Source organism: Paramormyrops kingsleyae, chromosome 5, assembly GCF_048594095.1.
Source record: "Paramormyrops kingsleyae isolate MSU_618 chromosome 5, PKINGS_0.4, whole genome shotgun sequence".
NCBI classification, from domain to species: domain Eukaryota; kingdom Metazoa; phylum Chordata; class Actinopteri; order Osteoglossiformes; family Mormyridae; genus Paramormyrops; species Paramormyrops kingsleyae.
This window is the reverse complement of record NC_132801.1, coordinates 5,138,439-5,272,540: the sequence shown is the minus strand read 5'-3', so window position 1 is coordinate 5,272,540 and position 134,102 is coordinate 5,138,439. Positions and strand designations below refer to the sequence as shown.

The following is a 134,102-nucleotide window of genomic DNA, read 5'->3' as shown; positions in this document are numbered from 1 at the left end:
GAGAACCTTCTTCCTTCAGCCACCCCTTCAGCAGGTGGGTCTCCCAGCAAGACAATGACCCTAAGCATACGGCCAAGGCAATAAAGGAGTGATTCAAGAAGAAGCACATTAAGGTCATGGAGTACCCTAGCCAGTCTCCGGGCCTTAATCCCATAGAAAACCTATGGAGGGAACTCAAGCTTCGTCTATCCAAGTGACAGCCTAACAACCTTAGAGATTTGGAGGAGGTCTGCAAAGAGGAGTGGATAAAAATTCCTGATGATCGGCGTGCAGTCCTGGTGACCAACTACAAGAAACGTTTAACAGCTGTGCTTCCAAACAATGGTTATTCCACCAAATACTAAAGCATGTGTTACAAGGGATTAAATACTTATTTCCTGAGATGAATGACTAATTGGTTTGAAACTGTTACATGATGATATTTTCTTGCTTGTTTTTAACGGGTCAACTTAAGAATTCAGCTAGGGGTCAAATAATTATTTCCCTCACTGTAATAGCAAGCTCTACAATTGATAGCCAACTCTAAAATGATATTTTACAAACAATATCCAAAATTTCCAAACGATAGCCAACTGAAATGATAACCAACATTACTAATGATAGATAACTCTCCACAAATGATGCTACACATCTCCTCAAATGACAGTCAAATCTACAAATGCTACACATCTCCTCAAATGGTAGCCAGCTCTACAAACGATCAACAAGAATTCAAGAAATAACAATCGGCTCCAAAAAAACTAGCCAACTCTACAAATGCCAGCTAGCACGTCCATAGCTACTTACTGATATACTGTACACTTCATTCTTTGCAGTTGTGCAGTCTTGTCTCCTACAATTCAGAGAGTTACCACGAGCTCCAGAAACAGTCCATTGACACTGAAGACCCTGAGGCTGAGCTTCAGCTGGTGGCCATAGTGACTACGAGGTGTGCTGAGTTGTCACATGTCAGGTTGTCTTGGCCTGACATCCTGTGAAGCCCCATCAGATGACCACTGCAGCACGTAAACCCTTCTACACGCTACCATTGCCTCCAGGCCTCTGGCCATCAGCTGCTGGAACAGCATCTGGGCTATTAGCAAAGCCGTTGCCGCCATTAAATCTGAGGGGGACGTGTCCCCCCCACATTTAACATAAAATATTCGTTTTATGCCAGTGTGTCCCCCCCCCACATTCAAAATGCTTCTGATGCCGCTGGCTATTAGTCACAGAGTGGCTATTTTACAACCTCCAGAAATGTGGTCGATTATGGAGAAATATACCTTTGATAAACAGCCCCATCACTGGAAATCACTGCAGCATTTAAACGGCCCTCAGAATATCAATGTTAGTTCAGTCTCAGGGGCAAAACACCACAACTGCATATTTTATTAAAATAGACTGAAATTGTGTCTCTTAGGCTCAGTTTTATCTTGTGACAAAGTATCTTACTTTAAAAGAAAACGGTATCACATATGGTTGGATGATCTTACAGCCTTTTTCTCAGTGTCAGTGTCAGTGTCAGTGTCAGTGTTTCGCAGTGTGCGGGTGTCTGATTTTGCACAGGAAGGGTTTTCAGTGCATGTCCAGTCGAAGGTTCGCACACACCCACCTACATGTATGGAATTATACACTGAGCAAAACAGGATTAAACAAAAAAATGTAATTTGCTAGGGTGGGGGGGGGGGCAGCTCTGTGGGTCGGGACTCAGAATGTTGGCGGTTCGAGTCCCGTGGTCGGCAGAATGATCCCACCATTGGGCCCTTAACCCCAACTGCCCCAGGGACTGGCTGCCTCTGCTGTCTCCTCTAAGCCAGTTCCATGAGGCGGCCTCCTGGGATGCTTTACCAGCCGTCCTGAAGGAGGTCCCACAGACACGCTGAGCACTCAGTGGCCGCTTTGCCTTCACTCTCTGGTCAAACTCCTCTAAAAGTATTTCGACTGAGTTTAGGTCAGGTGACCAGGTCATGTGATGCGACACCATCACCCTCCGTTGTAGGCAGCTTGGTGTGTCCAAACTTTTCACTGGTGCTGTAGATAATTGTGGTTTAACAGATACTTTTATAATCAGTGATTAGGCTAGATGTAGAGTATACTGGAGTATACTGGAGTAATACTTTGTTCAGGGTTACTACAGCCTGCAGGTTAGCCCCCTTGTCCTTAATCGCCATGCCACCCGGTACACATACATGTGAATGCAGTGTAAATCCATGGCCGTGTCTATGGCATGTATTTATAGATGTGCAAGCGTATATGTGTGTGACCCCAGTAAATGGCGTCCGCAGGGAGGTCTTTGGGTCCGTGCCCGACAGCTCTGAGGCTCTTCGCCTAACCAAACTCGATAGCCTCTGTTGCACGGCACCGGGGTGAAGAGCAGACAGCCTGTCACATGTGCCGGGGACAGCGGGGTCAGGTTAACCCAAAGAGACCGATATGGCGTAACCCTTGGAAACAGACAGAAAATGGCTTCCCAGAATCCTTTCAGGGGGCCATACTTTGTAGAGGGAAGTCATCTGTGAACTGGAGGTAATGTGTAACGTTAAAAGAATCTGAAAAATTATGCTAAAATCAGGTACTATTATTATTATCTGGAAAACGAGAGTAGGTTCTTAGATTAAAAGAAAAAAGAAATCTCTGCACATGATTTTTATGTGTTTGGGAACATCGGCATCACATCAGAAGTATTCAACTGTACCATAAAGCCCTCAGGATAATGTTTTTACTTCCGAAGATATAAGCTGTGTGAGAGATTACAGATTAGTCATGGAGAACGATATTTCGTCTCACTGTATACTTATTGTGTACTGTTGGGATGACAATAAAGCTCTACTTACTTACTTACTAGATGAAAGGAAACCACACGCCGCCCCCCAGCACTGTAACAAAGTCGACAGTAAGAAACAATGGCTGTGGGAGCTGGTCTCCGGGTCTCTGCTGTCTGCTGCCCCCGATCGGTCGTCCGCTGCCGACGATCAGACATCCAGTCTCGCCGTCTGCCTGGGAAATCAGTACCTTCGAGGCGGGCAGGGGGTCTCCTGCACCAAGTTTGCTACAGCTGAAGCTCAGCCTGTCCTGCAGATTCAACAGTCACGCGACTGCAGTGACTCTCATCCTTTCAGACTCTCACACTCATGCAAGAAATCTATATTATTCAATTATGAACCTAAAATTTGCTGCATCAAAAGCTTCGGGGTAGTTTACAAAACGTATAGAGTATTTACAAGGTGATGAAACTGTTACAGACAAGTAAATGCATGTGCAGACTTGTCTCGAACGAGTTCAGATGGTCCCAGCAAACCATAAGCATAAATCCCAGTATTTCTTCCTATTTGTGACTCCTTCTCAGGACCTTGAAAGCTCTGGTGCGGCCAGGAACATGGAGACCACTGACCTGGTAACATACTGTATCTGACTGCAGAGGGAATCGACACACTGGGGAGACTGAGTGACAAAAATAACCCAGTGACAGACAGGCTATGGGTGCCGAGGCCAGCGAAGACACCGGGAGCCTCGGAGGGGATCGTGGATTGAGATGATACACAGGGTTAAGCTTTCGGGATATGGTATTTTACAAAATATATTTTTAAAACCGTTCTTGTAATTTCATTTAAAGTTGCAACTACTTAGTAGTTAATTAGTAGGGTGGAGCGGTTGCTGAAGATGTGTGAGGTGAACAGGATGATCAGTTGAACATGATCATGCATGAGAAATAGGTTAAAATTATTATTCAGGTAAAACTCCACACTGGAGAATTAAAATTGACCCACTCGTACGCTCTCCTCTGTAATTCCCCAAGTTTTTTAGTTGTAGTTTTGTTGCAAACTCATTGAATAAAATTGTACTTGATTTGATATTTTTTAGGTAAATCAGGTAAAGTGTCCTGGACACTATTTTGTGTGTGTGTGTGTGTGTGTATGTGTGTTTGTGTGTGCGCGCGCGTGTGCTTGTGTGTGTGCGTATGTGTACATATGCGCTTGGGTTGATTACATAACCATCAAACATTTTCATGTTTGTTCACCAGTGATGTTCAACAGCCATGTCCACTTCTGTATCCTGGTCACTGTTTACTGCTCTATCCTGTTTTTTATCTCTTTTGTCTTTGCTTGTTACACTTTTTTGGTGCATGTGGCAACATAACATGTATTTTTTTTCCTTATTCTAGCCCAGCGCAGTCTAACCTAGCCTAGCCTAGCATAGCCCAGTCTAACTTAGCCTAGCCTAGCATAGCCCAGTCTAACCTAGCAAAGCCTAGCATAGCCCAGTCTAACTTAGCCTAGCCTAGCATAGCCCAGTCTAACCTAGCCTAGCCTAGCATAGCCCAGTCTAATTTAGCCTAGCCTAGCATAGCCCAGTCTAACCTAGCCTAGCCTAGCATAGCCCAGTCTAATTTAGCCTAGCCTAGCATAGCCCAGTCTAACCTAGCCTAGCCTATCATAGCCCAGTCTAACTTAGCCTAGCCTAGCATAGCCCAGCCTAACCTAGTAGCCTAACCCAGCCCAGCCAGAAGGGCTCGACCCTTGAGCCTACACAACATTCCATGTATTCCTGAAGGCTTCATGCACCAAGTGAGGGTCCAAAAACCCCATCGTCCTGGTGAATGACACAGCGGCTTGATGGACGCCATACACTCAGCTGACCGGCTTTGGGTCCCCTTACCCGTGCAGAGAGACCCCCCTTGGCTTCAGGACGTTGGAGCCTCAGTTAGTTGACGAGCACGCAAGCTGAGCCACTGAGTCCCTTTCCAAACGGCGGCAGTGGGAGAGGAAGAGCGGAGTGGCCATTACATAACTGGCAAGTCAGCATTACATAACTAATGGCTCACGTAAGACAAAAGTGCGGGGAGCAGCAACGAGGGCCAGGAGAGGGTGGGAGAGAGCGACCGGGATGACGTAGCTGGCGTGGAGAGAGGGAAAAGAAAAGCAGGAAAATTCACTTCCAGGATAACAGTAACTACTGCATGCAACCAAGGGTTACTGCCTAAGTGAGGGCGCAGAACACGATGGGGCTATTACCCATGAAAAAGGAGAAACAGTCTAACCCAAGCCCTGGCAGCAGAGCATGATGGGAAAGCATGATTCTTCAGCCCCCTGGTGTGTCATGGATAGTTGGTCCATCTGCTGATATTTCCCCCTGATCCTCACATTAACGGCACCAATACCATCAGCCAAACATTCACACATATCCCAGCACACACACCCTTACTTGCACATTTCCACTGACCTCCATCATTAAATGCACATCTGTCTTCAACCATATTTTCACCCAAAACTCAATTTTCTCCTAACCCTTCATCTTCAAAAGCATGCCTATAAACATTAGATAGATAGATAGATAGATAGATAGATAGATGATAGATAGATAGAGAGAGAGAGAGAGAGAGAGAGAGAGAGAGCTGTTTATCTCCATGTTATCCTGCATCCCCTTCCCCTACATGATCTAGATCTTTCCTTATTCCCACAGTGGCACCTCGGGGGTTAATACTCCACCCAAAGTGGTCATCATGCCAAAAGTAGACCATACCAAAAGTAGACCATACCCACCTTCCACTCTTTTGTACACCATACCGAAGGCAAAACAGCACACTCCAATTTCAGTCACGCTGTTTGTGTCGCTTCCAAATGGGGAATTAAATATTAAATCAAATTATTCATGAAAAAAGGTCTATGTGCCAAACAACTGCCCGTTTTAATCTATCAAATGTGCATTTGTTCCTCTTAAAATACCATCTCCATCCGTATACAGACTCAGATAAAACACAAAATATAAAAAGATCTTCCTTTCTACCACAACCCTTAACTTTCTGGTCACTTTCCCTCCTCATCCACTGTACTGCTGTGTTAAATTACACAAAAAGACTGAAGCTTTTCTTTTGACATTTCGGCTATTACTGCCTTTCCAGCCGTACAATTTCCACACATTCTCATAGTCTGCTTCGAATACTGCTGAGCTCAATTTCGTGAAATTACACTGTATTGATAATGTCTGAGTTTTGGCCTCATGGTCTGTATTCTAGCCTAAGTATGCTTTCAAAGAATTTAAGACCAAATAAAATTAGCGGCAAAATGAAAGGAGACAATGCCCAGAGGCAGACTTAATGATTCAAGGAGTGTCTACATCCATGAGCGTGCAAGATGAGGATTCTGGGAAGTCTCGGGATGTCAATTAAAAATAAAGATAGAGGAAAGAGGTGGGCGAGAGATGTGAGCCCTCTTTTTCTTTAGGCAGCAGACATTAAAGGCACGACTCATTCAGGGAAGCCAACGTTTCTCAGAAACTCTGATTGCTGAAGATCAGATTTGTTGCCACAGGAAATGATGTCATCAGAAAAACAGGATGTGAAAAGGCAAGATATTCTATCACTGATGGGCCAGTTAGGCGAGGCAGTGTGAGGTGGGGCATTAATGGGTGGGTGACTGGGATCAGCAGAGTCAGGATAGGCGGGGAGCAACACTGGTTTTAATGGCCAGTTTTTAAAATTCTTTTTAAATATGGGCTGATACAGTGACCCACCATCCAAGAAGCTACATCAGTGACTCTATCGGGCTCATTAGCTCATTTGGCCCCCATGTTAAGAGCAAAAAGCCCCCACTGAGAAACGTAGTCTGGACATCACAGGCAACACAAAGCGAAAAAAAAAGAGGCCAGGACCGATGATGCATTTCTGTACGTAATAATTCAAAGTATCAGCTCTCCTAGAAAATGATGACGATCGTAAGTGTAACGAGGCCTTTGAGAGGCAATGGGGACGTAAGATTCAGCAAAAAAAAAAAGATATGAATTTATGAATCTAATGAATTATGAAGGGTGTGCTGGCTGTTTGTCAGTCTGTGCGCTGTCCTCTGGCTGGGACACCGCTCCGTGCTCTTTTATGTGTATCGCTTACATGTGTACTATCCCGTAGGTGACCTGAGAAACTCCACGGATGCACGCAGTGTGTGGGGGCACTGGGGTTGAGTGTGGGGGGTGGTGGGGGGGGGAATTCATGAATAAAAGCAGTGGAACCATGCAGGCTTCAGCATGCAGACTTTTATGGATAGAGTTCCTGTCACGGAGCCCCCAGGATGGGCTTTGCCGTGCTGCTGAGCCTATCGATGTCGCCGTCTCTCCAATAGCAATGCCCCTGTGCTTAGCGTAATGGATAATGCTGTGTTCTCATGACCTAAACACTGCCGCTTTAAGGGCAGCTGTCTGCCGTAGTGAAATATTCAGCCGTCTCAGTGGGTACAAATATAGGCTGCCGTGGGTAAATGTAAAGTCGGCCGCCAGGTCACATGGCGAGTCCATAGGGACAAGGCTGCAGATTGAAATCCCAGGCTGTGGTTTAAACAAGAAAAGCCAGGTCCATAAAAGTCAGTGACAAACTGAATTTAACACAAATTGAGCTCTACAGGGAACAACAACACCCCCCCCCCCCCACCCCCAGTCCTGTGTACTTAAAACATAAGCCTTTATTTGTCACACCGAAGCACATATGTACGGGATTGCGAGCCACCCAGGGGCCACAGGGGTACAGCTGTGACGTCGAGGGGAACTTGATGCTCAAATGGCGGATATCTGTTTTAGGAAAGTCCCAGGCTGTCAGGCCCGGAGGCCAACTCTGTGGCAGTGGGGTACCTGGGGTGCAAATTGGCAGCCACCTCCACGGTGAGCATCAGCTCCAGCTGGTCCCAGGATTCTCTGGGGGGGGGGTGTTAAACGTTAAAAAGCTTTGTTTCAAAAAACGGCTTGCCTTCTTTACAATAATTAAAACAAAAAATAATCTGTGATTGGTTGGCATTTGCCCAAGCTCGCTGCTGAGGGGATCCAGGACTGGTCTGCGTATGTTGCCAGGTGTAAACAGGGCACAGGAGGGTGGGGGTGGACCGCTCTCATCCCCACCCCCCATCTCATTACAGCTTGTGCATCACTGCTACTGAGTGCTAATCTAAAGATCACTGAGTTCATTAAGCTGATTCCCAGCCCTGATTGCCAGCCCATCCATTTAGCAAGATTTTCCAGACCAGTCCCCTCAAGATTAAGGCGGGTACCATCAGGTCACCGCCCCAGATTAGCACCATTATGGAAAAAATACCGTTTTAGCATCTTTGATATAGCTGGAGAGAAAGGGGGGATCTCAGGACACGTCTGGCAACCATGAAGCTCAGCACTGTGTCAGAGGGATGGGGAATCTCATAACATGTCTGGCAGCCATGTGGCTTAGCACTGTGTCAGAGAGATCTTTAAATTGATATAATTGAACTAAACGATTGTTGCTGTGGGACTCTCCTCATTTCAATATATTGCATCATACTCTGCCATCGATCTGCCTCTCTACTGATTCAACAGAGGGAAGCAAACATAGAAATCATATAGAACTACAATGCCCATCTTAATAGCCATTAACAGGCAGATCTTCTGTGCTAGAACTGTCACCCTCAAAATACTCAAGGAAAGTTTCTAGAGGAAAGCCGGCACGATTACAAAACTGTGATGCCCAGATTTTGTTGAGATCACATTGATCATGTCTGGCTTTACTCAGAAGTTTGTGATTGGCTGATTGAACTGTTGCCCAGAAACGTAATTAATGTGTCCCACCACCCTGGGGGCCATGGGTGGCTATAGGCAAACAGAGCGGTACCCAGCTGAGTCATTTGAAAGGCTGGATATTATACAATTTTGTGACCTGTGACTTGCTTCCTTAATTCCTTATTTCCTCAGCATGCACTGCAGAGACCTGCACGTGGTCTGCCATGTGTCGTGAGGACGTCAGAGGAGCAATGGCGTTCTACCCCGGGTCAGGAAATGATAAATGACTGGAAGTGTCACCTGTCTGAACCCCAAAGGTCAGTCAGAAGGCGGAGTCTGAGCAGATGCATGTGCATAATCAAGTGTGTTATGCATCTGCACTAAGCATAGTCTACAGCAGAGGACAGTTACAGCAACTCCACACCCTGGCAGTTATAGGCATATATATCTACAGAAACTCTCAGTCTTCTGTCCAACCATAGATGCTGTATATATGCATTATCTATACCACACCATGTATACCATTGTATAGATGTACATTTTCAATTTGTCACACAAATGCAGTGCAGTGCTCACAGAATGTCTTGGGACGCTTTTGCTTAATTCAGCAACAATGTTGCAAATTTATTGGCTTTAAAGCAAAATCGTTATATATATCATATTAGAATAGCTATTCTGAATTAAAATGTTCATTGACAAGCTGTCTCACTGGGTGCTTTTAGTTAGTAACACCTTTGCAATAACATAAAACGCCAAACATTTGTGTTTAGTATCCCTTTGGGAGCCAGTGACTACAACTGTACTTAATAGCAAAATGGCAAGAACAGAACTGAATGAGTCAGTCAAAAAATATAACACTTAATAAAAGAAAATGTCTGTATGAGAGTTATGTGCAGATACATTAAACATTGCTTGTCAATGGACTTTTGTTATTAAATCAATAAATTCATGACGTTACAGAATTACGTGAGCGTCCTGAGACTTCCTTTGAGCGCTTTTGCACTATTTTGCACTTTTGGATTAGATGCCAAACTGCATTTTGCTGTCTGAGTACTTGTACTTTGTGCAATGACAATAAAGTTGAATTTAATCCAAGTAATCTAATTACAAACACAGCTGCAGACATCAGGTTCTGGAATAGAGATGCATCACAAAATGTCTCAGAGAGGGGTGCCGTGGCTGCCGTTGGCTTCATGCTGAGTCACATGCTCTGTGTCAGACGCCCTGTAATGTTAGAGCTCACATTAGGCAAAAAAAAGCTGAAACTGTATTCAAGCCTCTTCTTATAAAACCTTCTGTAAAAAAACTTTCTCATAAAATTGTTTTTCAAAGTGCCTGCACTTTCTTTTTTGTTTTTATGAATTAACACTCTGCAGAACTGCATTTTTAAACATTGCATGTTTGCTGTTTGAATCTGAACGATCTTATCACTTATTTAATTAGGAAAGTCATTCTTTAGTATTTGATATTACCCACATATTCCCTTACTATTTGTCCAGTGCAGGGTGTTGATGAGCCTGCAGCCGGTCCCAGGCAGCACAGGGCAGCACAGGCCAGCACAGGGCAGCACAGGCCAGCACAGGGCAGCACAGGCCAGCACAGGGCACCATGCCGACATACACCCTGGATGGGATGCCTGTCCCTCAGAGTATTCCTCTCCTATACAATCACTCAGCCTCCAAACTGTGCATACTGTTTAACTTTATATTAATTGATTCTATCAATGCTAATGGACATACATTTTCATATTAATGTGGCTGACAGCTTTCGAGTTCATTGTCCTTCTGAAAGGCTTCATAAAGTGTGAGTGCGTGAGAATGGCTGGCGGGGGTGGGGGGTGAGGTGTATGTTTTGTGTTTTGGTTGGTCACGCGGACACCATGAGAGGGCCAGTTTGCTCTCCGATTCACTTGAACCGGCAGATGTTGTGGGGCAGTGTGACTAAACACGGAGCGCCATGCTGAATTTCCGCGCAAAAAAATTATTTATTAGCAGAAAATAGACAAAGAGGCTCTTATACAGTGCTTGTTGGAGCAGAATGACATGAGGAGATAAGAGGGGAGCAGCTGAGAGCTGCAGACGTCGGGGGCAGGTGCGAGCGTAGCCAAGCAAGCAAACTCAGCGCTTAGGACACGGCAAACCTCCTCCCACGTGCTGCCGCCGGCCCCACAAGCTGCCAGGCTCTTCCTCCGACAAAAAGGTATAAATCCACAAACACTCATGACATATCTTCCCCCTTCACAGGACATCTGAATACCCCCTGTCCTCCATGCCCCTCATCATGTGACACCCATAGGAGTTCGCTTTCTACACCACCCATTCCACGCCTTTGGTGGCTGAGCGTCCTCCTGCCGATGTCATCGCTGACAGGAAAAGGTGTGAAGGGTGGGGGTCAGGGGGTAGGAATAACAACATCATGGCACCTGTCGCTCTTATCTGTAGTGTCTCTCACTGGGGGCCAGAGTGCTTTCCAAGACAGACAGGTGTGAGGTGCGTTATGGGCATTAGCAAACACACAGTGCTTTTTCTGCTTCTTTCCGTGCACATGGCTCCTTTGGCAGTGTTTCTGGAAGCCCTGTGTTTTCATACATTCAGCGTGATAACCCCCCCCCCCCCCCCCCCTTGTTATTCTCCCAGGCCCCTTGCTGTTGTTGTCCTCCTGCGGCATGGAACAAACATCATCCTGAACTCTGTGTCTGACCAGCAAGGGTTAGACTGAGATAAAAAAAATCAGCCAAGGCCTTGAATTTTACCAGGCGGAGGAGGGGACTGGAAAATTTCAAAAGCCATTTTGTTTTATTAAGTGCCTCATTGTGGGATGAAATGGCTTCTGCTGAAATGCTTTAGTTCTCAAATGTAACTCTTCTACTCCACACTCCCACGCCAGTGTTAGCATTTCCTGGAACATAACAATGATTTAAAAGCTCTAACATTTGGCCACAATGCTATAGGAACGATACATTAAACCTACCATGCTATATGAGCTATATCCTCCACATATCCACGCTAGCACTTCCGCTACATCTCAATGGTACTGATGTCTGATTCATCAACGAATCGTACTTTTGAGCCGGTTATTTTCAGTAAATCGGTCGAATCGGTTTCCAAATCTAAAAGAACCGGTTACTAAATGTGCCGATCCCAGCAGCGTTTGTTGTGTTCTGTTTGTTGTGGCTTTGGCGTTGGTTTTTTAACTTTGGATTAAAACATTTCGGACAATATGTTTGCAAATTTCTTAAGGTATCAAGATTTTCTCAAGCTTTTGCAGGCTGACTGTAGTTTTTATTTAAAAATATAAAACCCGATTACGTGATTGTTTTTCATTTTAATTAGACCTGAGGCGATCAATATATGTTCACAAGACTGAGATGATGAATGTTTTAATGAAAATGATATTTTAATTAACATGAAGTTTCATTAAAAGTACAATTTTGAGCCGAATATAAGACGGGTCTTTTTTTCTTAGAATACATCTGAAAAAGTGGTGTCTTTTTATATTTAGGGTCTAGAGAAAAAAAAGGAATAGATGTTTTGACAGTAATATAGATTTGGCCCCTAGTCTGAAAGCGTGAGAGTCACGCCAGATGCGTGAGAGCTGGCGGCCCGGTAAACGCGTGTGTTTAGCGTTTATCCCTGTCCGTGCCAGTATTAATCCTATAGTGGCAATTAATAAAGACAGTAACATTCATTTTTAAAGAACTGCCATATAATTTATTAATATGGCTCAACATTTTTCCGCAGTACGGTTTTTTACCCTCTTCATGTGAGTCTGCTACATCGAAAAACATTCTGCGCCATTAAGGGCTATTAAATTTGTAATATTCATGATCCGTCCCCCCGCATAATACATTTCTTTTGAATGTTTGCTGTTTAGTACAATTATTGTAATATGATTGCGTGTGGTTGCTTTTAAAGCTGTGGTTGCTGGTTAAGTTGGTATATGTGTTTGTCAACATAATTGTTCTTTATAAAGGTAAGATTAGGTATTCCAAAACCTTTTTTTCTAAAAATAGTTGCCAAAAAGTGTGAGTCGGGGGGGGGGGGTGTCTTATATTCAAACCACGGTAATTAAATAACGTGCCCCCCGCCTCCTCTTTCGATTCGATTTTGTAAATCGAATCGAACTTCCCATCAGTACTCAATGCTACATGAACACTAGCATTATCGCCACATCACAATGCTACAGGAACGTTAGCATTTCCATTAATAGCTTGCAAAGAGCCAATGAGCAGCTCGCGTAACAGGGTAAATCAGTTTGTGTATTAAATGTGAAGTTCTGCATAAATGGGTTCAGGGATTTTTATTTCATGTTCGTTCTAGGCTATGGAAAATGCATTGTGGGTAAACCGCAGCCGGAACAGTGACTACTGCCGCCGGTAGGTTGGGCAAACGGCGAGTCCGCAAAGTTGTCAAAATAATATTATATTATCACATCGTATGCTTTATAAATCGCGTACTGGAAGTAATATGTGCAAAGTGCAGTAGGAGTCGCGTATTTGCGATCATTTACACTTTATTTGATTTTTTAAAAATGTATTTATGTTTTGTCGTTTGACCGTGGCCTTGAAGCATTGCCATGGCGAAAATCTTAATATGAAGTAAATGCATTTAATTTAGGCGGACCGGATCGTTTTCTGTCCATCTAAAATTATCGCTGTATAATAACCCCTTTTGCAGGTAAACAATATTGTTCAGTTATATTGTACATCTGGTGCGTGTACTACCTTTTACTTGTTAGCCTAACTAGCAAGTTCACAATCAGTGGCCTGTACTACGAAGCGGGATTACTGGCTTATCGGGGTAACTTGTCGTATTTAAGGCAGTCTGGGCAAAATGTAAGTGAACGAATATGAAGTCCATTTAAACTGTGGTACCTTAAATCCGACAAGTTACCCCGATAAGCCAGTAACCCCGCTTCGTAGTACAGGCCACAGGATGACTATGGGGCTTTCGCACAAAACGGAACACCTGTAGGGCTGCGCTCGGAAAACCATTATTTCCAGTGGCTCGCGCCACTCGGTGAGCTCAAAGTTCAACCCTCTGCGCGCGGTGACGAATATCCGAATACCCGCGTGGCCAAGGAAAACGAGCCATGTTGCTCTGCATTCTGCAGTCTCTGCACCCAGCGGCCAGTGCAGCGCATCGCATGCCGCGTTGTGTCTGCAAGCCCCGTAAGCAGTGCTCTGCGCTGCAGTGCTTCGTGTTTAGCTATTTTGCGATAATGTTATTGAAAACGGACGGAGCACAGTAGTTCTTTGCACACTGGGTATTTATTTAATTAATCATTTAAATGTTTATATGTCCACATGTGGAATTTACGCCACGTATACGATAACAACGTAAGAACTTGTTTAGGTACAGACTGGAGAGTATTTACCCCATACAGTTCATTTTATTATCCTGAAAATTTACACGCTGGTTATTGTAGTTGTAATTGTACTAATGCAGTAATTTAAACTGTAAGAATTTTAGTAATTGCAGTAACTTGTATTATAGTACAGTATTAAGGTACTTTGCAGCATTTCTGTTGAGGGCAGGCTAGATTTTTTTTCCCTTCTAAAATCCCGTATTATTATGTGTGGTGACAGAAGACAGACCCAATAAGGACCAGAAACAGCAGGCACTTAATTTAATGTTTTTGTGTGTATTTTGCATATACACGTGCTGTTGTCTAGGATGATGTCATGGCATGCTGTAGAGTGGATGTGAATGGAGAATTAATTTAACCTTCACCATCCATTGGCCGAATATTATCTTGTATCAGACACAAAGCTCCCAAGATTTTTTCTTTGTATAAGTAGTTCTCATGAGTAAATGAAACTCCAGACCCCTGGTCTCCTTAGCACTATAGTAGCGTGTTGTTTACAGGAGCCTGCCAAAGCATGTGTAACATGTCTTGCATTGGTGGTTCAGTGGTAGAATTCTCGCCTGCCACGCGGGAGGCCCGGGTTCGATTCCCGGCCAATGCAGCTTCCTTTATTGCATTCTGTTGTATTTATTATCTACAACCAAGAGTATCACTGGAATTTAATTAATTTTTATTAATTTAAATGAAAATGAATGAGAACTCGCTGAACTAACTAGTATTCATTTATAGGGGGGTAAAGCCCTTGTGATACAGCTACATACCACCATGGTACAGGCATTCCACACTATTTCCTCTACATGCCAGTGATACACAAGCACTAACATTTCCAATGCATGGCTGTCCTTTAGAGCATTGTCATTATCGTCTTGTGCTGTATACATTTTTGGCCGGAAAAAATTATAGTCAACTTTCATAAAGGAGTGACGCTGTGCTTCTGTTAAAGAAGGCGAAAGGATGAAGCCCTTCATTTAGGCGTTATTTATCCGGCCATGGAGCACTCTGGCTAAATTCACAGCTGGCTATATTTACAGCGGCTTTGGCTGTATTTTCCACAAGGCCAAGCTCAGTAGAGCAGTTCAGCAGCCTGTAGTCAGACTTTTGGTGACGGAGCTGTAACCTTTTAAGTTAATACCTTAGGGAGCTTTAAAAACCAGTAATACTTTCAGTGAATTAGCTAGCAGGTGGATAGGAGAGAGCAGGTACCTCAGCTGAGAATGTGAGCCAAAATGGACTTTTTCGCCACTAAACAGATGAGGTTACAGCAAAATCATTAAAAGAAAATGTAGACCATTAAACTCATCTAATAAGGTAAGTCTGTCTTACAGTTTGAGGTAACTAACAGGTATCAATTGAAAAAATTGCATGCATGTGTAAGTAATTAACAGCATGTTATTGCTGTGTATGTACAGTAACATCATTCAAAGTCAGACTGCACTGGATTCTCATTTAATGGAGTCTCTGTGGTCTCATGAGCTCAGGGACCTGAGTTTACAAATTAAGCGCTGATGTTACCCTTCCGCGCATCCGCGTAATGCTGCCATTCAGTCTCATTTATTTCTGTATAGTGCCCATGGTGACATAACACATTTAACTAAAAATCAAACATTACGGTCATTAACTGACATGAGATACCCTAGGAAGATAAAATGTGAAAAGTGAATTAAAATATGAAAAGTGACCCAAAACTGGAAAAGTCCCCTGGGTACCCGTGATCAGCTGGCTGGCCACCCCAAGGCCGTGATCAGCTGGCTGCCCGCCCCAAGGCCATGCCAACAATAACTCAGTCAGAGGGCAGAGTGTGTTTCGTGACGTCATTGTCTCCTTCATGCCTGCAGGGATCATCATTCCAGTGGCTCCTGCAAGCTCGCCCTGCCTCAGACCAGCGCGTCTGTCAGTCCTCTGCTGTGCCTAAGGCATAAGCTCAGCTGACGTCTGCTCTGTGTATCTCGGCAAGCAGAGTAACACAGCAGCCTTATTTATGGTAGGTCTGCAGTCTGGATCTGAGTGTCTCATATATGCCGGCAGACACTTCCATAGACTAGGATCCATGTGGCTGAAAATGTTACTGCAATTTGCAGATATAAAAATAATGCACAGGAGTGGCCTGGTGGTGTTTTCTCTGCGTGCTCCGGCCCCCCCCCCGCAGTCCAAAAACGTACTGAGGCTAATTTCCAGAGTTACCAGATTGCCCATAGGTGTGCATGTGTGAGTGAATGGTGTGTGAGTGTGAGTGAATGGTGTGTGAGTGTGAGTGAATGGTGTGTGAGTGTGAGTGAATGGTGTGTGAGTGTGAGTGAATGGTGTGTGAGTGTGAGCGAATGGTGTGTGAGTGTGCCCTGCGTTGGCTTGGTGCCCCATCCTGGGTTGTTCCCTGCCTTCTGCCCATAGGCTCTGGACCCCCCCGCAACCCTGAATAAGACAAGCAGGTAAAGAGGATGGATGGATGGATAATTAATGGACGTTTAAAGTGGCACGTTTACTGTGAGATCTGTGCATGCATATTGATGCTCCTTGTATGTGAGACAGAATGTGCTTGTGCAGGTATGTGCGTCAGGCCGTGTGTATCGTGTGTATCGTGTGTATTTATATGTGCTTGTTTGCACCAGGGCTGGGGCCAGCTTCTGTTTTATGATGCTGTGATTAGCACCTAGCGCCCCCTTCCCCACCCCCACCCCCACCCCATAAGTATGACGCCGCCATCGCTTCCCCAGGCAGCAGGTGCACGTGCATGTGACCCCCCCCCCCCCCTCTCCAGAACCTCCAGCCTGCAGGTGCGACTCTGCCTGGCTGATGACACATGTAGATAGGAGAAGGTGTGGCTGGGGGTGGGGGCTGGGAGGTGGGGGGCGGCTTGACTGGATGAGACGCGCTTATTTCCTGCCAGAGACACACTAGCTTGAAGACATGCCAGGTATAAGATTTATAAAATGTCCTGAATTCAGATTGAAGGGCTGCCAGACGCATCTCCTGCGGAGTGACACTCTGCTACTGGCTTTGCTGCTGACTTCAATTACAATTGAAATTCAAATACAATGCAATTTGTCTGAATTACATTTCCAAATTGCATATGTGTCCTGTGATAAAGTGGCCCCCCAATTAGGGTGCACCCAGACCTTGTGTCCTATGCTGCTTGGGATGTTTTGAAGAAAATTCAATGAAAAACAGTATAGCTGCCAACTCCAGACTGAAGGCAGCGCCGTCTGGTTATATTCCGAAGTGGGGAGACAGGAAGGAGAGCTCGGGGGGATCCAGGCAGACACGGCTGCCGCCACTGGCCCAGTCTCCTTAGCGATGCCCGCGTCTGGCTGCACTGGCCCTGTCTCCTTAGCGATGCCCGCGTCTGGCTGCACTGGCCCAGTCTCCTTAGCGATGCCCGCGTCTGGCTGCACTGGCCCTGTCTCCTTAGCGATGCCCGCGTCTGGCTGCACTGACCCTGTCTCCTTAGCGATGCCCGCGTCTGGCTGCACTGGCCCAGTCTCCTTAGCGATGCCCGCGTCTGGCTGCACTGGCCCAGTCTCCTTAGCGATGCCCGCGTCTGGCTGCACTGGCCCTGTCTCCTTAGCGATGCCCGCGTCTGGCTGCACTGACCCTGTCTCCTTAGCGATGCCCGCGTCTGGCTGCACTGGCCCAGTCTCCTTAGCGATGCCCGCGTCTGGCTGCACTGGCCCAGTCTCCTTAGCGATGCCCGCGTCTGGCTGCACTGGCCCTGTCTCCTTAGCGATCCCCTCGTCTGGCTGCACTGACCCTGTCTCCTTAGCGATGCCCGCGTCTGGCTGCACTGACCCTGTCTCCTTAGCGATGCCCGCGTCTGGCTGCACTGACCCTGTCTCCTTAGCGATGCCCGCGTCTGGCTGCACTGGCCCAGTCTCCTTAGCGATGCCCGCGTCTGGCTGCACTGGCCCAGTCTCCTTAGCGATGCCCGCGTCTGGCTGCACTGACCCTGTCTCCTTAGCGATGCCCGCGTCTGGCTGCACTGGCCCAGTCTCCTTAGCGATGCCCGCGTCTGGCTGCACTGGCCCAGTCTCCTTAGCGATGCCCGCGTCTGGCTGCACTGGCCCAGTCTCCTTAGCGATGCCCGCGTCTGGCTGCACTGGCCCTGTCTCCTTAGCGATGCCCGCGTCTGGCTGCACTGACCCTGTCTCCTTAGCGATGCCCGCGTCTGGCTGCACTGGCCCAGTCTCCTTAGCGATGCCCGCGTCTGGCTGCACTGGCCCAGTCTCCTTAGCGATGCCCGCGTCTGGCTGCACTGGCCCAGTCTCCTTAGCGATGCCCGCGTCTGGCTGCACTGGCCCAGTCTCCTTAGCGATGCCCGCGTCTGGCTGCACTGACCCTGTCTCCTTAGCGATGCCCACGTCTGGCTGCACTGGCCCAGTCTCCTTAGCGATGCCCGCGTCTGGCTGCACTGACCCAGTCTCCTTAGCGATGCCCGCGTCTGGCTGCACTGGCCCTGTCTCCTTAGCGATGCCCGCGTCTGGCTGCACTGACCCTGTCTCCTTAGCGATGCCCGCGTCTGGCTGCACTGGCCCAGTCTCCTTAGCGATGCCCGCGTCTGGCTGCACTGGCCCAGTCTCCTTAGCGATGCCCGCGTCTGGCTGCACTGACCCTGTCTCCTTAGCGATGCCCGCGTCTGGCTGCACTGGCCCAGTCTCCTTAGCGATGCCCGCGTCTGGCTGCACTGGCCCAGTCTCCTTAGCGATGCCCGCGTCTGGCTGCACTGACCCTGTCTCCTTAGCGATGCCCGCGTCTGGCTGCACTGACCCTGTCTCCTTAGCGATGCCCGCGTCTGGCTGCACTGACCCTGTCTCCTTAGCGATGCCCGCGTCTTTCTGTACTGGCCCAGTCTCCTTAGTGATGCCCGCGTCTGGCTGCACTGGCCCTGTCTCCTTAGCGATGCCCGCGTCTGGCTGCGCTGGCCCAGTCTCCTTAGCGATGCCCGTGTCTGGCTGCACTGGCCCTGTCTCCTTAGCGATGCCCGCTTCTGGCTGCACTGGCCCTGTCTCCTTAGCGATGCCCGCGTCTGGCTGCACTGGCCCAGTTTCCTTAGCGATGCCCGCGTCTGGTTGCACTGGCCCTGTCTGTGTTGTGGGTATGAATCCTATGAATTTGTGGGTATGAATCATAGCCAGTGGCGGCTGATAATAATAATACTAATTTATTTGCCCTGTGGCTCTCCATAGCTTGGAGGTGCAGGGTCTTGCTCAAGCCCCAGACATGTGACTGCTGCAGAGGCTGGGGCTTGAACCAATGACCTTCTGAGCTCAGGCACAGAGACTTGGCCCACTCACCACCTAAACAGGCCATAAAGATGCTATCACCATAAGGAGACATAATCGCTCAAGTTATTTCATAGCCATTAAAAAAAAAGAGTCTGGGAAACTTGTTCTGTTCTGAACGGCAGCAGAGATAAGCCGTACTTTAGTACCAAAGCTGTAACAAATACTCTAAAATGAACTAATTTAACACCTCAGTCTCAATCATATTCCCCTCCAAGTAACCCAGAAAGAAATAGCTTCAGCTGAGATGAATGGATTTTCCAGGAAAACTGTTTTTAATATCCAACACAAAATCTACATCTGGCTGAATTTAATGGCCTGACCAGTCTGTTAGCCACATTTGGTGGGTTAATGTCGCTGGCAGGTGTTGTTAGTTATGTGGATTTGAAAGTAGTAACTGGCATGAGGGAATGGGAAAGATGTTTAATGCTGGTTTGGAGACTTTAAAAAAATTGTTTTTTAAGAATGTAAATGCTCACATGGAGAATAATGGAAAGACAAATAGGCCTAATCAAGATTCAACATTTTATTTGTCTGAGTGCAGTTATACTGGCAGAAATGTGCATATAGCTCCTGATAAGGTGCAAAAAGAGAATTTTGATAAATAAAGGTAAAATAACTTTAAATGAAACAAAAATGCCTAAATAGAAGCTAAATAAAAAGCTATATATAAAGACCATTCAGAGGACAATGAGCAAATGGTATTATTATACAGACATGAACAAAGTAACCAGTGATCATTCTCCCGGCTGCTGCTGCTGTATTCCGTTTGAACTCAGAAGTTGGAAATTCTGCTTGAACACCCCTTGAAGTCGTAATTCCCACTCGTGGAGTCAGAGAAACCTCTGCAACCCCAACCTCAGAATTCGATTTGCCTGCCCCACTTTATCAACAGAAGTGAGAGCTGTGGTTAAATACTGTTTGTTAGCACTTATGTCTAATTTGTGGCTCATTAAATCAGTCGTACACACTTTACTGTCCAACCGCTATCCAGCTGTGTTGCTACAATGTATGTGCAAAATACCATGTAATGTCATTATAATATTGTCATTGTCAACTGATGTTGCCAACAATGGCTAACAATTAACCAATTAATTCATTTAAGGTAGTCTGTAAATGTAAGTGAACGAAGATAATGGCCATTTAAACTGGGCTACCTTAAATCTGACAAGTTATTTGACTAAGCAAGAAATGCTGATTTTTGAAACAGGTCCCTGGTATTGCTAAATGACTTTCCGAACTGGACTGGAACTGGAATGCAGTTAACTCGGGTGTGATGTCATTCCCAGCTCCGACTTCCGCCCTCCGAGGTAAATGGAACGCAGCATGTGTGGGCAGCACTGAGCTCCGCAGGCTTACGGCATGGGCGAGATCCTCCTCAGCCAGCCCCCCATCCCCAATCCGAGGACAGTCATGCCTTCAGACTGGGAAGCTGAGGAGTACAGTAACACGAACATACTGTAGGGGACAGAGCAGTCCTTACCTTGGTTCATCTCTGCTGAAGGTCATCTCTGGCTAGCTGAACCTGGGCCACCATTTTGTTAAACCCACCTTCACCCACCTCTGATCACGTGCTTCCATTCTCTGTCCCTCCTGGAAGCATAATAAATTAATTTGAAAAAGTGTTTTTTTTTTTTTTTTGCATTACTATACACTGATGGGCCATTGGATGTCCTTAAAATATCAAACACCCTCCATGCTAAGGAAACACACTGCAGTGACCACCTGTTAACCCTGGGGGGCGATTGTAGGATTTTTTAAGGTTGGGGGGGGGGCTTAAGAGGGGCCATAATTCAGACAGTGAGGCCATTGATTAGCCATGTGATTAGCTAATAATATGGTATAATGGGTGAGTGACGGAGTGGACACTCTACAGGCCAATCAGCTCTCAGCTGGGGCCTGTGCCCTGTTAGCCCCGCCCCTGTATACACCTTGCTTCAGGCACAGCTCCAAACTGAGGACACTTACACACAAAGAACAGTCTGAAGTCATTGATTCACTTGAATATCATAGAAATGCATAACAGACAGAGCTGCAGCTGAATTTGCACCTGGCTGGGGAGGCAGCTCTAGGATCAAAGATGACTGTCTCCACATGTAAATGTTTGGAGGTCCCTGAAACCATGTGAATCAGCTGACATCTGTTGCAGAGATTACTGCTTTAAGGGAAGGAAGACAAAAGAGATCTTAGTCTTGTCATGGAATTCTACTTTATTTTACTCTTATTTATGGCCACACTGATTCATATTGACAATGGAGGGTTTATTTGCTCCAGGGTCAAGTGGACATGGAAGGGCTTAGGAAGACCAGGCTGCCCTTGGATATTTAATCTTACGAAGGTAATGTGCCCTCAAAAACATGATGATTATCCAACATCTCGAAAAATATCTGATGTCCTCGTTCTTCATGATGTACGCACATCGGGGCTCTTCTGTCTTAATGTGGTTGTTTACATGTGGGTAGCGACATAAGCATGTGACATGTTTCAGCAACTTCTCATAAACCCACAGGGTTTAAGAAAGAAAATAAAAAAACAGCTGAGTGTTTTTGTTGGTTGTGATGCTGTAAGAAACCAAGCAGGGTCAAGGTTGTGCTGGCGGTGGCAGGATCTCGGGGCAGACACCATGCGGAGCACAGACTTGTTTACAGAAACCCGAGTCTCGCTGCCTGTGCTTCTTAAGGCACAATATGCCATGAAGATGCTGTGTTATTTTAGTCCTCCTGCTGCCCATGTCCAGACTCATGAATTTCTGATTCTACAACATTGCAGGTGGCGTGGTGGCTGGAAAGGTAACTCGAAAAGGTGATGATACACTTTTTGAGCAACGTTTCCGGGCAGTCACCGACCAGGTGGGATGAAGGGCACCTCATGTGGATCTCGATGATCGCAAAGTCTTGCGCACTGCTGATTAAAGTTTTTCAAAAAGAAATATATGGTCCACTATCAATGAGAAAGTTCCCAAGCAACATTGCTCAAAAAGTTGCCCTTTATACTGTGATCCTAAGCTTCAGGGAGAGATGGGCTAAGTAGCCCCTTCTCTATATATAAATGGATTTCCTAACCAATTTTTAAGCAGGGTTGTCAACTCTCACACATCTGGCTCATGCTTTCTGGCTCTCATGCAAGAAATCTTATGGCAAATGTATATTATTCCATTATAAACCTAAAATTCGCTACATCAAATGCGTTGGGGTAGTTTGCAAACCGTTTACAAGGTACTAAATCTGTTACATACATGTAAGTGCGTGTACATGTGTGTGCAGACTTCTGTCCAGCTGAAAACCTCACGGCAGCCAGTTGACCAAAGTTGGCAACCCTGCTTTAGATAAGCTGCAGATCAGCGGCTCACTCTCATTTGTTCCTAGGATATTTATTTTGTTCATGTATTGATGGTCTTGTGGCTCTCTTGTGGCTAGCTCAAGACTACCACACCAAGGTCAGTGATCTTAAATGAGGCACCAGTAGGCCAATTCCTGAACTGCCTTGGTCTGTTAGAAATGCAGTTAGATACACAGTCCTTTATGCTACAATATGTAAATAACGTAGATACAGTAGTCAGTCAAGGAGCACAGAAGAACAGTCATGGACTTAAACCAGCAACTTTTTAGTCAGCATGTCTGTTCCTTATCCGCTATGTTGCTTGCATGCGTGAATGTGAGGGTCAATGTCACGTGACAGAAGCATTATGGTCAGGTGATCGCACGAGGCAGCACGTTCCTAGCAGCACTGCCCTCCAGCATTAGACCTAAATAACGCGCTGCATTAGCCGTGCCAGGTGCGCGGAGCTGAGTCACAGATGAAAGCTAACCTCCATGCGGCAACGCTGCAGCCCATTTGCGATTCAAGAGCGTGTTTTCTTTATTTAAAATATATTCGTGTTATGACAATGACTGGCTTTGCCTCCCCTTGTCTTCCACCACTTTTGCCAGGTACTTAACTTGCTTTTAATGCTCAACCCCTGCTGTTCTGAACGTTTGTGAAGTGATTAAAATGATTCCTTACCATATAATGAGTAGGTTATAATTTTTTATATATATATAATTATAATATATAATATAATTAATCTATACTAAATAGATAAGTATTAAATATATTTATTGGACTCATACATTATATATTTATAATATTAAATATGTAATATAAATACTAAATATATGTTAAATGTGATTTTTCGTTTGTGTACTTGTACTGGCTGATTTGTTCTTGGGAATGGGAAATTTCTTCAAAATCATGAAAAGTATTTAAAATGTCTCATATTATGATAGACTCGACATTTTCATCGTAAAAATAATGCTTTTTAATTACACGTGACTATTTTTAAGACGCAGTCGGAAACCAGAACACTGCCTGTGGAAGAATGGAGGAAACTACATTACCCAGAATTCAACACTATCCAGCAGCAAAGGGTGGAAGGTCACGTCCGAGGCGCTGTGAGATTGAACACGGTGTAGGAAAATGAGTAGATCAAGTTTCTGTAGTAATGCATTGTAGACTGTATTGCGCGTCAGTTTTGATGCGTTTCACAAGGTATATGTAGCTGGTTATCATTCGTAAATGAACGGTGCTTCTGCGTCTTTGAAAAAGCACCAGTTGGATTGCTGTGGCGGTCTAAATAACGTGGATTATACTCAGGTACAAGTTTAATTCTTCGTGTGGTGTTCACGCAGTTCCACCTTTGGACTGTAATATCGATTGCCAGTGCGAGTGTTTCATTGCGCTTGTCGCATCTGTCATGCATCGCTGTCGCCGATGGTATCTTTACCGTTATTATACTGGATTACCCCCATTTTGATAATCATCCTAAACGCTGAATGAGGTATGAATAAGCAGGCGAAAAAGACCTCGCAGCATCAGTAACCCAACGCCTCGTCGCGGGGGCGTTCTGCTGCCGCGCAGGCGCATTGCCTCTCTGATCCGCACGCTGTAAGTGTTGCGTGCGCACTCTTCGTCTCCCAGTGTTTGCAATGGTGACGTTCAGTCCAGTTGTAGCCGTGTTTAACTGTTAAATGCCGGTAAAAGAGAATCTGTTGGAGGAATAAGAGGGGTTGAATCGTGCGCTCTGTTCCAAGCCACGGAGGAGCTCATGCCTGTGGGTTTAACAGTTAACGAGATTTACTGTGGAAATCGATTTGTACCACGTGAACAATGAAGTGTGACTAACTCTTGCAGAAGTAGGCAAGCATTTCCAAAAAAGGCAAATAAAGACGACCCTGACAGATAATGTATGGACATTATTTCAGAAAGAGGTCGTTGAGAGTTGATGGATGATGGGATTCCTATTGTTTGGTGTCAGTGGACTGTGAAATTTGGCATTTTATTATGATGCATTATGCAATTTGACTAGCTGGCGGGTGCCATTCTTATCGCGCAAGCAAATTCAGCAATTTATACACACCTACGCTTTACTTCCTCTCAATTTTGACCATGTTTTGCCATGAAGATAACTGATATGCATTTGATTCCATGGATATCTATGTAAGCCTTTTTAAGACCGGGGGCTGGGGATTTACTGAGCTTTTGGAAATGCAGAGAGAATATTTAAGGACTTAAATGTTGAAACTTCTGAAGGATGTCTGATTCTAGAGCCCGAAACTATGGCAACGGTACAGGTAGCGATTAGTCTGTTTGAAGTTGGCATCTTGCACATCGTGTGGACAGGTAATGCAAACTAAAGGGTTAATGAGTGAGGCTGAGGCTTGGAACTGCTCAAGATTTGGGTTAATCAAGTGTGGCTCAAAACAAGACACTTTCAGAAAACAAAGACTGCAGTTATATGTGAGGGTTTTAAAATTTCCTTGCAGTTTTTGTGTGCTAATGACCTCTCCTGTACCTCAGAGCTATGAACACACTTGGACCCATTCTGGCGTTTCATAAACAGTATCCAGGCCGAGAGACTTTGAAAGGAAGCCTTGTTTCTGAGCTGTGTTGTAGGTGTGGATGCGTCACTGTCCTCTGTTATCTAACCACCACGAAGCAGCAGCAGTTTGGAAATGTGATGGGAAGCTGACGTGCAGAAATGAGCGGCATAGCCTCTGTCCCTTTGCCGAGGTTTGCTGTCTTAGCGCTTAGCCTGAGAGCATAGGGCAGCCAGCAGCCTGAAGTTAACACTAGGTGGCGTTACGGGGGGAAATGGACAGAAAGGTTGCAGGTTCGAAGCTGAAGGCGATGGAACGGCATTTCTTTTGATCTGTCCACTATGGTGCCCTTTGCACTTTTGCGTATTTGCGCTCTCTCTCTCTCTCTCTCTCTCTCTCACGCTATTTACTTGTCACATGTCCCCCATTGGCCCCTGAGTAAGGCCCTTAACCCTGTAAATTCCAGGGACTGGCTGATACTGCTTTGTGTGTCACATAGGATAAATGCATCTGTTAAATATGTATATAATATAGTGTAAATGTCGATCGCTCTCTCTCTTTCTCTCTCTTTGTCTCGCTCTCTCTTTCTTCTTTTTTTTTTTAGATTGACATCTCAGCAATGGTACACGTGCTCCAATTCGTGGACCTCTCAGACAGCCGATTCTGGGGTGCCGTCCTCATCATCATTTTCAATCCTCTGTTCTGGAACGTGGTGAGTGGCATGGTATCCTGTCGTGGGGGGTGCCTGGGTCCAGTTGGGGAGCTTCGGATGTGCGCACGAAGGCTTGTTGATGCTTTCGCTACTCGCTTGTGGTGTTCCTGCTGGCATGGCGAGGAAGACACATCACATACATCACACGGCAGGCCTGTGTGGTGGGGCAGTGCAGGCCTGTGTGGTGGGGCAGTGCAGGCCTGTGTGGTGGGGCAGTGCAGGCCTGTGTGGTGGGGCAGTGCAGGCCTGTGTGGTGGGGCAGTGCAGGCCTGTGTGGTGGTAGGGGGCCCAACAGTTCATGTGTTTCCCTGTGGGTGGTCTTCCCTAAGCAGCGCTACTCCTTAGTGCCAATGCATCCTACATACACGGATCAGCAAATGCATGTTCCAGACCTCAGACTGTCTGTCTACAGTAAAGAGACTGCTGGGGTGGGGGGGTAGGTTGCCCTGGGAAAGGTGGTTGGATCTCCTCGTGCCCCCCCCCCCCTCCCCCCTCCCCGGCTGAGCTCCCATTTTACCACAGACAGCGTCTCTGAGCGAAAACAAGCGGCTGGGCCCTGCTCTCTCTGCCCCCCTCAGGCTAGGCTAGCGATACTTCTCCCTATCCTTAGCACGTTATACTCTGCAGCAGAAATGCAGCAATGTGTGGTCCAAAGCCCACATGCCTTATGTGAGGTGTGGCCTTTAGCGACTTCCATCAGAAGTATATTTGAGGAGAGCCTGGCTGGTGCTGTGAATGGCAAGGACCTGCTTTCAAGCACTGCCCTAGCAGGCTTTGCTCCGTGAGCCCTGGAGTAGCTCCTTGTAACAGTCCTTGCATGTCCTGCCCTAACCCTAACAATCTTCAAAGGCCCTGACCAATAGCATTCTGTAACCCTAACGATCTTCAAAGTCCCTGACCAATAGCATTCTGTAACCCTAACGACCTTCAATGGCCATGACCAGTAGCATTCTGTAACCCTAACGATCTTCAAAGGCCATGACCAATAGCATTCTGTAACCCTAACGATCTTCAAAGGCCATGACCAATAGCATTCTGTAACCCTAACGATCTTCAAAGGCCATGACCAATAGCATTCTGTAACCCTAACGATCTTCAAAGGCCATGACCAATAGCATTCTGTAACCCTGACGATCTTCAAAGGCCATGACCAATAGCATTCTGTAACCCTAACGATCTTCAAAGGCCATGACCAATAGCATTCTGTAACCCTAACGATCTTCAAAGGCCATGACCAATAGCATTCTGTAACCCTAACGATCTTCAAAGGCCATGACCAATAGCATTCTGTAACCCTAACGATCTTCAAAGGCCATGACCAATAGCATTCTGTAACCCTAACGATCTTCAAAGGCCATGACCAATAGCATTCTGTAATCCTGACGATCTTCAAAGGCCATGACCAATAGCATTCTGTAATCCTGACGATCTTCAAAGGCCATGACCAATAGCATTCTGTAATCCTGACGATCTTCAAAGGCCATGACCAATAGCATTCTGTAACCCTAACAATCTTCAAAGGCCCTGACCAATAGCATTCTGTAACCCTAACAATCTTCAAAGGCCCTGACCAATAGCATTCTGTAACCCTAACGATCTTCAAAGGCCATGACCAATAGCATTCTGTAATCCTGATGGTCCTCAAAGGCCCTGACCAATAGCATTCTGTAATCCTGATGGTCCTCAAAGGCCCTGACCAATGACATCTCACCTTTGAGGGCTGTGCCAACTACTAAGCAAAGGTTCTTTCTGCTACCTGATTTTTGCCAGCAACGTTGTGACAGATCTGGAGTACCTAGAACTGAGAGGAAGCCACTGAAGTTCTTTAGAGGTTGACTTGACGTATCATCAAGGTGTTCCTTGGAGTTACCCTTTCATAGGCATTACTCCATGAATGTGGGTCATCGTTGTGTCGTTTTTAGCATTTTTATCTATCAATCAGTCAGTTTTCTCGTCTTCAGATGAATGGGGCTGGACGTCCAGTGGAGGATTGTGCTGTCCCCTGTTCTGCGTGTCCCTCAGCAGGGGTGTCATGGCGCTGTTACGTCAGCAGTGAGTAAACGGCGCGCCTTTTCTCTCTCTGCGTGTCCGGAGGACGGTGTGTTCCCATGGCGGGCGGCTCGCAGCAGTGTGTACCGTCTCGCGATGGTCTGACCTTTAAAACACTCAAGGTCCTTTCTCAACGTTACCTGTTCCAGAAAAAAACACAGCGCGGGGGGGTTTGCCTTTAATTAAGGACGACGTGTGATATTCTTAGCCGTGGATGTTGCAGAGGGCTGACAAAGATCACGGCCCGTCCTCGTGCCCATATCTGCTGACCCCCCTGACCCCGAGCTCATGCCGCTTAGCCGTACACTGCAGCGGCTACTTTCGCTCTCATGCGCCTCTCAGAATCGAACGCGGGAGGTGGTAACGTCAGTGTTTATGTCGTCTTTCTGTCGATTTGTCTGTTCAGCTTGGTGACCCCTGCGGATTTCAGATTATTTGCGGTGAGCGGCGTGTCCCCAAAGCCCAGATAAGTGATGGCGTTCGGGCCGTTCAGCAGGTTTAGGGCGATGGGATGATGGCCTTTGCTTATCAGAGAAACGCACCGCTATGTGCGATCGCTCTCTCCTCCACCATTCCTTTCCTCCCTAAACTGTAAAGCCGATAACTTGCCACAGAGGTAGATAAAACTATTTAAATGTTCTCTCACTTTGTTCGTCCTTCACACTGTTATCTATCTGGGTCTCCTGAGTCCGATGTGCTCTTCCATTAAACCTTTGTTTCTGCATTTCCTGTCTTCATTCCAGTGGGACTCAGGATCTCCAGCGAGTCTGTTTTATTGCTATAGCTACCCATCAATGTGCGCTCTGCCAGAATTTCCCACTAGGGGGCAGCCCTTGCTGGCACTGCCCGTAAGTTGCTGGTTTGGTATACTGGAAGTCATTGCTCGTCTAGAGAAACAAATTGCAGGTGGTATCATTGGGCGGACGCTTCTTGGAGTCGTTATGATGTGATATAATCCTGTGGGGAAAAAATACAGCACCCCCCCACCCCCCAATCACCACTGCCCCATCTTCCATGTAATTTTTGCTTATCTTCGATAAAGTCACAAGACGGCGCCCCCCTGTGGGCTGGAGGATCCTCAGAAAGACACAGATCATTACATATGACTGACTGTAAAACAGGCAGCCTCCTTGTGCTATGGAGCGACATGGTGTTGCATAACCAGAGACCGGCGCTGGGATACATGTACAGTACGAGAGGTACGCTACAGTCTGTGCCCAGTGGCCTGGCCGTCACGCGATATTAAACTGCACGTTGATGGTGTCAGTGTAGGATTATTGACAGGGATGGACATAACTGATATGCAAGTACGCATTCACCTTTAAGAACGATACGTGCCACAATCGATTGTTTGTAAAAGCGCAAATGCATCCTTATGTGCATTTGCGCTGCTGTGACAAGACAATACCTTGCATTTTAACCCGTATACCGCAAATGAAGCAGAGTTAGCATACAAAGATTAAAATGCATTATATTTTGTTTTCATATTAGCGCAAATGCACATAAAACGAGTACGCATTTACACTGTTATCTCAATCGATTGTCGCACGTATTGTTTTTAAAGGTGAATGCATACTTGCGTCCCTGATTATTAAGTTGCTATTACAGAGGTAGTTTAAATGAGTGGAGTTACTTGTTACACAAACCCTATTGATAGAAGTTGCTCTTTGGGTCACGACTCTTAATCCATGATCAGAAGGTTGTGGGTTCAAATCCTGTTGTTGACAAAATGATCTCGCCGTTGGGTCCTTCAGCAAGGCACCTGCCCCCAGTTGCTCCGTCTGACGCTGCCCTCGGATCCTCACCTGTAGGGGCTGATGGCCGCTGTGTTTGTAAGCTGTACGTCGGCCGAAGGAAACTCCAGGTAATATGAGCTTATTCTATGTAGAGTCAGCTGTGCTTTCGGTAACCAGAGCCGAGTTCAGAGGTTCCGGCAGGTGAGACTGAGCAGCAGGTGGGCCAGGCGCTGCGGGGAGCTCTTTGATCACCCTGGGGGGCTTGCGAGGGGTTCAGCTGGCCGCGGCGGAGTTGATGCTTTCTGTGTAATTGCTCTGCAGGCTCGGTGGTTCAGGAGATGCTGCTGACCCCAGGTGGTAGAGATTTAACTCTAATCCACTACAGCGAGTTCCTGATTAGGCTGGTTCCGTGTGTCTGTGTCTGTCTTTCTGTATGTATGTATGTATGTATGTATGTATGTGTGTGCGCGTGTGTGTGTGCGCGTGTGTGTGGGTGCGTGTGTGTGTGTGTCTGTATGTCTGTATGTCTCTCTCTGTTTGTCTTTGTGTGTGTGTGTGTGTGTGTGTGTACCTGTGTCTCTCTGTGCCTTTGTGTGTGTGTGTGTGTGTACCTGTGTCTCTCTGTGCCTTTGTGTGTGTGTGTGTGTGTACCTGTGTCTCTCTGTGCCTTTGTGTGTGTGTGTGTACCTGTGTCTCTCTGTGCCTTTGTGTGTGTGTGTGTGTACCTGTGTCTCTCTGTGCCTTTGTGTGTGTGTGTGTGTACCTGTGTCTCTCTGTGCCTTTGTGTGTGTGTGTGTGTACCTGTGTCTCTCTGTGCCTTTGTGTGTGTGTGTGTACCTGTGTCTCTCTGTGCCTTTGTGTGTGTGTGTGTACCTGTGTCTCTCTGTGCCTTTGTGTGTGTGTGTGTACCTGTGTCTCTCTGTGCCTTTGTGTGTGTGTGTGTACCTGTGTCTCTCTGTGCCTTTGTGTGTGTGTGTGTGTGTGTGTGTGTGTGCGCCTGTGGTGTGTATTTACCCAGGTGATATCTCTGCAGGCTTTACCAGGGCAGGTGTTCCTCTCTGGTTCCCTGTATGGCCGTCAAGCCCTTCCTACCTCCGTGCTGTTGACACCACAGAAACACTGAAGATCTGATTTTGTCTGTCCTGGTGAACAGAACCCTGTGGCAGTTCTTGGTTAATGATGGCAGAGAACCATTAAATCAGCGCAAAATTCATTGTCTTAGCTTGCAGTGGGGCTAAAAACAACTCGGAGCCCCCAGCAGTGACCCGGGTCTCCAGCCTGGTGTGGGGTTAATGTCAAAAGTGAGATGAAAGGAGTGAAGTGAAGATTGAAGTCCAGATTGGCGACCCCCCCCCCCCCCCCCGAACCTTATTCTCACATAAATAGACCTAAAAATCAACCCTCATAATCAAAATTGCCAGGAGTATGATTCCAAGGCTGAGAATAACTTAAAAGATGAACGATCAATCTTTATGGCCTGAAAAAACGATCCTGGTAATTTCTCTCTGCCTGATTGAGTTTGTTTCCTCTGTAATCGTTATATAAATCAGCCTAAGTGCAAAAAGGAGCTTTTCAGCAACCGGTTCAGCTTCATGTCTTGGGGGTGATTTTTCATTTTTAGTTTTGTGAAAGTTCAGGTTTTTTTTTTTTTTTTTTTTTTCCCCCTTTTAAGTTCCTTTAATTCCTCCAGAGCCACTGACTGGGAATGGCATCGTCGTGGTGATGAAGCGACCACCTGCTGCACTGCGCCGTGACTCGGTTGTCAAACTGCCGTCCCTGAGGGTCTCTGGGTGTTCTACAAGGTCCGCAGATCAGGAGGCTCAATTCTGGGACTGGCGAGGGGGGGACGGGAGCTGGCTGTCCCAGACGCCCCGATTTCCCTACCTCCCTCTTCATCCTGGGTGTGAATAGATTCTAGTTATGGTATGTACTGTCCATCACGGCCTGGTTTACCGTAAACAGACCCGGTGAAGCAATTTTTCTCAGCCCGCTCCTCTGGGACCCCAAACAGTCCATTTTTGCTCCCTCCCAGTTCTCAATGCACCTGTACAGGTGTTCAGTGTTCTCAGTTGGCTGGGAGCTGGGAGAAAGCAAAAATGTGGACTGTCTGGGCAGGAGTGGAGGATGGGTGTCACAGCAGGGGGAGTAGAGAGAGCTGGGGGCCCCCTTGGTAAGATCTGCCCACCCGGAGAAGGGCCAGTCATTGGTAAATTGTTTTGAATTTTGCGTGATCATCTGCTATCCAAAGGGTCACTGTAAAATTTGCCACTGGTGGTTCTCTTGGTAAATTTTGCAGTAGGTCCCTTGCCGCCTCTGATACCATGTCTTGGGGTCCCCCAGGACCATGAAGAGAGACATTGAGGTAAAGTTACTAATGGGCACCTGTTAGTGACTGGCAGTACAGAATAAGAGTGATGTTGCAGCCATGCCACCTGCAGGTCAGACTAGGTAATCCTTCTGAAGCTAAGCAGCTTTGGGTCTGACCAGCGACCAGCTAGGAAAGCTGGGCTGCCACTGGAAGGAGTTGGTGTGGCCAGCAAGGGAGCCCATCCTGTGGTCTGTGTGGATCCCAGTGCAGTGACAGGGACAGTGTGGCCAGCAGGGGAGCCCATCCTGTGGTCTGTGTGGATCCCAATGCCCCAGTGCAGTGACAGGGACACTGTGGCCAGCAGGTTAGCCCATCCTGTGGTCTGTGTGGATCCCAATGCCCCAGTGCAGTGACAGGGACACTGTGGACAGCAGGGGAGCCCATCCTGTGGTCTTTGTGGATCCCAATGCCCCAGTGCAGTGACAGGGACACTGTGGCCAGCAGGGGAGCCCATCCTGTGGTCTGTGTGGATCCCAATGCCCCAGTGCAGTGACAGGGACACTGTGGCCAGCAGGTTAGCCCATCCTGTGGTCTGTGTGGATCCCAATGCCCCAGTGCAGTGAAAGGGACACTGTGGCCAGCAGGGGAGCCCATCCTGTGGTCTGTGTGGATCCCAATGCCCCAGTGCAGTGACAGGGACACTGTGGCCAGCAGGGGAGCCCATCCTGTGGTCTGTGTGGATCCCAATGCCCCAGTGCAGTGACAGGGACACTGTGGACAGCAGGGGAGCCCATCCTGTGGTCTGTGTGGATCCCAATGCCCCAGTGCAGTGACAGGGACACTGTGGCCAGCAGGTTAGCCCATCCTGTGGTCTGTGTGGATCCCAATGCCCCAGTGCAGTGACAGGGACACTGTGGCCAGCAGGGGAGCCCATCCTGTGGTCTGTGTGGATCCCAATGCCCCAGTGCAGTGACAGGGACACTGTGGCCAGCAGGGGAGCCCATCCTGTGGTCTGTGTGGATCCCAATGCCCCAGTGCAGTGACAGGGACACTGTGGACAGCAGGGGAGCCCATCCTGTGGTCTGTGTGGATCCCAATGCCCCAGTGCAGTGACAGGGACACTGTGGCCAGCAGGTTAGCCCATCCTGTGGTCTGTGTGGATCCCAATGCCCCAGTGCAGTGACAGGGACACTGTGGCCAGCAGGGGAGCCCATCCTCTGGTCTGTGTGGATCCCAATGCCCCAGTGCAGTGACAGGGACACTGTGGCCAGCAGGTTAGCCCATCCTGTGGTCTGTGTGGATCCCAATGCCCCAGTGCAGTGACAGGGACACTGTGGCCAGCAGGTTAGCCCATCCTGTGGTCTGTGTGGATCCCAATGCCCCAGTGCAGTGACAGGGACACTGTGGCCAGCAGGGGAGCCCATCCTGTGGTCTGTGTGGATCCCAATGCCCCAGTGCAGTGACAGGGACACTGTGGCCAGCAGGGGAGCCCATCCTGTGGTCTGTGTGGATCCCAATGCCCCAGTGCAGTGACAGGGACACTGTGGACAGCAGGGGAGCCCATCCTGTGGTCTGTGTGGATCCCAATGCCCCAGTGCAGTGACAGGGACACTGTGGCCAGCAGGTTAGCCCATCCTGTGGTCTGTGTGGATCCCAATGCCCCAGTGCAGTGACAGGGACACTGTGGCCAGCAGGGGAGCCCATCCTCTGGTCTGTGTGGATCCCAATGCCCCAGTGCAGTGACAGGGACACTGTGGCCAGCAGGTTAGCCCATCCTGTGGTCTGTGTGGATCCCAATGCCCCAGTGCAGTGACAGGGACACTGTGGCCAGCAGGGGAGCCCATCCTCTGGTCTGTGTGGATCCCAATGCCCCAGTGCAGTGACAGGGACACTGTGGCCAGCAGGTTAGCCCATCCTGTGGTCTGTGTGGATCCCAATGCCCCAGTGCAGTGACAGGGACACTGTGGACAGCAGGGGAGCCCATCCTGTGGTCTGTGTGGATCCCAATGCCCCAGTGCAGTGACAGGGATACTGTGGCCAGCAGGTTAGTCCATCCTGTGGTCTGTGTGGATCCCAATGCCCCAGTGCAGTGACAGGGACACTGTGGCCAGCAGGGGAGCCCATCCTGTGGTCTGTGTGGATCCCAATGCCCCAGTGCAGTGGTGGCCCTATGAAGTCTGGCTTCCCTATATCTAACTGGTAAAATTCTCTCCTGCCCCTTCACCATCTTGGCTACTGTGTGGTGAGCGTACTGGTGCAGAATGGCTGCCGTCACATCATCCAGGTGGGGGCTGCATGGTGGTGGAGGTTGAAGTGGCTCCCCATTGGTTCTGTAAAGTGTTTTATGAATGTAACTTTCGTTCATTCAGAAGACTGGGGGGTACACTGGTGGCTCCGACATTCTGCGACTGAATGGTCATCTTCGTCCCATGTGACCAGCTCTGTTTGGCAATTGGCTGGACATTTTGTCAGATGTAAGAAAAAGTCACTCCCTGGAAATCAGTGAACAAGAAATGGCTTCACTCATTACGTAGGTTATGGAGTTGTAATCAAGTGCTTATTTACTTTAGAAGAATAAAATATATTTTGCAAAAAGAAATATTGGTATGTAACTTATCAGGACCAACTTTTAAAACTGTTAGGTTGAAACATTTACTGAAGTTTACCACGAAATCTAATATCTAGACCTCAATCAGCTGGTTAGCATAGAACATTTTTTTTGTTTTTCTCTGCAAAAGTTTAGGTTGCATCTGATTCTCTGGATGGCCGTGAGCCCACAGCTGTCCCTGAAAATAGATACTAGCAGGCTTACTGGGGAAGGACGCTGCTGTTTTCCCACTGGCAAACACCTGTGGCATATCTGCTCTCCCTGTATCGACACACAGACCAGCATCAGAACAAGGCACTGCGCCTCCCCTGTTGTCATAAGACACAATGAAAGAGGCAGCATTTCCATCCATGTTCGAAATGATCAAACTCATGTTCAGAAAGATACGTGTGAGCAGAATTTAGACTTGTGCATCTTCTTTGGATGAAGTGGTTGTTTAATTTTTATGCGTCACACTCAGATGTTTCACTGAAGTTCCAGTGATGGGCGTGAACGCTGTGGGTCATCAGATGAGAATGAGAGAGAGAGACTCCAGGTAACCAGATGCTTCCCTAAACTGAAGTTGTGAATTGACATCGACGCTGAAAATGCCTCAACATCAATATTTTAAATCCATGCATCGTTTTCAAAATTATTTGAATGAAATTACCTCTTTAATTTCTAATTCATTATAACAAATGTTTTGCTTCAATATTACTATGAAATTATTAGAATAGTTCAGATTAAACCACCTTTTGTTCTGTGATATACGCTTTACGAAGTTTCGGTGGCGTGCCGCACGGCACGAGCGCTATGCACGTGCACTATTCTGGACGACGGTCCCCCAGAGTAGCCAAAACCACTTTGTTGTCTATTCATGTTTATTAAATTACCATTAGTACGGACAGCTCTTTAATATCTTCTGTCCTTGTGGCTGCTAAATACTCATTATTAAAGCCATGAAGTTGTCTGCCTGCTACCTTAGGAAAAATTATTGAATAAGTGAGAAAATGTTTAGGCTAAAATCTGGGCTTATTCCGCGTTGCCTGACGCTGCCGGTGTGTATGTTGGTGCGTATTGGGCTTGTTGGGACCAGTGTTGTTATCATAAAGTAAAACTAAATCGAAATCTAAGTCGTTAAATTAAAAGAATTTGAAGAATTATATTTACCCCCCCAAAAAAATGCTCCACTAACCAAATTTAATAAGCACAAGGAAACGCTGCATTCATACAGAACTTTTGGGCATCATGGTATACCTCTCAATATTTTAAGCATTCTACTATTCTGCTTATCGAATTGTGAGCGTGAGTAACGTCCTTATAGTGCCAAAAAGATGGTGTCCATTATCTAAAGCTCAGCAATGACACAGTTTTTCAGTTTGTAATTCAACTTAAATGGAGGAGAATTAATCATCTAGATACCCTAGAGTATTTACATCTGTGTTTTAGTGTCCGTTAATGTGTGTGGCTTGGTTTGGCGGACACGCACCCGCAAGTTTCGCAGATTATTCACTAAAGAAAGCTGCCGTCAATGGAATCTCAGCACTTCTAGAAATGAGAACTAAGTTTGATGTTTTTGTCACATGACCTCAGCAACCAGCCAGAATAATGTGTTTTTTATACCCTTGAGTTTGCTAAACCTCAGCTGCCAGAAGGTCCTGCTCGTTCCTCTTGTGGACCTCGAGCTCTCCTCAGATGTCTCCCACTTACCAGGTGTGCCCAGAAATGTGATGTAATCAGATCGTCCCGAAATGTCAGCGTAGCTGTAATCGCTCACGTAAGTGGTCTCATGTGTCCTCGCTGAGAGCAGGCGCTTTTCCTGAAATGGCTCCTCCATTATGGGCTTTTTAAAATACATGTAGAATTTCCTTTTTTCTTTCTTTTTGAAACCTGTTATTGGATTCTGTGCTCTGATAGGCTGAAAGTGTCCTCGCCACAAGCTCCTCGGTTAAATGCTATCTTTTCATGTAATTGTGAGATGTTTTATCTTTATATTGGCAGAAAAAAGCAGAGGAACGACGTACACATTTTTATCAAGATATACAGCCTGCAGTATTTTCCATTAAAAGGATTTCAAAGTCTTATCCTGTTATTCAGTGTTTCATTCAATTAGATTTTTTTTTCCTGTAAAAATTTCACTGAATTGGTACAGATTCCTGTGCAATATTTTCTATGAAAATAAACCTATATAAAATGCTCCTCACTTACCCTGGTGAGGGGCTTTTTATGTAAAATGTGGCGCAGTGCTGCTGGAAATGTATTATTTAATATATTGCATTATATTTTCCAATATATTGCCATGCATTTTTGTTTCATAAGAGGAAGACTTCAGCTTTACTGTGTGTGTGTGTGAGTGAGATTGAGTGAGTGTGTTTGAGTATGAGAATTGGTGTGAGTGAGTTTGTGTTTTGAGTGTGCTTCAGTATGAGTGTGTGCGAATTGGAGTGTGTAAGTGTGTTGGAGTATGAGAATTTGTGTGCATGTGTCTATATGGATATATTTTATTTGCTCTCGACATTGATTGGTAGCCAGTGTCCAGTATAAACACCATTTGTGGCTCAATGTACAGACTGCAAACGCAGTAGGAAAAGCGATACTGTCAACTGGGGTTTGAAGTGGCTGTGGGCTTTTTGAACCCAGGAGGCAGTAGAGGGAGAGCATTATGGGATGTCGGCAAGGGTGAAGCGTGGGTACCACTGGAGGAGAGCGTGGTGATGTTACCGCACTGGTCTGGGAGGTAGTGACTCATGGGGAATGGGGGGTGATTCCAGGGTGGGCTGAACTTCAGCGGTGAGCTCATTCGTTCAGTTTATCCGGATCATATTCCGATTTGTTATATAAGGCAGAGTTTGATTCCTCTTGCACTCGGACCCTGATGCCCCACCTGGGATGCTGCCACATCACCCAGTGCTTTTGTCAGCACCCACCCGCCCCACGTGGTCTGGCTGCCCAATCAGAGTGAGCCTCGTACCCAGGTGACCGCAGGACCGGGCAGTGCAGCATACGGTGACTCAGGCAGCGTTTGGAGGACCTGTGCTGGGGAGTTTCAGCTCAAATTACTGTTTTCTTTCTGTGTAATAGTGTTTTTTTAAACTGATTCTGTAGTAAATTAGTCAGCAAGTCTAGAGATCCTTTCCAGTCCTCCTACAGCTGCCTCGTGGGACCAGGAACCATCTTCTTCGTTCCTGGGAGATCACAAAGAAATCTGCAACATCCTTTTGGTAGTGATCGCTCACCAATCTGCTGTCTGCTCCCAGCACGACATCCTTGAATTCTGCATGAATACAAATATCTCCAAGTATCTAGTTTGCTTATTTGTTGTGTCATCGTGGTGGTGTGATGCGGACACCGGGGAGGCAGCTATGTAAACGCCTAAAATATCACTCAAGATCGGCTAATATTATGTGAAGATCTCATCTGCCAAATGTCTGCCCACTCTGTAATGTTCATTAGTTCCTCTTGGTACCAGAGTCTGCTGGGGGTTACAGCTAATAGTACCATCTGCGGATTTAACCGCTTTGTGCAATATGAGTTTTGTGAATTTTGTACAGATGAAAAAGCGCAGTGGTCCCAGTACAGAACCTTGTGGTCACCCTCTCATTGTTCGTTTGGCACCTTTACATTGAATGTCTCATTGCTACACTTACCTGTGAAGCACCTACTTCACTACTTTTTCTCTTCTTTCTTCCGTTCCCTCCTTTATTTTCTTTTCTTTGAATTCAGCTTTACTGATGGTTAAAGCAAAATATTTTGTGCCCACTGGCCACACATTTAGCTTATTTCTTTTATTATTATTTATTTCCATGGTATATCAGTTGTATTACTCATTGTTATTATGGTTATTTTATTGTCATCACCTTTATTTTCCTCTCTGTTTACAGTTGCACCACCTCCCATCACCCACAGCCATCACATGTATCTGCAATCCTCTCTCTTCTTTCTCTGTCTGTCTCTCTCTTCCCTCCTTTCTCGCCTCCCTTTTCTTCCAATATTGACTTCACCAGCCCCCTAATCTCACCACTTCCAAAGATTGCAGTTTGTTCCGTTGCCTCCCCTCTCTTTTGTCCTCCAGTGCCCTGGGGAGGGGTCCCCAAGCTGGTCTGTCGTGGTGGCCCTCCGATGGGCCCCCGAGCTTGTCTGACATGGTGGCCCTCCGATGGGCCCCCGAGCTGGTCTGGGGTGGTGGCCCTCCGATGGGTCCCCGAGCTGGTCTGACGTGGTGGCCCTCCGATGAGTCCCCGAGCTGGTCTGGGGTGGTGGCCCTCCGATGGGTCCCCGAGCTGGTCTGGGGTGGTGGCCCTCCGATGGGTCCCCGAGCTGATCTGGGGTGATGGCCCTCCGATGGGTCCCCGAGCTGGTCTGGGGTGGTGGCCCTCCGATGGGTCCCCGAGCTGGTCTGGGGTGGTGGCCCTCCGATGGGTCCCCGAGCTGGTCTGGGGTGGTGGCCCTCCGATGGGTCCCCGAGCTGGTCTGGGGTGGTGGCCCTCCGATGGGTCCCCGAGCTGGTCTGGGGTGGTGGCCCTCCGATGGGTCCCCGAGCTTGTCTGGGGTGGTGGCCCTCCGATGGGTCCCCGAGCTTGTCTGGGGTGGTGGCCCTCCGATGGGTCCCCGAGCTGGTCTGGGGTGGTGGCCCTCCGATGGGTCCCCGAGCTGGTCTGAGGTGATCTGAGGTGATGGCCCTCCGATGGGTCCCCGAGCTGGTCTGAGGTGATCTGAGGTGATGGCCCTCCGATGGGCCCCCGAGCTGGTCTGTGGTGGTGGCCCTCCGATGGGCCCCCGCGCTGGTCTGTGGTGGTGGCCCTCCGATGGGTCCCCGAGCTGGTCTGAGGTGATGGCCCTCCGATGGGCCCCCGAGCTGGTCTGAGGTGGTGGTAGCAGGTAGAATAGGGGTAGCAGGTCGTGCTAGGCGCAGTTTGCTGGGGGTGCAGTTTGCCGGGGGCGGGGGCACTGTCTTGGGGGCAGCCATGCCTCTCCCTCTGGCCTGCACACGGTGCACGGTGGACCCAGCCTGCCTTGGCTGGCCTTATGACAGCCGTCCCCCGCATTCAGTCTCCCTGTTTGTTCCTGCCTCTCCTCTCTTCCATCTGTACCTCCTAATGCAGGGGTGGGCAATCTTATCCGCAAAGGGCCAGGGGGGGGGCAATCTTATCCGCAAAGGGCCACTCTGTATGCAGGATTTGCTGCAACTCCCTATTAGATCACTAATTAGAGGACTGATTGGCTGAAGAGTCCTCACACCTGGGTTTGAACAGCTACCCTACAGGTTACCCCAAAAACCTGCACACACACCGGCCCTTTGCGGATAAGATTGGCCACCACTGTGCTAATGTATCGCTTTAATCTTCCCCAACACTGACACACATGTTAATGCACAACACATGCCCACCATCAAGGGGGAAGTATTATATGCAACCTAATCAGTTCACAAATTCACTGAATGATATCACTTAATGGTAATGTCATTTTATTATTATTATTTGCTTAGTTTTCTTCAGTTGATTTTATTATCGTTGTTTCCCCCCTTCCTCCTCCTGTCCTATCTCTGGTTTCCACAATTTCACACTTCGTTGTATGTTTTTGACCCTTTTAAATACATACATACATACATACATACATACATACATACATGACCGCGTGATGCTCCTCTGATCAGTGACCCTGCTGGAGGTTGTGCCTGTGAAGTTAATTCTTGTTTGAGAGCCTGTTCTCTGTGCAGGGTTTCCACCTCGGACACCACCTTCCTCTGTTTCCAGTTGTTTATTTGGAGGTCTGTCAAATACAGTCGAACTTCGTTACAACGTACCTCGGGGGACATTAAGAATTTGTACGTTATAACCATAGTACGTTGTAACCAAGTCCCTCAAAATGAATGATAGAACACAAAATGTATGTAAAAAAACTTTTATAAAACACCCCTCAAGTTGACACTATGACATACAGCTTGTGTAGTTTGAAGAATATAGTTCTTATTCTGAATAGGAACTATATTCTTCAAACTAGTTTAATATCAGTTACTAATAAACAGCTGACATAAGCCGGCAGTGGATCTTGCGTTATCGTTCAAATCGCCTTACTGTAACCTAATGTCAAACCGAAATTATACACCTGTATATGATTCAATTGGCTGAAATAAATTTCGATACCATGACACCATGCAAAACCATGAAAAAACGGGGGCTGCATGCAAGGAGTCTGGCCGGCGTGGAATGCTTCGTGAGGATAGGTTCATACAGTTAGGCGTTGCTAAGCGATGTAGATGGCCGGCAACAGCCGATTCTGAATTGTGCGCACGCTCGGAAGATGAGGCTGTACATTGTAACAAAGGTCAATTTGCCTATTTTCCTCTGAAAATCATACGTTATATCGAAATTTACGCTGTAAAGGTGTACGCTCTAAGCGATACCGGCAAATGGAATAATGCATTACGCGAATTCGGGACATTGAAATTTGAACGTTGTATTGGTGTAAACGTTATAAACGGGGTACGTTGTATCGAGGTTCGACTGTACCCTTTTCGCGTCCTAAAAACACACCAAGCCTTTGCAGTGACAGCTTTTGTTGGACGCTCCAGGAAGTACGTTAGGTAAGATCGGCCCAGTTCCTGTGTCGCTGGCTCCGGTCTCCAGCACCTCTGATGCTGCTATCTAACAAAGACGCTGCCGTCCTGCCCATCATAACTTCAGCTCTTTACAGCCTGTGCTGAATAAGTAGGTATTAAGACTGGAATGATGGGTAACTGCTGTGTAAGTAAAGCCCTTTGGGGGAAATTTTGATAATGATTAGATGGAAAAAGAACCAAAAATGACAGCTATTGGAGATGAATCTGCTCTGATGTCTTCTGAAGTTGAACTTGAGAGAATCGGCCTGGAACCTGGAACCTGATTGGATCTTTTTTGATATGCATAAGTTTGCAGGTGTGACTTCCTGGACTGGCGGCGCGGCCATGACGGAAACGGGAAGCGAGTGATTTGTGAATGCAAAGGAGATGTGGCACACTGCAGACACGGCTGCGTGCGTCTGCACAGGGTCTGACACATGGGCAAAGTGGCACACACACACACACATACACACAGTGTTTGGCATCCTTGCCGTGATCACATTCAGTTGTGTTCTACACACACACACACACACACAGTGTTTGGCATCCTTGCCGTGATCACATTCAGTTGTGTTCCACACACACACACACACACACGAGACACAAGGCCTTGGATTCATCACGCAGTCATGCACACAGATACAGAAAGACTTCACAAAGAGTTAATCAAACGCCACACACAGGCTCCAATTAACTGCTCATGAGTCACCCCTCTGCGGACCAGACTGCCTGCAAGCCAAATCCATCCATGTTTCCATCTTTAACATTCAAAGAAGACTCTATAACAGTCACATTCTTGGCAATTAATGGGCAGTCCGGAGGGGACAGGAGGTGACCTCGTGTGCTGGGAGGGGCTTTCATTTGAATGCGTCAGGGAATGACCGGAGCCTTAATAGTTCCATTCCGAAAAGCTGAAATCTCCCCACCTATTATACTTCTGCATTTTCTTTATTTAGCAGAAGCCCTTAGCAGGATCAGTAAGTCCCTGGAGCAGCAGGGGGCTTCTGGGTCTCTCTCCGGGGCCCAGCAGTGACATCGCTCTGCTGACTGGGATTTTTAAACTTAGTTGGTTAAATTTAGAGACTCAGAGGTGCAAAAGTTGTGCTTTGTCTTCTGTTTGTGTATGTATTATGCATATATTATTTTTAGCCAGAAATATCAGGTGAATATGTTGTTTTTTGCCTGGAAGTGTTTTAATGGGGGGATAAAGCTTTAACTTTTAAGGGCAATATAAATAATTCTCAGTACTGTTGAGCTCCCCTGATGATTCTCTGTGATGGGGGGGGGATAGGGTGCAGTGTACCAGCCAGCTGTCTCTGTGAACAGTCCTGCTTGTGAAAAGCCCCAGAATCTCTCGTGCTAATGCACGAGCATGTGATCGTGGTCGTACATGCAGTGGTGCCACATGCCAAACTCTTACATTTTTTTTCACCTGCTCCAGAGCTTCAGCTATGAATGTACTCTGTTTTTCCCATAATGCACCTCTCCCCTGCGATGGTGTTCAGCATTTGAAATGATTCATGGCGCCCGGCGTCTTGTCGCAAGAGAGCTGCGGTGACCTAGTAACACCAGATGTTGTAACGCGAACTTCCTGGCATTTAGTTTTTTTTTTTTCCCCCTCCTTCGTGACGCTGATGTTTAGCTCAGGGAGTGCTGGGGAGGTTCTGCTGCAGGCCTGTATTAGGGCTCATAGACGTCGAGGATGTTTGTCCCTCCGTATGTAAGGAGAACCAGAACCCAGCCCCTGCTGTGTCAGTACAGGGTCTGTCACCCCGAGCACGAGGTGATGAGGAGTGTGGTCTTAGATACACCTCAACCTGAACTGTCTCTGTACGGTTAATTGCAGTTAACTCCTTAAGCAAAATACAGAAAGAAGTGTGTGTGTGTGTGTGTGTGTGTGTGTGTGTGTGTTCAGATATACTGAAAAATGTCAGCATCCCATCTGTTTGCTGACTGCAGCAGCCCACTGTCTTTGGTTGGTCAGTGCCTAATACAATTATTCAACTAATTCAGTTAATTTATGAAGTGAGCTGGTAGTGAATTTCCTAAAGTCCGTGAAGTGGCTGGGTGCCCATAAAGAGAGGAGAGGAAGCAAAGCTGTATTCTAGTCACTCTGAGATATCGGTAAGGTTTTGGAGGATATGAGAAATTCTAATTATTGTCCTTATGTTACTGAACATCTGCAGAAATTTTAATGTTAAATTGTGTGTTTTCTGTGCAAATATACACTCAGAGAAATAAACACACTCACACACACACACACACACACACACTTGCATACATACTCTCCTCCAGAGGCTGGTTTATCTTGCCGATTCGCATCACCATGAGTGAATGAAACCTTTTCCCAGAAGCCCTCTGGAGATTCAGAAATACACAGCGGAATCTGTCATTTCTTTCTCAGTGGTGGTTCAGACTGCGCCCCCCCCCTCCCCCCCCTTCTAATAGGATGTAATATGAAAGCTTCGCCCGTTCTGTTTCTGTTTCAGGTAGTCGTGCTCCGCAGAGCTTTTTCATTTAGCCGCTGTCTTTCGCCTAATTGCTGGGCATGTGACTCGACCCGCCTTGTGAGTCCATGTCTGGTTCTGTCCATCCTATGCCAAATAACGTGGGCTGTTTACCCTCCGCGGCGCCTGGCCACACGTGTGTATCCCGGCTGCGTTCGCGTGCCGGTCCGCCGTGCGTTAGCTGGCCGCGCCCACTCGCGTGCCAGGGTGGCCGCCTGGTCTGGCTTCGCGTGAGTGCCCGTGCGTCGCTCCCGTTGTTTATCCCGGCTCCCCTGCCCCACGCTGACGTCTCGAGATGGGGGTGTGTGAAGGCGGCACAGCAGTGATGACAGCCTCCAGGTCGAGATGCTGCTGACAGGCCTGTGTTTGCCCAGCTGGACCCCTGGCTGCCCCTTCATCAAGCCCCCACCCCCCTCTCACCTGACTGTGCGTGCGGGACGCAGCGTCTGTAACACAAAGCTGACCTGACCACAGCTGGCTGGAGCTCAGCAGGTTGTGCGTTTTCTCAATGGGTCTCATCTGCATAATCGCATTAATAAGCAGAAGGCTAATTGCCTGCTAACGGGAGAAGAGAAAATCATTCCGAGACCCATCAAAAAGGAATGTAATTAAGATAGATAGATAGATAGATAGATAGATAGATAGATAGATAGATAGATAAAGGGATAATACGTTTCTGAATGCACAATTTACAGGCCTTGTTTAGAACTTACATACAGCAGACGAGAGCAGCTGCTCCCTGGAGAGGCTTACTGGACGTTGGGGTGGGATGAGCTACTGATGAAGGCAGAAGCTGACACTGAAATGAGGTGACTGTCCTTTAATTCAGTTTTCGGAGGAGAATGAGGCCACACCGGTCCACCTAATCCTCCCGCTACCAGCTTACAGGCTAATTGTCACCGTTACTTTACTGTGAGACCTACGGAGCTGTGTGTGTCGTCTGTAACATTTACATTCATCAGACACTTTTGTCCAAATCGACATAGTGAGACAAATAGCTCATTACCAGCATATAGCAGTCAGGGAGTCGACTAGGCGTAAGAGCAGCTAGGCTGAGCTTCCAGTGATTATTCCAATCACTACATCATTAAGAGCATTTACGAAGCATGGAGCGTTATTGGGCTAGTAGAGGTGTTCCTGCAATAGACGGTTCTTGAGGCTGTTCTTGAAGGTGGAGAGTCTGATGGCTGGATGTGGTTCAGTAGCTCATCCGACCGCTGGGGAGCCACACGAGAAGCGTCTGGAGTGACCCTCCTTGTGTGGTGGAGGGATCTTCAGGCAGTGTTGGGACTAACTATGCTATGGTCTCCAGGCCCCGCAAGCTCTGACCCTGGCTGCTGTCTCCCGCAGGTGGGCCGCTGGGAACACTGGACCCGGGGGCTGTCCAGACTTTTCGGGGGTCCCTATGTGGCATTATACTTCCTGGCCTCCCTCATCGTCCTACTCAACGTGTTTCGTAGCCACAGGTGAGCCGGCACCCTTTCTGTTACACAAGACAGACATCTCACAGAAAGAGCCCTGTCCCCGAGCATCGGGGTTTGGGTTGGGGGGCCGTAATCTCTGGATAAATCACATAATATTTGTCACGAAGCTTAACCTCCGCCTTGGTGGATTAAAGCAAGGCACCCTGCCATAGGGACAGCGGTATGCTTAAGTCTGGACCAGCTTTGTCTGTTCTACCCATAATCCTCCACCCCAATCTCAGCCCTTCAGTGTCCATAGAAACACCTCATGTTGGTGTCTTAGCTGAAATACATTCCTGTAATAGTCACTGAACCTGTGACAAAATGTGACTCTTATTCCGTTGTCTTGCAGTCTCCCTCATCCTTCATCCATTCGTCATACAAGCTTTTAGAAAAGATTTTTTTTTAATGGAAATGTTCCCTGATTCAATCTGCTGAGGCTGGCGGCGGGCTGGACCCGCCCCCGGAGCGGACTCGCGGCCCCCCTGGCATGCGCACTGCCACGTGCGGCCGAGCCGGACCTCAGCTGGGGCGCGGCGCCGTCCGTAATTGGGGTCAGCGAGCTTCTCCCGAGCCCCATCTGCAGCTCAGTGGTGACGCCGCCGCCACCGATTGGTGTCGTTTTCATTGATTTGTGGGCGAAGCTTCTAACTTCGCACGTCCCTGCTGACACGTCACCGCCGCTTGGCCTCTCCCGTCGCCATGGCATTACCGCCGCTTGGCCTCTCCCGTCGCCATGGCATTAACGCCGCTTGGCCTCTCCCGTCGCCATGGCATTAACGCCGCTTGGCCTCTCCCGTCGCCATGGCATTAACGCCGCTTCTGCGCCGGAGCCGCTCGTTTGTGCTGTGAGCCCCGAAAGCTGAACCCTTTTATCTGCGGCTTGGTGGCTGCGGGTGGGGGGGGGGGGGCATCTGCCCCCATTTTTTTCTTTGTTGCCACATCATAAGTCATAAACATCAGCCTTGCCGACACCTTGCATTTCACGTCTCTTAACGGAGGCTTTTCACTGACATCCACCTGTGTACCGTCTACGCTAGCGGGCTCTGGGTACGCCCCGGCGTTCTCCATACCCGTGTTCGTGCCCGTGCCCCGTTGCCCCGTTGCCCCAAGCATAGTTCGTGTTTCCACACTGTGTCCAAGGGATGAGAGCTGAGATGCAGTTGGTTAAAGAGAAAAACCCGCAGTTCTGACCCACATTTTTGGGCATTGATCACCAAAGGGCCACCTTCTGAATCAGTTTCCACTGGGCTGCAATTTGCTTATATAATCTGTAATAATTTATATAGTACATTTTTCCCTCCATCCCCCAATCTTCCCACCTCTTATCTCAAGTAGGGTTGTTCGGGAAAATACTTTGTGTGCTAATATGCTAATACTAATTTCGGTGTTTTAGATATTATGTATTCTTCCTGAAGCCTTTAAAGATTATAATAATGTATTAAACACTATCTGAGAAGATGTTCTCAGTGATGAGAGTGACAGCAGGGATTCGCTGAAATGTGAAGCAGATCGACCCAATAAAAGGGGGGTGATTAAGTATGTTTGTCAGTTTAATGGCGCAGGAAGCTTGCAGCGAGTAATGTCTGTATTTCTGATTGTCTGACTGTCGTGGGGTTTCCTGGTGCGCGGCTCTCACTGGGCAGCCGGCAGTTTTACTTTCCGATTGAGAGTTTCTCTGCCATCTGTTCTGCTCTTTACTTTTTTTAATGGCACCAAGGGTTTATAGGAAAACAGACACGGAAGCTGTGATGCTGTGTGTTAATGCAGTTAACACATCCGGTGGCTGAAGCCGGTTGGGAACAAACGTGACATTTGGTGACATTCAGATCCGTTGGGTTTAATGGGTGAATTTTCCCAAAAACTGGTCACTTTTCTGTTCTAGTTGCATGTTGTTCAGATTCTGGATACAAAGGAGGTTGTCAGGTAATGAGTAGCATAGAGCGAACTTGGCCCTTTGTGACTCCTATGTCCTAAACAAGAGGGCATGATTAGCCCAACTCCTAATTAGGAGTTTACAGGTCAGATACATGATGGGGTCAATAACATCTCACCAGGGCTTGATGTCCTGCATCCTGAGGACCTCCTGAAGTGTTGGAGTCTAGACTGCAGGCATTGGATGAATGCTGAGTGATCGTGTAATCTGTGTGCTAAGACTGGTATAGGTCTCCTGAATGACCTAACAGTGTGCTAAGACTGGTATAGGTCTCCTGAATGACCTAACACAGTGTGCTAAGACTGGTATAGGTCTCCTGAATGACCTAACACAGTGTGCTAAGACTGGTATAGGTCTCCTGAATGACCTAACACAGTGTGCTAAGACTGGTATAGGTTTCCTGAATGACCTAACACAGTGTGCTAAGACTGGTATAGGTCTCCTGAATGACCTAACACAGTGTGCTAAGACTGGTATAGGTCTCCTGAATGACCTAACACAGTGTGCTAAGACTGGTATAGGTCTCCTGAATGACCTAACACAGTGTGCTAAGACTGGTATAGGTCTCCTGAATGACCTAACACAGTGTGCTAAGACTAGTATAGGTCTCCTGAATGACCTAACACAGTGTGCTAAGACTGGTATAGGTCTCCTGAATGACCTAACACAGTGTGCTAAGACTGGTATAGGTCTCCTGAATGACCTAACACAGTGTTTATCAATCCGGTTCTTGAGGACAGTCTATGTTGTTGCTCGCTGGGGATCCTTGAGGAGCAGGTAGAGAAACACTGACCTGGCCGACCTTGCGGATTTTTTTGTGTATCCTTTTTCATTTCTACACGTCCTTTGAGATTTTCAGAAATGCCACAACCGGGTTTGTGCCTTCAAGCAAAAACTTGGCTAAGAAACGTCACAGAGCTAACAATGTGAATAAATTTAAACGTGTTCTCCTCACCTTCAGGAACGCGCCTGAATTAAGCCAAACCCGGAGGCAGTGGCGACGTCGCTGTCCACGGAAATAGCTGTGTTAATAGTAGTAACGTGCAAGTCTAGCACATAAATAAATCGTGAGCCGACCTTTTGTCTAACTAGACCGAAGTCGTCACTTCTGCATCCAAAACTGCTATGTTTAATTTTATAGCAAGAGCTGCCTCAAGGTTTCTAGTTGCGTGTGTCTTGTGTTCTTTTTTTGATGATGTCCCTCTGGTACCTGTACTGGAAAAGTGCTGAGTCTGGAGTTCTGATACTGCACCGCTAGGGGGCGTAGTAGCTACGGTGAACGTCCACGACGACAGCTCGCTGCCTGTCTGCTGCAGATTCCTCCCCCAGCTCGTGAGCTTCAGAAAAGGCAGTATAGGAACCCAGCTGCAGATCATTTCCACTGACCATCGCTAACCCGATACCCAGCAGCCGGGCCCGGCCGCTCTGAGCTCCGCGGCGTGCGTGTGCTGTGCCTTCAGCTGCCGGTGTTACCTCCTGAGACCTCTGCGCCGGCCTGTTTTTCCTTCGCTTACGTCCGTTTTACGCAAGTCGATAATTACTGTTGCGGTTCCGCTGAGCTGCCTGGCGCAGGGCTGCCGTGCCCCTTGGAATTCGAGTCTGCAATCTTCTGGTACGTGCCTCATTTACATAACCCTGCCCCCCCAGTGTGCCGATGGACGTCCATAAGTGCAGAACAAAGCCCCCAACTGCACTTCGGCACTTTTGTGTAAGCAAAGAAGAATAAAAATGAAGATGAGCAATTTTTTCGTCTTGTTTTCTTATTTATTTTAACTTTTGGCTATTTATGTAGTTCGTTTTTGCAGGAAGAATTTTTTCAGTTGAACTGGCATGTTTAGAATGATTAGTAGAGAGATTCCCACTTCAGTGCTGTCAGACCTTAATCTTGCAGCTCCCCCCCCCCCCCCCCAACACACAGGCTTGTATTCGTATCCTGTTGGAGACCATCCAACATTTCTGTTGGCATATCCCTAATCCCAACATGACGACCTTAACCCCTACCCAGTCCTAACCTTAACCATTAGTAACCATACAACATATGAAACTTTTGGCATTTTTAGTTTTTTGATTTTTAGTTTTTTTTGCAGATTTTTTAAAATAAAATTCAGTTTCCCCTTGTGGGGACCAAGAAATGGCCCTCACACCGCCAAAATACCAGATTTTTATGACATTGTGGGAACTCCACAGTGTAATATATACACAATTCCCCCCTCCCCCACACATATACACTTTCCGTGTAATTTACAGTGACCAATCAGTGTGGCCTTTTTTGGTTGTTCGGGTTGCTGTGGTTTCTGTGAACTTCTGAATCATTCATCGATCTCTCATTTGCTGCAATTTGCACGTCAAAAAGGTAATAATCTCAACCAGCTTTTTATATTCCTGAATGGCTGGAGACTGAAAGCAGATATCGATAAATTAAAAAACTGGCTCTATTTTTTGCCAATGTTTGACAGCTGAAAACAGCGTGATCCAGAGCACAGCTCATTTGGGATTCAACGAAACTCCAGAAACCCATTCAGAGAAAAGAAGTATCTTTCATTCTTAAATATTCCTAATGGATTTGGCTGGTCTGGATTCTAAATCATGCCCTTCGGTTTACGTCATGCCCCCTCCTCACATTTCTAGATGCACCGGGGCTCCCATTCCTGTGAAACATGGGGGGCTTATAAACTTAAATTGTGGAGAGCATTAAACATGGCTTTCTCCTGGAAGCCTAGGAGGTGGGATGCCGCTTACAGCCCACGTGGCTGTTTAAAGACCTTCAGCTGGACGCAGAGGGCACCAGCCGTCAATAAAAAAAATCACAGTTTGAGAGAGCTTTACACAGCCGGGTCCACGTCAGTGCTCCACTCGTCTATCGGCAAAGATGGAGGGGACTGCAGAGGGAGGGAGGGAGGGAGGTTCCATGGGAGAAGAAGAGGAGGGGATGCAAGGAGTGAAAAAAAGTGAGAGCGGAAGGGAGAGGAGATGTTCCATGGTCAGACAGAAAGTTGCATCACTTGCCATGGAAATATGCAGTAAGTGTTCAGAATAAGGAATAAAAAAGGGTGGTGGGGGGGGGGTGGGGGGGAGGGGGCTTGAAAGGTGAAAACAGTACCAAAGCCAGGGAGCAAGAGAGAAGCCAGCCGACGTTCTGAGAGGCTAGCATCCACCAGCAGGTCCAGATGATCATCTAACATTATCTGATGATCTGACTGATGCAGATACAGATCTGGGTCTGTTTAGTGATGATAGTCGAATATAACCAGGTGTAACCCCTGAACTAGCAAGACCACCACTACTTAGTGGCCAGTTTACCTCTACAAAAGCCACCGGTCAGCATGTTACACACTGACCCAGTTACCCAGAATCCTATGCTGCTGGCTCAGTGAGCAAGTACCAGTGACCCCTTGGCTTGTTCAAAAATTGGTTCAGGCTGTTAAAGTGGGCACTGTCTCAAGGGCGACTAGCAGGTACGTGGCACGATGGTGGGGGGGGGGCTCTTTGTGATGCTAGAGGGTTCAAGGCTCGGGGGCTGCTTTGCTGTGAACAGATTTATCCCCGTCTTTACCACCTGCGTCGCCATTCCAGACGTGGCCCAGGTGAACTGAGCAGTGGTCAAAAGCACAACAGCTACAAAGGAGGGATAATCGGGGGGGGGGGGGGGGGTTGTGGCGATGGGATGAAGTCACAGCTTGAGGTTTGAACACCTGCGAAAAATAAAAAATCTATATCGTAAGAGCGGATATGGGAAAAGTAGGTTAGGGGACTGCTGTTGTGTTTACAGGCTGCTTGTGCTCATGTAGAGCTTTAGGTGTGTCTCCCTTACTCCACACACACTGCGGTAACTCTTACTTGTTAAGGTGTGTCTCCCTTACTCCACACACACTGCGGTAACTCTTACATGGTAAGGTGTGTCTCCCTTACTCCACACACACTGCGGTAACTCTTACATGGTAAGGTGTGTCTCCCTTACTCCACACACACTGCGGTAACTCTTACTTGGTAAGGTGTGTCTCCCTTACTCCACACACACTGCGGTAACTCTTACTTGTTAAGGTGTGTCTCCCTTACTCCACACACACTGCGGTAGCTCTTACATGGTAAGGTGTGTCTCCCTTACACCACACACACTGCGGTAACTCTTACATGGTAAGGCGTGTCTCCCTTACTCCACACACACTGCGGTAACTCTTACATGGTAAGGTGTGTCTCCCTTACACCACACACACTGCGGTAACTCTTACTTGGTAAGGTGTGTCTCTCTTACTCCACACACACTGCAGTAACTCTTACTTGGTAAGGCGTGTCTCCCTTACTCCACACACACTGCGGTAACTCTTACATGGTAAGGCGTGTCTCCCTTACTCCGCACACACTGCAGTAACTCTTACATGGTAAGGCGTGTCTCCCTTACACCACACACACTGCGGTAACTCTTACATGGTAAGGCGTGTCTCCCTTACTCCACACACACTGCGGTAACTCTTACATGGTAAGGCGTGTCTCCCTTACTCCACACACACTGCGGTAACTCTTACATGGTAAGGCGTGTCTCCCTTACTCCACACACACTGCGGTAACTCTTACATGGTAAGGCGTGTCTCCCTTACTCCACACACACTGCGGTAACTCTTACATGGTAAGGCGTGTCTCCCTTACTCCACACACACTGCGGTAACTCTTACATGGTAAGGCGTGTCTCCCTTACTCCGCACACACTGCGGTAACTCTTACATGGTAAGGCGTGTCTCCCTTACTCCACACATGCTGCAGTCTCTCGCTGGCACTCCTGACTCACCTCTGCGTGTTCCCGTCCCTCCTTACGTCATGTCCCCTCCCTGCGTCCCCCTGACTGCTCAGACGGGACCTCGCCTCGACCTTCATGCAGAACGTTCGCTCCCCTCCCGCAGCTTCTTGGCGGGAGTCGTGGGCCCCTTACGCAGTGCGGCGCCTTTGTTCCCATTTTGTTTTCGCTTCTTTAGGAAGCACGCCGTGAACCCAAACATTCCACGTGTCGGCGGGCAGCCGGCTCCTCTGGGCCTTTTGGTTGTTACCATCCCAGTGTTGCCGTTGTGACCTTCTGCAAGCCTCGTGTCACCCCTTGTCAGCAGGCTGCTCTTGATAAGCTTCTCTGTAGCGTGGTATGTTTGCTGGTGACGTGATGCTGCTCCCGTTTCCGTCTCCTGCAGCATTACAGAGGCCATGAAGGCCCAACCTAAGTGGGAGCTGCTGGACTCTACACTGGTCTTCTACACTGGGTTGGTCCTGATGGTTCTGGGCTCCATCTTCGTCCTGAGCAGCTTCTACGCCCTGGGCTTCACTGGGACCTTCCTCGGTAAGAATTTGTAGTTCTGTTCTAGTTCTGTGTGAGGATTCTCACCTGGAAGCTGCGTTTTTTTTTTTTCAGCAAGCGTTCTTTCCTGGCCAAGAATCCCGGAATGGCGTGACCGCCTGCTCTGGCCCTGTTCTCCGTACAGAGTCTTTCACATGCACCCTTCGCTGTGCTAATTAACCGCTCATGTTTTTTTATAACCATGATTTGTTTTCTCAATTTACAAATGAACGTGTGAAAACGCCATATGCAAGCAGACAGCCTGCGAATGGCTTGGTGACGAGCTACATCTCCGTTTAGTCTGCAGGAACCAAGCAGCGCTGATTTCTGCACCACTACTGAAAATAAGATGTGCTGAATGGGCCCAGTTCAGGGAACCACATACATGCATGGTCCACAGTCTCTGTGATATACAGTACCAGTCAAAAGTTTGGACACACCAAGAAAAGTTTATTTGTACTATTCTCTACATTTTAGAATAATTATAAAGACATCAAAACTATAAATTATAACATATATGGAATTATGCACTGACCTAAGAAGTATTTAACAAAAATATATATATTTGTTGGCGGTACAGCTCTGTGGGTTGGGAATCAGAATGTTGCTGATTCAAGTCCCGTGGCCGGCAGAATGATCCCACCATTGGACCCTTAACCCCAGCTGCCCCAGGGACTGGCTGCCCCTGCTGTCTCCTCTAAGCCAGTTCCATGAGGCGGCCTCCTGGGATGCTTTACCAGCCGTCCTGAAGGAGGTCCCACAGACACGCTGAGCACTCAGTGGCCGCTTTGCCCTCAGTCTCTGGTCAGACTCCTCTAAAAGTATTTCGACTGAGTTTAGGTCAGGTGACCAGGTCATGTGATGCATTCACTGTCCCTTGTTGGTGGCTTGGCGTGTCCAGACTTTTGACTGTTACTCTATATGTGGCAAGTGTGTGTCCGTCGAGCACTTTTGTGAAGTGTAATTTTGGTGTCCAGTCATCTTCACGACATTATGGTGACGGGCCGGTTCTCGAGGATCTTGTTCGGCAGGATGTGACATGGTCTTCAGCTCTTTTGCAGCCACGACAGGGAGCCAATCAGAATGAGATCAGGGGAGCATGTGACTTACAGCCAGGCAGCTGAACACACTATAGGTCGGAGAGCTCAGGCAGCACAAGCAGGAAGTCTGGCCAAAAGGGATCTGTCCTAGGCGAGATGTCAGCTAGCCAGAGCCCATGTCAGAGGTGGTGGGGGTGTTCTGCTGGGCTCAGGACATTCCCAGAGAGTCTCAGTTTCTGCCTGTCCACCGAGGGAAGCAGACACCAGCATTCCCACTGATTCCTTCCGATTTCTGGGAACAAAGTTACAGTTGGCGTGAGTGCAGTACTGATGTGGCTTAGCAGTCATTTTCCCACAATTTCTTGAACTTTGTGGAAACGAGATTGCAGAGATTTGGATTTTCCAGTTGGTAGGATAAGGGACAAGCTCACCAAGCAGAGATTTTGTAATTTAATGAAAATACTACTGCCAGAACGATTCAGAAATGCAGATGTTTTTCAAGGGGGGAGAGAACACATCGCCAGAATGTTGCAGTTTCGAGCGACTCTGTATTTCAGCTCTAGAGTATCCATGCAGGAATCCACGATAATGATTTCAGTGAGACTTTTGTGTCGTTACATTTGGGTGAAATACGTACGTAAAATCTTTTTCTTTTTTAGATGTATTTTTGGTTGTATTGCGGAGACGTGTTTGAAGGTGGGCTGTGTTGGTATGGGGTCTCTGTTGAAGATGACTGATATGTCCCTCTGCCTTGGTGTTGCTGCGACGTCTGATTTTCAAGCCATCGCTGCCCTAAATTAGTCCCCCCCCCCCCACGCACACAAACTGACTAGCTGTCCTCACATAATTGGCCATTACCAAGAAGCCAGCTGCTGCCCCCACTGTTAAGTTAATTGAGTGATTTCCCCCCCCCCCCCCTTTTATTCAAGTTGTTCTCAGAATGGTACATTCCATCCTCACTGTCATACAGCAATGGTTCATGGCATCCTGGACAGTGTAGGGTAGGCAGGGGCATTTAACTGAAAGTTTAGCTTAGAATTAGCTTGTTTAGCTTGTTCAGACATGTAATCAGGGCAGCGGAGAAAACAATTGGCTGCCCTCTCCCCACCCTGGAACAGATCTACACCCCCCGATGCCGGAAAAAACCTTTGGACGTTTCACAGGATTCATCACATCCCGGTCACTGTCTCTTTCAGCTTTTGCCATCAGGCAAGAGATACAGAGCCATGAAAACCAGGACAAATCGCCTGAAAAACAGTTTTTATCCCAAAGCAAACATGGCGCTAAATGCAAAACATAACGGTTAATTTCTTATTCTTCAGTGCAGTCTGTATATTTAGTGCAATTTGTAATTCAGTGCAATATTCAGTGCAATTTGTATATCTTTAATATTTATTACTTTTTTTATGCCTCACATTGAGTCGAGTTGCATTTTCAATTTCATTGTCCTAGTGACAATGAAAAATAAGATTATCTTGATGTTTTTATCTAAATCTAACGTAAGTGTAAATCTATGTAAATCTAACGTAAGGTGATGTCTGAAGGCCGTTCCCTGGCTACGGTCAGCTGAGCATTAATGTGCCGTCGGGAGCTGACAGTTAGCGCAGGCCGGCTCTGCGGAGGGCGCTGGAGGCCCCGTGTGACGTCCAGAGCCGCTCTGACTGCGTAAGGTCGTGAGTCACTTCAAGCCGCCTTTGGCCTCAGTGGCAGGTGGTGCAGGAGAAACGGCCAACATGGGTCACATGTGCCTTAACTGGGCACTACAGGTTAGCCAGTGTGTAATTGTGTGTGTGTGTGTGTGTGTCTGTCTGTCTGTCTGTCTGTCTGTCTGTCTGTGTGTGTTTGTGTATCTGTCTGTCTGTCTGTCTGTCTGTGTGTGTGTCTGTCTGTCTGTCTGTCTGTGTGTATCTGTGTGTCTGTCTGTGTGTGTTTGTGTATCTGTGTGTGTGTGTGTGTGTGTGTGTGTGTGTGTGTGCCCTGCAATTGATTGACATCCCATCCAGAGTGGGCCCATTTACCATTTACCAGGCCTTCTTGCAACACTAACTAGGAAAAAGAGATTAGTGTACGGATGGATAGATGGATAGACTGACTGATAGATGGATATAATAATCTGGAAAATTCACTGAAAGAAAGAGTATAATTAGTCATTATAAGCAGGTTCACTATAACACAGTAAGTTACCCGACCCTGCAACCTTATCCGGGTCCCTGTTACTGACCGGCGGCTCATTAAATGAAATAACTTTTTTTTTTTTCAGATGCTTGCTTTTTGTGAAAGGCTGATTTCCAGCTGTCTGCTTCTGAAGGCAGGTTATCAATGACCCCGCCCCCCTGCCCCCACCCCCGCCCCCTTCCTACGCAGGTGTGTCGTGTTTAGTTTGGATATATGGAAATGTTTTTCCACTTTGATGACGGGGCCTGGTTATATAACGCTGGAGATGACCCCTTTGTCCTCCTCTCCCCATTGCGCTTAATTGACGACCCCCCATCTTCCCCAGGTGTGATACCTGCTTTGTTCTCATGGAAAATGGGCCAGTGGGGATGAATTTGAAATAACTGGGTTTCTCTGGGCTGGGGGTTGCTGGTTGACAATGACAGGCACTGTGAGAGTTGAATAAAAAGTTGTTATTGAAGCAGGTGGTGCAGATTTGCTTTGGTTTCATTTGTCGCTGTAGTTAAGGGGGGAAATCCCGCCCCCGGCCCACATCTGAGGGTCCTGCCATTGGCTTTCAGGGATGTCACTAAGGCTGAATGCTGGCTAATCAGATTATGGGAAACGGGGCCTAGCTGAAGGCAGGTATCTGTTTTAATGTGTATTGCAGATGCTCAGATTCTGAAAAATCAGTGAATTGTACGACTTTCTATTATCATATCATGAGCACTGAATGTGGCAAAGAGCCAGAATAGAGGCCATTGAAATGACATAAAATATGAAATATTCTGTATCTTTGATGAATGTGCCGGCTGCTCGTGGGTGGAGGTTCCATGCGTGAGTGTCCGTGTTCAGAACACTCATCCCGGGTTCTCCAACGGACATTTAAGAATGTAGCCAGTGCGCGCCTCTGAGGCGCCGCGGCCTCTTATAGAGGCACTGCGGCCTCTTATAGAGGCGCTGTCACGCCGACCTCCATCTGCTTGACTGCTCCCTAACTCTGACCGGCTGCTTTTCTCTGCCGCTTCTCTGTCTCCCAGGCGACTACTTCGGCATCCTGATGGAGCACAGGATCACGGGCTTCCCCTTCAACGTGATGGACAACCCCATGTACTGGGGCAGCACCGGAAACTACCTGGGTCTGGCGCTGATGTGAGTACGGCCAGAGGTAGCCGTGTTTGCGTGTTTGAACACGTGCAGTGGTGGGTGGGGTGGAGATCAGGGAGGCAGAGTCCATCAGGGAAAATACACAACATGCAATAATGAGCGTTGCTGTTTTCGACCAATCGTGTGTGAGGACCTTGACGGTCACATGACCCGAGAGGGCAGGAGATCAGCTTTTTAGTTGTTTATCCTTTAGCTTCATGATTTACTGGAGTGCTGGCCAAACAAATAAATAATACAAATGCATTAACCTTTTTCAGACAACTGACAAATATTTAGATGCTCATTCAGAGACTTTGAGGAAAACGGTACAAGCAGTCAAAACAACATACATTTTTTTATAAAATAAAAAGAGTGTTTCATGGTTGATTGTTTAGTTGTAGGTTGTGTTGGCGTCTTTTCAGGAAGCAGGTGTTTGTTTTGTTTCTGGGTCTGTTTGTGGACTCTGGATTTTGTTAGATTTTTTTCTTCCGTCTGGTATATATATAAGTGAGAAAAGCTGAACAGTCTGTATTTCCACCGAATAGCCGCGTGACTCACTGCAAAGCGGGTCCCGATCGGGCTGAAAATGTGGCTAATGACAGCCCCTCTCAAGAGTCTCCAGTTACTTTTTGCCGGGGGGGGGGGGGCAACTTTGCGCTCGGTGCCCCATCTCCATGGCGATGGTGACTGAGCAGCAAGTGACTGCCGTGTGCCGTTGCTAAGCAAAACGGACGGCCGTTTCCGCAGAGTATCAGCCCCCCCTCAGGGGCCTCCTCATCTCTATCCCTCTCCAGCATTCCTACTCTTGCAGCCCTGGATCAGAACCAGACCCTCCATCTGCCCCCCCTGCCTGCTCAGTAATGCCCCCTGGCAAGGGTCTGGTGACCCCGCTAAGAGGAACATAAGGTGAGGGGAGCAGCACATGGTTCTGGGGGTTTGGGTCCCGTGTTGCTCTTGTATGTGTGTGCCCAATCCGAACCCACCGGTCCTGTTTCACACGTGTAGCATCCTAGCACACTGACAGACTTAGTATGCTTATAGTGTGCTGGTCTGCTTGCAGATCATAGTCATTCATTGTTATCACCCACTGCAAGGTTGCAGTGAGCCTGGAACCCATAAAGATGCCGTAGCAGGCCAACACAGAGGGCACACTCACCCCCTGGGCAATTTAGAAGCATCGATTTACCTAACTGCATGTCAGAAGAAACATGGGGAGAGTGGGATTCAAACCCACAACCTCACCAACATGAGGCCACAGTGCTTTTGCTGTGGTTGTTTTGGTTTCTTAGTGGAAAGAAGCTCAATTTGATCTCACTCTGCTATGTTAATCGCAGTCATTGTCCGCCTGAGGTATGCAGGCCCCTGTTGGGGCAGTTTGCGCCCCTCCCCCCCATCCCAGCTGTGCAGGTCAGCAGCAGCCCACTGCAGGAGAATCATCAAGGGATGGAATCTGGAAAGTCTACACGGCCGTTCAGAGGGTCTGGCCCGGGGATTAGACTTGCGGGCGGTCTATAGGCGACATAGATGATTGCGGCGTGGGGGGGCATCATCTTAAAGGGTTCAACCCTCTCCTCCCTGAAGTTAAGGAGCTCTGCGCAGGTTGCTTGTTTAAGGGGTAATCATGCTGCGTGAAGGTGGCTGACTTATGAAATCACCGTGTCAGAAACTGGAGGGAGGCCACGGCGACCCGCTCTGTGTGGTTCCCAGCCTACTGGCATATTCACATTTATTTGGCTGGTCCTGCAAGATGTACAGCTGTGGCAGGTCATACATCATGGGCTTACAGCTGTGGCAGGTCATACATCATGGGCATACAGCTGTGATGCGAGAGCTTTGGCACGAGGGCTTCAGGAGATAGACCATAAACGAGCATGAGGTAGTCTGTGTATTTCATCTTTCACTTTCTAGGTACCCCAGGTCTGGTGACAGAATCGGCATAATCAGCTCATTACCTTAATTCTGACCATTGCCTCACAGACCTTCACAGCTTCAGTGGGCCCCGAAATCTCTTTCTCAGAATGACCCCGTTTTCAGCGCTCTGGCTCACCAGCGACAGGTGCTCGCTCCCGCTCCCGCCCCGGCCACCGCGTCACGCGGCATGACTGGGCCGTCTGCAAGCAACCGCGAGTTTAACGAGACGCTTCTCACGCCTAATCGGCTTTCAGGCGACAGCTGCATTATAACCCGTTATAATTATTACTCGTTTATCCAAGAGCTGTGTAGAAATTCAGCTATTTTTTGGGATGAATTTTTCAGTTTTAGTCTTGATCTGGGGGCTTCATCAAGGCTAAAGGCTACATGCCTTGTCTTAGCCCCAAATTGCCCTGGACTCCCGTCACAGGAAGTGGGGTCCAGCTCCATGGAACATTGTGGAACGCGTTCTTCTCCTGCAGCTCCATGGAACATTGTGGAACGCGTTTTTCTTCTGCAGCTCCATGGAACATTGTGGAACGCATTTTTTCCTGCAGCTCCATGGAACATTGTGGAACGCATTATTTCCTGCAGTCCCTCAAACTTCTGCCTTCTGCTAACTGACACCTTTCTCAATGTACCGGCATGGGAGTTTATCATCCAAATAGCAGGTAAATGTAACCCCACACCCCCGCCTCCATGTATTTAGTATCATTGCTTAGTTGCTGGCTCTGTCACCATGGCAACCGAGACTGGTCCATGCTTACGCAGCAACATCTAAGTAAGATCATCTTGGTCATTTGTCATTGTATAGTTGACTATAAAATGCGCCCCCCCCCCCCCTTTTCCCTGCTCTCATATTTTGATGGCATGTGTGACATCACAGCCTAATTGCTGTTTGGTTTCCATAGAAACCGCATTTATGAATTAAAAAGACCTGCAGTCCCTACAGCCGTGACTCTGAAAAACAAGCAGCCGGCACAGCGGGGCTCGAGGACGGCCTGATCGAATCCGGCCCTGCAGAAGGCGGCACGTTAATCAGCACATGTGGTGCTTTTCAGATTAATTAACAGGTGGAAGGACTTTATAGTTGAAAAGTTTCGAGTGCAGCCGTGGTGAAATATGAGGCTAAAACAAAGCAGAAGCACTTCAGTTTGTTTCTGAATTACAAAAGGGGACAAACAGGCAGATCCTTGGATGTCAAAGAGTCGCCGTCTGAGATACTGAGCCGTCATTCTCTCTATTTGTATTTTCTTGAGCTAGAGCCGTGTTTCCTTCCAGTGGTACATTGCCATTAATACGTCCTCCATGCTTATCAGTGATGTACTTGTACTGTTTACTGGGCTGACTGAAGCTCTTCCCGGATTTCAGTTTAATTTTATATAGCGCCTTGCCACAGTCAATTGTTACATCATGTATAGTAAGTGGCGAGTAGAAAACGAAGGAAGGAGATAACAGAGGAGAGGAACCAAAGACTCCCAAGTAGGGAGAAAAAAAACTTCTGTGGTTCCAAGGTCAACATGCTGCCCAAGCCCAAGCCCCCCAGACCTGCTAACATTCTGGAATGCAGGGAGGGTCAGGCAGCTCTTATGAAGGGGGGTGTAGCAGATCAGCCGCGGTCTGTCGGCGCCTAAGAAAGCTCAAACGGTTCAGCTGTCCGTTCCGGTATCGGCTGTCTGCACGACATCGAGATTCGTATCACAGCCTGGTGGTGTTTTCAGTTTGGGGCGTCGGACTGGGGCAGACGTCAGACGCGGCCGCACCATCGTCTGCTTATCACCCTGACGCCTAGATTACCCCGTGCATGCTGTCACCTCAGACCTGCTTCTCCCCCGGCAGTCAGCATTTTAAGTTCCTCTCCAAACTGACATCATAATAGTCGAATAGTGACATTTCACTGACCCCCATGGGAAATGGTCTTTTCTCCTACCCCACGTCGCTCTCCGTGACACACAGACAGATGACGGTAGGTTTGGGGGCCACACTACAGGGTCAGCCGGCATTCAGCAGCCCTGGAGCTGGGGCCCCATGGTAGTAATAGTCTGGCAGGATTTGAACCAGCAGCCTTCTGATCCCAGGCATTGTGTTTTGACCTGCTGAGCCATACGCCAGTCCCCGTAAGCTGTAACCCCATAACGGTGCAAGATGAAGAACCATTGCTGAAGGTTCCAGAGTCAGACCACGTAAAAGGCCGATTACCGGAAACTTCTCGCTCACTCTCAGACGATCCATTCTAAGGCCCTTTGACCAGCTGTTTTATTTTCTCTTCCTTCCCCCTCGCCATCCCTCCCGCCCCCTGCAATCCGCCGTGGCCCCCATTTGTGCCGCATGGTCCATTTCACCTCCGCGCAGCAGTCTGACCGCCGTGACTCCGCAAACGGGCCGTTTCACATTAACCGAGTTTCCCCAGACGTCTGCAGAAAGGCCATCTGTCGGCCGTTAGAAGGAGCGAAAATGTTGCAGCACTAACTACAGCGACCCCCACCTTTACTCTCTTCTGCATGAGTGTTACTATGCATTCATTTCTCCTTGTGGCCCCCCGTCAATGAGATTGACCCACTTCCTTTAATGGCCACCATTACCGGGGGGTAAATGCGTCCATTCGCTTGATGACAGTACATGCCCCCCCCCCCCCCCCACCAGTGTATTCCTATTAGCTGTCGTAATGCTCTCAGCAAGCCCCTTCCTGCTGCGTAATCGCTACTGGGGGGGCATGTGGAGATGCGGGCAGGAAGCGATTGTCTAAGCTGTGGATGGCATGAGAACCGTGCTTATTTGATCCGGGGGGGGGCAGCTGGTGACTCCCAGCGGGACCCTGGTCCCACCGTCCCGTTTTGGGCTGAGGGGGGTCAGCAGTCGTTTAGCAGCTGCTGACGACACTGCGCACTGATGTCAGCGACCCCGAGCCGCGTGGCTGGGGGGGGCGGGCGGGGGGGGCTGATGCCTGGACCGCAGGGCCTGAAAATCAGCCTTCACGTCCTTCAGATTGTTCCCGAGGCCCTGATTGGACGCATGTGATGGGTGTGGCTTAATAGTGTGGTCTGTACAAACACACGGCCTTCAATGTCTGTCTGCGTGAGATAGGGAAGGGTGAGTTGTCACCCTGTAGTCACCCAACACGCGTCAACTCACGCTTCTGCTGGGGGGGGTAACAGTGTCGACTCTTCTGGAATCGTTAAGCTCGTTCGGGGTAGTCGTCTGGCTTTCTTTCATCCTTTCTTTCGTCCTTTCTTACTTTCATCCTTTCTTTCGTCCTTTCTTTCTTTCATCCTTTCTCTTCCCTTTCCCCTGTTTCTGTATTATTCTGACTTGATGATGATGTAATGCACACACCCATGTAAAGCGCCTTGAGGCAACACGGTTGTGAAAGGCGCTATATAAAAATGAATTAAATTGAACTGAACTGAATTTGCCTTTTGTACAGTTGGTAACATAAAGCATGATTAGACAGCACAAAACAAAACAAGGTCACTCGTGCATCAGAGTAGACAAATGGTTAGGAAGTATAAATATGTGAAATAAATATACAAATTTAAAAATGGCTGAAAGACAAAATATGCAGAGTGCAATGTGTGAAGTATCGCTCCGTCCAGAAAAGTGTGATGAGCGTCTATGGCCTTATTATATATCTGAGTGCAGAGCTGCAGGAGCTACCCTGGGTCGTCCTAAGGTCGCGGCTTGGGGGCGCTGTCAGGTCACATGACCACAGTTCGTCTGTTGGTCGAACCTCTGCTGAGACCTGGTTTGATATTTCTAAGTTCCAGATTCCAAAAGGGTTTTAAGGGTAACATTCCTCCATTTAAATATAAATGTTTTAAAAAATGTTTTCACCTACTGATTACGACTGTCAGCAATCGCTCATCGTTTCAAGTGCTGGAACAGTGAAGTTCATGAATTATTGATTAACCACGTAAGATGAAATACTTAATATCTGCTTAATTTGTGCCTAATTATTTATCAGTGGTGTAAGTGAGCAAAATCACGTTGAGGGGAAAGTGCACTTTAATTGTCATTAGTGTGGAATTGGCGTGGGAGGGGGGCTGTTCTTCATAGAAACTCAATAAACTGCTGAGTACAAAAGTAGGAGGAGCCTTAGCGCGTACGGACTGTGCCAGTAGCGCAGTGACGGCGTGTACAGACTGTGCAAGCAGCGCAGTGACAACGCATACGCCGCTGCCGGGGTACCACTGCACGCTGTGTCCAGTAGGGTGAGCAGTCGTTAGCGCACCGTGTTCTTGCAGCATTTAGCAACAAATGATGATCTTTGCCCTTCTTCCTCAGTGCCCATTCTGTATGCATGCTCCTGTACATCTCTGTACATCTGTTTTAGCATGCTAAATTACCCATGTATATGCCAGTGTCGTGTCTCCTGTACAGTTTTCAGAATGCAGACTACAGCTGTATCACAACTTTGTTGCAGTCTGCACACACACACAGACACACACACACACACACACATACATTTTTATAGGAAGTTTTGACTCCACTTATGTGACACATAAGCTACAGTCACAAGGTCCAAACACCATTCATTCATTCAAGTGGTGTCTGTCTTTCTGTGTGCTCAGAAAAAGGCAGTGTGTGACTTACTGGGTTAGGACCTTGTGTACGTGATCGGATGGTCACTGGTTTAAATCCCAGGCTGGCAGATTGATGTCACCATTGGGTCCCTGAGCGAGGCCCTTAACCCCCAGTTACTCCAGAGACTGGATGACCCTGCTTTGGGTAAAACTCTCTGCTAAATAAATAAAAGATAAAATGTGTTGTCAGGGATGGCTTTGAATGTTGCTCCAAAGAGGATTTCTGTTCAGACTAAGAGCCATGATTACAGGCAGCATCAGGCTGGGCTTGGCTAACAGCTGGGGGTATGACGTCACCATGGCGATGACCATTACCGGCTACCTTGTTTACGGATGCAGCGGTTCTTTGTGGCTCAGCCCGGCTGCTGTCTGCGCTCTGATTAGCAGTAACAGCCCGGGCTGATTGCTGTTGGACTTTCTGCGATTTGACTGTGGTGTGAGTAAACGAGCCTCGATCAATCCGTACCCCCCTCCGGAATGCGGGCTTTGGGGAAAAACATGTGTCTTCAATGCTTACCATGCTGTCCTTTCTGTGTTCCTTTTTTTACAGTCATTTCTCAAGTCTTTTATATACGCCTCTAGGGTTGTGGGTTCGAATCCCGCTCTGTGGGCACTAGATTGCCAATGGCGTGTGATGGTGTGCATGTGAGTTTTGAGCCTGTGATCGACTGGCCTCCCCTGCCTTGTGGCCCATGCCTCATGGAATCAGCTTCTGCATTATCCCCACGCAGTACAGGATGAGTGGTCATGGAAAATCAGTGGATGGGTATATTCTTACTCAGAGATTTTTTACCACCGAAAGAGACCGGGCTTCTGGAATCATCCGAATAAGCAGTTTCATTTCAAATTTACTGAATAGTCCTGGGTGCAAGAATTACTGGGAGAATGAATTAAGGCCAGAGGGAAAAAAACTCCGGTTAACAAAGTGCGGAGCAGCAGCGCATCGATGCTGATGACGATGACGATGATGATGACGATGATGACGACGACGACGACGATAATGACGACGACGATGATGATGATAATGACGACGATGATGATGGTGATGATGACAATGACGACGATGATGATGACGACGATGACAACGATGATGATGGTGATGATGATGATGACGATGATGATGACAACGATGACGATGATGACGCTAATGTTATTCTTGTTGGTCCCTCTTGCTTTATGGTCCGACCGTCACCAGCCTGAAGTCCCAGACAGTGAGGCTTACAAACAGATTATTTACACACGCTATTTACAGCCTGGCCTCACCCAGTCTAAGTCTGTTAAAAGGACTAACAACTCCGGAATCATAACTCTGAAACTAAAGTCTGTTTATCTATTTATCCATTCGCTTCATTCAAGTCCATGGCAAATTTGCACAGTGTTTCCCAAACAATCACATGGTTAGCTGTATTTATTTTGTCTATGTTTTAATGCCGATATCTCTTGTTTGTATGTTTAACCATTTATATTCTATTTATTACAATTTATTTGCACTACGACCAACACGAATGATACTCCGCCTTGGTGTGTGACTCTATGCATCATGAATCTGACACAGACAATAACAAACTCTTTGGCTGTGACCCTTGAGGACCTACTGTTGCTTACATTATTCCTGACTGTCTGCGTGTTTTTATACCTGTAATGGGCTGGTACTCGATCGATATGGGGTATTATTAGTGGAAGGAGGTCAGAGCGGGGAATGGGAATGAGGCTGAATCGATCACTCGCATCTCCATGGCGATCAATCGTCAGCCACTGTGCCGACGGGTGAACGGGCTAACGAGGCTCGGCCGAGCCCGATCAGTGGCCAGGCTGATGGCCTTTAAATGTGGCCGTGGCACGTGCCTCAGGAACCGCTGCTTATTTTGGGTGTTTGTCCCTTATTGAATGGGCCCTGGTCCCATTTCGAGGCGATAAATCCGTCTGTGTTGCCCGCTGCCCCGTCGGGGCCCTTGACCGTGCAATCGGCCGTGATAAATGATATTGGCAAAGTGTCACGTGTGGCTGGTTTCGGTTCGATGATGTTTAATACGGCCGTCTTTCTGCACTTTACTGTTTGTCCTGTGATGACGCTGTGCGCCTTTAACTATGCGGGGCTTTAATGCAGAGTACGGCCGCTCCGCTCCGTCTGTGGGAGTCGCCGTGCCTGTGGTTTTACCCATAGTGTCACATGGGTGGTTTGGCATGAGTGACGTCTGTCCATCCATGCACCAATTAACCACTTATCTGGCAGGGGTGGGGCTGGGTGTGGCCATGCGGGCAGACTATGATTGGTCCACACTGACGTGTAAATGTGACATTTACCTTCATTTGTTTAGCAGCCATTTTGATCCAAAGCGATGCCTAAGCAGGCCAGACCGCACATTACAACTAGGCTGGGTGTCTAATGAGGAAGCACTGGGACCTCTGGAGGGTAACCAGTGCCAGTTTGCGTTGGGGCCAGAGCTGCATGGTACCTAACGCAGCACTGTGGGAATGCAGTGGGCCCGCCCTCTTTGTTTAGACATGTGCCTGCTTCTGTAGGTGGCCCATTTCCATCTCCTAACCAGTGATTCATAAATAATATAAGAACCTATTAATTGAAGTTCATGTTGGCTCAGTGAGTAGCAGTTTGTGCCTCCAACCTTATGGGTTATTTGTAAGTTCTGCCTCTGCTCCGTAAGTGTGCAGTTCGCATCTTCTCCGTGCCTCTGCTCCCTGAGTGTGCCAGTCTATCTCTAAGTCGCCCTGCGATAGACTGGCACCCTGAACAGCGTGTACCCAGGACCCCGTGCCGCCTGGGACGGCTTCTGTGCCCCCTGCCGCCTGGGATGGGTTCTGTGCCCCCTGGGATGGGTTCCAGGCCCCCTGCTGCCTGGGATGGGTTCTGTGCCCCCTGGGATGGGTTCCAGGCACCCCGGGGACACTGATCAGGATGAGCAGCTAGAAGTGAAATGAAGTTCAAACAGATGAGTCAGCCTCCATAAATAATCAAGGTTGTGTCCGATGAGTATGTGTGAAATAAGCAAATAAACTTCTATTATTTGTTACCATTATTTGTTTGTCTGGGGATTTTTAATTAGCCATCCCATTTATCACATATCCCCGTTTTATATAAAAAGAAGTATGATGATCTAAAATGAGTCAGAAGCAGTCAGTGCCCTTTAATTGCACATCCTCAGCACCAGAATCAGGTCAAGAGCAGTTATAAAACAGGAACGCGGAAGAAAGTTTCCTTGGTGACCTTTCTGGGTAAATGTAAGGATTGCTTTTTCCTTCTCTCAATGGGATCTGGACCAACAGTCCTATTCATTCACCGGAAGAGCTGCTCTTATGTGACATGTCTGACATACATGCAGCTCCGTGTAACGCTGATTCATTCTAACCAGCTCCATCCAGTTACCTGCCTTCTGCTGATAGAGTAACATGTGACCCTGACCATGTGACCTCCTTCTGCCCCCCTACAGCCATGCCAGTCCTGTAGGCCTCATCCTGACCGTGCTTGTGGGAGTCTGCTACAAGGTGGCGCTCTTCTTCGAAGGGTAACTCTGTTTTATTGGCTCACCTTCTTCCCTCTCCCTTCCACCTTTGACTGTCAGTGCAGAGTGGACTGTGAGTCTGAGCGAATGTAGGGGTGCGTTGGTTTGACTCCCCGTAGTGGCTGTTTGTGGCCCCTGAGAGCCCCTATAAATGCCCAGTTTGAGCGGTGAACACTGCCGCTGCATGCGCCCCATTCTCCTCTGTAACACGCCTAAGATTGCCGTCGCTGCTGCGCTTCCACGGACCCACCCCTGCCCCCCAACAGCCGCTTTCAGATTTGCTTTGATGCCATAAGTATGTGCAGTTATGTCCTAAAACAGGCGCGTGGTTCTGCAGGTTAGGATGCAGAAGCCCCTGATCGTAAGGTTGTCGGTTCAAATCCTATGGCAGGAAGAGTGAGTAAAGCCCTTATTCCTGAAAACTACCCCAGGGGTGCCAGATGATGGGTGAGCTAGGCCACACCTGTCATGTTTCACAACATACCTTTTTTTTATCTTTTGTAATTAACTGAAAAAACTTCAGGTATAATTCTTCACCTGTAGCGACACAGTAGGTGACCCTGTACAATTTTACTTTGACACATAGAGATGTGTATGTATACAAAGAGGTGTGTTTCTGGACAGATTAATGGAAACGCCAAATGACAAAGGACTTGAAAGCACAATGACAGACGCAGCTGCAGACGTGAGTCATGTTCCTCTGAAAGCCGGTTACTGGTACGTGTCAGATGTAAGACTGGCCTCCCAGTCAAAATCTTATTTAGTGGGTTTCAAGAAACTTTCAAGGATCCTGGCAACTGGCAGAGACCTGAGTCACAAAAGCCGACAAATGCCGCATCATAGCGGCCGCCTGGAGGATCAGGACGGCGCTGCGGGTTTCAGAGCCCAGGACCGGGATGTACAGCAGTGTGGGGCATGGAGCAGATTCTCAACGGCTTCATCTTCCAACGCACTGGAGGTTGTTCTTCTTGGAGAACAGACCAGTATCCCCACAGGCAGAGATCAGGGCTGTATTCCAGGATAGCCTGGTTCTTCTAAAGATAAGCGCCGCCCTACTCTTCATTCGGTCTGTTATATTAGTAAATGGTCAGGCCCTGCAGATGGTAGATATACATACACACAGTCAGATATTTTAACTGCAGTATCTACACACCCGTTGCAGGTACTCGTGCCGCGTCTTCAGCCACTATGGCAGACACGACCCCCAGTGACCCGCCGGTTGCCACAGTAACCTGGCCCCGCGACGTGTCGATCCCCTTTCCTACTGACCTACTTCGGCATGCACATTGTGCACGAAGAACTGAAGATGACTCAACCGTGAGGGGGGAATTCGGGTTCATAGTGGGCTCGTTGGCCCCCCCAGGCCATGTCAGCCAAAGCACTGTGCTAAAGAGTAGTAAATAACACACCCCCCTCTGGCGCCCCCTAGGGAGACTGCAGCTTCCTGTGGTGAGGCAATTGTGTGCTTGTTCTTGTCGTTGTTTTTCTCCCGTTATCATTTAAATATACATTAGTTACGCACCTTTTTCTGTTCCTTGGTGATGTTAACAGGAAGCTGAAGTGTGTAAGAACAGTGGGCTGTGATTGGATCGCCTCACGCTACTCTGTTTGCACGTCACGGACTGAAACGTAAACGTGGCTCGTGTGTCGGTGATCGCCTAGTTAGGCCTGAGGATGCCGCGGTAATGTCTCCGACATTCATGGGACCGTGCGCCGGCTTTTCCGCTTGCCGCGATGGATTTCCTGATTTTCCTTGGGTGAGAGATAACGTCGGAACACAAACATGCCCACGTTCACCGATGCTGCCTCGCAGATGAGATACTGCAGCGTTCCGGCCCGTGACCACCGGGCCGTGAGCCAGATAGCACCGCTGTCGGGCACAGGATCGATGATGTGTTTGCACCCCCCACCCTCCCACCTGTTTGGTCTCCGCCCGTGCCTGGTACGGGGTGGCACGGTGACAGCAGAGCCACCAGGACCTCACGGTTTATGGTTGCCTGTGTTTGCAGACCATTCACCGAGGCACTCTACCGGGAGAAAGCCTGCCACTCCAAGAGCCAGTGATGGAGGTGGACATCCGAAAGAACTCCCCCCTCCTACCGTGACCAGCTCACCTGGCACAGCCCCAACAGACAACTCCATCTGCCACCATCTTCAGCTGTTTATTTCCTGGAGCGCCCAATCTGAAGGAGTGGGCGTGGCCAGACACAAAGACCATCCAATCATTTTTGGGACAGCTGGCAGGGAGCCTATAGATGCAGAGGGTGTTTCAGGAGGGGGAGGGGTTGTAATTCCAGTGGCCAGTGGAAAGTTCCACTAATGGCATAAACACTGTTTCCTTTGGCCTGTCATTGATTCGTTCCTTCACATGTAAACTGCTCCCAGGCTGATTAATGGCCGACCTTCTGCTGAGACCCCAAGCTCTGCTCTCGCCCCTGTGTGTGAAAACCAAAGCATTCCATTCATACAAATGGCAAATAAAGCATCATTATTATTGCAGCTGAATCTATGTATGTCTGTATATACATTTGTACTGATTCCATTCACTGCTGTTCTGGTTCTTAAACGGCATCTAGTTGGATGTTGGTGTCAGCTCTTTTGGGAGTGGGGGTGCAATAATCAGTGAGCGCTACTAATGCGAGTCCTTCACCCCCATCCCCCCCCCCCCCCCCCCCCGCAAACCCTACTAGGCACCTGCAGTGAGCTTCCTGGTTGGCGGCCATTGTGCCCCGATGCTTAGCTCGTCATTGTCACTCCACTCAGACGTGCCCAACATACAGTATGATGACTAGATGGGTTCTACCATCTGAAAAGTATTAGGCGCCGGTCAAGGAGAGCCGTATCGAGAGCCCTGTATCCTGATTCTTAAATTCCCTGTGCAGTTTATTTTGGATTTCAGCTATAAATAGCCCACTGCCTTATGGACACTGCTCCAAATCTCCCAGACGGCACTTAGGCTAGTCGGATGAAAATCAGCGATTCTGTCATTTTCATAGGTCTTGTATCTACCCTTCTGTCCTCTACACTCCTTGCCGTCGTCTTTCACTTCTTCTCTGTTATTCTCATGTTTTCTGTTCCTCTTCATTCGCATCTCTCGTTCATTCTGTTAGCCCTCGCTACCTGCTACACACCTACTCAACCCCAGGGCTGCAAATGAGGCTGCTCACTTACTCAGGTGAGTAATTTAGACAAAGGGTGAGTACAAAAACCCGAACACCAGCTCGCTGGCCAATAAACTGCAGGTCACACAGCAACAAAAAAAAACACCCCAGGCATGTTAATCACTACCTGTCTAAAAATCCTCTGGGGTGGTGACATATGCAGGATCTTTTAGGCCAATCCCAGTGTCAGATATCGCAGTTAGCCAATCAGCTTGAAGGACCTGATGAACCGATATTCAGCATTAAACACTCCATTTTCCAGGGCAATAAATTAGTAGATCAAAAAGAAATTGGAAAAACTAACTAGATTTATTGCATTGTTTTTTTTTCCTCAAACAACTCTGTTTTTATCTTTGTTTGGAAATTACATTGTACTTTGTGGGCTAGTGAATATTTATTTCTACCAAGGGCATAACTTTGGTTTGAACACTGGGACTGAGGTCTCCATCCACTTAGGGGGAGACATGATTATTGGGGAGTGGGTTGTATTGAACAGTTTTGATTATTTATGCTCATGTCTTCTACTGACCTAGCCCAGTTGGCTAGTAGCAAAAATTACAAATAGAAATTCCACCCCTGCCCAACCCCCACCCACATGACCAGTGGCCTGTACTACTGTCTCACGCCCCCCGATCCCCCATCTTATCCTCGACCTTGACGGCCCCCACCTCATTTATTCCTGGCTCCCCATTCCCTCCCCCGTGCCCTCTCTTTGTTTTTATGAGAGCTTCAGTGGACTGGTCCCCTTGGGGGGGGGGGGAGTCCACTAAGCCCTCAAGGATCGTCAGGGGTAACGAGTTGATCTCTATTCCAAGGCGGGCTCAGCCAGCCCCCCGCGGACCATGCCTGACACCTCCCTGCCGATCGAGGGGGGGGTCGGGGTGAATCTCCGGGAGGAGCTGAAGCATAAAGATGGACCAACCACAGAAAGCAGCAGGTTGTTTCCTTTTAGCTGAAGGGAAATGAGGTTATAAAGCACTTAGCGCTGATTGGCTCTTAATTGGTCGCATTAGCATCACTGAAAGCCTGCCGGCCTGCGAGTGCCGTGCTGCGCCGAACATGCGGCCATGGAGCTCCCTGGACCCATATCCGGGGGCCACTCGGGGGCCTGGGCCGGGAAATCAGAAGAACAATTACAGGGGAAGTTGACCGTCTGTGACCAGACTGAAGATGCAGCCCATGGGCCGGAAACACTTTATGGGTAACAGGAGTCCAGCTGCGCCTAAAACCCTACACTGCTGCATCTGCTATGTGGCTCAGCCAGTTACCATGCTGTTTCTGTGTCCACAAGTGTGCTGGTTTAAATCCCACAGCCAGCAGAATGGCTTCCTCATTGGGCCCTCGGTTCCAGGGACTAATGCCTGCTGATTTTCCAGTTGCTTGTTTTCTGCAGAAATTAATCTAATCTAATCCATGAAGCCCTCAGGCTGTATTCTGCTCTACTTGGCTCCACTCCTCCACTGTCCTTTATCCAAATCTGAGTCCCTATATTCCTGGGCCCATCATCTTGGACTTCATTTCTATATAGCGCCTTTCAAAACACAGTTGTCCCAAGGCACTTAACAAGAGTGAGGACCAGTACATTATTACATCACTTATAGAAAATGGTGTGGAGAATAGGGAAGGAAAGCCATAAAGCAATGGAGGAAAGAAACTGAATACTCCTGAGTGAGTCCCTCTTACTCCTGAGTGACTCCCACATACTCCTGAGTGAGTCCCTCATACTCCTGAGTGACTCCCACATACTCCTGAGTGACTCCCTCATACTCCTGAGTGAGTCCCTCATACTCCTGAGTGACTCCCACATACTCCTGAGTGAGTCCCACATACTCCTGAGTGAGTCCTTGAGTAAGCCCTCCATCTGCTGCCATTGTCCTTGTGAATTCAAGTACATCTTCCTCCAGATCCATGAGCAAATAACCTCCCTCTTCAACCAGTGTGTCTTTTATGCGAAAGAGCGGGAATCTGACCAGTCCGACCCCCCGGATTGTTAGAAGCTCATCAGTAATGAGGCAGCGTATGTCAGAATGCCGAGTGCAGAGCCTCTCATGGAGACTCTTGAGGGACTCTTGTTACCATGACGCATGTTCCTACAAAACAGATTAAAACTAATGAGTTTCCATCCTGCCTGACCAGGGTAGAAAGTGGCCCTCGTTTCTGCCCAGCTGACCTAAGATCAGCGCTAGAAGCAAAGACCACAGGATGGGTTTAATGGAAGCTCGCACCAAGACGATTTTCACACACTGCGGCCTATCATGGGGGGCTATGTAGATGCTGGAACCTTGGACTGCTGATGAAACGTTATGGCCGAGTCCGTTTTGAATTAGCGGAATGACCGACACTCAGTTGGCTGGCTTCTGTCACCAGCGTGACGGTTTATAAGGTCAAACGTCCCACAGAAATAGGTTACGCCACCATCCCAAGACAGGCTTTGGCCCATTACCCTCCGAACGGACCGTCACTTCCATCCTGCCGTGGTTACCTCTGCGACATCGTCTGACTGCTGCTAGGCAACCAGCCTCTGTCCTGTTACATAAAGAGCCTTACAAAACACACCTGTGGAGCCTAATCCAGGTCACCATGTCATCGGCCGACGTCAGGGGAGGGGGGGGGGGGGGGTCATGGTCACACACTGCTGAGGACCACCAAGCTGCTCTGTGGCAGTAACCGCCCCCCCTGTACATCACTATATACTGGCCAGTTCAGACGAAGGCTGGTAGCACCACTGCAGCATGCATGTGCAGGAGTTAAAGCCTGCAGTGGGTGCAGCTCCACACAGTGCCGAGCGAACAGGTCCAGTGCATCGATGAGCAGAACCTCATAACAGGTCCAGTGCATCGATGAGGAGAACCTGATCATGGTTGATCATGACGTTACTGAACCTGGGCCAAGAAACGGAATGTAAGTTTAAGGTCAATACAATGCATGCAATACACATAATAATAATAATAATAATTATTATTATTATTCCATTAGGTGATCAGTGTTGACACACCACAGCACACAGTGCACGATAAAATGTGTCCTCTGCATTTAACCCATATGTGACAATGTGACATAGCAGGGGGCAGCTAATTCAGCGCCCGGGGAGCAGTGCTTGGGGGGCGGTACCTTGCTCAGGGTACCTCAGTGGTGTCTTGCTGGTCGGGGTTTCGAACCTGCAATCTTTCAATTACAAGTGTGCTTCCCTAAGCATTAAGACAGCATTATGGTTATTATTGTTGTTGCTGTCTTCATTAAAATCATCATTCTCGACTTGGGCTGTACGGAAATGCTTTCTCCATGGCAACCATACAAAGCAACTGAGATAAACTTAGTGGGGGGTTGAACACTGGGATGAAAACGGCACCTCCGGTGTCCTGTGAATGTGGAAGAGTAAGATCCCCCCCTCCATTGGCTTCCTCTCCCAGCCCCGGGAGGTGGGTGGGTGGGGGGGGGAGGACTTTGTCATGCCTTATCGCTAGGCAACGCCGTTTTCAGTCAGGAACGTTTGCATTTTTACAAAGTTTCAATGTGGAACGCGATTTCTCCCTAAACCTCTCACACAGCCCTCGGTTCTGTCTTGTGCACTTGATCTGTTCATTGCTGCATGTCACTGGAGGGACTGAGGTTTAAGTCCCCTCTCCTGTCACTTGTGTATGTAGGGTTGTTCCATACTTGTTCCCTTGCTATTAACCTGCACTGTGCCCAAAACGTCACCCAAAAACTATAGCATGTTTTTTTATTTTATTTTTGTCCATGTCATTTTACACCCCCCCCCCCCCCCCCCCACTTCTACTGCAAGTGCTTTGTCCTGTTTGAAAATGTAATAATTTGGTATTTTACCAATATGTTAAAATACATAATGGGGTTGAGATAGGCCTGGACAAGCAGAAATGACCCCCCCCCCCCCCCCAGGGAAGTACACCTACCCCAAGTACACATGCCTCTCGAGGCCTCAGCTCTGTGTCTCGTGGATCGGCTCGCTGTCCTGGCCCACGTTCCCAAGCTGCAGGATAAACCCGAGCATTAAACTGCATAGCTTACATTGGCTGGCAGATCCAGGGCTGGTCGACCCTGTGGGCGGCATCTGAAGGGGTGCCGACTTGGCAAGCCTATTTCACTTTCTCACTGACAGGGGGCACCGCTGGTACAGCCTACCTAGGGCTCCACATGAGGTGGTTCGGAAGGCGGGGAGATGCGATTGCCAACATGAAATGCTACCGTATCGTTTAAGACACAAAGACGATGAAGACAGGCAGCTTCCTGCGGAGTCAGCCTCTGCAGCCTTTCTGTACGGCCGCAGACGGAGGTCATCTTAAGGGCAACGTTATCTGATGTACGGTGTAAAGGGGGCTGGGTGGGGGGTGCACCAAAATACCGCGTCAGCGCCAGTCCATAGCCGCCGCGATCGTACAGAGTGCCATGCGCAGCAGCCCGTACGCGTGAAAAGCTGTAAAGCTGGCTCCTCCTGATCTGCGTTGTTTTTTTCTAGAGCTGTAATATTCGGTTCCTTTTTAGGATTCGGCTCCCTCTGAGTCACTCACTAAACTGATCCGGGTGTGCGACTCACTTGAGTCAGTATTGCCAAATCGCCAGCCGAAAAGTTTGTTTTTCACAGAAGAAAGTATACGTGGCTTGGGATGACAATGAATGCACTTCGAAATAAATGACAAAGTATCAAGACAAGGCTACCAGAGTGGCAGATATTTATTTTCAAGTGGCACACACCAGAAAAGAATCATACAAAATGTAAACACACAGGACAACATGACAACAAATGGAACAAAAATGCAAAATGTGCAAATTACTTAGAACATTGCCTAAGAATCAAATGTCAAATAAAAGCTGCAAATGAATGAAAAATGCAAAATGTACTAATTGCTTATAGCCAAAAGGCAAAAAATAAAATGTTAAATATAAAAACACTAAACAAATGGAGAAAAACAGCTAACTGTGCAAATCAGAAGTTGGCCAAGAATAAAATTCTAAAATAATGTTACGACGGGGTGTCGGCGAGCGAACAAGCAGGCGAGTCGAGCCGTGAATACAGGCAGAAACGGGGTTTAATTAGGACAGACGAGCAAACACTGCAACAAAACATCAATGACTGATCTGGGGAAACAAACTTGAACGCGGACTAAATACACAAGACAGGCAGAAAATTGCCAACACGAAATGCTACCGTATCGTTTAAGACACAAAGACGATGAAGATGATCACAATCGGGAATTAACACAAGGTAATGAGGGGGGCGTGGCACACAGGAGGATCGGACGAGCAGGTCATGACAAATAATGCATATGCAAAATGTGCAAATTACTTTTAAGTTAAAAGTAATTTGCACATTTGTTATGTTAAAAGTTTTAACATAACAAATGTGCAAATTACTTTTAACCTAACAAATGTGTTAAATATAAGAACAGCAGCAAATGGAAGAAAAATGCAAAATGTGCAAATTGCTGAGCATATACGCTAAAAATTAAATGTTATAAAATATTAAAACACCAATTGGAGTAAACAAGTAACATGTGCAACTGAAAACTAAGGAAAACACATGTCTATAGTCAATATAGAAGTATTGTATAGGGAAATAAATAACTATATACATACTGTGGAATTTCTTTTATATGTTAGCATTTAAAAATACCAGCTGTTGCACTTTTGAAGTGCTGAGGCTGCTCCTCCTGTCTGAGACGATTTGTCCAGCTTCTCTATTTCATAAATACTTCTAAAATGTTTATTTTATTAAATGTATTATTAGTCATGAATGTAATCGCACACGGTCTTTCATGTGAAGTGATAAATGTCTGATTTCCATGAAAATTTGTGCTCAGACAACAACAAAACAGCGTGTTCGTGAAGGCAGCCATGTTTGTTCCGAGATGTGTAGATTGATCGCGAAATTTGTCGGGTCTCGCACAGAGGCGGGACTAGAATTTTTTTCTTGGGGGGGCCAGGCAGGGGCACAGACTGTAATAGGGTGGCACACTAAAATGACAATTTTACTTAAATGCCCTGTAGTCTTAGATTCTAATGAACAGTATAGTCCAAGGTTTGAATAAACCTAAATAATACACTTAAGACTTATGCAGTGGACAAGGAACTTGAATACATCACAGTTTTTTATGGCGAAAAAGTTCTCAATATTTTGAGTCCTTTTCATCCTAATTCTGCTCTCTCCCTATAACTGTCTGTCCCTGTAGAAATCGTGCACATTGTTTGGTTTGGTTACTTTAGGTCAGAAAAATGACTCACTAAACTGAAACAGACAGGCTAGATATCACATATAATTATTCACTATAGCATACTTTCACATAAAACAACTCTCACTACTTAAAATATTCTTCAGAAATATTTAGTTCAAAAACATGCAAGCTTGAGGCTGCTAACTGTAACGTTTGTGACACCGGCTTAGGGTGCAGGCCAGAGCATGTGAGCGGAGCGGAGCGGAGCGTGAGCGAGGAGCGGAGCGGGCGGAATTTAGTCAGAGCGCGGAGCGGTTTTCTTAATTAAGGCTGGAGCGGTCGCTCTGTCTCGCTCCAATTTCGCTCCGATACCGCTCACACTACGATTCTGAGGCGTGCCCAAATCTACCCAGAATTCATCTGTACAATTATCAAGACTATTACAGAAATTGGCCGAGATGGAATTCGCAAAGTATTTCACAAAGGAAACTGATAGATCATACAAGTGTAATATTCTTATCAAACGTATAGATGACAATAATGTAGAGCAAGAATAACAAGGTGGTGAAACTGTTTCAGTGAGTAAAGATTCACTTTGGAATAATTTTTCTCAGAAACACGAGTGTTTTATGCGAACAGACGGAAGCCAGAGCAAAACGTGAGCAAGTTTTATATGGTTGTAGTATATCAAGTCTATAAATTAAAGTATAAAAGCCTATATTGGTAATCAAATAAATTCGTTTTGTCATTCAAAGTAGGTCTAATATAGGATTTTTAAAATTTCACGTAACGCTGTTAGTGAAATTTTATTTTATAGAGACGCAGCAGCAGCATCAACAGAAAGAATTGAGGAATTTAAAACGTAGATGCTTAGCCTGTAGCCTATATTCTTTATACTATTAAGACCATTGATTCCTTTATTTTTAAGCCTATTTTTGGGTGGAATGCCATTGCCAGACGTGTCCGTTGTTGCTTAAAAATAAATATTTTCTAGAATTAGAGCGGAGGAGCGGGCGGAGCCAACAGCCTAGTGAGCGAGTTGCGGAAATTCTCACCGCTCCACTCCGCTCACATGCTCTGGTGCAGGCTAATTTTTCCTAGTCAAGCAATTAGCATGCTTAGCTCAGCGTAGCTGAACTCTATAAGTTAGCGGCGCTATGCTAACGCTATACGACTTACTTGTCAACCCCAAGTCAACATTTGCGAATCATTAAACACTAAAAATTGCTAACGACTGTTTACTTAACCCTTTTTCGTCTTCATGCTTTAGTAGTAGTCCAACAAGCTTTGAAACAGTGGAGGCCGGAGCTCAGCCCTACTGTTTGAAGCGCTACTCTAACTGAACAAACTGATTGACAGCTCTGTTGGGGGTGGCCAGGCAGGGTGGCCAATCAGATTTCAAGAGTAGCCGATGCCACCCCTATGGTCCCGCCTCTGGTCTCGCACCTTGGAATTCGTCGGGATAAACGAACGCAGGAACATGCGATCCGAGTGCGCTAACCCACTCGGGTGAGCGGTTCCGAACCGGCTGCATGATTCCGGCTGTAGAGAGAGCTAATTCACTCATGGCTGTGTGTGATCCAGTAGCGTATGAAGTTGTAGCAGCTATACCTGCTACTATAGCTGTATTGATCTTGTAATGAGTTTGAAATTATTATAAGAGATATGTACGTGATGGGCTTTATAGTTTAGTCATAGGGTAGTTAGGACTCGATGGATTCGGGTTAATGGAGACCTCAGATTCGTGACTCATGAGTTATTTAACGGATCCGGGTTATTCACCCGGGTGAGTCATGATTCGCCCAGCTGTACTTTTTTCGTAATTGAATGAGAGACTTTAAATATGACGTACTACGCAAAAGACTTTACTTACCCTTATGGTTGCTGGATCCCTAAACGCCTCTCCCGTGCGGGTTTTTAAATTGATTCAAGTATGATATTTTGTCTTTTTTTGTACGGGTTTAACGCGAGGACGTGCTGTTTGAGGATGACGTCTGTGAATTCCTGCGGAAAGAGGGACACGGAAGATAATGAAAACTTAAACTGGACCCAGTTTCGATTCCCAGAATGGAGAATTGCTCAACCTGCCTGCGACTTTACCCATTACAGCAGGAAAATGCCATTAATCAATATTAAACCGCTTTCATCTATATTAAAAGGTATCCTGGCGCAACTGCGCAGGTTAACCCTTTAAACACTCATGGTTACATAACAAAAACGCTCCCTCCCTCTCGTCTTGCCGAAAAACAACCACCCGCCATTGAATGCAGGCCTGAACATCACATTTTGCTAGAAATAAAAAATGACAAAGGGTTTCTTAAGCAGTTGCCAGTTTGGGGTGAGGTCAGGATATGCATGGTGAGTGATGCAAAGCAGCCGTGTTCTGACGTTTAGACAGACGCTTCTCAGCATCTGGATCATACAAACAGGTCTGCTGAAGTAAAAACGAGACATGAAAAACCATCCACTATTTATCTATTAGTTCTGTTAACTAATGTACTTATACATTGATCTCATATTCACTCATTGCTAACAAAAGAGATCATTGATTTCAGGCAGTTACTATATTTGTTACTATATCTGTTTAATTCCACAAACCTCTGTGAACTACTGAAGGAACAAGACTTGAATAACAAGTTAAATACTGATCTCATGTTTGTTCATTAATAAATCGTGAAGCATCTTTTATCTCAGCTAGCTACTATATTTGTTCATGATTTGTACTTGAGTAGTAAATAAGTTATTAAGTTATTCAGAAACCATATTGTAAATTGTTGACACCTTTTTAAAAAAAAATATAAATATGACAATTCATCCTTTACATGTGGTAAATGAGATAACAAATGTATGTTTGATTTGAGAGGAAGGCAGCCCCAAAAAGCTGGAGAGCGATGTGAACCAGAACGTCACCTAGACCTCCGCAGGTAAAATGGACTCTGTTTCCTCCAGCTTGTGTGTAAAATAGTGAGCGAAGGGCAGCCACTTGGGGGGGGGGGGGGGGGGGGGTATGGACCTGTGGCCATTCTACCAAGGCTGGACTCAAACTGGTGACCTTCTGACTGCAGGCGCAGAGGTTTAGCCTGCTGAGCCACACAAACCCCTAAAACTGGCCTAGTGCCACATTATGATAAGGCTACCCTTATAGAGGGATTATGAATGGCTTATAAGCAGGTTATTCATTAGGTTGTAACACTTTGTAAATCATTACTAGACAATTATAAACAAGTTATAACACAGTTTTCTTCTTATTACTGAGTTATTACCATTTATAAGTGGCAAAGGGAACCTTATTGTAAAGTGGTACCACTGTCCCTCTAATGAAGCCACACCTTCCCGAGAGGAGGGGGGGGGGCACGTTAACTGGGTTAATTAATTAAGCCTGCATTAAGGAGGGGTCTTTCCCATGAGCAAGCCTGACATTCTGGAAACTGGGCTCCAGTTTGCCGAAGCAGCTGTCGCCAAGGATACGGATGGATTAGCTGGACACTGCATGATTTGGGGGGGGGGGGGTCATTACCCATAAGCCATAGCTTGGAAATCCTGAGGGCTTCTCAGCAGAAAGCATACTGCACTTGTCTTATTGAGATGAAACTGGACCACAGGACCACCTGCTCCCCCTCCCCCTGGGTGGATTTGAAGGTAGGGTAGGAAGGAGTGAAGAAAGGCAGCCCCTGTCTTAGCTAACATGAACACGGCCGGAGCGATGCTGTGGACCTGCAATGAACACCATGTGCTCAGTGTCAGACAATGAATGGATGTATTCATTTTGGCCTGTTCCTAGACTAGGGGAGATACTTTGTGTCCGAGCCCCCAAAATATAGCCCCCCTCCCACATTTACTTCCTAATAGCTTGCATAGCTGGGGTCCAGTCTGGATTTCCTGTCATTCTCATGAAACTCTGCAATGTCTGTGGGTTTTACTCGACGTCGACCAGCAGGTGAGTCCCTCTTAGGAGCCAAAGACATCTCAGGAAGATGTACGTCCAGCTCGTGACCATAAGAGGCACCACAGTGGTTTTTCCCATAGTTCCATGAGCTTGGGGGATGTGATCAAAGCTGGCTGTGGTGCCAGTCCAGTAAATTATACAGACTCCCACTGCTCACCATCACCATGGAGAACGAAATGTCCCGTGTCCCATCAGTACCAGTCCAAGCCCATGTGGTACCCTACATAAAAGCATCACCGCTGGCGCCCCCTGTTGGAGACGCTGTGAAACAGGCTTACTAAGCTGCCTACTGGGCTGACCAGTACCGTGTTCCCTGCACAGCCAGGTCCTCCAAGGTCCCACTGCTCTGCACTGCTCACGGCCGTCCGCCAGGCACTCAGAACTGATATTTAATTCTTGCTTTTCATATCTATTTTGGTGAACCACAAAATAGGACAAAATAATTACCGGTTAGTTCAGGTTAGTAAATAGTTTTTTTAAAATGCAATATTCATTGATATAGGAGCAGTTTCTTTGTCTGTTATTGCCTATCTGCACAATTAAAATGTCTAAACGAAAATGGCTTATTGTTCTCAAGATATCGACGCCCCACTATCTAATATGCAAGTAAAATGGGTCTATTTACATCTGAAGGTGCATCCCTTGGGTGTTTATTTTAAGGTATACACACTATACACACTGCCTGCATTCAGCATAATTACCTTACGTGTGTAAGGCACTGCGTCAGTCTCAGAGCGCGGTTCATAGGTCAGTTCAAAGACAAGATCCCGTGTTAGGCATGTCCCGATCGATACAGAAATATAGACTTTCGATCTGAATACTTTTGAGAATCGATTCTAACGTTAACATATCGATTTTCACTTGGTAATTGAAATGTTTATATTATTACAGGAAACAGGGCATGCAGTACAATCGGGCAGGGTCACCTATAAGGGAAAGCGGCCTAGACACCAGGGAACTGAACTGATCGGTAAGCCGACGCATCCCCTCCCCCTACCGGGTAAAAAATTCTTATCGTCTTCGTCCCCCCCAACCAACCTTGGATCGAAGTGAAATCAGATCGAAAAGAAAATCAGTGGTGTCGACCATCCCTGGTTTCGGTCCTCTAAAGCTGAAAGCTTAACTGCTTCGTCTCCTCGTTGTGCACAGCGATCTTATTCATCACTTATGTCTTTCTAGTTTTTTGATGTATACAGGACGGACTAAATGTTGAATTTGTTTTCTATATATGTGGGTTCCCTCATTAAAAGCAATAGTTAAGGTGCAGTTTAAATAAAAGACACTTTAAGGGCGGGCGGCGGTTTTGATCACCCCCGAGTTAAAAGCAAAGTTGTGCAGGGTTCTAATTCTATTTCTGCAAATGTAAAAAAAAACGTTATTTCGACTTATTTCGAAAACGTTTGGTTGGCACGATGGAGTCCCTAATGCCATGGTTATTTCTTTTCCGAGGTATGTTATAATGCAATGCGACAGTGAGACGTGTGATGTTTCCAGGTGCAGATCGGGACAGAGGAAAGCAGGGTCACTGCAGACACACGAGGATTACGGCAAAGCCTCCTTAAATGTTATTCTAATGCAATAGATGGGGTCGTGATTAGTTATGTTCCGTCCGAGAAATGGGGTTTACATATATTAAACAATGGAGCGCTGCCGCAAAACCACTATTTGTTTGTATTGCTGTATCACGCCCCGTAAGTCACGCTTGTGCGAACCCTTTTTGAAGCTTGAGAAATGAAGGAGAGAAATTAGCAGCTTGCAATATTTAATAAGTAAACATAACAGTCCGTCCGAGGCGAATTTGATTCGTGACTTAAGGAGAATGCACTTGTTGCAGAAGACAGAATAAAATAACAAGAGTGCGTCGTCACTGTTAGTCTATAAATGATGTACCGTTTAAACCACCTTGAAGCAAAATTGCATGGATTATAAATATTGGTGCGCGCAGACGTTAGAAAAACTGGTTGTGAACTTCCTAAAGAAACTCGTCTCGTGAAAGCCGCTCCTTGAATGCGCGCTCTGAGCCCAGCGTCGAAACACTAGCGCCCCCTTGAGGCGCAGTAGAAGGGGGGGGGGGTGAGCGCTGATGCGAGTTGCGTTCACATGTCAGCTTGTCGGCTGCGATATTTTTTTCAGGACGTTTTGATCTGTTCATTGTTTTTCCTGCTCACTTGTATGTATTGCATAGAGATAACTACTTACACGTGCAATGCCTGCAATAACCACTGTGCCAATAAAACATCATTCAAATAAATTGTAAATACATCCTTTTATACAAAAACGACACATTAGTTTAAAGTGGAGCATATTTGTCATTTTATTAGTCTATGCATGACTGTGCTGAATTGGAGCGTCAATAAGTTTATTTGCATGTCCCCAATTGCGCTGAACGTGTTGAAATTTGTTCTTTGAATTTGTCGGTTATTTTTTATGAATTTCATGACAAAGCAGCCTTGTTGTCTGTCTATATACACAAATTACGTTTACAATGGCATCTAAAAAAATCAGACAGTTCGAATACTCAGAGTTAAGACAGGACGTGAAATCAGTGTTTATCTTTGGCTTTTCTACCCCGGCTTGCCTGTTCTTAGCTGTTCCCGATGGTAGGTGTCCGGCTCTCATATTCCGTGTTTCAGCGCGCCTGACGCAAAGCCGGCACCTGTTACTCTCCTCCAACCCCGAGCCGGCGGAGCGCAGAGCGCCGGGTGACGCGCCTCAGAGGAGGGGCTCCGATCGCCCATAAATAACCAGCCCTGCACGTCGGAGGAGTCAGATCAGCAACAGTGCGCCGAGAACTGCCTTGGACAGTGCGCATTCGCCCATTTACTTCTAAGAGAGCCAGTGTCCCTGCCAAACATGATTAAGAAAATGACGCCGTCGGAGAACGAGTTTGACATACCTGCCAAAAACTGTTACAGGATGGTAATTCTGGGCTCCACCAAAGTGGGCAAGACGGCCATCATCTCGAGGTTTCTGAATGGTAGATTTGACGAGCAGTACACGCCGACCATCGAGGACTTTCATAGGAAATTCTATAGCATCAGAGGGGACGTTTACCAGCTGGACATTTTAGACACGTCTGGAAACCATCCCTTCCCTGCCATGAGGAGACTGTCCATACTTACAGGTAAATTCATTTTGCAGAACTTTTTCTTACCTGCTTTTGGTAGAAACAGTGATTAACTTCGCATCTGTTAGTGATGATCTTCGAAAAGTCACATATCATGAGTGTTACCGTATACAGTTTGCAGAAATATGCATCCAATCTAAATAAAACTATCCGAATCATCTTTATTAATCATTATCTTGTCCCTTCACAGGTGATGTCTTTATCCTGGTGTTCAGTCTGGACAACAGGGACTCCTTTCGGGAGGTACAGCGGCTGAAGCAGCAGATCTTCGAAACCAAGTCCTGCCTGAAAAATAAAACTAAGGAAAACGTGGACGTACCCCTGGTGATCTGCGGAAACAAGGGCGACCGTGAGTTTTACCGAGAAGTGCAGAGGGAGGAGATCGAGCAGCTCGTTGCGGGCGACCAGCAGTGCGCCTACTTCGAGATTTCGGCCAAGCGCAACACCAACGTGGACCAGATGTTTCAGACGCTCTTCACGCTGGCCAAGCTGCCCAACGAGATGAGTCCAGACCTCCACCGCAAGGTTTCCGTGCAGTACTGCGACATGCTGCACAGGAAGTCCATCAAAAACAAGAAACTGAAGGACTCGGACGCGTACGGCATCTTGGCACCTTTCGCCCGGCGGCCCAGTGTGCACAGTGACTTGATGTACATTAAAGAGAAGGCGGTCGGCGGCGGCCAGGGGAAGGACAAGGAGCGCTGTGTCATCAGCTAAAGCACCCGGCAAGGTCCGTGGAGAAAGTACGCTGGAGAAAAAACAGTGGCGCAGCCGTATGGTGGCACATTGATGCCGGGTACTGAAGCTTTACCCTGCCACCAGCCGTCCCATGTTTAGGCGCGGGAACGGAGGAGCCTCGGGCTTTGGAAACAACACCACCACTGCCCCGTTTTTGAGGCGGGGAAACGCATGTCCTCTTCGCGAGTCTTTCATACAGAACGGCTGTGATCTGTGGACTCAAAGCGATGAAATACTAAAAAAAAGATGTTATGTGGCTTCAAATCAAGTGAGATCCATTAAAACAACAACATGCTGTAAAATGTGCTCGTATAAAATATGCCTTTACCGAAAGCTTACAGAAGTCTCCTCGGTGGAGCGCTGTAAGAATGTTGACAACACTGTTTACATTTTGTTCATAAATAGGTCTATATATATATTTATAAGAAATTATGACTTGAACGTTTGTTGCAAAATGAACAAATCTGATTGTGAATGTATATTTATTCTTCTATGTCAAAGCTGACTTTTGGGGAAAAAACAACAATAAACATTTGAGAAATCAAAGTTTTAAAATTGCAGTTGTTTCCATTTTTGTGCAATTCTTGCCAGCGAGGATTGAAATGAAATTTCAGTAGGCTACTTGACCGCTTGAGACTAAGGTACTTGAATTTTTAGAGGCGCACAAGATTATTAATTCAAATAAAATACTTTAATACTTCACGCGGTTCTCGGAAAGCCTCAAACACAACACGCGCGCAACAGTTTAAAAATTTAAGTCAAACCAGCAGGTTGCTCTTACTACAGCACATTACAAATTGGTAGGCATATCTGTAGAGATTGTTAATTCAATTACTGAAAATCTTTTTCATCGACTCTTCCATCAAACTCCTGTGACCCTACAGCGGTTTGACGTAAATAGTTTACTTTAGATCATTGCCGTTTATTTATTCATGTTAATTTCCTATATGAACAATACAGTACATCTTATTCCTTTTGTAATAACTGTAAATATGTACATTGCGGGTGTTCCTTCGCGTATTTATCAATATAATTAACGCTCCCTACGTCGCGCGCTCGGCAGCGCTGTCCCGCTCTGTCACACACCGGCGACACGGAGCGATTTGTCCAGCTGAGGTGAGTGCTGAGGATTGTCGGAGCAGAAAAATAAACGGTCACGGCGATACCTGTCACAACATCTGTTAGTCTTGAAAATATTGTCTGTCTAAAGAAAACATCCCAGATAGCACACATAGTCTACGTCGAAATGACATTGATTCCATATCAGACAAAAAGGTTGAAACTACGTTGATCTTCAATCTTTCACTTTATATCAGCATTAAATCAAGGTTTTGCCACCATCAATTTTTCAATATTGAAAATCTGACCAAAAATCAATTCAGTTTCAACGTTGATAATTTAATACTGACCATAATTCAACGCATTTAACTATAATTCACAGTTGATCAATAACACGTTGCTATCTGGGACAATCTTCGATCTCGGAGTAATTCGTGTTTTTTCACGACCGTGACACTTACAAACGGACAAATCCACCAGTAAGGACTCTTGTGTATAAAGGTGATATATATTTCACTAAATTTTAAAAAGGACTAATTTACTTTGCTCTTCTGTAATTAGCATATAATAAACATGTAAATAATGTGCAATAAAATGTGGGTTGGACTTAAGCCATATAAGGGCAATTCTGGAAAAACTGAAGGATTTCAGATGGGAAATGTTGCGGGCTGAAGCCGATCCGGCCGTATTCGGGTAGAGTCAGCTCGGCCGTTAGACGCTTGTTGCTCAGCATCACGATCGCAGTTTCCTTTCCTCTGCCATTCGTGTCTCCAGTTGCAGGTTTCTGACAGCATGAACAAATTTTAAGTTCCCCCCATCAAGTTACACGGAAAACCCATAAGACCGCACAATTCCTTCGTCTAAAGCCGTCATTGTTATCTATTAATTATTATCTACTAATTATTGACTGTTGGATTCTTTTGATTTCAGACTATTATAAACACCCCCCAAACTCAATCTGCGTGGTACATAAACTGTGTTATTCCAGTGGCAGGCAGAGTGTACAGACTCTTAAGGCAGTCAAAGTTGACACTTTCCTCATTGCTGTTGTCAGTGACTCTGCAGCATTGCCTGGGGCCTTCATAGTTTGGGTTAAAAAGGTCACATCAGGCAGCTATTCTCACATGAATTGGCCTCAGCTACAATCAAAGGTTAGCTTTGGCTTCAGCACTGGAACCAGCCCTATTAATGTGAGTTTAGTGGCATCTTTGGTGTGCAGAACGGCTCCCACCCTTGAACTGGGTCCTATCCAGTACTCGCTATGTGTAGTTAAGTAGCCACCAAGTGTAGAACAAAAACCAGGACAGACATCACAGGCTTCCACTGATCTGACAGGGTGGTGAGTGATGTGCAGTTGGCCTGTGCGGCTCTGTGCTGCCTCTAAACCTCGCTCGCCACTGATGTGCAGCGGGCCTGTGTGGCTCTGTGCTGCCTCTAAACCTCGCCAGCCACTCTGTGTTTGTCATCAGGAGGTTCACTCTGTTCTGATTGTGTTCTGGCCCTGAGCCCCGGAGCCGGTGACCCGCTGTTTGTACTCTTTCAGATTCTCCTCATCATCATTGTCATCCTGATTAATTCAGCCTGCTCTTCTCCACAGACCCACTCTCTGAACGTGGCTACAAATCTCCTCCTGGGCTCACAGAACCGTGCGTCCCACGCCGATGACGGTCACGTTTATTGTTACTGATATATAAACCTGTACAGCAACCACCCCCCTCCAGACCTTCCCCACATCATTTTCGCTTCCTGAGCAGGGAGATGACACCCCGCAGACTCGGAGGACGGCAGGAGTTGCATTCTGTGCTCTTTCACGACGACGGCTGGTGTGACTAATATCACGTCTCGCTGCATCTGCTTGTGTACAGCCAGCCGTGTACTCCCGAGTGCCGCCCGTGTAAACAACACCACGGAAGACGGAAGACGCAGCCAGGGACACCTAACAGACTCGCTGTGCGTCGCAGGTAAAGCGTTACGGCCATGCATATCCGTGCAGGCCTCTTTAAAGACGCATTCAAACAAACAAATCGCTGGTGGATAATAGTCGTCCTGTACTGCTACGTATGACGCAGCACCGATAAGGAGAGAGATAGAACAGCCTGTCTATGTTTACATGAAGTGTCACAAGAGTTGGGGCCATTTCTAAAGGCCGTGATTTGCACAGACTTTTCAAGGGGCATGGATGGGGGGGGGGGGCGTGGACAATGACCTTCAGGAGACCACAGGAGGTGTCACACACACGAGACCTGGAGCTTCTACAACTTGTTGGTTGTGTCCAGACATGACGGCTGCTTCTCTTCAGATCAGCCGATGATGCCTCATGAGGCTCGTGAGGTGTGTCTGGGCTGCCCCTGCCCAAGCTGCGGACAGAGAGGGGAGGGGAGGGGAGGGGAGGGGAGATGGAAATAGGTTGGATTGTGTGTGAGCGATGGAGGGAGTGAGACAGACGTCATTTCCGTGGAGATTCTGATGTTACTGGGGATTCTCAGCACACAGTAGCACCACATAAACTTAACACACTTTTTTGCGTGTTTTTTACATGCTATTTACGTGTTTCCCAGTTCGGGTCCTGGCGGGGTGAACTGAATTCAGAAGTAGAACGTTCATGTGACAGAGCGTTCTGTTCTGTGGATGTAAATGAGTAATGAAAAAGGCAGAGAGCATTCAGGCAGCTAGTCTGTGGACCTTATAGGCTGCCGGAGCGGCTGGCAGCTTCACTGGGTAGAGCAGAACCAAATCATGCCCCAGAAAAGTCCCTAGTAGAAACAAAGATCCAGTGCAGCTGTAAGAACCGCTTTACCGGGACTCACGTGGACCTACTGAGCACCTTCACACCAGTGCCTGTCCACGTGACATCACGCGACATCATCACGGGGTCTCCTGACAGCACCCCCCACGTTCATCTGCACGTGACCCCAGCGTGAAGTGCTGACCCGTGCTCCGACTCCAAAGAAACGAGGCAGGTGGGAGATAACATTTGCTTTGGCCTTTCGTCCCGCTCCTGCTATTGAACCTTTCATCTCGGAAAGTTCTGGAATCCCTGCGATGTCTGTTTCATTCAGCCCTATTAATGTGAGTGTATGGGCCCTTAAATGCCGCATGCTACAATCTTTATAGATGCATTTACACAAATGACTCAAATATGGCCTTAGATAGCCAACAGTAGGGGTGCCCAATCTTTTGATATCTGTGGGCTGGTGTTTGTCATACAGAAATGTCACAGACCAGCAAGACGGCGGGGGGTGTTGGTTGGATTAATAAGTTTCCATCTCTTCAGGTATGAACAGACCATATAGAAATTTGAGCATGGAGGTGTCACAGTGCAGGACTAGGGAAGGGAAAAACTGATCACAAGTCAGGTTTTTGTCATTCAGAGATGCTGAGAGACACTTATTAAGCATTGCTGCTGTACTGTCACAGACCAGGGGTGCCCAAGGGCAAACTCCTACAGGAACCCCCCCCCCCACCGCAGTTGATTAATTTTATCACCGGAACTCCCCCCCCCCCCCCACCATACACACACACACACACCTGGTTCAGAACATTTTGGGGGCAGTGACTGTAATCTGACCCTCTGGGAATAATAGAATATTCCCAGACCCTGCATCCGGAGTAGCACTTAACCTAACATCCATCTGGTGAGGGACTCTCAGGCTCGGTAAGCTACACTTGGGTGGCTGCTGGTGGGTCCAGTTCCTTACTTGGTAAATGGATAAACAGCTTCCTATTCATTGTCATTTTACGTCTACCACCATTTTGGGTCATTTCCTTTAACGCTTCGTACAGACAAGCGCTGAAGTGTCTGCCACCTCTTTCAGACTGTGTTTCTCATTGGTCCTCACCAAAGAGTAGCTGCTATATTCTTCCCTCACGCCCCCCCGGCCTCCCCCGCCACTCCCTCCCCCGCAGAGCAGGGGGCCATTATATTTAGCACTTTCACGCGACACTCCAGCCGCCGTCGATGTGCCTTACACGCCACTTTTGGGAGACTTCCTCTATTTCTGACTCGCAAAACTTGTTGCTGGCATTCGTTTCCATCTTGGAAATGTTGCATTGTGACAATCGGCCGGCTGTCGATGCCTCGATGAGTCAGGAGGCGGCCATTAGGCAGAGAATCCACCTAGGATTTTTTGAGCGTTTGTTTGTTTGTGAAGGCATTTGTGAAACGGGAGTGAGTGGGGTTTTCGGGGGAGGGAAGAGCCCCTCTTCTTACTCACACTTGGGTTTGGACATAATAGTCTGAGGCTTAGGGATGAGGTATGGCTCAGTGTATTAGGCCACTGTGTCTATGATCAGAAGGTTGTTGGTTCAAATCCCAAGGTTGGTAGAGTGATTGGGCCCTTGAGTAGACTGACCCTGCTCTTAGATAAGTATGTCATCTTGGGGAAGAACTACATAAATAAGTCTTGCAGGTAATACATTGGTTAGAGGGGAATGTAGTGAACAATCACAACAGTGTAGTCAAGACGAATATGACCCAATGGGAAATTTAAAAAAATAATAAAAAATCTGAGGTGGAAGCTGGGACAGAAACTAATAACTATTATTTGCTCGAAATCAACAATTGACACATGTAGGCCCCAACATCTTTTGCTTGTTAAAATGTTTATGCTGTCCATTATGGGATGGTACACCAGAAACAGTGGAGGATTATTTTATTAGTTATGTAACTAATCAAGCCAGATCACTGGGGAAGCTGAGTTTGTGGGCCTCGTGAAATGAGGTCAACGCCAAATTCATTTCCAGTAAAAGGTCTTGTGAAGAACATATAGATGGTTCTCAACAATGTAGGCCCTTCGTTAAGAATGGTCGATCCAGCTGCCCAAGCTTGGGCCAGTTGGTGATGTCATATCCTGTAGAGGATCATGACGCGGCTTCCTGTTTTAGCTTGAAGGGTGTGTTTGCGATTGGCTCATTGGGTAAGTCCGCTGTTGGGTCCCAGCTGGTTGGATAATTCATGCTTACCCCTGCAGCAATGACCACACTGCCTCTGTCAGAGCTGGAGGACCACCCTTCAGCAGCCGTGAGCCATAGTAGTGAATCGTTCACGGGGCAGGACGATTTGACCCTTTCCAATCTACCGCATACCCAAACATCACGCAGCTCCATAACGCAGAGTTAGTATGGCAGATATTGCTCTAGTCCAGTGTTTCCCAATCCAGCCCTGGGGGATCCACAGACAGTCCACAGTTTGTTTCCTCCCTGCTATCGCCCACGAAGGGTGCGATTGGAGCCCCACACCTGCTCAGGTGGGGATCACTCCTGAGTCATCGCTCCATCTGATGTCACTTCCTCCCCATCTTCCCCACAGTGGATATGTCGTAGGTGTTACCCTGTCGTTGCCACGTCCACTTGCATGAGACCGTCACATGGTCCTCCTATTCATGCCGTGCTATTAAAAACCATGTCTTCCGCATGCCCCCGCACACACACATTCATGGGGAGTCACCGATGACCTGCCACCCATTTAAAGAAACCAGGTCGCTTTATCAAAAACACCTTGTGGTTTTCACCATACAGCAGAATATAACTTATGTTCAGTACATTGTAAAGAGACACAACAGCTCATAAGACTCAACATTCATATTACAAGCCCGTGTCCTTTACCACCACACCCCCTGCTGTCCAGTTAGTGTTATGTGAAACCATTTGCCGGTTCCCCATGTCATTCTGACCCAGAATGGTTGGCATGTCCAGTGGCAGCAGAAAAGCAGGTGAAAGGGCAGAGAGAGCCTGTATTGCCTGAGGCTGTGAGTGTTTGTGTCTGTTGTGCCCCAGCATGCAAAGTAATACAACACTAATCTGTTCTGGCTAATAGTTCCCAGCACTCAGGTCAAGACCAGCCACCACACAGGGAGCTCTTCATTTAGAGAATGGCATTTTTATCTTTTAGACATTTCAGAATACATCACAATATATATGCTCTAAAGTTTTTAAAATAAGTGTCCCAATAAGCCTCACAATGTGTCTAACACATGCAGGAAAAGGTACAATTAACTCCGATCTTTACAGTAAACACGTTGGTAAATATCTCCGTTAGCTGGATAAGTATATTTGATAAGTAAATAGGTCATTGAAAGATTGATTCATAACAGGTGTAGCCATTTACTTGTCCCACAAAGATATTAAAAGCAAATATTGACTCAGTTTTACACGGGAATTCACGGGTTGCGATGTCTGTTTTAAAGTAGGCCTAGTCAAAGGATTCCGGTAAAAACGTGAATGAATAACGGGAAAATTAAAGATCATATCAGCTATGGGAGAGCTGTCAGCTTTGTGGACAAGGGGTCTGACGCAATAAGGGGTGGGGCTTCTTATAAATGCAAATCTCGCCCCGATTAATTAGCCCGACGCAGATTCAGTAAAAGCCGCGCTTAGGGCGAAGTGTGAGGTGCCGTGTCCCATCGGACTCCCGTCAATCCGTCCATCCCTCCGTGCTTCTGCTGATCCCGGAGCCGAACTGGCGCCTCTCTGATTGATTAACGATCCTTTCCCGGTGCGGGGTGTGCGAACCAACCGGCTACTGACTGAATACCACAGACTGTCCTTTTACATTTACGCATTCCCACATAAAAACTAAGGCGTGCACTTGCATCTGAGGCTGACAATACAATGCCTTTAAATCACAGTAGGCCTAATAAACCCTTGCTCCATCCCCGAGGGCAAGGTGATGACCGACCATGCATGCAGTCTCAGGTAGGTGCCACCGTTTCGGCTGGACGTCAAAACAAGCGAGAAGCACGATCGCGGAACACAAATGAACTATTAACTAACGGTTAATAAGCTCCCACATGGCCCCTGTTTTTCTTTTATTGTGCAAACAGTCCCATTTTTTCGAGACAGGTGTTTCAGCAAGGAAATGATTTCAAGCGTGTGGGAAAAGTGCTCCGGGCAGAATGCAGATTCCCAACCAGTGATTTCACCTGCGACTGTGTGGAAGTGAGGGACACTGACTATTTTTCACATCACTGTTTTCTTTCTCAAAGGGAGGCTGGAGTCGTGAAGGAACATCAAACAAAGCTCAAAGAATAGTTTTCTGCAGCTTATCTGGGGTAATTAGGCGGCCATTACTCACTGGATTCACCAGTGGCGTTCTGAGATCTCGGGCCCCCAGCCTCGCTGTTAATTTCGGCTTCATATTTTAATACATTGGCATCAAAGTGCGTATGTATGTCTGTGGATGTGTGCGGAACCCTGCCCCCCACCACACACACACACACACACACACAGGTGGTTAAGATTTCCTTTGACCATTACTGCCCCACATAATCTACATTTTCAGATGGGGTTCTCCGAGTCCGTCACCACGACGACAGCAAAACAGAAACAAAGCGCACGAAGTGGTGCAGCTACGCATGTATCCACCAGCCAGCCGAATATCACACGGTGAAAGTGGCACAAATGCCCGACCAGCATCTCCTCTCTGCAGCCCCGAAACCTCCTAATAAAGCTGATGAAATTCTCTGAAATCCACTGCCGAGATGTTCTACAGCAAAATGTTGCATGCATTATATTCTATCATATATTATAACCCAATGAAATTATTGATGACTGCAACAAGATCATTAAGGACCAGTGCTTAAAACAAACTTGCATTCCAACTTGTTTAATGCCCACAAAGTGATTCACTGGAATAAAACGCAAAGGGAATGGTGTTTCCTGCGTCGTTATGAGCCATTTAGCCAGTTAAAAGCGCATCGTTTCTCAGTGGTGGAGATTATATTGGCTGTAAATGTATTATAAAAAAAGTAGACTTAGCAGGTTAATACCATAAGTTAGTCGTACATTCACTAACCTGCAATCTGTATTTGCGCAATATTCAGTGACAGGGCACGAAAGTTTTTCACGATAATGAGGCTCTTTTTATTCAGTTTTTCCTGCTTTTGGGTGATATGCTTAGTTATGTAAGGAAGAGTGCAACTTAATATCAGAAGCCTTCTCAATGTAAGCAAACTGTCAAGAAAAAACATAAGAATAAAAACAATAACGTTATTCATCGTTTCGCTTCCCGGGGGGCTGGACAGCGCGGTGGGAGCCGGGGAAGGCAGCGGCGAATCGGGGCCGGGGGCAGAAGCGAGCATCTCCGCCCGTCTTGCTGATAGCCAGCGCCGTCCCACGATGACGATCCCTATTCATGAATTTATTATCTTTTTAACAATGAGAAACGGCAACGAGCGGCTTTTATGTGGGCGGTCAGAGAAAGTAAAGCAGCTAACGAACGGAATGTGGCTCAGTGCATGGAGAGGGTGCTGGGGGGGGGGGGGGGTAAAGTCCTGCAGAGCTCTGTCCCAAGACCCGTCCTGCATCCACGTCATTCCTGAAAGATAAGCTGTGTCGGAGGAATATGAGAGAAGACATCGGAATGAGGGCTGACGCAGAGAGGCAGATGCTCTTCTGGGGGGGGGGTCACACAGCACTGGAGACAAACACACCAAGGCACGCACGTGCACAAGCTCTAAAAATTGCACGAACACATATATATATGGAGACACATAGTTGGATCAGCTTCATTGATTCGAGGGAGAAATTCTTGAAAACTTTATGTTCCACAGATTTGCTCAGAGTGCTGACACGTACAGTCATTACACTATGGACCCATATTGCTTGCAAATATACATATGTACTCAGTTTATTCTCTGCTTATATCCCCTCCCCCACACACACACATGCACTTTCAGTGCCGATTCTGCAGTACTTTTAAGCAGCCCCCCCTGTCTCTCAGCCCCTCTCTCGCTCTCCATCCAGGTTCATAGACGCGGGTGTTTAAAAGGCAAGAACGTTACAGCCGCTGTGAGGTTGCCCAGCAACTGACATTCGCCTCCCGGCCCAGTGCGGGGCATTCTCCCCCCCACAGGCTGCCGGGTGCTGGAAGCGAGGGACATGGTCCGTCTGTCAGGTGTTCATATGGCCGAGTGTTGAGCTGTGGGGAGTGTAGGGGTTAAATTTTAGGGCTGTATCCAGAAGGTCATCGGTTCAGATTCCAGGAAGGGTTTGACTCCTGAGGCATGAGGTTCTTCAGAAAAATATCCAGTTATAAACACAAGTAATTTCAGAGTAAAACAACATTTAATTGACACTCAGAATAACCAGTCTCAGACCGGGGTCACACATCTTACAGTGCTGTCCGCAAAAGAGGTCTCGTGGTACCAGCACAAGACACACCTGCCCAGCTTCCAGAAATCTCTATCCCTTGTGGTTCATCTTGAGAGGAGATGGAAAAAAAAGATTTGGTAGGAGGTCTTTAGCAAACAGTCATCAGTATCTCCTCTAGAGCTAATTCTCATGCTTCTCACACAGAAATGCTGTTCGCTGAGAGACTTTTAGCTGCCTGGCTAGTGCATGGAGCTGCATGGATAGATAGATGATTTACTTTATTGACCCCAAAGGTAGATTCATTCCCCTGATGAGTTTGTTCCGTTGTTTGGTGTCAACTGACCGGAATCGGGCTACATGTGCTTCTTCCTGCCCCACGAGTCAAAGCCCGCCATATACTGTGACTCACCTCCATCGCCGATGTGCTCCACAATGGAGGAGTCACTGGAGAGAGGAGTCACTGGAGAGAGGAGTCACTGGAGGACGCCTGTAGGAGGCGTGAGCTGGAGCTGGAGGTCTGTCATGTGGGAGGTGAATAGGAAGGGAGACAAGACGCTCCCCAGTGTTGTGCACAACAACCCGAGAACACAGACTTCATGCATTATCCCCCCAAACATCATTAATCGAATGAAAATTCTTTCTGCTTGTGATCAGCTTTGGCCCCCTTCCCTCTTCTTCAGAGCCCGTCTCCAGGTGGGGGTCGTGGGGGCAGGGTAGGCCAGGGCAGGGCTGCCTCTCCACACCCACCCTGTTGGAGATCTTGGTCAGATGAGGAACAACAGAAAATACGGGGCTCAGTTCTGACCTTTCCCTGAGTTTTCTTGAACTGTGGAAAAGGGACATTTATTGTCAGTTACCGGGTTGGTCCTCTCTAATGCAGGCAATTAAAGCGTTAGTGTGTGTGCATGTCAATGTACTTCTGAAAAACATATTTTGGGTTTACTTCACCGTGTTGGATTCCATTTGTTATTGAGTTTTGGAGGATTGGGGTCAGAGATCATTAAATTCATTAGGATGAGAGGCAATGAGTCAATGTCCCAGCAATTATTAATATGTGCATAAGTGTTCTTCTGTCTGTGAGAGTGTATATGTCCGTTTGCGTGTGCATGGCCCCACCCTTCTCAACTGCTGAGATGCTTCAAACACTGAACAACCTCCCTAATGGTCCAATCCCCTGTCAATCACTGAATCACACTCATCACACACTGGACAACCTGCCTGTTAGTCCCACCCCCTTCCAATCACTCTAACACGATCACCACACACTGAACATCCTGCCTAATGGTCCCACACCCTGTCAATCACTCTAATACACTCACTACACACTGAACAACATGCCTAATGGTCCCACCCCCTGTCAGTCACTGTAACATACTCACTACACACTGGACAACCTGCCTCTTGGTCCCACCCCCTGTCAATCACTCTAATACACTCACTACACACTGGACAACCTGCCTGTTGGTCCCACCCCCTGTCAATCACTGTAACATACTCATCACACACTGGACAACCTGCCTGTTGGTCCCACCCCCTGTCAATCACTGTAACATACTCACTACACACTGGACAACCTGCCTCTTGGTCCCACCCCCTGTCAGTCACTGACTGCAGATTCCCTACATGCTGACAAGTACTTTCTAGGTCCTTCTTATGCGTCATGTTGACTCTTGTGGGCGATCAGAATGTGTCATGTATCCAGGCTCTATTATTAATCTTCCTATGAGTTAAGTGTTAAGTTTTCCCTTTCATGTGTTAAAGTGTGAGATCATAAATACTTACATATTTTAAATATAGATTCAGTACACATGAAATTCATATATTTGTAATGGTGATCTGTGTTAGTCAAAACTATCAACAGTGATAAACTGTCAAACAGAGAACCTGGGCTGCTTACATGTAAGCACGCCAACACACAATAGCGCACCCCAACACACAATAGCGCACACCAACTCACAATAGCGCACACCAACACACAATGGTGCACACCAACACACAATGGTACACACAAACACACAATGGCACACACCAACACACCTGAACTCTGACACACTCGTAAAGACAGGAACAGAGACAGAACGAAACACAGACCGAACAGCATCACACCACAACCGACACTCAGACACACGACTCACACTCATAAACAGAGTGGCAGAGACAGCTTACAGCATCAATGAAGAGTCTGTGTGATTGGGTTTGTGAGGAGGAATTCACCCATTACTGTGGACCAGCGACTAGATGCTTCTGACTGCCAGTCAGGCAGACATGTCCACATGAACCAACCCTGTTTAATTAAAGAGATGTTCTGAAACAGCATCAGAAAAGGGATGTGAAAGTGCCTCCTCCGAAAACCCCACCACTGCGAGATGTAGGGCTGGAAACTAGCACAATCAGTCTTAGTCACAGGTCTGGGTGTCCGCGTCGTCTTGGATACAATGAGGCTGACTTGGCCACACCAGCTTCTCGCTGCAACGTGAGGCTCATGTCCCCCAATGATGATGTCATCCATCATGTGCCATTCACACATAATCGGAGGGAATAAAATAAAAAGCCCACACTGGAGGGTTAAGTTATATTTAACTTGTGTGTCGGAGTGTGTAATATGGAAAAATTACTAATCTAACTAAAATTACATTATGTTATCACACTTACTATAAAAGCGACAATGGCTGTGCAGAATCACTCCTCACATAGACTGGCAATCTTTTTAACAAGCACTGCTCACAAGCATTTGGTTTAACTGATTTTTTTTTTTTGAGACTTTGTGTCATTCAGCACTGCAATTAACGTTGATCTAAACACAACAGCCATACTATAATTAGAAAAGCTTCTTTTTTAGGTAGTTATTTTTTTGTCTTTTCCTTAAATTATTTATAGAATAAAGAAAAGATTGCCTTTTCACCTATCCCATCTTGCTCTGTGACAGACGCATACAGCTGAAATGAAGAATGGATCACAGTACGGGTTCAGCTAGCATTTAGCCATGGGATTTGAATGGATGACAGCACGGGTTCAGCTAGCATTTAGCCATGGGATTTGAATGGATGACAGTACGGGTTCAGCTAGCATTTAGGCATGAGATTTGAATGGATGACAGTACGGGTTCAGCTAGCATTTAGCCATGGGATTTGAATGGATGACAGTACGGGTTCAGCTAGCATTTAGCCATGGGATTTGAATGGATCGCAGTACAGGTTCAGCTAGCATTTAGCCATGGGATTTGAATGGATGACAGTACGGGTTCAGCTAGCATTTAGGCATGAGATTTGAATGGATCACAGTACAGGTTCAGCTAGCATTTAGCCATGGGATTTGAATGGATCGCAGTACAGGTTCAGCTAGCATTTAGCCATGGGATTTGAATGGATGACAGTACGGGTTCAGCTAGCATTTAGGCATGAGATTTGAATGGATCACAGTACGGGTTCAGCTAGCATTTAGCCATGGGATTTGAATGGATCACAGTACGGGTTCAGCTAGCATTTAGGCATGGGATTTGAACAGACAACTTTCTGATAGCGGACACAGAGTCCTAAAGCACAGAACCAGGTGCAGCCCACAGGCAGACGGAATCCAGCCCCCAGTGGAAAAACATTTGTGAAGTTCAGACCGAGAGGCTCTGTCATGACCTGCTCTTCCGATCCTCCCGTGTGCCACGCCCCCTCACTACCTCATATGGAATCCCCATGTTGCCAGCTGTTTCTTGTTGTTGTTAATTCATCCTGTGTATTTCAGTCCACGTTCGAGTATGTCTCCCTAGTCCTGTCATTGACGTTACTGCCTGCTTTTTCCTCGTGTTCAATGTGACTTTCCTAATAAATCCCTCATTCCCTGATCCTGCAACTCCGGCTCCTGTTTCCCCGTTCCGTGACAGGTTCATTCTGTGTGTTACCTTTTTTCGTTTAGTTTTTGTGTTTTAAAATGAGTTGCGGATTTAGTGCTTTATCGGAGCTGGAGATAAGATCCTCGGTACTTATGTGGCCAATGGTGACCAAACCCAAACACTGTATGTTTAAGTGACGCACTGAAACTGTGAAAATGACTGAACTCTTGATTAAAATCTGGAACTGAGTCCCAGGAAGATTCCAAAGGCCCCTGAGTGACAGGGGCCCTAAAAATATAATGATGAAAATTTGACTGGATTGATCTTGACTTGGGGGGGGGGGCAATATGATATGCATTCAAGGGGCCCACAATCATTAGCAGCGCCCCTGAAGCAGGTGACCCAGACTGAAAAACGACAACAGGAATAAAGTTTCAGGCTTACCCACCCAAGCAGAAACACTTAGCGGGCTGCGGGAAGTGGACAATGATTAACAGGAGTTTTCCTCGAATCCGTCTGTTGTTGATTTCCTCAAATGCGTGTGTTGTTCAGAATGCCGAAAAATGCCTGCTCCCTAAATAGGTGCGGAGAGACTTGCTGTTAATTACAGATATAGATAATGTGCAGATACAGCAACCTGTACAAAATCCATGCTGGATGTTTGGCTTGTTTGTTGTTTGGTTTGTTTGTTTTGTTTGGTCTGTTTGTTCTGTTTGGTCTGTTTGCTAAATATATTCAGCATCTGGACAGTTTTGACAGGTTTGTTTGCTTTCTGGCGAAGCAGCTAAGACTCCAGGTCTAAGAGATTGCAAAATGTGCTGGGATTGTGATTGCTGGCTCCATATTTGGTGATCCCAGCATCTCAGATACACACCACAGTGACTACAGTTGACAGAGAACGGTGTGATTGTGATTTTAGGTTTTGCCGACTGTGGTTGAGTTCAAACTCCTGAACTGAATACGTGGCTAGGGGCCCAAACCCATCTACTTCAGGTTCTGGAGGCAAAAGTGGGTCCTACCTGCTGCTAGACAGGAGTACCTAATACGATGGTTGCTGGTGTATCTGTGAGTTTTCTTTTTACATTCCAGGATGATCTCAGAAACTTGGAAACTTGACAAAGTATAAATAATCCTGGCAGAAAGTAGAGTTATGACACATTTTCATGGGGGATTCGCTAAACACCTACATCTGGAAAAGACCATTAGCCCACCGGTTTATTCAGCCAGGGAGGTGGGGCTCTGAAGCCCGTGGTGGGCGGAGCCTCAGAGAGCCATCAATCACAAAAAAACCCTGTTGTCTGTACCAATGAGGTTAACCCGGTCAGTGATTGACAGCTTACGATAAATCCTATCGACAGTGGCCCTTATTTCTTTCTATTTTTTTTGCATTATATGATAATTTACAGTCTTTCATACCAGCAAAACATGCGATGCTCCTCCTGGGACTCAAACCTACAGCTTACTGGGTAAGAGCCTCCCTGCTGCAGATGCCGCCCACACTGGCTGGCTGTACATTGATGAGGTGGTACGCTCAGACCGATTGTTCATGCTGGTAATATCCTCCTTTGCAATGAATTCTGCATGGTCTCTGATCCAATCAGCCATCCCTTACGTCTGCAAAGTCCGATTAGGTAGACACCTGTCTCTGTGAAGCTCTGGGTGGCCTCTCGCTAGACATCACCCTTCAGAAAACATTCACGCTTCAGGCTTTGAAACACAGCATTAAAATAATACCCAGAATACCGCTGTCTCATACAGATGTGGAATCCAGCGAAATCCGCTCGTCGTCCACCGCCGGCCTGGCTGAGGCTGGTCTGGCAGATCTTCAGTGCCGATAAGACCCTTTTATAACCCGTTCTGCTCATTAGGCAGCAACAGGCGCCGTTTTCCTAGGAAGTGGCTCGTCAGATTTCTGTGAAATCCCAATGTCACTCAATCCCCACCCCCCCAAAAAAAACAGCCTGACTTCTCAGAAAGTTTGTGACCAGCCATCCAGTGGCGGCCAAACCTGCAGGTTGCTGGTCCTGGGAAACGACCTTGTTTAAGCACCGCAAAATGGGTGAAGTAGTGACGTAAACTTCCTGTTTTTATACGCCTCATTTCCTGTAGCCTCTGTCTATTTCTGACTTCTCCCTCGCTGGTGGTTCTTATCTCAAGATCCTATGTATGGTTCTGTTGCACCAGCTCCCTCGGGGCAGGTGGAAAAAAATAGCATATCCAACAAACCCCAAGGAAAAGGAAGACCTGAAAAGTGTAATATATCAAGACTAGGTAGGGGGCGCCGCAGTGGTGCTGGTGTTAGCACTGTTGCCTCACACCTCTGGAACCTTGGCTCAAATCTCTGCCGTGGCTCCATTTGTGTGGAGTTTGAATGCTCTCCCCATATCAACCTCATGGGGTTTCTTTCAGGTTGTCTGGATCCCCCCTCCCCTCCACCCAGTCCAAAATCATGCTAAGGTGAGTTGGAGTTACCTAACTGACTGTGTGTGCACATGGTGCCTACTAAGTCAATGGGAATAGGCTCCGGACCCCCACAACCTTGCACAGGACAAGCAGGTATAGAAGATGGATGGAGGCTAAGGAGCCCAGTGTTGCTCTCCTTACTGAGTATTGTCTGTGCAGGAGTGCAGATGAGACATGTGCGTGCGAGAGAGCACGTCCTTCCTCGCTCCAGTGCACACGGCTGTAGGTTAGGGTCAACGGGCCTTATTAGCAGCTGCCCGGTGGTGTAAGTGCTCCTGAGCGTAATGCCACTGTGTCTCAGCCTATCACAATACGGGAAAATATGGTGAAATCTCACCAGCCAATCAGTGAAGTGCTCAGGTCCCGAAAGGTGAAAAATGATCTGCTTGGGAAAGAGTGCATCATCGCGCCCATCCAAGCTGTACTTACTATGTATTTATTTAGGAGATGCCTTACAGGTTAAGAGCACACAAAGCTACCGTGTGCTGCTGTGCCCTCAGTTCAGCAAACATTTGCCTGTGTTTTATTCTTAGAAGGTTATTTGTATAAAAATTAATTTTCGGTGACCTGTTATCAAACCAAGGTCGTATTTTCAGGAAAGACATCCTAAAAATAAAAACATTTAGTCTCAAGTGACACTAAATGGAGATGCGGATATAATTCTGTGATAAAATTAGTTAAAGAACAACAAATAAAAATAAAGCAAGAAAAAAAACACTACTGAGTGCAAAATGAATCATTAAATGAGGCCTGTTTACTTATTCATGTGTGAAATTTACAGGAAAAAGAGAGAGACAGAACTTTTTGTTCCCAGTCATATTTCACATATTACATTAAAGTAAAAAAATGTTGTGTGTAAAAAGAAAAAAAGTACGTTTTGGGGAAGCCTCGTGCGATGGCTTGCTGTTCAGCTGCCGCCCCGTTAACAAGTTGGAGTTTGCAGTAAACACATACCAACACAAACACCCCCCCACACACACACACACGCACTGCGTCAGCCAAGCTTCCACTAGGACTTTGTAAAGAATTAGCCGTCATGACAGTGGTCTGACTGTCACAGCAGATCTGTGAGCTTCCTAACGGGAATAATCATACACCTGCCTGTCTGTCTACCTCCTTTGTTAATTCAAATTCTTTCTTTTTGTTTAAATGACACTGAGTCTGGGGTCTACCCCAGGAGGCACAGAGCAGGAGCCCTCACTCACCATGGCAGGACAGGGTTTTCTGAGGGGGGGCAGGATGAGGGCGGGGCTTGCCTGGGCCCCAAATGCGGTTAGAGCAGCACTGGTCATGGCAGCCTTAGACACCACAGGGGATTTGAACCCCCCTCATTCTGTAGGTGAAAGGCTGCCCGCCCCCCCAGTCCCTACAGAGTGTGGTACACTCTACGTAGTAAGTCAGTGCTGGAGGCTGTTGGCGTCCCCCGTCCCGAGGAAGTCGGCTTTGTCAAACGATATCAAACGATAAGACGCAAGCGATGACATTTAGCTGGATGTGGCCCGGGGCCAGATTCCGCTCACAGGCAGAGAGATAAAGAGAACGGCTCACGGCCACGGCGGTACGGCAGCGGGGTAAGGCCGCCCGGCCGGCCGCACGCACAAGGACGGGGCCATCACATCTGCTGACGCGCGGGGGGCTATCGCTGTGGACGGGGGCCGCTTCAACGTGTGTGAACCCTTTCGGGTCTTCGGAATTCCTGCATAAATTTTAACTGAAATGTAAACATCATCAAAGGTCATACAAATAAAGGGAAGACTACAAAATAAAATCACATGCCTGTACCTTTTATTTAAATACAGTCATGTGAAAAAATTAGGACAACCCATTAAATATTTAGTTCTTTATTTAAAAATAGCAATATATCAGTATTAAATCTTCTTTCAGATTATATCTGTAGATAAAGGTGATGCAATTGTATCATCTATGCAAAAATAAGAAACAAATTCACTTTATTTAATATTGATTTAATACTGACATTTTGATATTTCTTAATAAAGAATTTAATATTTAATGAGGTGTCCTAATTTTTTCAGATGAATATATGTGTTTGTGTGTGTGCGTCTGTGTGTGATTGTGTGTGTGTGTCTCTGTGTGTGTGTGTGTGTCTGTGTGAGTATGTGTGTGGTCCAGGTATACCTTACCTTGTGGGGACCAAATGTCCCCACAATGTGATAAATGCCCGTTTTTGTTATTTTTTAAATCTTATGGGGACCAGGAACCTATGGCAAAACTTTTATAAAACTTTTCATGAAAAAAAAACTCTTGTATTTTGTTAGGTTACTTATGGTTATGGTTAGGGCTGGGTAGGGGTTAAGGTTGTCATAGTTAGCGTTAGCATTTTTCCCATAGAAATGAATGAGCGGTCCCCAAAAAGATATGATTACACAACTATCTGTGTGTGTGTGTGTGTGTGTGTGTGTGTGTGTAATCCATTACTCCTAGTTCTCTCCCACTTCACAGCTACTCAGATTTTCATCAGATATTCTGGGATACACACCTGTAGACACAGGTAAGTGTGAAAAAAACTTAATCTTCAGGATAGCAAACATCCATACAACACAGTGATTAGTACTGTACACGCTACTCTTGTAGTATGACAGGCTGGCCAAATGAATGACATATAAAGACACTTTTTAAACCCTAAAAGCTGGGCCATTGCTCCCAGTCTCACACTCATGGCAAATTATATTAAAGGTTTACATATGAGTTGAGGGGCATGACCCCTGAGCTGACTCCGCCTCTTTGAGGGGTCATGACCCCTGAGCTGACTCCGCCTCTTTGAGGGGTCGTGACCCCTGAGCTGACTCCGCCTCCTAAACACCCATGACGTCTCACAACACTTCACAGCAAGGTTATAGGTATGTGGAAGACGTTTGCAACCACAGAAATGCAGCACACCATACCACATCAGGTACACACTGTCCATTAAGTCACATGACTAGCGACAATCTTGTGCGGCACAAACATATTCCCAGAATCTGTATGTATTTGCCTGACGAAGCCGGGAGGGGAGAATGCATGATCGTCAGGTTGGGAGTGGGGGGTGACTCTGGGGGAAACGATCCTGAAGGGGATTTCGGAATGGTGGGGGTCACTTGTCTGCTTGGTTTATTTAATATTACTTTCACAAAACAAAGAGGCTTAACATCCCATTCTCCAGAGACCCCTCTGGCATCCACAGCAGTTACTGTGTTTTCATGCACCGAGTCCCAGAGATAGAAACAAACGGCTCTCTGTGTGCTGTGTTTTCCAAGATCGATATGCAATAATGCATATTTATGATGTTTTATTGTTTAATGTTTTTAAGGTAGTTTTCTGCGTCGTTGTGTGACAGGCAGCGTTATTGCAGCAAACAGCGAGGCTGCACTCAGGAGCAGGGTTGAGAGAGCAGAGCTGAGAACGTTGCCATCTGAGAACATTGCCATCTGAGAACGTTGCCGTCTGACCAGCCATGTTCTGAGAGAGCAGAGCTGAGAACGTTGCCATCTGAGAACATTGCCGTCTGAGAACGCTGCCGTCTGACCAGCCATGTTCTGAGAGAGCAGAGCTGAGAACGTTGCCATCTGAGAACATTGCCGTCTGAGAACGTTGCCGTCTGACCAGCCATGTTCTGAGAGAGCAGAGCTGAGAACGTTGCCATCTGAGAACATTGCCGTCTGAGAACGCTGCCGTCTGACCAGCCATGTTCTGAGAGAGCAGAGCTGAGAACGTTGCCATCTGAGAACATTGCCGTCTGAGAACGCTGCCGTCTGACCAGCCATGTTCTGAGAGAGCAGAGCTGAGAACGTTGCCGTCTGAGAACATTGCCGTCTGAGAACGCTGCCGTCTGACCAGCCATGTTCTGAGAGAGCAGAGCTGAGAACGTTGCCGTCTGAGAACATTGCCGTCTGAGAACATTGCCGTCTGAGAACGCTGCCGTCTGACCAGCCATGTTCTGAGAGAGCAGAGCTGAGAACGTTGCCGTCTGAGAACATTGCCGTCTGAGAACATTGCCGTCTGAGAACGCTGCCGTCTGACCAGCCATGTTCTGAGAGAGCAGAGCTGAGAACGTTGCCGTCTGAGAACATTGCCGTCTGAGAACGCTGCCGTCTGACCAGCCATGTTCACTGCCCATGGCCACCTAGCTTCACTGTGGATCTAAAAGGACAGAGGCGGCATGGGAATTAACCCCCCGCCTCGTCCCCCCCCCTCCCCACCACAGCCTACAGGGCCCAGACTATCACTGTTCTTATTGTTTGTTGACGCAGAACTGAGGCTGATGCCTCCTTATAATTTTCACCGTGACCCTGATCACGATACACAGCCGGAAGCAAGATGCATGATCCCTTTAGAGACCAAAACACAAACGGACAAACCCCCCCTACGGCAGGGAGACCCACACCCAGGCTCCTGCTCCACTAGTGTGCCCCCCCTCCACACACACTACACGCACCACCCAAATTCACCCCAGCTGGCCCCATCTAAACCATGACCAGGTTATCACCGCAGTTTGCATCAGGGATTCATTACCTGAGTCACTGGGGGCTGCTGGTCGGTTGCCATGGTAACGTGGACACGACACCCTACACCCAGACCTTTGTGGTCCAGTGGCACCCACCTGCTCAAAATGTTTTTTCACATATCCATCCTCCCATAGGAACTTTTTTCTTTGTGGAGGGGAGGGGGGGGGTCAGTCATGTAAATTACAGAATATGTGATGGTTCCCAGTGTCCCTCAGGGATCTTAAAGGTGTAGAGCTGGTCAGAGTCTCCCGGTCGCTCCTGGCCAGGACGTCTGAGTCCTGCCACACTCCAGGTCACATGGGCAAAAACACCATGACCACATGACCATGCCTGACACACCATCCACTTATTCACAGTCGCAGTGACTCAGACCCAGGGCCCTGCAGAGAGCTGCCTTGTGCCCAGATGGGCCTTTGTCATGATAAACTGATAAATGCAATCAGACAGAGTCCAGCCTGTTCTGGTATCTCAGCAAGCAGCAGCCCACAGCACCGAGCTCTTCAGTCTCCTCGTCCCATGTTTGGGCCCAGCTTAGGAGGCCTTCTGAGTGTGATGACACGCGGCCCTCTTATAGACTTACTGAGTACGCAGCGTTATGAGTAACGCAGTGATTTTCATTTCACCGTGCTGCACATATAAGATGCCACAGATCTGTACGGCCGACCCGATCCGTTCCCTCTGGGGTCAGGTTCCTGTACAGTGTACATGTGCCCATGAGTGTCAGTCGCATCATTGATGTAATGTCTGTCTTCCAAGTTCGGGCTCCGTTGGCGATGACACCAGATGCATCCAACTGGAACCGTCCCTGGGCCCCACCTCTTAGAGCGATTCTAGGCACTATTCAGCACCGTGCTCAGACGCAGTACGGATCAGCTAGTGAGTGCTCCTCTAAGCATGTACCACTAAAATAACACTTTGACCAGTTGATGGATAGGCAAACTGACCAGCTTACAAATCCACATCTTACACTCTAACATAAGTCAGCACCTCGTGGACCCCCCAGCCCTAACACCACAACACCCTGATAGCACCCTTCCTTCCTGTGCCTGTGTGTATATCTCAGGCTCAGGCATCTGTTCAGGTAACCCATAATTATAACCGCCAAGGAGCGTAACTACGTTACTGCATTACTGATCCTGTCATAGTGCAGCGGAGAGAGCAAACGCAGATCTCAGAGAAGGGCTGCACTGAGCGCGTGCGGGTATTCTCTACTCCGAACGGAATCTCAGGTCTGAGTGTGGGGAAATGTCCTGTCTCCTCCACCCCCAACTCCTCTCCAAGAAACCTAGCTGGTGCTCACCCCTTTCACCTGTCTCCATCACTGTGCCGGAGCGCAGAGAGACTGGTGATTTGCCCCCCAGCCGGGGGCCTTAACACCATGGCAACAGTAAATAGAGCTGAGGCACCTTGACAGAGCAGGACAGTGATGGTCTGTGGCATTGGCTCTGAGTTCTGCCAGGTGTTCTCCCGGAAGCGTGGGCATCAGGAGATGCCCGGTTGCCTTAGACACGACCAACATACGCCTTCATTTCCAGCGTAAGTCATTGATTTCATCCAACCCTAATCCTACATTCAGAGCCATTTCGCAGGGCTGCTTTAGCGCTTAGCTGGGAGCATCAAACCTCCTGACCGTGGCTGCGGACAGTTTGCAAGGATTTCACAGTGGAACCTTGGGTCTAAAAACGCCCTGATAAGTGAACTGATACCTTTAAGTTGCCCGTCAGTGTTTGTGTACTCTATCATGCATGGTGTCCCCTGCCTTATCCTGTGTGGGGTCGGGTCATGTACTGGATAAGCAGTTTGAAAGGATCTTTGGGGCCCAAGGTCACTGCAGAACAAGTTAAAAAGAGAAACACTACTAGGAGTATGGGGTGCTGCTGAAAATGAACAAACCCCACCCATGCAGTGACATCATAATGAGACCACGCCCATTTCCTCCCTAAAAGCTAAGGCAGGGGTCTCCAACTCCGGTCCTGGAGAGCTACTATCCAGTAGGTTTTCTGTCCCACTTGGCTTCTGATGAGCCACACCTGGCCCTGGTATTTACCTGAGAACAGGTGTGGCTCATCAGAAGCCGAGTAGGATAGAAAACCTACTGGATAGTAGCTCTCCAGGACCGGAGTTGGAGACCCCTGCGCTAAGGTGACCTCCCGGCAACTAGTTAGCTTGGCTAATATTGTTTTTCAGTACGACATGCGCTCCTATGAACATGTGAACTTACGTGAACTCGCATCGCCAGCTGGGCTGCCCAGTCATGTGACATCAGCCATTATCCTGCCCTGATATGTGCCAAGGTCTCTCGCGTGACACACTGGCCCCCGAAGACCTCTGCCCGCCCTGTGGCGCCGCCGTTAGCCTGCTAGCAGAGCGCTGCCGAGCCACCGATACGCTTATCGCTTAAATGGGTAACATGAATGTCAGGGAGGCCTACAGAAAAAGCCATTGATATTAGAATCTTTGGGCAAAACGTAAATTTTGTAATCACTGGGAAACACATTTTATATGGAAAGAGACATGAATCTTCGTTAAAATGCAGTTTAAAGGAGAGAAACTGCTCTTCTCCACAGATCCACTATTCATGCCCTGCTGCCCAGCAACATTTCCACAGTTCTGCGTTGATTTCTAAAACTCCTCGCTGTGCCGTTCCCTGTATTTCTCTGACACACACATTCCGCCTAACCTGAGCCGCCTTGGACGAGCTGTTGACTGGGCCTGAATGGGGTTAATTGTCTGTAAGCGTCCATCTGTGCCGACTTCCTCTCTGTTTAATGAAGTTGTGTGTCAGCTTTTCAGTATTTTCCTGCGATATGTCTGGAATGCATCTTCCCTCGTGTATCTGCATGCACGTTTTGTCCCAGTGACACATGTGACTTTGTGCCTGGCGTAGGGACAGACTTCACAGCTTGACTCGGTCATGTTCCTCTTCTGTCACAAGATGGGGGTTTGAGGGGTACCTGTGACCCTTCCCTGCCTGCATGTTCTATGCCCCCGTTGAGGTTCCCGTATGTAAATCTTGAGCCACAGTGCAGGATCCACTCAGACCCCATGATGCTTTGGAGCTTCCTGAGTGCTGATACGCTCCCAAACTGGCCTCCCTGCCTGTAATCGAGCAACAATGCAACATTTGGTCCTCTTCAATGTTTACATTCTCATCAGCACAGACCCCTGGTGATTTATTTGCACTTTGCTATAGCCGGTTATAATAGTACATTGCGTGTGATGCGTGTTATAATAGTGCATTATAGTAGCACGTCATAATAGCATATTGCGTGTGATGCGTGTTATAATAGCGCATTATAGTAGCACGTCATAATAGCATATTGCGTGTGATGCGTGTTATAATAGCGCATTATAGTAGCACGTCATAATAGCATATTGCGTGTGATGCGTGTTATAATAGCGCATTATAGTAGCACGTCATAATAGCATATTGCGTGTGATGCGTGTTATAATAGCGCATTATAGTAGCACGTCATAGTAGCATATTGCGTGTGATGCGTGTTATAATAGGGCATTATAGTAGCACGTCATAATAACATATAGCGTGTGATGCGTGTTATAATAGCGCATTATAGTAGCACGTCATATTAACATATTGCGTGTGATGCGTGTTATAATAGCGCATTATAGTAGCACGTCATATTAGCATATTGCGTGTGATGCGTGTTATAATAGCGCATTATAGTAGCACGTCATAATAGCATATTGCGTGTGATGCGTGTTATAATAGCGCATTATAGTAGCACGTCATAATAGCATATTGCGTGTGATGCGTGTTATAATAGCGCATTATAGTAGCACGTCATAATAGCATATTGCGTGTGATGCGTGTTATAATAGCGCATTATAGTAGCACGTCATAATAACATATAGCGTGTGATGCGTGTTATAATAGCGCATTATAGTAGCACGTCATATTAGCATATTGCGTGTGATGCGTGTTATAATGGCGCATTATAGTAGCACGTCATAATAGCATATTGCGTGTGATGCGTGTTATAATAGCGCATTATAGTAGCACGTCATAATAGCATATTGCGTGTGATGCGTGTTATAATAGCGCATTATAGTAGCACGTCATAATAGCATATTGCGTGTGATGCGTGTTATAATAGCGCATTATAGTAGCACGTCATATTAGCATATTGCGTGTGATGCGTGTTATAATAGCACGTTATAATAGCATATTAAATGTGATGCTTGTTATAATAGTACATTATAACAGCACATTATAAAAGCACATCGCATGTGATGCGCGTTACACTCTATATGTATGGATGCAGGTTCTTTGTATTGCTCCTGTGTCAACTTTCAGCATTGCACTGATTAAACTTGCACAAACTGCTGTATTTATCGCATTATTTGCATTTTCTCCTCTCTGTTGTGTATCTTGAGTCTTGTATCTATGCTCTGTCTGTGCTACCTCCTAACTGTTCGCTGTCTATTGTCATGGTGTCTTCTCTAGCTCTGCCAACCAAAATTTCCACCAGCCTCATCGCATGGATAAAGCTTCTGAGAATGATGATGCGCTCCTCCGGTGAGCTCACCTCCGAGGCCAGATCCAGCAATTCCCCGTGGCGTCAGTGGGAATGAGTCTCCCAGGGCCTCACCCGTGCTGACGGAGAGACTGTGGACGTCGTCCCCACCCCTGTCTGACAGACCAAAGATTGACTGCAGTTCAGGAGTGTTTGCGAAGCACTAACATTATCGTCACCCAAATCACCTCCTTCCCCCGGGACGTGCACGCCCCCCCACCCTTCACCCGCGATGCCCCTCCTTTTCCAGTAATGCCAACACTGCCAATCACCTGCAGGGGGCTTGAAATTCCCTGAATCAGTCCTGAAAAACTCAACAACCTCCATATTTAGTTCATGCCACAATGGCATCCCCGCACCAGAAGGAGGCGCTGTTTCCTACACGGTTACGATCGCAGTCCTGGGGACCCCTGAGCTGCAGAGCTGGCAGACACGGTACCTGGACGCTTTCGGTAAAATTCTCACTGGTGCCAGCACTAGACCCTTGTCCCACTGGGAGGCAGAGCTGGGACACATTAGATGGAAATGAATGGGCCAAACATTTGGCATTAAAAAGCATTTCCTCATGTTCCTATCTCACTCCGCTCCTGGCTGAAGCCCAGGATGAAAATCAAATTCCGCTGAGTCATTTGGTCATGAAGCCATCGCTTGTGTGGGCAGCCAGGGATTAATGAGTAATAAGGGACAGGGTTGTGGCCATTCAGCTCATGAATATGCAAAGGAGATGCATTTATGTGGGAGAATATATTTATATGCATTTCATGACCTGTTGCGCAGGGAGGAGCCTGTCTGCTCCCCTAAGCCTCACACCGCTCCTCCCAAACCCTGCAACGTGTCTATTGTAATTGTACTTGTACTAATAATGAAGCAAAACATTAAAACCACTGACAGGTGAAGTGAATAACATTGCTTGTCTCATTGCAATGGCACCTGTTAATGGTGCCATTATATATTAGGCAGATCTTGAAGTTAATGTGCTTGGAAGCTGGAAAAAATGCACAAGTGCAAGGATCTGAGCCAATTTCACAAGCGCCAAATTGTGATGGCTAGACGACTGGGTCATCATCTCCAAAATGGCAGGTGTTGTGTGGTGTTCCCAGTATGCAGTGGTCAGTACCCAGCAGAAGTGATTCAAAGATGGCCAACTGGTGACCCGGCTCACTGATGTGTGTGTGGAGCCAATGCTGGCCTGTCTGGTCTGACCCCGCAGTAGAGCTACTGCAGCACAAACTGCTGAAAGAGTTAATGCTGGCTGTGATAGGAAGGTGTCAGAACACAGTGCATCACAGTTTGCTGCGTGTGGGGCTGCATAGCCACAGACTGGTCAGACTGCCCATGCTGACCCCTGTCCACTGCTGAAAGTGTCTACAATGGGCATGTGAGCGTCAGAACTGGACCATGGAGCAATGGAAGACGGTGGCCTGGTCTGATGAGTCACATGATGTGTTACATCATGATGTGTTACATCATGTGGGTGGGACACACAGTCCCGGGAGCAGTGGAGGGTACAGAGTCTTGCTCAAGGTCCCAACGATGAACTGTCTCTGGGATTCGAACTAGTGATCTTCCAAACACAGTATCCCGGCCCACACATAAGGAGGGCGTGTCCGGGATTCTAACCCGGAACCCTGGAACTCATACCCCCATGCCCACTCCCTCAGGGACAGCCCCGTCAGAGGACAGGGGGGGCGGTATTACACCTTACTCTACATCACAAAACACCAGCCTGTCAGGAGTGTCAATAAGACAAACACTCAGTATTTATTTTTCATATAAATTGATATGATTCAATGGTTTTTCCAGTTCAGGTTGGATGGAGCAACTAATGGTGCTGAGAAGTTTTCATCCATCTGGAGTGTGGGGGGGGGGGGGTGTGAAGGAGGAGCTGCTCCTTCAGATCCCGCAAGAAGACTTTCTGTTGAGCCTTTGTATGAGGCACTAAATCTGAAATTATTTAGCTATCGAACAATCAATGTAAAATATGTGTTAAATAGTACATATCGAGCTTCTGGGGTAAAGGCACCTGGACGATCCCCTGGGTTTTTATTTAGCGAGTAAATGACAAAAAAACAAGCTGATTAGATTTTACTTAACAGGAAAGTGCAGGGCAGCTCATAAGTGAGGGCTGAGAATGAGCGGAGGAACCTGCAGGCCTGGCCTGGCTGTGGCAGCGCCTCACACGCCCGACAGCCGACCCTGTGTGTAGGAGCCGCTATACAAGCAGCTCCACTCTCCTGGTGTCCCATAGTAATGCCACGTCAACGAGTGACCAGGCAGAGAAACGGACCTCAAGCTCGTCCCTGTGAGACAGACCAGAACCTGGACCGGGATACTTATCGGGTCATGTGACTGCCAGCTGATGTCTCTGATAAGGAACAAGGGTCTCAGGTAGGTTGGTAGGAAGGAAGGAAGGAGATTGGCCACTCCAGCACTGGGAAGATGTATGGTCCTGTTCCTCACCAGAAAGGCGAGTCTCGCTTGACTGAAAGCTACTATACTCATTAAAATCTTCCCTGACAGCGGGCAGGTGGGGGTGTTACTTTCGTTGGGGCCTTCAGCCACCGCCCCCCCCCCAAATAGCCAGCGGCAGCGCTGTCAGTGCGTCGCATGAGACTGCGAGTCCCATCTGTGGGAATATAAGCAGACGAATCCCGATTGGCTGCTTCCGTCTGTCCCCGTGCCGTTGGGGGCCCATTCGGGGTGTCCCATAGGCCCGCCGGGACTCTGGGGCGGCCGCCGTGTGCGTCAGTCCCCACGCCCCAAGGGACGAGGCACGGCTGAATGTCCAGAGTCGCTATTTCTGTCCCGCTTCCTGTAGCATGGGGTCAGTATGCTGGGTCGGACACAGAGCCTCGCGTGTGAGGAGCCGGTGGGGGGGGGGGGGCACAGCATGAGGCCATGGGGGTCACCATGGGGACCGGCATCTCCTGTACTGACTCCACTTTGGTCACCTGCAGGAGTCTGCCTGTAGGGGGCACCGTTGTGAATGCTGATTATAAAATGTTCTGCTGACCCTGGTAAACAGCCTGGTAAAGTGCAGCTGGGGCTGCAGGCCATGAAGAGACCAACTTCACTGTCTGAGCCCATCAGGAATTCCTGGGAATTAGGAAGCATTTTTATGAGGCTGCAATTTACTAGTGATGAGTGATAAATATAACAACATTTATATTTCTTATACAATATTTCGTATATACTAAAATTCAGTTTACTTTTAATGTGTGCAATGTATGCGTACTTGATGCCTGGTTTGCTGTAAACACACTAAAACAGAGCGCGAGGGCCTTGTATGCCGTCATGGCAGCATACTGCCATCGCGTGGCAAGAAAAGGAAAGTTGTCGGAGGTCGGGAAATCAGAAAAAATCGAACGGAATAAACAAACCAAAGCTGCCAAAAATATTATAAGATGACAAAGAGAATGAATGTGCAATTATTTAGTCGAAATCTTCCAGGTCCTGGAGTGAGACGGGCGGTTGAAAGCCTGTTAAATGTGGTGAAAACAGTAGGTCGTCAAAAAAGTGGGGTCTCTTAAACTTGCCGGGGTGGGGTAGTCCCCACGATACAACGACCGCGAGACGGCAAATGGGTTAAAGACCGTAAGACCTGACACCTATGCATGCATACAAACACATTCGAGCACATGCTAGGATGAAAGCAACAGAGGATCACAAAGGAAGACTAGGGAATTAACTGACTTTGATGAGTCTTTATAAAATCCTGAGTTCCCGGAATCTACACCAGCCCGAACATTCGAGTCGGTCGACAAAATTAATATCATGAAATGTTTGTGCAGATAGTTTTATTACATCTTTCCACAGGTAGTTCTTCCTTTTTAACTACACATTGTGCTGTTCTTGTACGGCAAGCACCAGAAAAAAACATTTGTGGACAAAACAAGGGCACCTCCTGTTAGGGCCAAAAACCATCGTACTGAAGCGAAAGAAGCTACCGCGCTGGTGACAGTTTCCGTCCCGCAAAAACAAAACAAAGCAAGATAAAACGACAAAACACATTCCGATCGATTAACGGATTAACTGGTGATAAAATGTGTAAAACATAAGGCATGTGTCCTAAACACGCGTGAGAATATTGTACAGATACAGAACATTATGAGGTATGCGTCGTTTATGCATGAGCTTGTTCTTTGCAATTTCTCGTTCATTATACAGTGTTATTTTAAAATCTGACTACATGCACGATGTTGCGTACACAGTACCTTGCACTGTTTTTAAGGATTAAAAAATAAATCCCTATATTTAGTGACAGGCCACTTAGCACCGTTAAAATATGCATTAGACTTTTAACATATTGTACACGCGTTGTATTTAAACCCCGGCTGATACGCCCCCTCTCGGTCACTCCAGTGGTTATCGGAGCAAGGCGCGGTCCCGAGTCAGGGATGAGTCTGACGAACCACGCCCTCGAGGAGGAGTGGCTCGAAAGCTTGGGGTATGTACTGTTTTATAGATTGCGCGCACAAACAGTAAAAATCCATGTATATATATATTGTAAAAAGAAAAGTTTTGTTATAAACTACTAATATGATGCTCTTAAAACTAAGACAAAAAACATTATCATTTTACCGCTCTACCGAATCAGCTGACACAGCTACATCGGGAAACATATTTGAACTGCATAAAAATGAAAGACTCTACGGCAGTGTGCCGGGTAAAAAATAATCCTGAGGGTAAATCGCGGTTTCTGTGCGTTTACGTTCCGACTCTCGTGCCATAACACAACGCTGGCGCAAAAAATTGGGGCTTGTTAAAAATATATTTAAAAACTTAAATTCATGCAGTAAAAAACCTTTCAAACTGTAAGTAACTTTAATTAACAATTAAAATGAATAAAACTATTATGGAAATTCCTGATCCACTATTAGGGGTAGTTACGTTTTTAGCTAAACCCGTGGGGCCGTTATCTCCCTTGAGCTGTAGAAGTTTTATTTCGGCTCCCCCTTGTGGTCTGAAATGTAAATTTCCTTCTCAGCAAGATCAGACAAGTGTCTGCAGGCTGGAGTGGTGGGCAAGTCGAAAGGAGACGTGTGCGATAGAGCCGGCGTGCCAAACAGTTATTTCTTCGACCGAAAACGCTGTGAATAAATGATATTTGAGAACATAAATTTACCTGCTATACAAGCAATAACTGTAATTAACAGATATTTATAATTAAATGCCTGTTTCATATTTGTTCATATAGTGTGAGACATTTTCTATTCTTTTTTACACTTGCTGCTATACTTCCAGAAACTGGAAATTACGCGTTTGGTTCCACCTATTTCTTCCTGTTGACACACCCAGCTTTTGACACCCACTAACCTGTCACCAAACCCACTAACATTTCACCATGCCCAGTAACCTTTCGCTCCGCCCACTATCATTTCACCACGCCCATTTACCTTACACTCCGCCCACTAACAGTTCACCACGCTAACTTTAGACTCCGCCCACTGTCATTTCACCTGCCCAGTAACCTTTCACTCCGCCCACTATCATTTCATCACGCCCACTAACTTTACACCCCGCCCACTATCATTTAACCACGCCCACTAACTTAACACTCCGCCAACTATAATTTCACCACGCCCACTAGCCTTTCACCACACCCACTATAATTTCACCCCACCCACTAACATTTCACCCCGCCTACTTTCATTTCACCACGCCCACTACCCTCTCACTCCACCCACTCTCATTTCACCATGCCCACTAACCCTTTCACCATACCCACTACTCACACCTCAGATCAAGGATGATGGGGGGGGGGGAGAGTTCACTTAACACATTGTGAATGTGGGGGTAATATTGTGATAATAAATGGGTATGTTCAGATCGAATGAACACGTGTGGGGCAGAATAAGCAAAGAATCACCCTTGTTTTACAGACTGATTACTCCAGAGCAGCATCGTCGTGAGAATCAGCGACACTTACCAAACCTTTTTGCCAAAAAGGTCCAACGATTGTTTTCAGGTTGTATCACTAGATGTTCACATCACAAATAAACGACAGTGATCCCCTGGAAAGAGGCAATCAGGGATGTGTATGAAACCAACCCTGCTAGGATTCTCCGGATGTGGGTCAGGTGACCTCCACATCTAGCATGCATCAGTACAGATGACACTACACAAGACAAATAGGCTCCATTTTAAACTCCAGTCCTTGGGAAGGTACAGAATGTGCCAATTTCTTCCATGTTACCTGCATAATTGGAATCACTAGCGTGACCTCATTGTGCGTCCTACGTTATTAGTAGACGTGATGTTTCTGAGAAGGGAGATCTCATGCGAGCAGGTATGCCCAAACCACGGTCCTCCGAGCCTGAAGAGGGCGCTGATGTTTCATGTGACCTGAGCTGTAACCGGCTTCAGTAAAGGAGCTGCCCCACCCAAAGCTGCAGCTCAGGTGCTTAAGTATCTTTTAAAGCCAGACTCAGTCTGAGGATACCTGAAGGCAGAGAGTCCATTTCATTTCAGAATCATCACTATTGCCAGCTATCGAAATGCCATCTCAGATGGGGCTTTTGTTTTCTTGCGTTTGAGTTAGGTTAAACTAAAACAGAACAAAAAGTTCTACTAAACCGCCCATCAGAATGCCCTACAAGGTCACACTTGACGGTGTGTGACCTTCAACACAGACCTTGTGGTGGGGGTGTCCAAATCCGTTTTGTGTGCCTACTGAAAAAAACTCAGATTACCAGCCTTGCATCCACGACAAGCAGAAGTCCAACTGGAACAACCCTGTTCTTCCAACAGGGACGAGGAGGGATCAAGCATGGAAGTAACCAAATGCCACTCGACCTCAGCAGCGCAGCACATGAAGAAGGGGCTTACAGTGGACTTTTCGCTAAGATAATGCTCAATACAGGGCTGCTGTGTAAAACATCTCCAGCCAACGTCTGCCCAGGTCACACCACAGCTTAACTGCCGATTATGCCGAAAGATAACAAACAACTCTGAGTGCTAGAGGCCAGACTGAAATACTCAGAACTCAAATGAAGCTCCAATCCCACGTTAGCTCGTGCATTTTTTTTGTTTTGTTGTCAACAGGACTTGGCAGTGGAGGTTTGCATTCTGGAATTCCACATTTCTTTAAAATACTACAACTGTAATCCAAGGTTACAAACCTGCATCCAAGCAGGTAGGATTTGGGACTAGAACCAACAATGATCTCTCTATATCCTTGCCGACTTGTGATCAATGCTTTTTATAAATGGATGTGTCTCTGGCCCATGAGGAGGTTATGATGGTGAGCAGCTATGCTTGCTCTCCAGGATGGCACGCCAGTCATCATACCAGGAGAGCAGGCGACGGCGGGAGGGGCAAGGGGGCAGGTCCTTGTTGTGGCAGGCAGTGAAAAGAACATGCTCCCAGGTGGGGTTGGGTTCAACGCCTTCAGGAAAGAAACAAAAAACATTGTCAATCCAATCATCTTCTGACGCTGAGAATCACATGATGATCATCATCAACTTCCATAGTATATTATTTAAGTCTTTTATTTCTGATCACGATTCCAATTGAACAGATATTAGATATGGACATTCTTTTTGGCTTGTGGGAGTTTTACACAAAAATGTTCTGAGGGCAGAAGGAAAAATGATTGGTTCAGAGAGATCAGATTGTAGAGGAGGTGGGTCTAAACAACCAGAGGAGGTGGGACCAAGACATTTGATTGGTTGATCCCACCTCCTCTATTTACTTGAATCGACCTCCTCTACAATCTGATTGGTAATCTCTCTGAACCAATCATTCTCCTTCTGCCCTCAGAACATTTTTGTGTAATTTAAAACTCCCGTGGGCTGTAGTGAATAGATGAGTTAACTAGAGACTATGTAATTACGTAATGTGTAATTTAACTTCTGACAAATCAGTGCCCGTTGTGTGTAATGATCCACATGCAGGCTCACCAAGAATGTCTGGCTTATCGTCGATGAGCAGGTCCCCGGACACCAACGTCTTGTCCCTGGTCAGTATGGTCTGCTCCACAAACTCCCAGCCAAGATGTTTCTCTATCCAGGCATACTGGGGGGGGGGGGGGACCAGGTATCATCTGACAAACTTCTCAGAGACTAAGCAAACATCTTGCATAGAGCCAATACTGAGCAACTGCAGAAAGGAAGTCTTCAAAGTGGGTGGGACCATGTGCCTGTAATCACTGACTGGTTTAAAACAATGGGAATCAAGTAACCAATAGGAATTCAGTCGGTGATGGACTGTGCACCATAATCCCACCAACCGTGGACTTTGAACCTTGTCAATCAGTATTAAAATAGACGAGTTTGGCTGTACCTTCTCAAATGGGCAGAAGCTGTATTGCTTTATTGGGCTAGTGCAAATGAAGACATCTGTACTGCAGAGACAACAGAGGATGAACTATAAGATTGGCATTCACAACTCTGATCGACATTAAAAACAAAAGGACCCTGCATTCGAACAGATTAACACACTGTTTTGCCATTGGCTACTGGGTATATATACCATCTAAACGAATTTCACAGAGCGAATCCCAAAATGGGGTCTGCTGTTGGACCCTTGAGTTAATATCTTTCAATGAAAATACACACAAGGTTTGAGATCTGCTTTCAACAAAGCGTTACTAATGAATAACGCATGGGGTGTAGTGGATATTAACAGCATAAAATCAGATTTGGAGTGGAGAACACCCACCTGACTTGACATTAGTGAGTTGCACAGTAAGCTCTTCTGCACACTGGGCTTTATACAGCATACTCAGAGGACAATCGTGGAGAGGGGTGGGTGCTGCAGTGAACTAACCAATGAAAGCTGGCCATGCAGCTGTGAATTTAAATTTCTCCTCAGCAAAGGATTCTGGATTATACTGATGCAGCAGTCACAGGAGATCATGCAAACCTCACTGCGTGCAGGGAAGCATCTGGAGCTACATCTAAGCCTCTGCGTTTATTCAGACAGACATACTTTTCCATGCTGGACATCTCCTTCAATGCAGCCACACTTCCTGGAAGAGGCTCCAAGTCTATGAAGAAGTTCTTTGATTCCCAAATGCTGATGGCCTTCTCCTATACAGTCAACATAAAGTCACCGTCACATACTGAGGTGGGTCAGCTGTAAGCACAAACCGGGCGTTGCCTGATTTCAAGTACAAAGTCTGGAGTCCACCTGCAGATCTGACCTTTTAGACTGAATGAGAGAAAAAAAATCAAGCTTAACTTTTCTGCACCCTAGCCTAATGCATTAAAATCCAGTCCTAATGGAAAACCTGGTATTGGTCTCCAGCAGATCTCTAGATCAATAACGAAAAGGTTATTCAGGACCTCCTTCACTAGCATATCTAGCGCTTGTACAGAGGCAAATCAGAGTCAGTGGATCAAAATAGATAAACAAACAAACAAAGAAAACCTCACTCTAAAGCAGTTATTTTTCAGCACATTCCAAATCGTAGTTGAGGAATAAAATACGGTGATGGCAAGAATTACGGAGACCACTGGCACGTACAGTGACAGAATCAAGATCGAAATACAAACTCCTAATCATCCGACAGTATATTAAATCAAGAAGGATAATTACAGCTGGTCATTAATATAGATTAGTGAACTTCAGAGATTTGACCACCACTAGCAAAACTGCATGATATATGAACAGACCCACCCGAAAAGCCGGTGTTCTGACGAGTTGAACTACCTATCGAGACGTACTATCGAGCCTTTTTGCGCATGTGCAGTTCCACCGTCTTGGAATTAGGGTTAGGTTTTAGGGGTTTGGGTTAGGGTTAGGATAAGTGTTTTTGGGGGTTTAGGGTTAGGGCTAGCACTACGGTAGGATAACTCGACAAAGTAGCTCATTTCGACAGAACACCGACATTAATGTACTTACACAGAGATCCCTTCTCAGTTCCCCGTACTGGTTCGAGACCCAAAATCCTCTCCGATTCTCCAGGCTGATGTAGGGCTCGTTGGGGTACTTGGCACGGTATTTCTTCAGAAATCCACCCTCAAAGTCCGCAATTACGCCGTCCATGTCCACCAGAACCCGAAGCCGCTTAGTGTAAGGGGGGCGGCTCGGTGTCCCATGTGCGCCGGAGAAATACCTGGGCGGAACCGGCGAGCCTCTCGACCGGAGGAAGCGCAGGAACCTCGGCAGGGCAAACATCACAAGCTGCCGTATAACCACTTTCAAGCACCCGTTCGTGAGTTAAATGAACATACCAGGAGAAAGTGATAGGATTGCACAAAAGTCCACCAGAACTTGTAAGCGGTGAACAATAGCTGCAGTGTTGGCTTATTTTTCACAAGACTGGGTTTCATTTATCAAACTAAACTTATTTGATTTAAAAAAAATGCCCAACATAACGGCAGTCAGATACAGTATCGTATCATAAATATATTGCTTTGCTACACCGAGTGGGTGCAGCATGCAGTCAGAGTGTATAATCTGACGCCGTTTTTTGCAGTGTGTGTGCTGAATTAATATGGACATTTAACGTGCATCGCTCCAGCAGCCGCTGTTCAATGGCCATTTGGGGTCACCAGTCCATTTGGGGTCGCTTACACCGGGTGCAATGTCGGCTTAGGGCGGAGCGCCTCTTAATAAAACTGCCCCGATGCCCCGCCGATCAACCATACATCGGTGCTCTGCAAGGCTACGGATCTACACCGCAGCGCACACCCTGAGTAGAGGAAATGCCCAGCAGACGCGATAACCCGGTAGTACCCTGTTGTCGTTCCTGCAGCGGTGAACTCCCTTAAAGGAGTAGGCCTTGTTTTTTAAGTTAAGATGCGGGCAGGCGTTAATTGCGCAGACGTACTCAAATGAGGAGTGCCGAAGCATATTCAGAATTGTTCAGGACAGTCACACTAGATGTGTCAATGACATTGTTTTTTGAAAATCGCCACTGTTTTTGATTTTAATCAGTCCGATGTCAGTTTTAGATAAAAAGAAAACGCACATGTAACGTAAGTTAGTTGTGAAATTGTAAACCACAGACATATAGTTGCTGTATCATTAATAATATTTTTACAAATGTTGGGTCACAATTACATGGAAGCAGCAGGTTTACATGAAATCCGCCGTCGCCCTTTTAGGGACTATGACGTAATGCAGCAAAATCTCGTCGGGCGGCGAGCCTTATAGGCAAATCTCGCGGTGTTTCCTCCCTCAGTGGCGGCTCTCAGGGCCCCTCACTCACTCCGGTCTCGTTCCTGACATTTGAATGAAATCGGACCGAGAAAGCACCGCGGTCAGCCACAGGAAAAAGAATGGCTTCAGCTCTGGAGCAATTCGTGAACAATGTGCGACAGCTCTCCGCTCAAGGTATGGACGCCGGGCGTTTTTTTGATAAATTAAATTACTGGAATAACAAACTAGCCATTTGGAAGCAGAGGCTTGCCCGCTATGCAGCGCTAGCTTTTTTGCTTGATCATGTAAACACGCCTCTTATATGCATCTAGCCAGCAAAAGACCTTATTTTACACCCAGGATAATAGGCTAAAGACTCAGAAGTCTTTGCTTGTCGATGTACCAAAAGCAACAGTTAATGTCATTGTCACCAAGACTTTTGTGTTTCTCGGGAAAATATTGCCTAGTAGAATGTCGAGCGATAGTCCCAACTCATCTCTTTCCTTATTGGCTGTATTTCACCACGGACGAATCCTATTGGCTGTTAGCCCTGTCAATCTCTCCGTCGGCTACACTTCCTCCCAAAATGCATGCAGGCCCTGACAGAATTTCCACCCTGCACCCTGTCTCGTGTCGCTATGTATAATTCAATTTTCCTAATTATACTATGTATACTGACGGAGTGATTTTTAAGTTTATATAATATAACTTTTGGTTGTTAAAATGATCAAGCATTTTAACCCTGTAAGATCATGATAATGTGACCGACAAATAGCCTCGCTATTCGTGATTTTGTAACAGCTGGTATGTCATGTCCTGGATCTAAAGTGTTGACATAATCTGTAAATAAACACAGTCCCTTAAAAGCTGAAGTAATGTTTTAGCCTGCAAGGTGATTTTTGCACATTTTTCTTAAGATCGAAAAGGCTCGATAACTGTTCTTTAGCTGTGCACGAAATTAAAAATAATAGTGTCAGATCTGTTTGGAGCATTCACGACGCTGAATGGGGATGTTTGACTGCTGTGCTCCAGCGTCACTGACAGCTGGCGTATCGCTTTTACGGCGGTAGCTGCATCGATCGATGCCGACACGTTCTGCTGTTACTTTAATTATTACCGTTGATTACACACTCGGGCACCATGAACGTGTGTATATATATATATATGGCTTAAATCCAGCCACCTTGTCTTGCACTATTCTTTGTTTTTGCACTGTTTAAATAATCGCAAATTTCTCTTTTACTCTCACTTATCGTGTGTATGTCTCACTGTTCCTGTGATAATGTTATCTGCTGTTACTGTATACTTGTAAATGGACAATGACAATAAAGCTCATTTTGCTTGACGTACAGTATTTCCTTGGGGCAGATCTGCCCGGGAAGAGTGTATAAATTCACGGGCTTGTAGATCCGCTGGTTTAATGTTTCCCTCTCCTCTCAGGTCAGATGACTCAGCTTTGTGAGCTGATCAACAAGAGCGGTGAGCTGCTGGCGAAGAACCTGTCCCACCTGGACACGGTGCTGGGGGCCCTGGATGTTCAGGAGCACTCCCTGGGGGTGCTGGCTGTGCTGTGAGTGCTGCCATGCTTGGGCCGATGGGTTTATCCCTGGTGCCACACTCGGGACACCAACCATGGGGCGTTTCGCTGTCTGTGTTTGCAGCCAGTGTTGGGGATACTGGTCTGTGATCTTTTCTGAGTGTTTTTTTGGGATTGGGCTGTTGTACTTTGCACCAAGAATCACAATAAACTGTGATAATGAAGTGTCTCAAAATATGCAAAGATTTAATTAGGATTCAGATATGTTGGATCTTCTCACCTTTACTTGTGGGAGTTTTACTTACACAAAAATTTTCTGAGGGCAGAAGGACCAATAAGATAACCAATCAAACTGAAGAGGACGTGGGTCCAAGCAACTTCTGGAGGCAGCACCAAGACATCTGATTGGTCGGTCCCACCTCCATCAGTTGCTTGGACCCATATCCTCTACAATTTGATTGGTTCAGAGAGATAACCAGTCATTGTTCCCTCTGAGCATTTGTGTGTGAGTAAAACTCCCATGAGCGATGTTTTTATGTGTCTGTATGCTTAACTGCAAACCAGCTGCATCACTATCAGCGAATGGGTTTGATTTTAATATGCTCTGCAGTTTATTCAATCCGTGGTTCAGTCAGGCCAAATAAATTGAGAAGTATACGGTATGTGGCATACAGAGATTGCTGTTTCCCGCCACTTGCAATTATAGTTGACCATAAGTGGTGACTGTTTAAAAGCACAGCAATAGGGCTGAACGATATATTGTTTCAGCATCGTCATCTTAATGTGTGCATGCGCAATAATTCCATTGCATTTGTTGCCACTGCTTTGTGTCTGTTTACACAACTCCCAGCAACACCACCGACATATTTGACACACATTATTCGTAGACAATAACAGGGTCTGTTTGGCTATAGTTTATTTCGGGTAAATGTAATCTTTTTTTTAATATAAGTATTGCAGTATTACTCATGGAAATGTAACATCTCCTAATGTGATATCATGCAGCCCTACGCAATGTGACGTCGACAACTTCTGGCCGAGACTGGTGATCGTCGGCAGACATTTTGCTTTTGGCGGTTCTGCGTGTTAGTCGAGAAAACAGCTAGTTATGGATGCATTAAATGCATCTGTGCTTTTGAAGCACTGTACAGCTCTCAGAAGGTGAGCCTTATGCTCAGTCCGCGGTTATCTAGCTGTGTGTGGCTCAGTTGGTTAATCCTCAGCTCAGCTATCTGCCCGTGGTCAGAAGGTTGTCGGTTCGAGCCCTGGCCTTGGTAGAATAGTCACATTTATGCTGGGCCTTGAGCAAGGCCCTTAGTCAATCCTCTGTAATGTTTTCGGGGTGCTGGGTAAATGACCATGATGGGATATGTGAGGAGAAGCATTCAAGTGTACTTGCACTCATATTTGGGCAAATGAAGCGTAATTTTATTTCGGAACGGTGGTGTCTCCAGGGCTGGCCCAACCCTTTTGATTAAGCTAGCTGTCATTTGTCATCTTCCTTCATTCTGATTGGCTGATAGGGGTCGCCCTGCGTGTGTCACAGGGGTGTAATGTGTCTTGCGAGGCGGCCAATCACAGGGCGGCGTGTTCTGCATGCCGAGGATGTGGTCGCTGGCAGTGATCCCCGCCTCCTGTCCCCCCCTGCAGGTTCGTAAAGTTCTCCATGCCCAACATCCCCGACTTCGAGACGTTATTCTCCCAAGTGCAGCTCTTCATCGGCGCTTGCAACGGAGAGCACATCCGATATGCCACGGATACCTGTGAGTGTCGGCGCGTCGCGCCCCCCGATTCCGGTCCTTACCACAAGGCACCCTGTCCCTCCTGAGAGGGAGACGCAGCGGGGGGGGGGGGGGGGACTGACGGCTGTGGTTGGACTGTAAGGGGGAAAACAACCAATAGGATTAAAGCCTGGTTCATGCTTTTAGGACAGACATGGACAGATTTAAACTGAGGGATTTAGAAAATAAGCAGATGCTGCTTGGTTTGCTACCAAACAATGTATTTTATTGTTGTTCTTTTATTATTGTTTAAACGTACTTATTTTTTTCCTCTCCAGTCGCTGGCCTCTGCCATCAACTGACAAATGCCCTGGTGGAACGTAAGCAGGCAAGTCTGCCTATTTATTTTGACTTTTTCTTTGGTTTGTTCGATCATCCTTTTTCTACGCAGGGTGTGCTGCTGTATTCTTGAGTCGTCTGTGTGAGCAAAGAGATCACTGGGCTTTGAACACATGTCCAGCTGTTTAGGTTCAGCCCCACCTTGCCCCTCCCCCAGTTCTTGTGACTGGTATTTATTGGTTAATAACAGACGCTGGCTGCCTTTGTCCTGAAGCTGTCCTTGTTTCCTCCTGTCCACAGCCCTTGAGAGGGATCAGCATACTCAGACAGGCAGTAGACAAAATGCAGATGAATGCAAACCAACTTACCTCAGTTCACGCAGACCTGTGTCAGGTAGGCCCAGCGTCCCCCCCCCCCAGCATGTTGTCGCTTTCCGAGGCTCGTCAGCGGTGACGTGATCTTCACCTTGGTGCATGTATCCAAAACCCATTTATGTGTCCTTCTCTGACCTCCAAGGACGTTGTGGGCTGCGGTCCCCAAAAGCACCATAGCGATTCCCTTTAAGGTCCTAGTGGCGACTTAACACTCGAAAGTGTTGTTTTTTTTAATCTAAGCCACACTGGGTGCTGTTTCAAAAGAAACACACTCGCAGAGGCAGGGGCTCAGAAGGAACACTGGTTAGCCCCTCCCTCGAGGTGACGACTGCCCACTCGCTGTCGCCCCGCAGCTGTGCTTGTTAGCGAAGTGCTTCAAGCCGGCGCTGCCGTTCTTGGAAGTGGACATGATGGACATCTGCAAGGAGAACGGAGCCTACGACACCAAGCACTTCCTGTGTTACTACTACTACGGCGGCATGATCTACACGGGCCTGAAGAACTTCGAGCGAGCGCTCTACTTTTACGAGCAGGTACGCTTCCCTCTCCGCTCCGAATCGCCGGGGATGGACCCCAGCAGAATGCCTCCCCCTGATTACCCCCTGATGGCGTGATTCTGGCTTGTAAGACGCCTTCGGATACCGACCTCAAGGCAACAGCCTTTATTGTGGCCTGTGAGAGTCTCCAAAATAAGTCAGAAGTCTGGACACACCTACTGAGTGCTGTGACAGATAACCTGCCCCCCACAATCCCCCAACCTAATCCTTATACAGCTGGTTTGGGGTGAGTTTAATTGAAGAGTAAGAGCAAGGCAGCCAGTTTGTGCCCAGACCTTGTGGAGCTTCCTTCAGGACTGTTGGAGAAGCATTCCAGGGGGCTACATCTGGGAGCTGGATGAAAGAATGCCAAGAGTCTGCAATGCTGTCATCAAAGCAAAAGGGGGCTGTTTTGAAGGGTCTGAAATTTGAGGAAAATCTTGAGATGCTGAGCACTTTCCTTTGTCGTTGCAGTATTTGATAGTTCACTGCATCAAGGCCTTATACTGTAAAGTGAACAGCAAAGCTAAAATAGAAACAGATGCATTAAAAGCAGGTGTGTCCAAACTTTGACTGTTATTGACACGAACATGAACCCAATATTGTGTTTGAAAGCTGTTGCTTAATTCTCCAGCATACACTGATGCGTGGCTTTGGAAGTTAGTGCACTTTCAGACGGGTTTAAATTCTGTGGTTGGCACCTCTGGGCCCTTGAGCAAGGCCCTTAACCCCCACTGCCTAGGGACCGCCGGACCCTGCCCTCTGATCCTCGTTTGTATGTCACTTTGTATAAAAATGTGACATGAATTAATGTAAATAGGTGTAATGTAATGTATGGAGAGGACAGTGGGTTACGCAGTTGCACGATTTATGGGTGACCTTTTTATTTAGGCTATACACAGCATTGCTGGGTGAGATTAGCATTCTCTGTCACAAACAGAAGCAATGAAACATCTGGTAAACCGGTCAGCAATTCCACCATAAATGTTGTCGCATTTCCCCTATCCACCAGCAGGGGGGATTTTGAGGCAGATATGACATTGAAGTACATTCCTCATGCCTTGTCCACACGTACACGGGTAAATTTTAAAACGGTGTTTTTCCTCCTCCATTAAAAAAAAAATTTAAAAAATCCCCGTCCACATGAACATTGTCTTCTAAAATATTTCCGTCCACATGAAACCGCAAAAATGCACTGCCAAGAGCATGCCAAACCAACAGGTGGCATTATAACTCTAACCGTACTGCCCTGTTAGCCAATCAGAAGCCTAATTGTCAGTCTGACGTTAAAGAAAGTGGACAACGGTGCACAATCTGACGTTTCGTGCCAAAAACTCCGTTTTCCCTGTCTACATGTCGACGCTGAAAACGGAGTTTCTTAAAACCTTCACCCTGGATGGAGTTTTACAAAAGCTCCGTTTTCAGTGACCTGAGACGCCGTTTACGTGTGGACAAAAGCCCAAGACGTATAGAAAAAGGTACGTTTTAAAATATACCCGTGTACGTGTGGACAAGGCATCAGTCTGAGTTGTTGCCCCCAGGCCATAACCACTCCTGCCATGGCGGTCAGCCACATCATGCTGGAAGCCTACAAGAAGTACATCCTGGTCTCTCTCATCCTGCACGGGAAGGTGCAGCAGCTGCCCAAGTACACTTCGCAGATAGTGGGCAGGTTCATAAAGGTGAGTGGGCCGGACGCGGCTGAGCTGGGGGCCGCAGAGTTGTGGCCATGGGCTCCGTATAACACGATGGGCAGAACTCTGAGTTTTCATAGGTGTTTTGGAGCCTGTCTTGAACATACTGACACGTTCACGCCTGTGTGTTTCACTGCATTGGTAGTATAAATAAAGGCCCATCTAAAGGGCACATCTGCAAGCTTCCTCCTGGGCTTTGACCCCACAACCATCTGTAGGCCCAAGCCCACATCCTTAGCTGCCTGGCTGGGCCCTACGGTTCATGTATGTGAAATGCTTACTATGGTATCACCCCACCCTCATATTTGCGCCGTGACTGTGCTTGGTCTCGTCCCCGTGCCCCCAGCCCCTCAGCAACGCCTACCATGAGCTGGCCCAGGTGTACGGAACTAACAACCCCACGGAGCTGCGGAGCCTGGTGAACAAGCACAGCGAGACGTTCACACGGGACAGCAATGCTGGCCTGGTCAAGCAGTGTGTCTCCTCTCTCTACAAAAAGAACATCCAGAGGCTAACCAAGGTCAGTGCCCCCTGGGGTCCGGCGTGGGGGGGGAGGGGGAGATGTGTGTGTGTGTGTGTGTGTGTGGCCACGCTGGCTCCTGCCTGCGGTGCTTTTGGCCTGGATTTCTCCAGCGGGCTCGCTGAGGTGCGCAAGTGGGTCAAACAGACGTTTCGTGATCTTGTGCTGCCGTGCGTACAGGTCTTTGCTCGTCCAGACTAACTCATGTGCAGCTTCTGTGTGTTTCATCTCTCTGGCTTTAGTACACATTTCTCTGGCTTTAGTACACATCTCTCTCGCTTTAGTACACATCTCTCTCGCTTTAGTACACATCTCTAGCTCATTTTTGACTAACTTTAAGCATACTTCCTTCTCTGCTTTCTGAGAGGAACCTGTAAAATCCTATCACATGCTTGTTAACAATATTAATATAATAATAATTATATTAATTATCCTGGATAGATTTTAAACAGATTAGCATTGCATCTCTGCTGATTGCAGGCAGTCTGGATTTGCTGAGAGACTCGTTTGATCCCTTAAATATCAAGAGATACTCATCTTGCTCTTTGGTTGGTGATTTTGGTAACAAACCCAAGGTAACCGGTCACTTGTTGACTCCCCCATACAGACCTTCTTAACGCTATCCTTGCAAGACATGGCGAGTCGAGTGCAGCTGTCGGGCCCCCAGGAAGCGGAGGAGTATGTGCTGCACATGGTGAGCATCCGGGGGACGCGGGTCCGGGGGACGCGACCCGCACTGGGCCCGGTTGCCTGACTGTCTCCGCAGTAACCCTGTTGGGTTGGCATGACGGATGAGGGAAATACCATGGCGATTGTGCAGATCAGAATTATCTTTTTGTTCACCCTGATCTGCTTCTTTATTATAATAATTTTTTATCTTCTGAAAAGCTAATCTTCATATCCAACAGAAACCCTTCAATGGTAATTCTGTCACTTTGCACTTGGGGACAGTGTAAGCTGTCCTGGAGTAACTTGAGTGTTTTTATGGTTTATGGTTTATCACTGTTTCTCCCTCCCACCCCCCCCCCTTTTTTTTTTAGATTGAAGATGGTGAGATCTACGCCAGTATAAACCAGAAAGATGGTATGGTCTGCTTCCATGACAACCCAGAAAAATACAACAACCCTGCGATGCTCCATAAAATTGACCAAGAGGTGAGCCTGTTCGCAAATAAATGTCTTGAACATCTTCTAAAAATATATTTGGTAGTTATTTGACCCAACCTCTGGGTCCCGATTGGTTTGCTGCTTCAGACTTGGGTCCCGATTGGTTTGCTGCTTCAGATCTGGGTCCTGATTGGTTTGCTGCTTTAGACCTGGGTCCTGATTCATAACTTATCTCTGAGAATCTCTCTTACTGAAAATGAGTGATGCCGGTTTTGTCTTTTCGTTTGTGTTTTTAGAATAGGACCAGGAATGCGATGCCATGAGTGTAATGCCCAAAAGTGATTGGCGGGGAGGGGAATATATTACAGAATTCCAAGATGTAGCTACTAATTTGTCCTTCAGCTCTTAGTCAGAGCTGCAGCAGAATGAGTACATACACATATGGGGGGGGGGGGGGTGGTCTGGGTGGGTGTATGTAGTTGGTTTTCCTAAGGGCCACGACAGACTATAGAAGCAGCCAGGGGCGCCGTAAGGGGGAGGAAAGCTAGGACGATTCCAAGGGCCCCTGAGCGACAGGGGCCCTAAAAAATTAGGAAAATAACTGGATTGGTTTAGACTGGGGGGCCTAATATGATATGCTTTCATGGGGCCCAAAATCTCTAGCAGCGCCCCTGAAAGCAGCTAACAGATTATGCGTGACACAGACTCTCCTGCAGCTCAGATGGTGTCTGTGTAGGTTTTGCATGTCGATTGCTAGCAGGCTGGGCTATTAGAAATACTCATTTGTTTTGTTTTCTCCCTAAAAGAAGTGATGTCATGTTTGGGAGAAGCACAGGCAGGCCTCAGGAATTATAAGCCTTACATATAAGGGTTATATCTTTGTGCCTAAGATCTCCTTGGAAACAGCCGCTCTGTTAATAATCTTTGTTATAGGATAATTCATAATGATAGATTTTTCTTCCCTTTGTCTGCTGTGTGTTTTTTTTCCTCTCCTGCTTGGATGGGTCTTCATCAAAACAAAACACCCTGCCTCCCTCCTTCGTCTGCCTCCCTGTCTCCCTGCTTCCCTCCCTTTCTGCCCCCCTCCCTGTCTCCTTCCCTCCCTCCTCCCTGTTTCCCTCCCTTCCCGTCTCCCTCTGAACACAGATGCTGAAGTGTATACAGCTGGATGAGAAGCTAAAAGCCATGGATCAGGAGATCACTGTAAACCCGCAGTTTGTCCAGAAGGTGAGCTGTTCCAGCCAGGTGGCTGGGGGTTCATCCTGCAGAAGCGGCAGCTTCTAATCCTGGGGAGTGATCATGCTCTCGTAGCCCCTGAATGGAGAGCTTTACGGTGAACTTAATTCAGTGAAAACAGCAGAATAGAACGGCTACATGTAAATCCTTAGCACGTGTGTGCTCTTCTAAGAAATCAGTCACATTTCTAAGCAACTCCATTCACTTATTTTTTTATATTCTAAGAGTTAAACTCTTTTGCTTTTTAGAGGATTTTAAAATTATTTTTATTTTTGCAGACCATGACTAAGAGTAGAGGCTGTTAATATTTTGATTGATTAACCCAAGTCTAATGGGCGTCACTCTACAGTAATTTACTAGGTGATGTCCGCAAACCTAAGCTAACATTATTATATATAATACACATGTACTGTCCAGCGTATGATGGGGTTACACGCTGATCAGCTCGTCGTAAGCCGAGTATGAATATGATATATATATCATATATGATTGACAGACAAACAAATAGCAATAAATACATGATAAATTAAGTAAGGAATTTGGGGTGTAAAGGTACACAGAAATCACGGTTCGGTACATCTTTGGTACAGCAGGGTCAAAGAAACAAAACTAAATGCTTCTTTTTTTTCTTTCTTAAACAGTAGTTTACTGAACAGAATATGGCTGGTTTTCTTAAATGAAAATTCTGTCAATACTGATGCAACCTACTAATAAACAAATTAACTTGAAAGTAAATCAGAATAAATATTCCCTCAAGTAAATAAAAATAAAATAAATATCCATTAAGGTGCACATTTAGAAAATTAACTGTACCTGATTTGTACTGTATTCACATTCGCAGCTTTCAGCTTCATATTAGAACTGTGCAACACAAATATTGTCTCAAAAAAACAGAGTAAAACAAATTAAATATCCGTTATGGTGCAGCATTTAAAAAATACCTGTGCTGTACTTGTATTCACATTAACAACGTCCAGCTTCACGTTAGGACATACACGCTTGTGTAGCGACGCTGCTTCATCCGGCCCTTTCCGAATGTCGCTCGGGGGAAACGCGCAAACACACAAAGGTTCTGCATTAGCTACATATGCGTACCGAACCGAAAGACCTTAAGGTACTTAAACTTTTCGGTACGAATACGTGTACCGTTACACTCCCAGTACTGTCACTGAATAAGCAAGTAAATCATTTTAACTACATAAATAACAGTAGTTGAATACTGATTAAATGAATACTTGTTTATTTGGGTAAAAAGAGAAAAAACACAACACGATACGCTGTTAAACATTGTATGAGATGTTTACACCCAAGATGGCTACAGAGATTGGAAACATGACCACGCGGACGCTGCCATCGCCCGGTATCAGTAGAAGATATCGTTCGGGATATCGCCAGCCTGGGAACAGATCGAAATTCGAAGTCTGATGACTGCTGAATGTGCATCGCTCTCGCACCGTCGTGAAGTCGAACCATTGTAAATCGAGGAGCATCTGTATAAGACAGAGACCAGGAAAAAGAATAACAGACCTGTGAATGGATGGCAGGTCTCCCAGTCGAAATCTGTTGATCTAAACCTTTTTCAGATCTTATATATATGGCTTATTCAAGGATAATAGATGCTTTTTAGGGTGTTTTCCAGTCTGGTCCTTGGGGATCCACAGACAGTCCTTGTTTTGGGAGGTATCAGGGAGCAAAAATGTGGACTGTCTGGCAGGGAGCAAAAATGTGGACCACCTGTGGGTCTCTGAGGACCAGGCTGGGAAACACTGGGATAGTCAGACAAAGGTTATGGACACCACCTACTAGTGTAGCCTCCCCTGGTTTCAGTTAGCTGTACACTGTCACTCATCCCTCGTTACCTGTCCTGTTCTCTTGTTCAGTCCCATGATGCTTTTGGTTTGTTCATTCTGTTGTCGTTTTTGTCATTGTGCTGAGAGCCTGAGTGATACAGACCATAATTCCCACCCCATGTTTCCCATCGCAGAGTATGGGATCGCAAGAGGACGACGTCGGAAGCAAGACATCAAGCTACTCTTGAGGGTTTTTCGTTGGTTTGATTTTCGTTTCATTTTTTTTTTTTGCTTTGGTTTTTTGGAGGAAACGCAGTCTCAGATCAGATTCTTGTAAGAAGACCGTTTTTAAAAGGAGGGAAATTCTGTTGAGCCTGGACGTTGTTCAAGAAAACACAAAGTCACACAATGTCTCGAGGAAAACTAAACAAAGTTTGTCAGTGTTTTATTTATCAATGTTCAGATGGAGGCCTCATTGCCATAAAATACGAAAATAAAAAAACTGGACTTATTTGTTCAAAAATAACTGGTGAAAATGTTTTTCACTTATTTTGGTTGGTATATTTCACTTACTAGGTGTCTAATCAGTGAAGAGGAATAGTATGAAAACGCTACAGTGGTCTGTATGTGAAACAGAATTTCCAAAATAACTCAAGAGCATCGGAAGTAGGGAGATTTGCTCCTACCAAAGATGACGAAGATGCTTTTGCCAGGGCAGAACAGATTTTCTTTGAGCCTCTAGGGGTCGCCCGTGGTTTTGCGTGTAAAGATGTTTATTAATCAGACTGAGAACCAGAGGGTGCAAGAAATGCGCCAAAAAAGAAATTTAAATTGCTGAAGGTCTCAACTGACCGTTTAGGGATGCTAGCTACGTTAATTAGAGCATATTTTACATTTCGCCACATTTCCTATGTTTGAATTATTAAAGTGTTTTCACGAATTTAGTGTTTTGTATGTCTTAGTGCAGTATTTTAATTATCATATGTGAGAAATGTTGAAAGAGTACAAATAATTCACTTTCATGGGGGGTTAAATGAGAGTCAGTACATGCAAAGGAACCTTAACATTGGGGCTGGATGAACAGCCCTGTAATAAGACTGGGAGGAAATAAGTTTTGAACAGCAGTGCGGCGTTGGAAAGTTATATTACATTTAAATTTTAGCATGTTAATATTGGAACTTTGCTTGCCTTACACGGCAAGGTACATAAGATGAGTATACGTATAAATCGTAATTTTCTTACTGTTACTTTACTATTTGCGTGGTAAAGAAGGATATCGGGAACATTTCGTTGGACATCTTTCTGCATCTCAGATGGGCCACTGTACCTAATTTGACTTTTGTAATGTGCCTGCATTCTTACCAGCAGCTCAAGAACACGTTAACTGTTATGGGCCCATCGGAGGCGTGGGTCGATGCTCGGATTTTAAACCATCAGAGCTTGTCGCGTACGATTAGTTGGCCGCAAAAATGAAACTCCATGCGAGGACTGCGTAAATTAGAACCGGAAGTGGCGTCAATTTACGTGCGGTGGCGTCGGAGGATTGTACAGACGAGGTGTTTGGGGTGGTACTGAAAACCAAAAGCAGTTAATACAGAGTAACGCAAACACTTTAAGTTTAAGTTTGTTAAGCGTATCAGGTTGTGAGCTGCACGTCAAAATAATAAACGATTAATAGCTCCCCACTGACTAAGAACTTGGTGTGAGAGGGCGGAAACTTTTTTTCTTTGAATGGCACTACCAAAGACATATAAAAGAGCTCGTTTCGCGTTTATTATATAACCAATTGGAGCGTTCAGACTAACAGGTCCGCCTTGTAATGAAAAACAGCGTCTGGGAGAGCCAATCGCATCTAAGTTTATAGCGTGGAGGGCGGATTCTTTACGGAAAATGACACTCGCCTGGGCCTATGCGCCGCGAGCGCCCACTCTGCCTCGGCCTACCAAGACAGGCGAAAGGTGGGGCTTGGCGACGCTCGCCGTGGTTCTGTTAAAACCTATTGCCGACCATTAAAAGAATCGGGAGTAGGAGTCTTGGACAATTCTCGAGTAAAGGAGCCAGCGGTATAAGGCAACTGGGGGCAGAAGTGAGGGGAGGGGGCGCGCAGCCACTACAGACAGCGACGGGCCAGTTAGCTTGATGTTAGCCCTGCATGGATCCTACGCCGCCTGGCTCCGGGGCTAGCGGCTGCGCTGGCTAAATCGGAGCGTATCTGGCCGTGTGAAAAAAAGCCTCTGGTTTCCCCCCAGGCACGTTTGATCGCGTCTTTTTGAAAACGTTGCATGTCGCTCCCGTCATGAGTCCGGCCGGCTGCGCCCACGTGAGCGGCTTTAAGGTGGAGAACTGGAAGCAGAACCTGCGGGTCATATACCAGTGCTTTGTGTGGAGCGGGACTGCCGAAACCAGGAAACGCAAGGTAACAAAAAAACAACAAGACACCAAACCACACGACCAGCTACCTTCACGCAGGTCCAGGAGCTACTGCAGGGCAGTTACATCCGCAGCATCGGCGGCGGCGGCCACCTAGAGCCGCACAGACATTAAGGCGATGGACCTTTGGTGTGCGTGCAATGAAATATCAGCCTCGGACACGCTGAGAGACGCTGCGCTGCAGTGCTGCACTGAGCGTCCGTTGAGAGACGCTGGCGATTAAAAAATTGGGGGCCGGTACGGGGTGGGGGGCGTGTGAATGAGAAGGTGGCTTGATGGCGCTCTGGGTGACAAGCGGCGTGTCAGCGTGACCCAGACGTACCATCCAGCCGTCCCGTTATCCTTGTTGTGTTTGAATCCGCTGTAGACACGTTGGTAGTAAAATTGGGTGGAGGTAGGTAGGTGGGCGGGCGGGTACGGGGGATTGGCACTTGCGAGGGGTGCTGAGACGGACAGCATTTGGCTTTGTTGTATGCTGGGAGTCGAAATGCATGGAGCAGCACCCCCTTCCCACGGTGCCATGCCGGCTGGCCCGGCCCCGTCCTGAGGCGCGGACGCCCGGCGCTGTGCGCTGGAGGT

General features: G+C 47.1%; 5 protein-coding genes, 2 long non-coding RNA genes and 1 other non-coding gene across 20 annotated transcripts in view; 6 read left to right on the top strand and 2 right to left on the bottom strand.

The window, feature by feature from the left end:
* The first annotated feature begins 12,711 nt into the window (after positions 1-12,711).
* pemt (phosphatidylethanolamine N-methyltransferase) lies at positions 12,712-69,046 on the top strand. 11 transcript variants are annotated; one of them, XM_072711948.1, is made up of 13 exons: positions 12,751-12,859; positions 15,687-15,832; positions 16,240-16,277; positions 20,335-20,434; positions 21,399-21,462; positions 21,894-23,053; positions 23,453-23,756; positions 25,584-25,691; positions 44,827-44,942; positions 52,050-52,195; positions 56,427-56,538; positions 66,470-66,544; positions 68,551-69,046. In XM_072711948.1, the coding sequence occupies exons 7-13, from the start codon at positions 23,679-23,681 to the stop codon at positions 68,603-68,605; spliced, it is 690 nt and encodes a 229-aa protein (XP_072568049.1). In that variant the 5' UTR covers positions 12,751-12,859; positions 15,687-15,832; positions 16,240-16,277; positions 20,335-20,434; positions 21,399-21,462; positions 21,894-23,053; positions 23,453-23,678; the 3' UTR covers positions 68,606-69,046. The 11 variants fall into 11 exon arrangements, with proteins under 11 accessions (XP_072568050.1, XP_072568049.1, XP_072568052.1 ...); XM_072711949.1 differs by lacking the exons at positions 12,751-12,859; positions 16,240-16,277 and adding an exon at positions 12,712-12,728; XM_072711951.1 differs by lacking the exon at positions 16,240-16,277 and having other exon boundaries at positions 23,453-23,554.
* trnag-gcc (transfer RNA glycine (anticodon GCC)) lies at positions 14,382-14,452 on the top strand. The gene has a single exon. It is a non-coding gene; the product is annotated as a tRNA-Gly (tRNA).
* An 11,574-nt stretch (positions 69,047-80,620) lies between the features above and the next one.
* On the top strand, positions 80,621-84,235 carry rasd1 (RAS, dexamethasone-induced 1). 2 transcript variants are annotated; one of them, XM_072711945.1, is made up of 3 exons: positions 80,621-80,785; positions 82,449-82,939; positions 83,133-84,235. In XM_072711945.1, exons 2-3 carry the CDS (start codon positions 82,669-82,671, stop codon positions 83,657-83,659), a joined length of 798 nt encoding a protein of 265 aa, XP_072568046.1. In that variant the 5' UTR covers positions 80,621-80,785; positions 82,449-82,668; the 3' UTR covers positions 83,660-84,235. The 2 variants fall into 2 exon arrangements, with proteins under 2 accessions (XP_072568046.1, XP_023700194.1); XM_023844426.2 differs by having other exon boundaries at positions 82,404-82,939.
* Positions 84,236-84,449: 214 nt separating this feature from the next.
* On the top strand, positions 84,450-86,817 carry LOC111860597 (uncharacterized). The gene is made up of 4 exons (XR_002842059.2): positions 84,450-84,480; positions 84,744-84,796; positions 86,337-86,385; positions 86,605-86,817. It is a non-coding gene; the product is annotated as an uncharacterized lncRNA (long non-coding RNA).
* A 6,966-nt stretch (positions 86,818-93,783) lies between these two features.
* LOC111860596 (uncharacterized) lies at positions 93,784-99,693 on the bottom strand. 2 transcript variants are annotated; one of them, XR_002842057.2, is made up of 2 exons: positions 98,672-99,693; positions 93,784-98,226 (listed from the first exon to the last, which is right to left on the bottom strand). It is a non-coding gene; the product is annotated as an uncharacterized lncRNA (long non-coding RNA). The 2 variants fall into 2 exon arrangements; XR_002842058.2 differs by having other exon boundaries at positions 99,069-99,693.
* A 13,148-nt stretch (positions 99,694-112,841) lies between these two features.
* Positions 112,842-119,837, bottom strand: LOC111860595 (5'(3')-deoxyribonucleotidase, mitochondrial). The gene is made up of 5 exons (XM_023844427.2): positions 118,999-119,837; positions 118,084-118,184; positions 117,436-117,496; positions 117,054-117,168; positions 112,842-116,539 (listed from the first exon to the last, which is right to left on the bottom strand). Exons 1-5 carry the CDS (start codon positions 119,272-119,274, stop codon positions 116,388-116,390), a joined length of 705 nt encoding a protein of 234 aa, XP_023700195.1. The 5' UTR covers positions 119,275-119,837; the 3' UTR covers positions 112,842-116,387.
* A 422-nt stretch (positions 119,838-120,259) lies between these two features.
* cops3 (COP9 signalosome subunit 3) lies at positions 120,260-131,619 on the top strand. Its single transcript, XM_023844425.2, has 12 exons — positions 120,260-120,435; positions 121,681-121,810; positions 123,428-123,540; positions 123,837-123,886; positions 124,138-124,230; positions 124,565-124,744; positions 126,289-126,429; positions 126,788-126,961; positions 127,569-127,655; positions 128,002-128,115; positions 129,214-129,294; positions 131,288-131,619. Exons 1-12 carry the CDS (start codon positions 120,381-120,383, stop codon positions 131,339-131,341), a joined length of 1,272 nt encoding a protein of 423 aa, XP_023700193.1. The 5' UTR covers positions 120,260-120,380; the 3' UTR covers positions 131,342-131,619.
* Positions 131,620-133,039: 1,420 nt separating this feature from the next.
* Positions 133,040-134,102, top strand: part of usp22 (ubiquitin specific peptidase 22) — an 18,425-nt gene continuing 17,362 nt past the window's right edge. The window contains exon 1 of the mRNA XM_023844424.2: positions 133,040-133,509. Coding sequence (XP_023700192.1) covers positions 133,390-133,509 — 120 coding nt within the window. The 5' untranslated portion in view covers positions 133,040-133,389. The remainder of the gene's footprint in view (positions 133,510-134,102) is intronic.

Bases quoted from the DNA above. Each gene is read 5' to 3' on its own strand.
- rasd1 (XM_072711945.1), top strand. From the start codon at position 82,669: ATGATTAAGAAAATGACGCCGTCGGAGAACGAGTTTGACATACCTGCC. The intron at 82,940-83,132 runs GTAAATTCATTT...GTCCCTTCACAG, and splicing joins GAGACTGTCCATACTTACAG to GTGATGTCTTTATCCTGGTG.
- pemt (XM_072711949.1), top strand. From the start codon at position 23,679: ATGAACGGTGCTTCTGCGTCTTTGAAAAAGCACCAGTTGGATTGCTGT. The intron at 25,692-44,826 runs GTGAGTGGCATG...TGTCTCCCGCAG, and splicing joins ATCCTCTGTTCTGGAACGTG to GTGGGCCGCTGGGAACACTG. The intron at 44,943-52,049 runs GTGAGCCGGCAC...CGTCTCCTGCAG, and splicing joins AACGTGTTTCGTAGCCACAG to CATTACAGAGGCCATGAAGG.
- cops3 (XM_023844425.2), top strand. From the start codon at position 120,381: ATGGCTTCAGCTCTGGAGCAATTCGTGAACAATGTGCGACAGCTCTCC. The intron at 120,436-121,680 runs GTATGGACGCCG...CTCTCCTCTCAG, and splicing joins GCGACAGCTCTCCGCTCAAG to GTCAGATGACTCAGCTTTGT. The intron at 123,541-123,836 runs GTGAGTGTCGGC...TTTCCTCTCCAG, and splicing joins CCGATATGCCACGGATACCT to TCGCTGGCCTCTGCCATCAA.
- LOC111860595 (XM_023844427.2), bottom strand. From the start codon at position 119,274: ATGTTTGCCCTGCCGAGGTTCCTGCGCTTCCTCCGGTCGAGAGGCTCG. The intron at 118,185-118,998 runs GTAAGTACATTA...TTGACTGTATAG, and splicing joins AACTGAGAAGGGATCTCTGT to GAGAAGGCCATCAGCATTTG. The intron at 117,169-117,435 runs GTACAGCCAAAC...CCCCCCCCCCAG, and splicing joins GCTTCTGCCCATTTGAGAAG to TATGCCTGGATAGAGAAACA.